We start from the raw sequence: 144,179 nt of genomic DNA, 5'->3' as shown, positions 1-144,179 counted from the left end.
CCAAACTCTGTGGCGAGCTCAGTCGCAGAAAATGTTGTTAAGACGGTGTAAACAGATTTCGGTTTCAACACCTAGGAGGCCGGCAGACGATCCACATTTTTATATCACGGCACCACATAAACAACCATCGCGAACTTTGTGCGTTCAGCGTGCTCAAAACAAGTTGGCGCATTCAGACGAAACAAGATTGCGCGAGCGTGGAAAGGAGGGGTTGCCTACAAAAACGATCTCGTGAGCCCGGACCTCATCCACTGCTCACCCGATTGCAACCATCCCAGACTGAAATCGTAAGTACCGAATAGATTACACGTCATTCAATGGGTATAGCTTTTTTTTCACGTGTTTCAGATGAACTGTCCAACCTGCTCCCGGCCGTTACCAGAAGGGTCGCACTTCCGCGTTTTGGTCATCGGACCTAAGGTACGGGATGCAACATCACCACCACCACCACCACTGCAGCCCTCGCCGGAGCCGGAATATATATGCATTGATTTGAATGCGCTCTCGCCGATGCTGCCACCAACACCGCCCAACAGCTGAGCCATCAGGTGCACGCGCTACCTTCTTCTGTGCTCAACCATAGCTGGACTATCGACCGGTCATAACATCGCTTCTACGCCTTCCTCTTTGTTCTACTGAGTGCCATCACAGCCAACAGCTGAGCTCACGCCGCATATGAGGAGCACTGCTTCTAAGCCATGTATGTTTTTTTTTCTTTCGCGCTATCATCTACTGCTTAATCAACGTTTCCAGCAAATGCCTATAAATCGTAGTTGTCTGTTGAGGAGGGGTTCACGCTAAGTGAAACGACGCGCTTTATCCGAAAAAAAAGAAGAAAAAAAGAAAATTCCCCTCGCGAAGTTGTAAATCTTTATACTCGGTGGGGGTGGTTCGCGCTACCCGCCGCAGTCTCACCATCGAAAGAGCAACCGTGAGTACCAACTTATTTTCACTCCAATAGCTATAGACTTGCGCGCATATTTCAGATGCAATGCCCAACCTGTGGTCACCGTTTGCCGGAAGGGTCGCATATCCGCGTTCTCGTGGTGGGAGGCCAGGAGGCTCCATTACCACCTCCCTATAGTGAACCGCGACCGCCTCCACCTAGCTATTTTGAAGAGCAGCGTGGAAGGGGTCGCGGGCGCGGGTTGCTGTCTGTCACGCCGCAAACGAACGACCAACAGCAACCTTTCGCCGTCGCTGGTCGAGGCCAGCGACGCGCCTTGTAAACAAAAAGTTAATAAAACACGATGATAAAAAACAGTGTTCTATGCGTTCGCGTGGGGGAGAATAAAGGACACCAGGCGTTTTTAAGCGACAAACAACTTTTCTAGCAGCTTTATTGATTTTAGGTCATTAGCGGCGAGATTATCGGAAAACAGGGATACAATGCTCTTCAGTGATTTCCCTTTCGCCAACAATGTCGCCGCGATACAACAGTACACACCACACATTGGAGAATACAGGCTTTGGATACAGACATCATTATATTCGTCGACGACGAGGCGTTTCAACTCGGGTTCGATGGGTGGCAATCCGAAGGAATCAAAGTAGATGAGGTCATCCTTCACTTTCGCGTACAGAATCCAGTGCTCCCCCGCTTGCCGTCGCCGATCGGTGTTCACCACGATTATACCTGGACTATCCAGCGCGGGCAGACGATCGTCTCGAGCGTATACACCGCGGAAGAGTGCCAAAGTGTAATCGTTGTACTTCAGGAGTCTCTCGATATCTTGCTCATCATCGCTAATCCAGTATGACGTTCCTGTTCTTATCGATGGACATAATTCGCACACTCTCGGACAGTATCAATACGGTCGTGGGTTCGGCCAAGGCACGTCGGAACTTGAGTTGCAGACGAACGTTTCCACGCCTGATCGGTGAGAGGTGGACGGAGGATTGATCAGGATCCAGGTCGTAGTACAGTAGGAACTTGTTTCCAACATAGTGGTCGTATTCGTAGGAGACGTGCTTCTCACACAGCTGCTCCAGGAGGTTGAAGTAGCTTCGGTGGTTCAGGTTATTGTTGAAGTCGAACGTGTCTATTCGCTGCGTCCCATTCACGGTGAGCGTCGCCGACTCAATGTCGCAGTTCACAAATCGATACGGGTCCCGATTGAATGTTCCCTGGTAGGCTAGGGTGGGCACGAATGCGACCACCACCTTAGACGGTATCTTCTCTGGAAATAAATCTTCCAGGCATGCATCCAGGTTGCCAACTAGTAGCGAACGAATACGCGATTCACTTCCGGCCAGTGTGTAAGAGAGCCTTGCGCTTCTGCAATTCCGTTTCGTGTCCGAGGAATAGGCTGGGAGACACGGTGATTTTCTTTATGTACAAAGTGGCACTCATGATTTCCACTTTATGCGTGTGCTGCTCCTGATCGGTCTTCATAATGCGGAACGTGTCGGAGCCTTGATAAAAAACAAGCCTAATTTCCACTCCCGATATGAGTAGCTTAGGCTGCAGGAAAATGTCCGAGTTGATCTTGGAAACCAGGTCGATGGTCTTGCCGCCACGTGTGAGGTTGTATCGTTCGGTCGGTCCGCGAGCGCGAATGTTGTTTTCCGATTGACGCGCTTCTTCTTGCGTGTACAGACCTGCTTTATGCGTGGTTCACACTACAACTTCTCTCCATTGCGGTTACGGTGCGGATCCAGTGCGGAGGCGGCTGTCGTACGACACGCTGTTCAGACATATGCGTTCTTGATACGTCAAACGCTTGTGGTTGAAAAATCACGTCTGCACTCCACCACGTCTCCATTCCACAGGCAGCCATGAACGGGCAACGTGATGTGGTCGGCAAAACTTTGAGGTGTATTGAAGCGTATCTGCGTCATGCAGAGCGCGTAAACTGGCCACTTGTTGTTCAAATGGCAGCAGCAGCGCTTCTGCTGAAAAGAAGGAAAAAACGACGACGACAGTGGGTTCGCCAAATACTACAGGAACGTGCCGTGCACGGGGAGCTTGCGCGGAGCGCGTTCGCTCATTGGTCAGCTGCATCTCCGCAGGTAGCCCGTACCGCATGGAGTTCGGTCCCCCCCAGCTGGAGATGCAGCTGACCAATGAGCGAACGCGCTCCGCGCAAGCGCATCACTGCTGTGCTGTCGCGTGCTTTTCCAACATGGCTGCCTCCGGTGAAAGCACGTTGGCAAAACAAGAAGCTCTAATTTCAGAGGTCGAGAAATACCCGTGGCTCTACGACCCACGCCGAGCCGAGTACAGAGATTCATTCAGAGATTCAAAGTTTCGCCGACCACATCACGTTGCCCGTTCATGGCTGCCTGTGGAATGGAGACGTGGTGGAGTGGAGACGCGATTGGTCAACCACAAGCGTTTGACGTATCAAGAACGCATATGTCTGAACAGCGTGTCGTACGACAGCCGCCTCCGCACTGGATCCGCACCGTAACCGCAACGGAGAGAAGTTGTAGTGTGAACCACGCATTATGCACGGTATTTTGCTCCGTGGTGCTGGCGTGAAGCAAAATATCCAGGTAGCTTCTATAGCTATACAAATCATTATTCGTAATCATGGTCTGATTCAAGAAGACGGCTACGTTCTTGAAAAGCGAGCTGGCGAACGCGTTGACGGGGTAGACCTCGTCGTAGGTCGTCCGATCGCCAGCCTGTATTTCCGGTAGCGAACCATCGTCACGTACGATGCGGACTTTCGTCACTATGTACGCGGAGTTCAAATCGAGATAGTGGTGCCCCAAATTCAAAAGCTGGAACTCTATGACGGAGGATATGTCAGCGACCGGGTAGAATACCTCATATTCCCCCTTCAGTATATGCCACTGCGTTCCCGCCACGGAAAATAACTGTGTTTCCGACTTATCCAACAGAGGAGTGTCGGGATGTACGACGTTAATCGTGTCCATCTCGCAACTAAATTGTGGCCGCGCAACCGGCGTGATTTATGCCGTCGAAGACGTCCGGTTTTCTCCTCTTTCTTCGCACGCCCGCCCCTCCGAGGTCGCGGAGAATTTCACGGCCCGTATCTTTCGCCGATCTCTTAAGCGCACTTCGGAAAGAGTCTCCCTCCGACAGATTTTTGGCTACGCGCTTAGCGGTCGCAACAGCCGTCTTTTTTAAGTAGGGCGATACGCGTTTAAAGAGTGGAATAGCGAAACGCCCGAGCTGAGAAAAGAAATTGCCTCCCCTCTGGTACAGGTGTGACCTGTATACCGTTGGAACGCCAAATCCATAGATTGGTACCGCTTTAGTGTACATGCTTAAAGTGCAGCGTCAGCGTCGATCTACCGCGATTTTGTAGAGGTAGCTTCCGACCCGTGTCGTCGCGTATAGAGACGGTGATTGAGGAAATTTCGCGCTGCACTAACTTAAAATACTGAATGGGTAGAAAGCTAAAACTCAGTTGTTCTTTCGTTCTATCGTATACGAATGAAATTAATTTCAGTATCGGATGCCGCCCGTTTCCCACTACGGAGGGCGTGACCAGATCCGTGTATATCATAATACAGTTAATGGGAAGATGTATGGTCACTTCGTCGACGCCCGTATCGTTTTCGGTAAATACGGTTTTCGCGCCGAAACCCAGTAGGTACGCAAAGTAATCGGATAATGTAAGCGACACGTTTTCCCGCAAGCTCAATGAACACTTCCTCGCCCACGCATCGTACGTGAGGGAAGCCTCCGGCTGCAGACGCTCATGGATGGCGCTCACGAGAGCTTCGGGTGTTTCGTAGTAATTCGGTGGAAGTGAAATGCGCCGACTTTCCGTCTCTTGAGTGTTTATGTGGACGCGGTACGTCTTCACTATCGGATTACACGTGATGCGCTTTCGGGATCCTTCCACATGGATGTGCTTCACCTGAATGAGGTCCAGGAACTCGGTCGACAAGTTGAAATTCACCGGGAGAGAAAGCGAGTAAGTGTTGTCTTTGTATTCCACCCGTGATTCTGTATCGTTCGTCGCTCTGAAGAATTCGTTGAATGTGTCAGTAATGAGCGATTGGGGTTCTAAAATTAGATCGTTATTGATCACTATCACCCTGCGAACTCGCATCATAACGGCTCTTTCCTCCGCGAGCGGTAACACGTTTGGGACGGCGCGTACTCTACCGCCCTCCGGGTGATCTCCATCGATGTCGACAATTCCAAAGGCGAGATGCAGCGGTCTGTCGATTAATTTCACCGAGCACACGCGCGACGGTAGCTTAAACACGTAGTGATCTTCCTCGTAAGTCCACTCTATCCCATATTCGGGGAATATTTTATTCAATAGCGTGTCCGTGTCTTCGAACGTGAGCTGTTTTGTTTGCCACTTCTCCGTTGATAGCGTTATCAGGTTATCAGGCGCTTGGTTCACGTTCAGGAAGCTGTTGGGAATGGAAAATCCCTCTAGACCGACGACGTACGAATCATCCAGGTGTAGCGGCTTATCTAACGCGATCGTGAAGTCATTCAGCGTGTTGGACGGGTACAGGTCCATGCTGGCGTTCGAGAGCAGATACACGTAAAATTCATTTTCTGACATCGCTGGCGGGCACCCAAGAATCGTGTTCTTTGGCGTATCCGAACCAACGAACCAAGTAGTGCAATACCCCGTTAATTTTCTTCTTTCTAATCACCGCGGATATGAGTCGCTTATCGTACGAGGAAAGATGGTGGACGGGCTGCAGCTCCTGCTCGTAGAATGATCCCAGTATTTCTTTTCCCGTCGAATCTTTCACGTACACTACGGGCGGATCGGTCTTTCTCGTTCGCGACACCTCGAACACTTCGGCCGTCCACCTTTGATCGTAGCCTTTGGCGAACACACCGCGATCTAACGCGAGCCTCACCTGGTCCCCTGATTTATACTTGCTCTCGCGCGGGGTCGTCTTACGATTCAATCTGTTGAACAGAGCTACTTCATTTCCGGCGTTCACGTTTTTCGGCTTTTCGCCCGTGACGGAGTGTACCAAGTTGTTATAGTCGGCCACTATCTTCGGCAGCGCGTTGATATAATTAAACTTCCCTGTACTAGTGAAATGCCTGGCTATTCTTTCTCTAATTGTTCTCTGCACGCGTTCACAGGAGGCCGCTTTCATTCCGCTTTGCGTGCTATAGTGATTTAGTAGCGACTGAAAGTACTGACGAACGGGAGAACCCCAAAATTCGCTCCCGCGATCCGTGAGCAAATTCTTCGGAATTCCGTGACGGAAAACTCGTTGGAAGGCTTTCTTTACGTCTTGCGGGCGCTTTGTGCGAATGGGGACCATGTACAGGTACCTCGATAGCGTATCTATGACCGTTAGGATGTACCTGAAGCCCTTGTTAAATTTCTGATATTTACGCATATCCAGAAGGTCTGCCTGATATAAATCTCGCACGTGAGTTGCGATGATGGAGCGCCGCTTAAATTTTTTCTTTACTGGCTTGTGAAGGGTGTAAGCATCTTCTTTTTTCAGCTGTTCCACGGCTTCTGCGTGCGTGAGCTTCTGATAACGTCGGTACCGATCAACTCCACCTAATCCTTTCTCCTTGATCTTTCTATAGGGCCCCATATTTGCTCCAGCGAGCAATTCGCTCTATTTTCAAAGCGCTTATAATTTTCGATACTTTTTTGTACCAACTGGGTTTCTTGATGAGCGCGCTACGACGTGCTAAGTAGCTCACGAGAGCCACAATGTTTGAGCGATTGATTCGCTTCCCTCTATATACTAGCACATTATCCACCTGCCAGGTGAAAACTTTCTTCAATTCTTTCAGCACAGATTTCGCGCGTGCTTTATCAACGCCGGAGGGTAGAAGATTAAAATCGAATGGATTGGGTTCCGGTTCGGGCTCCGAATGGACAGGTTCCAGAGGAGGAGGAGGAGGAGGAGGAGGAGGATGATAGTGAGCACGCTTCAGCAAGTAATAGAGGGCTTCCAGTATTTTGCCCACTTTTACATCGTCCGAATCGTTCGATTTCAGAACTTCACCTATTTCTATTCTATGAGCCATGACCGATGGCTTTGGATATCGCTCTCCCGGCGACTCCCGCCACGAGACTTGATAGCCCTGAGAGGAGCAGTGGAAGTATGGGAATGAGACCACCTCGTTGTCTCGTAATATATTTCTTCAACTGCCGGGGGCACTTATGAAGTGACTTGTAAGCGAGGAAGCGGAGGATTTTTTTGTGTTTCTTCAGGTTTTTATGAAGTTCCGTCAAAAGCGGGATATTTTCGCGTAGAATGTTCAGACAGATTTCCGAAAGGATTCGAATGTCGTCGCAGCTGAGCTCTTGAAGTAACTCTGCGCGGTGCGTCGGTTTCCTGGCGGCCAGTACTTTGAGGAGCGTGAGATGTCTTCTAAGATCGGCCGTCATTTCGCGGGCGTAAACAGGAACTGCCGGTCGTGCAGTAAAATACCCGTTCGCAGGCTACGAGAGGGAGGTGTTTGCGCGTGCAGATCCACAACTAAATAACCGTGCGCTTTCTCCGTCGCCTGGTTATATGCGTCGAGAAAATAGGAGAGCCCCTGTTTCCCGAATACCTGACGTCCGAAGGTTTCGATCTGTTGTACGGACCGCGCGTTCCGGAACAATACCATATAACTGGCGTTCAGCGATATCGTTCGAAAAGCGGCGTTGTGATAGAACAAGGCTTGTGTGATCAAGATCACGGACGCATTCATATGGTGGCTACCACGTACAAACAGCGACTCTACCTCTGATAGAACCCCCTTTTCCGTGATTTGATCGTCAATAACTATGAGAGTGGGATATCGCTCATCCCAATCTGTGGGTATCCGGTCCATAAACTCCACACCGTCAAAATCCTTTTCCCAGCCAGCTGCGTACTTTCGTACGTAGAGTATCTTCTGCGGTGGAACGCCAAATAATTCGGGGTGTCTCATTATATTCTGCGTGAGCACCGTCTTCCCACACATGGACGTGCCCGAGATGATAATTCGAGCGGGGTGCTGGAACTGCATGCGCATCGTGGAATAACTTGAGCAGGCTGTGCAGCGAGGTGTGATGCATCTTTATTTTCATCCATAGCTCCTAGCGCGATTGATGATCGTCTCCAGGACTCTTATTTCTTCCTGACATAGTTCCTGAAGCTCGCGCAGTGACTGCTCCCTGTAAGCCAACAGGTACTCGTCCAAGATTTCACGTATGATTTCCCGCAACTTGTTTGCGGTGATACGGGAGCGCAATATGTGGCAGCACATCTCGACGAAGTTCTCTCGCTCGTGTGACGCCCCGAAGCGGAACCGCGCGGAGTTGATGCACCTGAGTCACGCCATCTGGTGGCACGAGGTAAGTTTGGATGTATGAGATAGAGACATTGAGTTAGAACCATCTGAAGCCACCGGCGAGCGATCCGCGCACCATCTGGCGGGCGCCGGTGAAGGCTATGTTCAGCGGGGCCACCCGCTAGCCCGGGGCACGGGTAAGTTCGAACATCTGAGATAAAGCCGCAGCAGGGCCGCTGCCGCCGGGGGCCGTGCCTGGACAGTAGGACCAATCAGCGGAGCCGGTTAATGAGCGCGCCGGGGCGTGCACCAATCAGCGGGAAGCCGGGGGCGGAGTCAAGTAATTAACATAAACGGGGGCGGAGCTATGGTGAACCAATCAACGCGATCAGTAGGTTTAGCGTGGACCAATCAACGTGAAGTGGGGGGCGCAGAGCCAAGTAATTAGCATAAAGGGGTGGAGCTAGGGTAAACCAATCAGCGCTCAGTAGGCTTAGCATGGGCCAATCAGCATGAAGTGGGCGGAGCTGAGCCGACTAATTAGCGTGAAGGGGGGCGGAACTACGGTCGACCAATCGGTGGGGCGCTTGGCGCGGTGGCCAATCAACGTGAAGTGGGCGGAGCTAATGGCGACCAATCAGTTTGGATTTGGCTTGTGCTTGGATTACAAGTGGATTGTGTTGGCTTAGAACTGGATTGTGTTGGCTTAGAATCGGCCATCTTGGATTAGAAAAAGGATGTCGTTATAGCGCACGGTTCTTATGCCGCATGGTTCTTATACAGGCACCGTTATTAAGCCGTATTAGTCTATACTACTATCATGTACCTTTTTTCAAAGGTGATGAAAATCAAGAGCCACAAGCTGCCGCGTCGAAAGCAGTACATGCACCACACATACCGAAAAACCTCCAGGATAGCACGAATATAAATTCTTTCGTGTTTTTCGTTTTAATATTTCTTTTGCATAACAAAATGCTACAGTGGTATTTAATATCTATGCAAAGATGGTGATGATACTGTTGTTCACAATTTCAGTAGACTCCAGGTTGCTGTCTTCTCAGAGCTCCCCATGTGCTGGAACGAAAAAAAATGTTAACTTGGTTATAATAAAATATAGGTTTGCAATTCAGCATATTCATAAGACTTCTTTTCGTACAATAGGTACTGCTTAAAGGGGCTGCCGCATCCGTCCCAATTGATTGTGCCACTGCAGTGACATTTTTTTCTGCGTTGCTCACTGACAATCACGTGGGCAAGAGCGGATGACGGATATTAGAGTATTTCGAAATTCCTTCTCTGAAAATTGGAGCAAACGTCACACACACAAGGCTCATAGCTGCTGAGAGTGACAAATTTGTCTCCAGCTGTTTATGGAAGTGAATTTTGGCCAAGTTGACTGTTAAGCGACGACTAACGTACACACATGGATGCGATAATCCCTTTAATGATTTTAGTTATGCAGTTATCAAAATGGGTTTGAGAATTAATATGCAATGTCATATGAGGTGGGTTAATCTACAAGCAACGCTTGTCTTTGCGTAAAGCATTGGATGGCCCTGAAAAGGGCCGTTTGTGATGTCATATGGCAAGATGGCCAGCTGTCCGTGGTCCTCAGCCGGTGTGGACATGGCCTACTTTCCCTTCTGGAACCTACATGTAAAATCCAGAATAGAGTTAAGTCATCAGGAGCAAGCAGGTTGGGTGCAACTTGGAAGAACCAATATTTTGCGTACCGTGTTTGGTGTTGTTCCACAGCTTCCCTAAGAGTTGGCTTCTCGCCATATGTTCTGAACGGGCTGGCCGAGTTTCTGCAGCTGCAGACTGGGTTTGGTGTTCTTGAATGCGAGTCAGAACCTCTGCAATCAGTGTTGACGCATAATCTGTTGATGGATAAGCATAGGTTGACGATAAATGTGTTAGGTGAACTTGAAGGACTATGTTTAATACTGGGTGTTTTTATGAAAAAGCTATAGGAGCAGCACAGACATCACTTTTTCAATTGAGTTATACTGCAAGGCGGACATCATTTGGAAGGGGGTATATGTGACCTTTGAGCAAAAGCAAGCAGAACAGGAGAAAATCCACATTGAAAGCCATTCTATCTTTTAAAAATCCTGAAAAGCATGCCGTGAAATATCTATTGCTGAATTTTGGTATGCAGATGATGAGAGACTGAAAAAGCGCTCCTCAAGAGCCATCTACGGCAACAGAAGTGGTTTATTTAGCCAGTAGATCAGCACCTACTCTGATGATTTCCATTACTTCAAATTATGTCGAGCTCTTGCATGAAGTGAGCGTTGTGCTTCCTGCATTCCCCGCCAGCATGGTTTCAGCTCATTTTCATATCAATATTCAAGGATGGATATTTTAAGGCACATGTGTATTTTAGGATTTGTTAGATTTGAAATAGCTCTAAACAAGGATAGCCTCATTCTGCTTGCTTTTGTCTGAAATCACCTAATTAAATCAGGCAAAAATGAGATCTATATATGCTGCTCTCATAGCTTTTCAATAAAAAAATTCTGCAAAGGATAAAACACTCTATAACTAGCGCTATCTTCAAACTAGCCACAGTAACTACATCCATGTATTGGCACAGAACATGATGGACGCAGTGGTGAAAATATACCATAGGTAGCATTTTCTTTGAGGCGTACGGCCACCCCCGTCTTTTTCAGGTTGGATGACTTCACTCGGAACTGCTTGTAGCCCTCTCTTTCCACTTGCACACGGTCAGCATTCTCATTGTAATGGAGTATTGCCAACTGTGTCCTAAAAGCCAGTTTTGTAATGTAGATGGTACAAGTTCTGTACGTGTGACATGGTTTTATGAAGGTTTAATACCTGGCCACCATCCCCTCGTCAGAAAATGAATAGGATTTCGGAACGAAGTGGTTCAGGACACTGTGGTATGACTCCAGGCCATATGTCTGTTGTTTTGTAGAAAGCATAGGGACATCCCTCAGCAGTGCGGTTGCTGTCAAGATATCCCTTACCTTTGTGTACGTCTCACTATCTGTAATTGTAAATGATAAGCTTGATTCTAGATCTGTCAACAAAGTTAACAAAACTACTACTCAATCTTGAGAAAGCGTGAGCAACCGACAACAGAAAAAAAAAGAAAAAACAGACACAACAAGACACTTGTGCTGTGCTTGCTTTCCCTTGTCACTCGCTGGTCAGGCTTCCTGACAGTGGAGTTCATCCACTAGCTCGACCACTTATTATGTAAAATTACCTATAAGCTCGATGCTTGGAGATGCAACCACGACATAGCATACGACTGAACTCGTGGGTGTAAGAAGGGAATAAATCAACTTGTCCACTCTTTAGTATTTTTGTTGCTATGTCTACGTACTAGTACATGCCTGCCAAAGAAAATTTAGGACCATAGTGCTATTTATTGGGCCCTCTACAGGAGGGCAAGCAATGAAAAATCCATGTGTGTCAATGAGATGAACAGTGCAATAAGGCTCCTTTCCTACACACGCATAAAAATGGTGTAGCTTAAATTTTGATACAACGCAGAAATTAACTTCAGCTTCCACTCAAAAAACAAGTTCTTCCTACCTCACGTGATTGTGTCAGCAGTGCTAATAAGCACTGTATATAATTTTTAAAAAAATGCATTCATAAACAGGCACACTCTTGAAAATGTTGTCCTAAGACTGCACAGTGTGACTTATTAAAGTCATACTGTACGGTTAATCTTAGGACACCATTTTTAAGAGTGTGCTGGTTTAATGCCACAATCAGCCTCGTCGGGTCACTTCACCCTGCCTGTCATCACCATCGTTCAGCCACTGAGGTCTGAGTTGTGAGAACTGTTATTTTTAAGCACCAAAACCATTTACATGCAGTGCTATATTTAAGAAAGGGTTAAGCAGTTTTCCTGAATTTTGTTCAGTTCCACCTAAATCACACTTCCCAAAACAATGATAACAGGGCATGCATGTAGAGTAGACACACGCATATATGTCACACATTTTGCATTTTTGTTACTCCAAAAAACCCAGCTGCAATTACTTTACCAAATATGCATTTAAAGTTTTCTCAGAGATTTCTTGACTTATCGCCTGACTGCACCCATTGGTTCATTTATTTGTACTTACCTTCTTTGAGCCATTCTCGTGGTTCTGAAACTGGGCCATGATAACAAACTGGGTACAGTGGGTTGTCATGCTCATGGACATCGACAATGTGGTTCACTGCCGATACCCACTTCGCCAGACAAAGGTCACCACTTTCCCCACTGTACTTTCGACACCAGTATATGTGTCGGATAAGGCTCTCTATCCAGAACTTCACAACGTGGTGCTTTGTGGAGCGGCTGAGAGACACAAGCTTTTTCTTGATCCCTGTTCAAAGTTACCACATGAGTTTGAATATCGAAAGCAACTTTCCATGCTTGTTGAGAGTGCTCACCTTTCGCAACATGCCACACGTCAAAACGGTGTTTGATGTGTGGACACAATTCCCTTAACATGGACTTTATTGTAGTGTGGCGGTCAGTCACTATGGTGTCCACAACCATGTCATGTGCTTCAAGGTAGGCCAGGCCGTTCTTTAGACCATGTACCTCCATGGCATTGCTGCTTGAGACTTCTGTTGACTGTTACATAAAACACCAAGATCGACGTATTAGACATGTTATACCCATATACAGGGTAGTGCTGCCCCCTAGAGGTATGGTCATTTGACAACAGAAACAACAGAGCTATGTTTTGATGTGCTCAATTAGGCTGTGGAACTTCAACACTTGTAGGCCTGTATAGCGTCAACACTTCTCCACTCTCTGAATAGCAGCAATTAGTCCTGAGCTCGTAGTGTTAAGGATTTTAGCACAACATTGTGAGTAAGCTCTGCCAGTTCCGCAATGACAAAACCACTTAATTAGAACCAAATTTTTTTAGGGAGAAACTGGATTAAGGCCGAAAATTGGAAGCTTGGGGGTAAATATCGGGTATTACCCGAAAAAGTATGAATTGCATGATGCAATGTTTACGATACTGTTACAGAAAGATTTGGTATGAGATACCTTGACCAATTCAAAGTGGATGATCTTATTGGCAACTGTCTCAAGCAGTGTGTAAGTGCCATAGAGGGCTGTGTGGCCTGGCGAATCACATCTGCCATCTCCCGCAAGGGTCAGGGGCACTGGGCTGAGCCGGTCCAGTAGCTCAGCTTGTCTGCTCAGGAAGACCTACAACAGTTGTAGATAAGAGAAGATCACATACTAAAAGGAACATTGGGTGAACACATTCTGTGACTTTCGAGCTACCGCTAGGATATGTTACTTGTTTTCTTGAATGATAATAGGCACATACTTTATAAATGTACTCACATCAGTCACGGCAGGAAAGAGGTGCTGTTTCTGTGTTCTGAAGTACTGCGACCAAGTCAGTGTTGGCACCTGCATCGTATGGAACATGTACAAAATGCCTTGGTTACATTAACACTAAAAAAGTGCCAGTATTTGTACCTTCATCATGGCAAACATACGAAATGCCTTGGTTATGTTCACGCCAGAAAACAGAATCGCACTACAGAGCAGAATCTTTCCGAGTGATCTGTCTTCCACCCAAGGCTGGCTGGACCATGTACGCAGTTTCCCACAGCTGCAAGCTGTTGCTGCTCTCAGCCATGTGCCCCTTGTTGTGATGTCTGTTTCAGCATCGCTGCTGCCACAAGGACACTGTGACAGGAGCTCTCGCAGACTTGACTCCGCCACCAGGAAGAGACGTTCCTCTGGATTTAGCCTGAAAAGCAATCACATATTTCTATGTCTTAAAACACAGCATACGGGAGCATGCTGTACTTACGTTCGATGCACATGGGATTTAGAATGATGTCCCTCATGCTCCTTCTCATATTCGTCACTAGGAAAAAAATAATTGCAATGTAAGAATTCCCATCGGTTTTCAAGTGCAAAGCTTACTCTTCAGTCTCTGATCCCTCTGTTAATTCAGATGAGTGGACCGTCACGTCCTTCAGATCAGGCTGGCTACAATCGAGAAAGAAAAGAAGTTATTCACCTTTGCGAAACGTACATGTGTAATATAATGCTGTGTGTGAAGTAGAAAGCCTTTGCTATTCAGTCTAGGAAGGCATCTATGTCTTGGAATGCACGGCCTATTCGTCAGGGCAGCACACTTTGCGGTGCTGTTTCTAGTATGACTTTTTCATAAAATCCCTGTACATCCTTCCCTGTAAGTCTGTTTCACCAAGGTTAAAATGACCTGTTCTCCAGCGTGGTCATGGCGGCCTAGTTTGTTGGCCACAGCTTCCTTATCCCTTCTGTTCCCATGTATTTTGTTGTTATAACTTCTGTCATGTCAGTGTTACGTGTTATATTGCTGCTATGAGCTATCCGTGTGTATGTCTGTTGTTCTTCCTAAGCTTTTTTATCTTCAAGCTTTATCCACCACCTTGCCTGCTGTTGTAACATATGCTGTTAGCATCTGTGGTATTCATTTCAAGATGGCCCCTATCAATTGATTGGTAGCATGTCCACCTACTGACCAAATTATCATGGGTTCAGACCCGATCACAGATAGTAGCAACTTCATGATAGGGTACAAGCTGTTTAGGCTTACCACCTTCCACATGGATAGTAAACACATCAAGAGGCAATATTAATCTGTGGGTAGACAAATATGCTGTAACTCTGTCACAATTGCCTCACAACGGTCAGAATGTAATTCATATTAACTTAAATGGACGTCATAGCTTTCCTTTTTGTAATCACTAGATCACCAGAGCTATTAACAATTTTGTGTAAATATAATACACTTGTACTACGGCATACCATGTAGATCCCAAGGTTGTATCAAGTTCTTCTCTAGCTGGGGTGGAGCAGTGGACGGGCGAAAGAGGCATGTAAAGCATATCTGTTGGCATCAAATCCTCAAATGCTGGTGCACTTATATGCTGCATGGAAGCCTGTCCTGCAGAGACCTCCACGCTTTCAATGTTGCTGTCTTCTGGACACCAAGTTGCTAGTTCGGATGATGTCAACAGAAGGGAGCTGGAAGGGGGAAGGCTCATGCCTGTCTGGCTTTCCCTACCTTGCATGTGGAACCCAATTTGAGTGCCTGCAAACCAAATTGGTAGTAGGCTACGTGTGTAAAACGTCTGTTCCCTGTAAATGATATTACAATATTACCAAGCGTGGATGTTGGAATAGCTGTTTGTGTTTGCTTGTCCTGAACCCTTTGCGCTACGGATTCTGGCTTGTGCGGTACTAATGTGTAATGGAACCCATATTGGCTGACTATCTGGTAGGGCATAAATTGTTCAAGGGGCAGTCCATTCAGCACTAGCACTGAAGAAATAGAGCAATACCAACATGACACATACAAAAAATGCAGAAAGGCAATTATGCAATACAGCTATGAAAAAACAATATGGGATATAATGTGATTACTGCTCACCTGTGTTTACAAGGAGGAGCTATGAATCTCAAGAGTAATTGCCTATGGCATTCATTTAAACCACCATGCATTTTATCAAGAGTGAGCATAAATGAATTGGGCACGTACCATTTTCCGGACCTGCTGATGACATGGATTGTTGTAGGCTGAAACATTCACCCGCATCGCTTGCTGATTCCATCCTTTCCACGTCTACAATACAAACACATTATCACACCTATCACTGTAACAGGCTGGTATAGGACAAGTACGACAAAAACATCTGGAAAAACTGGAACAGATAGGCGGGAGCATGAGTGTGCAGCAATGCCTAATAAGAGCTTTCTACGGAACGTACCACTTCCACTGGCTTCAGTGAAGCTGGTGGACTGGACCTGTAAACGAAACTATTTACTTGTGGTTCCAATTCATAAGTCAACATCTCATAAGATATGTAATAGATTGGTTTTCACAAATCTTATGCCTAGAAAAACCATTCCTTGTACAGATACCTCTTATGAAAATGGACTCGTATTGTTCCATACCCCACATTACCAGAAGCAATGGGGTAGAGTATCGCCCATGGCGACAAACTCCCCATTCATAATCTCAAAATAAAGTTGTCACTTGTTTTTCGAACATGCAACCTGTATTTCCAGCATACATTAATGTAGTAGAGAAAATGAAACCTCACGCACAAATTTGCTCGCTGAATGGGATCCCACAAAGGACAAAGCACCGTTCGTGCTCGTATATGACGCGGGGTAAATGACAACGTGCATACGCCCCTTCATTATATATGTTCTCATAATAATCCATCCCATCGGTAAGCGACATTTCCAGCAAGCACTACGAGAATGGCAATCTCAGCTCATGGGTTTCCCTTGCAAAACCCACACTGCTTAGTTTTAGGGATCGAACTTCGCCGGCTGTGCCAATGCCGAGAAAAGCGTGTAAACTGCATTGCAGGCACGCTTTTCAGGGCTAGATCCTATCAATTATTATGTCCGTTTGCGGGATCCCATTCGACATATACGAGAACTGTGACCCACCTCAGCAGACCGCGGCCGAGTTGGTTCCGGAAATATTGTGGGCACGGCGTCAGCCTTCAGCCGCTTTCGTTTCGGAACTCCAAGTCGGATTTGTAGAACATCCGTTTCCATGTACGCATCCTCCGCAAAGTGTGAAGAACAAACGCGGGACACATGTATATTTCTCCTTGTACGTCAGGATGTCTGCTGGCGACTACTGCCTCCCATTTTCGCTTCGTGTCACTGTCCTTCGGCTTGTGGAATGTCACTTCTGGGTTAGAGCCCGAAGTGTTCGTACACCCAGGAACGTAACACCGTGTTTCACGCGACATGGTCGCGTCAGAACTCGCAATCACAAGCGGAAGTCGGCGTATTTATCGATGACTTTTCGCGAGGTAAATGGCGACGATGGCGACTCAAACCCGAAGCAGACGAGCTCGGAGACTGTCGTCTGCGCAGCCCTCCCATTCGTGCGGCTTACTATCGCTGGGCTTCCTTAGCTTCAGAGGCGGCGGGGATATTTAAAATTCGTTTACTCAATATGTAAGGCGTTCTCGAAAGAGAAATTTGGCCAAGTAGATTGTGAAATGATACCGAACATTATGGTATGGGTCTCATACACACGTTCCCGGATGCGATAGTCCCTTTAAGGTAACTCTGCCCCACTCAAATAGGACAACTTCGTAAACTGGTTCTGCTGGGGTTACTTTGCACGGTGCATGGCAATCTCCCTCGTGTTTCCCACTGTGCCGAAAGCCTCTAAAGTTCTCGTGTCTCCATCCTATCGTCGTAGCATATGTTACTATTTGCGTCGGTCCATGCGATTACGCCGTTTCGTTAATTGTCATATCCGCGGGAAAAGACTATCTCCGCCGAATTTAGAGAGTGGATTGGGAAAGTGATGAGTACTAACGTGTGAATAGCAATAAAAGGCAAGGGAGCTTACTGACTGGTACTAGAGCTGTGCGCCGCTGCCGCCTGCCCAAAACGTCAGGCGCCGAGTCTGATTTAGAGTTGCAAATGGCTAATAAAAAGCGCGTTCTTTTTTTCTCCACTCCCATGAATTGGAAAAAAATAAAAAAGAAGACAGGTGTCGCAAATTTCTGTGCTCTGAATCGTGATAATCGCGAAGAGGCTAATGCGGTTGGCGTTTTGTTCAGTGGTGTGATTTTCTGTTTTGTTCTCTTGGTCTTTTTTCCAGCAGCATTCAGGACACGTTCATGTTTCATCAGCCTGTAACCCAGTTATATAACCAATTTTTTTAAAAAGTGGGTCAATTGCAACATTGCTAGCTGCTCGTCTGGTATACAGGCTGTCTCACGTAACGTGTCAAAACATAATACAAGAACTATTTGTCGGTGGATGACGCGGTCAACGGTGTTTGACACCGGAAGACTTTTGCGATCGTTTCATGCCATTTGGATCTATTTTCAATTGCGGAACATTTAATTTCTTGAATTGACCTCTGCAAAATGCTAAGTAGACCCCACTTTTTCTTTGCACGGACAGGAAGCGCATCGCGAGTTTGCCCACATTCCAAAAGAGTGTGCCCCACAGAGTGCTCGAAGTAGCTGAAATTGCTGCACCTGTAATCTGAGCTGTGATTCTGTATCTTGTGAGGCTTAATAGATGATATTCACATTGCAATTTCTGGCCGTTTTTGCTGTTCACTCGATTGCCGTGAAAATCGCGTGCACATTGAACATTTGTTTCCTTTTCACTGACAGTTTGACAAATACGGCCTGTCATGGTTGAGAATTTCAGCGGTCGTGTTTTGCTGCCGTAGCTACGCCAGTGATTTGCCGTCAGTTGGTTGTCGGAACTACACAGCTTGGCCATCTCTCATGTCTACCCATATCTTGAGATTTATCTGAGCATGTCCAAATATCTGGTTGCAAACTTCTTTCCCCACTTAGGTACCCGTCGGCTCGGCTCTATCACAAGCTGGTGGATGCCCTCCTACTCAAGTACCCTCATCTTAAAGATCCCATAGGAACTGGCATGGTACCGTAGCCCTATACATGCTGATAAAACAAATCATAACAATTATTGGCGTACCGCACATTGAAAAAAGCCTTAGGTGTACAGGCAGCAGGGAAAAGTGACGTAACACATATGAATGTTCCATTCTTCTGTTGCCCAGGCTCAAGGCTTTTGTAGGACAGTTTCCTCCTGCCCCACACTTTGTCACTTGATGCTAGCACAAGTTACATTATTCCTGATTCTTTTGTGCACCTTACAGGAGTCGTGGAAGGAGGCTTTGAAACGGAAGTACAAGAACGAACGTAGAAAGATGCATTCACCTCCCACCAGTGTGTTGGAGATAAGAGGAAAGCACACAGCAAAGAGGGCCAGGACCAGTGATACTCCCATGGACACAAGCCAGGGAAAGGTTATAAGGCTCCATGTGCGTATAACAATGTGAAAATGCATACTCAGGCTCTATGTTTTAACTGATATCACTGTTGAACGGTCAGCATTGGTGGTAATGGTTGAGATGGCATTCATGCTATTGCCATAACTATGCTTTTTATTTATTACACCCTAGGATGCAGAACATCTTGTCCTTGAGGGTGAGACCGAGGCCAGCCTCGCAGAGCACAACATCCGGCTTCGTGATATTGGCTCACCATCTGACACACATATGTACAGGGAGAGGCTCACTGTCACAGCAAAGGCTCGACATGAGCATATCAAAGGGACTACCATTGATGAGGCACTGAGGGTGTACCCTTTCTTGAAGGACGAAACTGCGGTGAGTGTTCAGCATGCACTTGCAAGGGCTTGTGCTTACGTGGTTACCATAACAGTGGGAACAAATAAGTTGACTGAACCAAGTAGTCTGTCACTGGGAAAACAGCGAAGCTTCCTAGCTCCCAGTGGGACACCTAAAAACTTTGGGCCAGCTTGAAGGGGGGTAGACGTCAATATATGATAACACAGAGGTCGCATGATAACACGTATGTTGCCACGGTGTTGGTTGTTGATTCCTGCTCAGTTTTCCGACTTTTTTGCTTCGGGACCAACGTTATTTATTTGCTTTGCCTAGCTTTGTCAGGTCGTGACAAAAGTAAACTGTGTGCTTACTTTGATGAGGATCAGGCCCCTGACCAGTTTCTAATGGCACACCCCGTATAGTAAAAGTAGGGGCAGTATGATGGGGCAACAATTATAGGTGGCTAGCACACCATTATCTTAGGCGGTCACTTTGACCCTTGCGGGGTGGCCTGCCTAACGTCTAAACAACTGTCATAAGATACGTAGGCATCGGATAAAAGCGTCTGCAGTGGCATTTTACTTTTTCACCCTTTTGCTACCTGCTTCTCTTAGTTTCATTTCATTTTCATTGAACTGAGTTGATTGTTTGAATTGAATTTAAATTGTTGCCCAGGCAACATTGAGCATTTGTGATGGAAACAGAAAAAGGATGTTAAATTTCCACAAATTCACAATCAGCACAATGTTTGCTATTGTGCAAACAGTTTCAATAATAATTTACCCACGTCACTCAGCTTGTGACACAAGTACCGCCTTCAGAAGTGACTAATGGACAAGAGTGTCCTGCCATCTTTGTGCTTCTGCAACCAAGGCAACATACCAATCACCTTCATACCAATCATCAACAGTCCAATCACCTTCCGAATGATATCACCAGTTAATTCAGAATCAGATGTGTAGGAATGTGTAACAACCTTCCATTGGTCCATGTCCACGAAATGTCTTGTGCTGCTCTATGGTCTTGGCAGATTTGGAAGTTTCATTGAAGTGCCCGAGAGCAACATGCAGTCTGCAATATATCCATTTGTCTCCCACACAGTTGCTGTTAGAGTTTGAGGTCATATACAGAAAAGAAGTGGTGCCAGCTTTGGAGAAAGGTCTGACGCAAGCCCTTGAGGTGGCACAGAAGAGGAGGTTATTGTTGCGACAGACAGCACTGGTAAGACCTGCCTCTGAAGTGCCTCATATTCATATGTCTCTAATTCCTGCACTCAGTCATGGTGCACAAGGCTGTCTAAATTCTACTGTTGACAAATGCCACATAGTGTGCCACATTTCCTCCCTTATTTGATCTGAGCTTATGATTCATTTCATTCTTTCACTTGGGATATAAAAAATGATCCGTGTCATGCTGTATGACTTCATGCCAGTTTCATGTTGTTTTTGTAACACACTTCCCCAGAGGATGCCTGGAAGTGTGCGTTGCAGCTTATGGTGGCACGCTGTGGGGAGAAGCTTGAAACCTTTATCACTGAGGTGAGCTCATGGTAGTTCCTGTTCATTGTACAAGCTTTGCATTTCAAATTGCACGTCTACTTCAGGATGAAGAGCTTCCACTCGGGCCCATAGTTCAAGTGTCAGATGGGGAGAGCCACCTGTTCGTCGACAGGAAGAAGGTCTGCAGATGCAGTTCGCAGCTGACAAGTGTGGCATTGCTCTTTATAGCCTACTGGATATTTAGTATCAGATACGCCTAGCATTTTTTGAGTTTTATTCTGAATAAAATGTACTTCGTTTTGCAAGCACTACTGCATTCAGTCCATTCTTTAGACTTACTTTTTCACATTATGGACTAAACCCTTGTGTAGGTCGACACCCTGGGAACAGTATCATGTGGAGGGTGCTGCTATACCTCCACTGTGGCGTAACATTCATACCTGGAGGGCTAAGGATTGCACCACTGAGTGGGATGAGTTACACCTTCACTTGGGTGTAACATTCATACCTGGAGGGCTAAAAATGTTACCTCTGACTGGGATGAGTTATACCTTCACTTGGGTGTAACATTCATACCTGGAGGGCTAAAAATGATACCTCTGAGTGGGATGAGTTATAGCTTCACTTGGGTGTAACATTCATACCTGGAGGGCTAAAAATGATACCTCTGAGTGGGATGAGTTATAGCTTCACTTGGGTGTAACATTCATACCTGGAGGGCTAAAAATGATACCTCTGACTGGGATGAGTTATACCTTCACTTGGGTGTAACATTTATACCTGGAGGGCTAACTATAATACCAAGAAGTTGGAGGACCTATACCTTGAGGACGGTATAACATGAATTATAAGTTAACCCTCATAAGGGATAAAATGTAAACCACAACTATGGTATAAATTAGTTATACCTGATCTATGGTATCTTTCATATCCCTTTTAAGGTACACGTCCTGGGACAAGCGATTTATACCCTTTAAGGTATAATTTTTTCTAACAGTGTAGCATGTCGCACTGAGAAAGGAATCTGCCGGAGCGTGCTCCGTAAACTTCTGCCTAGCAGTGTACCCTGCATGGTTCAGTCCTGGCTGTTGAGATGCTTTCATGACTACACCTGTATTGCATTTAATGTATTTTCATACTACATAACATGCAGCTACTGCACACTTGATAATGACTATGATGTTGCTTATAGCGAACAGAGGTTACAGTCAAAAGGTCAAAAATTCTACAGTTTCTTTCTTTTTCTTTTTTTTTGTTCAACCTCATACTCTCTTACCCGTCTTTGTCAACCTTCGAGCACATTACAGCTCCTGTGGGAGAAATAAAGGGGATTGTGCTCTGTTTCTGCAAATAAAAACTACAGGTTAAGAAATCATGTATTCTCACACAGATAAAATACACCAACTTCTGTGATAAGAATTGGAAACGCCATAACCCACGTAGCAAATAACACTGGTCGCACAGCCGCATAGTAATAACCCCACCCTGTCGCTATGCCCCACACAAATGACATTTTACGCAATAAAACCTGGTTCCGCTCAGGCCAGATCACACAAGGTGCTTCATGTCACAGGTCACGGAATTTCATCTTAAAAGCTGGTTGTCAGAAAATTACGCGGTCAAGCTATTTATCTCCGGGGAGCTGTCGGCACGACTTTGGCAGACAATATATCTACCAAGATGGCAATAACATACCTGCCAACCTGACGAACTCAAGCTTCGGGAGGTTGCCCGTAGCTCCATGGGAGGAGGGCAGAGCATTAATTTGGGATGCCACTGGATTGAGATTCTTCTACGTCATGCGTACCCACTATTGGGTGAGGCTGCGACGCGCTATCGTTGCAACCATCAACTGCTATTGTGAAGACTCGTCGTCTCATGATCTCGCGGCCATTTTAACAATGATGGCAGTTGCCTTCTTCTGTCCACACCAGTGGCACTTTGCTTCGTCACATTTTGGGAACATCTTGCAGAACAGCAGTCTCAAGTGGCGACGTCACCTAGATACAGAAGGCCTGCTTATTGCCTCGTCTCCCGCCTTCGCTACGTGGACATATAAAGTCAGAATTCGTTTGAGACTCCGATTCGCCGTTTTGCGAATTCAAGAGCTCGCAAATGATTGCAGCTAACTTGGAACCTGCAGACCTGAATATGCAGACAAAAAGCGCAACACGGTTCCCAGAAAATCAGTTATGAGAAAGATATGGGACCGTTTTGTGCCTTATTTCGAAGTTTTCGAAGAAGTAGTACACGGGGATCTTCAATCCTCACTCACAGAGAACAGTGCTTCATCTTCATGGCCACAACCGCTGAAAGCACGTTCGTGGTTGGCTGCCACCGTTGAAAACACCTGATTGACTGACTATTAGCTGCTACGTCACATCGACAAGTAAACAGACATTCTCTATCTAAGTGCTGTTGCACGTGGTCGTTTACGCTCCACTGCTGGTCGTGCTCAACCAGAAAACCAATGAAAATGCATTTGGCGCATATGAGGAACACGTACAGTAGATCCTCGTTATAACGAAGTCATCGGGACTGGAAAAAATTTGATATATAAGCGGTATTTCGATAAAAGTGGGACCGTCATAAATACGGTGTAATTTGAAAATACGGTGAATTTTTACGTTTCCGTAGATGCTACCTTTGCTTACGTTTCCGTAAATTGTACGTTTGCTTCGTCAGCGTACACAGGCAGACGTCCAAAAAGGAGAGTGTGCCGTGTTGTTCGGCCTCATGCGTGAACTGTATAGTCGGCTCAACACCATTCAAAGCGGAGAGGAACTGATCCAGGTCGTCTGGATTAAGAAGGACGATAGTGTCATCGACGTACCGTTTGTAAAACTTGGGAACATGTTGTGATCTCAGCGACGCGGTGTCCTCTAGGTGTTCCGATATCACATTCGCCGTTGTCACTGACACAGGGCTCCCCATGGGCAGCCTGCAATCTGGTGGTAAATTTCACCACGAAAGGCGAAATGTGTCTGGTTGAGGCACAGGCGTAGGAGAATCACAATATTGTCAAGAGTCAGAGAAGTGCGCGTGGACAGTGCGTCGTCAGTACGGAGCCGTGCTTCGGTCACAGCAATAGCGAGTTCCGTCGGGACGTCTTTGTCGTCGAACGTCAGGCCTTGGAGAGGTTTCACAAATTCATCCGGGTTGAGGACTGGATATCGCATCCGGAACTCATCCGGATACCGGGGTGATGAGTTCAACTAGGAATATAGAAAGTCTGCAAGTGGGCGATTCGATAAACGAGACAATGGGCCGTAAGGGGCACTCAGGTTTATGAACCATAGGTAGCCTATAGATACTGGGGACGGAACCATCAGACGAAAACAGTCGTCGGTACGTGATGTCATCCAACCGTCCTTTCCTTTTTAAGTCACGTGGATGGTCTACCAGTAAATGCTCGGTTTTGGCTGTCGGGTCGCGTTGTAGCTCCGTAATATATGCCGGGTCGTCAACGATATCCGGACACTTTTCCTCATAATCGCTTCTGTTGAGTATGACCACCTCCTTGCCTTTGTCGGTCGGAAGAACCGTTATGGAATGATCCTATTATCGCCGCTGCTCCTGAGCTGTGACATTGGTCGGTATTTTTCTAGCTTTGTTTAATGTGGGCGCATTGTGGCTACGTGCAAGGTTAACTTCGGTGGTATCCTTTAGTTGGCGAAGCTCATTCTCCACCTGAGCGATGATATCCTATTTGTCTGCCTCCCGAGGTGTCACGGCGAAGTCCAGACCTTTAGTCTGGGCACCCACGTGTTTGTCGTCAAGGTGTTTCGAGGATACGTTGATGATGTTGACATGACTCACAGTAGGGGGTCTCACGGTATCACTCGAGACAACTACCTGTCGTGGTCGCTGGTGCACTTATTGCTCTGCATTATTTCAACATGTTTTCGTGTAGTGAAGTCTGTGCAAGTCATCGTTCTGGAAGGTACGCAGTAAGAATATTTCAGTGGATTTCAGGCGCTGCCTCGCGTCACGTAGTATGATAGTGTTCTCCTGGATCTGTTGATCCTGTTCTCCTAGTGTTGCCCGTAGTCAATCATGTCCGTGCCCTCTCCCGGACATGTACAGCGGCCTGCTCAAGTAGTGATTGTGTAATTCTCTTGTGTGTGTGTCCACACTGATGCTGTCTCCTGCATAGGGGACGAAACGTCTTTTGAAGTAATTTGTTACTTTGTTACGTTAAGCCGGTGTAATTGTATCGTTTTTGTCGCTATGCCTAGTTCTTGGCTTGTGGAATATTTGTGCATATTTGGGTATGTCGCTGTTTTTTAATAACAGCGCTTTAATGTCTGAAAACTTTCTCACCGAGGCTTCCTTTTCGCAAGCTACCTTCGCTCAACTGATTATACCATTTTCGTGTGGCAACAGAAGTCCAGGATTCCGTTCTAGAAATGTTACTCTCGCCTAGCTATCTGTTGCTATCAGGTTCCTTAAAACATGTGCAATCCCATCTATTTGTTACTGTAGTATGTCGCGAGCACATTATATTATCATTTTTAAAGACAAATACCTCCCTTTATGCCCCGTTCTGTTTATCTTCGCAACCCATAGATGCCTAAGGCGCTTGTCTTTAGGGAATTTGTGGAAACTTAGGCCTTTGTTTGATGCAGAATTGGTGTAACAACTGGACACACAGCGTGTGTAGCCAACCATTTTATTCTTCAGAAGCTTTTCGCATTTGAGATTGAAGTCCTTCCATGTTTTGTAAAGACGAGCGAACAAAGAAGACAATACGGGCGGGCTCTACCGGGGTACCAGAACTACCACAATCCTCTTGCGTGCGCCCCTATAGCGCGCCCTTCTAGCGAAAGGTGCAAATTTTTTCTGGCAAGCGGCTATTGGACTTCGTGCATTGCTTTTTGCTTGCAGTTTTGCGTGTAACACCTTGTACGAAACGAAGCTACACAGTGAAAGCTGGTGGTTTAAGACTGGAATAGGAGTTGTTGAGCGCCGCAGTTCGTATTTTACTAAACTATCACAAACGGACATTGTCAGATACCATATGCTGCAAATAACAGCACAAACAATAAAAAGGAAATGCAAATGATTATAAATTATTATAAATTATAGATTATAAATACGAAATAAAGCAATGAAGCACAACATCTAACAGAATAATTTAAATTTAAATTTCGACATCCAGCACGACTGCGTTTCCTGAAACCTGAAAGCTGCAACAGCTCCGCACTTGGAAATATACCTGTCGACGCAGATCCTTGTGTGAATGGCGCTATGGTATCTAACCTGTGAGGCGATCAGCTTTAGCGAGTACGTTTAGATCATGCAGGTAAGAGACTAATGATATGCTCTAAGCGCCTCTCCCAATGCAAGTGGGCGTGCTGTGACCCGCGCATGGCATTGTGGTTAGTTGCCCACACACGTGACCCATAAAGATCACGGCAATACGTCATAAAACATGGCGCCCTCCATGCCCGCCGTGTATCTTACCTGAATACAGAGACGAGCTGCGACCGAATAACTTGCTTTCGCTTTCATAACATCTTTGGAGTCACAGGTTATCATACCAGATGAAAAACTAAATAGACAATATCTGTGTAGAAGCAATGGATCACTAAATCTCTAGAAGACGTACGCACGTCATTGTGACATTTCCTGGCTTCTCTTCTGTTTTGGTGAACGTTTGCTGTGACTTATCACGCGGCAAAATTTGAAACACCACACAGGCTTCGAAGTATTGCAGAAATGGACTCCTTGAAGGTATGAGGTTTGCTGAAGATGGGGTTCGCTAAACTTCCAAGTCTCCGCGCAGACTGCCAAAACACCGAAACATGTGGGGATCACGTGACCGGCCAACTAGATGGGAGTGGTATTGCCAGGAGAGTCCGCTAGAGGTGTCCCACGGTTATCGGTGCTTATAGCCCCCTCCTTATTTTCTTATCTCCATGGTTTAGATTCCGCCTTCTGTCGGGACGACAGTGTCTCGCTTACTTACCCCTATAAATTCTCGACAATGTGCCTATCGCTGCTCTCGACAGAATCTGGCGTGATAATGCCGCTCGACGAGTATGCCTTCAGTCTTGGTGGTACGCCATGCGCTGTAACAGCATTGATGGTTCGCTTCGTTCCCGTGAGTGATGGAGGCTAACATTTAAACAACGTGAACGTTCTTTTTCCCCTATGTATAAGGTTCGCGGCGCTCCAAACAGGACTGCTTTGTGACCTGCCTCTCTCAACTACATGTCGTACACGTCCCCACCGAAAAAGTGAGAAAGAAATGAAAACTGCAGAACGCAAAGCTTGCATAGGGGGTCCGTACGCTTGAGGCAAACGCAATAGGCATCTACCGACCGTCGCCACCGACGTCTTGTGAAGTACATACCTAGACGATGCACACTGAATGACATACTGTGGTTCTTCCAAATTATTCGCAGCGATCTCAGGCGACAACAACGCACCCTTTGCGTGAAGGTATATATCGTCAATAATTGATAAGGCTAGTAGGTATATTAAGACATTAGTGTCATAAGGCTATTAGACATTTTCGCTCTTTTTGCGCTTTCATTTTCCTTTCCTATCTCTGTTTCGCGTTTTTAGGTCGAAACATTTCGTCATCCAAATCTGACGGCACCACTTAGGGAGAACAACAATCTTGTTTCCTTGTCTTTACGATTAATACAGATCTGCACGACATGGAAGCAGTTGATTCATGCTTCTCATTAGTCAGAAGGCGAAGACAATAGCATTGCAACGTTTCATTCTACAGGTACGAAGCGTGCGTCTGCTCTAAATGAGTGTTCGGATACTAACACAGGTGCCGTCTTTCGTTAATGTGCCCAGAAGAGTGATGAGTGTGCAGACACATTGTGTAGGGAATTGTCCTGCTGCTAAAAGATTAATAACAGACTGACGTCTCAATTGATCATATTAACGCGCGTATCTTATTAACGTGCGCAATTATGCGTTGTGAAGAACCATCGCACGCAGTCTCTTGGTTGTGGCTTCACAAGGTGTGCGAGGTTAGTGTAGGCAACGAGGAAAGAGACCAAGTCAGCACAATGAGCTTCACTTTTATTAGTGCTTTTGCTATTCTGCGTCTTCTGTCACGATGCACTTGTACCTGTACTGGTAAGCTCATTTTTCAGTGTTGATGCACAGAGTGCGTTCAGATAATGTATGCACATAAATATGCATGTACCGCGCGGCCTACTTACCAGAGGAACCTTCGCTGGTACAAAACAACAGGTTTTGCGGTAATAGTAATGTTTTGTATTATGATACTATCACTGCCATACTAACACTTTTGGGCATGTGTATTATATATTTTACTCACTATCTCATTTGTATCCGTAATGTACACATAATTCATGTGTAAGACCTATTATAAAACTCGAGAAGCTGTAATACGTATTCAGAAGTCGTAAGCCCGACCTACAGAGTGTCGCCCGTGTATTTTATCAGTAACTTTCCCTGGTGACACATACTTCTTGATAAAAACAATGCCCCTACCACTAATTTACCTCCTATATTATATGCTTCCTATGAGAGTGGACCTCATCGTAGGCGTTTCTGGAGGCTCTCATGCATTCCCTCTAGTTCAGCGTCCATCAGAATGAGTTGTAGAAGAGACAGACTTCTCCATTGCCCACACTAACAACCTTCCTGAACCGTACTCTCAGGATCTCTTAACAAGCTAGACCCCGTCTCTCACAAAATTGTTTGGTCTCTGGCCACATCCAGTCCACCAAAGCTCTGCCCTCAAAGCTCTCTTCCCCTTTCTGGATACCATAGGACTTCAATCCTTATCGCGAAGGGGCTCATTATTTCAGTGCCCGCATCACAATCTCCAATGGGGTAGAGTATCGCGCGCGCCGATAAAATTCCTCATTCATCATCTCACAATAAAGTTGTTGTTGTTGGGTCTTGACTGATCAATGCGTCGTGGTGTGCCACCTGATGTTCGTCCGGTAAGCAGGCAAAATGCTACGTGCTCAAATGTGGCAAAACCTCATCTGCGCACACCCTGCACATGTTTTCGCAACTTACGTGCAAGACCATTATCTCCGTCGTTCTCAACTCTTTACGATGAAAGAAGGAAACCTCTGAAAAGGTTAGCCAGCTGTAGGACACGAACCTATACATCTTATTTCAATTCTTTACGCGGCCAAGATACGGTCAAAAGTGCAGACTTTTCCGTTTCTATGACGATGAAGGTGGTTGCAAAGGGAGCCGACCATCGGAGAGGGGCCAATGTTATGATGTCCTTCAGGTACTTCGGGCAACCAAGCACGTATAATACATCGCTTCCTGACTAACGACGCATCTCAGCAATGTTCGGCGACGCCGTCGACGGTCGACTAAAAAAAATCGCAGTTTTAGAAACCCAACACTTAAGAAACCGTTCAAATTAGGAATGTCGAATTCATGGACTACAGTGTGCGAAACAGAGCCATGCATCTAGTTGATTGCCTGTGGTTTCTCAACCCTTTTAGCCGGAATAGACCTAGAAGCGGTAACCAAAAGATATTCTGAAGGTAACATGTCGTCATTGGAGCCTAGTGTTTGTCTGGGGCCTAGAATTAGCTCACAGCAATGTAGAAACGCGGTTCCTCGTAAAAGTCATTAATAAAATGAACCGAAGCTATTAACAAAAGGGTGAATGCGCAGACTAACTGGTGCACCATGATGAAAAGAACCAATAACGGAAAGACCTGGGCCGCAGACAACCACGAGAAAGGCTGTCAAGTAATACGTTCTGTTGCCTTTCCAAATACGCATAATTTAGGATACACAGTAGACTTTTTTGGTGTAAATGACTTGTCCCATGGCGCACACCTTTTTGGTGTTGCCTTTACACTCAAATGATGGGTGTTTTCTAATACTCCAGTTAATTAAGTGTATATCTAATAAAACACTGTTATAATGGGCGTTTAAAAACAAAAACACCCTTAAAAGGGGAGCCTTTTATTATGGAATTGTTTGCTGGCAAATATTGTCTTGCAAATACCTAGTGTAATAGAAGCTTCTGCGGCAGCATGTCAAGACCAGTTCCGAGACACGCAGTTCGACGTTCTTGCTTCTACGGCAAGCACCATCCTGAACACGGCAGACTTCCAGCCGTGGTTCCATCGTAGAACCTAAACCGGAGCGCAATGCGTCGCAGGCATGCCTTGTTAACTTGGTAACACTGTGGAACCAACGTGAGAGCCAAGGCTTGAAGAAACCTCGGGCACCCTGAGTAGCCTATATTGGCATGTCGGATGGATCATATACTGAAATACAATTTGTTGGGATACGTTCGTTGCATGTGGTGGGGCGGGAAACGTTTGTAACGGTGACGGGAATGCGTTTTTGCAATTAACACCCAGGCTTGCAACGAGTCAAAGATATCAGCTGAATACCTAACATCCTTCCCTGTCAAATGCTGTGTCTTTAACTCAGGTTATCGTCTATAATGCATAGATTGAAAAGTTACCCGTAAAAAGAACTCGTTACCAGTTAAGTTACCGTGTGCAAAATGTAACTAAGTTAATGACGAAGTTCTTCGAACGAAGCCTGGAATGTAACCCGCTGTTACTGAGTTCCTTAACAAAAAGAACGAGTTACTTCCAAGTTACTTCGGACACAAAATAGCATTACGCAGGTGCAGCGCGCGTGAGCAGTTGAGCCAGACCTTGAGTTGCCTGCGGAGGAGTACAACACGCTTAGATCGTCCTGGTTTATATCCAACAATAAGCCTCTCCCCTGTTTGTAAACAAATGATGTCATAGTGTTCGCGCCAAAATTTGGTAGAATTGAACTACGCTCGAAGCTAGAGGTGAATAAGGGCGCGCCCGAAAGCCACGATCTTGAAGGGATTACGATATGGCCCTTTAAAGGGATGCGACCCTCGGTCCTACTTTTCTTTCAATGGGAGGCAGCGACAAAGTGCCCGTTCGTGGAACCCAGCCCTCTCACTCCGATTTGTTGCCGTTTCAGTCTGCCTATCAAGGTCATGACGACGTTTCTCTGGTAGAGGTCTGTTCGAACGCTTTGCATCTTTACTCCCCGTGGGCGCACAATGATTCAGCTTCATTTCAATGGCAGCGGTCCTTACTTCCTGAATAAAATGCTGTCATTGATTGAAAATCATGTTTTATGGTGACAAACGCCACGGAGGAACCGGAGACGCAGCAAGAAAATATGTGCATGTACGATTGTAAATAAATGGCGTCAGAGGTGACGTCAGCAGTATGAATAATAAGTAGTGCATAATTGGTCATGGCACGTTTTCGTTCGCGCACTTCGTTTGCGTTGTATTCCTTTTTCCTCACCCGTGCAACAGTACCAGACGAGAACACAGAAAAAATAAACTTTATCAGGTTTAATGAAACATATCATTACGAAATTCATATAGTTATCACATATCTTGACAACTCCAAAGAGAAGGGCACCGTGATATCACACAGAAACGAGGAAGGTTCACTTAAGCTCCATTTCTCACCTAGAGCAATAGGCACACGCAGTGATTAGACGTTTGCATTTATTCAATGAGTGGCCATAATTGCAACAAAACATGACATCGTTGGTGCACAGCTGATTTCTGCTTACACTCACGCTATCATGGCCGCTCGTCCCATGAAATTTTTCTTCGCGGGGCCAGCAACAGGGGATGCGTTGTATTCATCAGTTTACACGTGTTAATATTGGCCTACAGCTCCGAGATATCAACGTCGCTACCTGTTTAACCCAAAAAGTTTACGAACTCCGCATTACAATGCACGGACACACCGCACGGAGACACAGATGCACGGATAAACACGCCCACTGTGACACATGCGCAAAGGAACAGGATACGGAAACGTACTCGGGTGGTAGATGATTTCGTATATGTGCACGAGTGGGGCAACAGAAAGTTTTTTTTCTACATTGAAATTATGAATAACTTATTAGTACACATACAACCCATGCCCACGTTTAAAGTTTTTGTGTTTACGATCGTACCTCTACTGTCAACACCCAGGATCGCTCGTGCCTCATGATGGTAGCCTTGCCGATGGGTCTGATTTAGTATTTTCGCTTGTTTTCGCTACCAGATTAGATATACCTTGGCATATGTTGAAAGAGTAGGGCGAGGAGGGCGAAGCTCGTTTTAGAGCTTTCTGATATGCGATCCTCGTATTACAATACACTATTAGAGGGACAATTGAGACCTGTTACGTTTCAGTCAAAATCGTTTTTAAGAGCGATGTTTTTAGGGAAATACATTCTACTTCACGATTACTATTGTTTCGGTTTGATTTCCTTCATCGGCGTGAGTACCCGCCAAATAAGGCGAGGTGTCACTCTGGAAGCTTCGCTTCGTCCTCGTATATCCGGCGGCTGTTATCCGAGTATTACGTGTTAACCCGATTACATGGTTTCGCTCTTTTGGGTTGATTTGCCTCTACGGTACTACAAAATCACTGATCCAGAGCTACGTCGAGTAACACAATAATTATTGATCCCGCAGGCAAAGAGCCTCCGACGGTATTCTACCCAATGTTGCTGGCAGGCAGATCCACCGATGGAGCCAAATCGGTCTATATCGACGACCAGCTAACCCTCAACCTGGAAAAGACATCTGTATTGTCCGAGCCATTTACGCTGACAGAATACGAAGGAAAAGTGCCAAGGGACTCAGTCGTAAGTGGAACCTCACTTATTTTCTTTGACATACTTTCTTGCATCGTTGGCGGACAATTTTTTTCGTAATATTATTGGTCGTTTTGTCAACCTGATTTTTCCTGTTTCTTTTTATTTTAGTTCCATGTTAGGGCCGCGAAGCACCTGTCTCTGTTTTGCCAACCTGAGACTCAGCTCTTCGACGCAAAAATAATTTCAGGGCTCTGACTCAACAGACCCATTATAAAAATGCCCACTACTGGCTAAATCTCGTGTCTTCAGAACCTCATCGACTTTGTGTCGTTACAATCCACTTATCTCGCACTCCATTCCCCGAGAATATTGTTTCTCTACGTGAGGTGGAAGCGCCATAAAATTCAAATTAATTTAACAATTTGAAAAGTATTCTATAGGGTCCGCAATATACCAATGCGACTGCCAACGTTGCTCCACGACGATCTATTCTCGTCTCTACACCACAGCTACCGGCAGACTTCCAACGTGCGTGCTGTTCGTGGGAGTGAGGCGACAATTCTCGATGACGTTACCTCCTGTAAGGTGAACCGAATCTGTACAGTTTTGCGTCTTCTCTCGAAAATTCATGCCAGCACGAATGCCAGCACATACAGCATCGTTGTGCGAGGTCGATTTATGTGAAGAAATAAAAGAAATGGAACTATTTTGGTCCGTGATGGCACATTAAGCAAGAATTAGGGGAATTTGTCGCAGTAGATCACTTTCCGTTAGTCGCTGCGTTTTGTGGTTCACTGCCGTGTCTTTCACCCGAACGACCATCTGTTGAGAACGTCCCCGGCTATGGTCGAGTCTTTTAAGGCAAATTGCGAGCAAAAAAATCGGTGCAGTTCTTGTGTTGCCGTTCTTGTTGTTCTTGTTGTTCTCTAGTTCTTGTTGTTGCAGTTCTTGCAGTTCTTGTGTTGCCGTCATCAACAGCAAACACTCTCAATACCGCGCTGTTTTACACACAGTAAAAAACACCGCTTGGAACTGATAGCTTTAATTAAATAAGCAGGTAACGGTACGTGCATGAATAGCTAAGCATACCATAATTTTCGCTGCCGACGCAGGTTGATGTTCGGGACATCGAAGACAACCTCTATCACGACCCTGATAAGCTGTCGGCTGTTATAATGAGAGACCAGGACACTGGGATTGAAATGGTAAGTGACTTAGTGGTGGTCTTGAACTTTATTTTCGAGTTCGGTACGATAACGAAACCGAAAGTCACTCCATACCGCCTAGTATTCATTGTGAAGAAAGCCGAAATTTATTATCCCGAAATCCCGGGATTTGGCCTCGCGAAATCCGGATATTTCGGGACACGAAATTGTGCCCCGGGATCCGAACCCTAGTCTGTTCGGGCGACGTATGCCGCGCATATATCGGCGATGTCGGACGTTGGTTGGTTGACGAGGGTATACGGATGTGTGGTGACGTTCGTAGCGCTGTTGCTAACGTCGATTACTGCTCCCGCAGCCCTCGCTGACGGGTGTCTCGAGACAATGTGCACGCATGTGAACCCTGGAATTTCCAGTGGCGGATCCCCCCATGTTTCGCATATGCATTGGAACGTTGCGCGCCGCACGACATAATCTTGCACAACGTGTAGTCTGTTTGCGTGGAGCGAGCAGACGTTGAACGGTGCTATACTGAGAGAGTATGCGGGTCGTCGAGATCGTCCAGACATTCCGTCGTGACAGTCTTACGACGATGGTTGAACTCGTCGCGTAAATCGCGCCGCACAGGGCTACTAACGTGGTGAAACTTGAACGTTTTCTTTGCAATCTGATGCGTTACTTCAAGAAGAGGCCTTCTAGGGACGCGCAGCGAGTCAGTGCTACGTAGACGTGTGATTGGACGTGCTCCCTGTTATATTTGTACATCACTTGGGAGTACGTAGCGCCCTGGGACTAGTGGAACGTTATCGCGCCGGTCCGAATAACGGGGATTTGCATTCTGCGGAAGTATATTCCGCGCTTCATGTTCAGTTGTACTTTGACGGTGTGCCTAGTGAGCGGCACCCACTCTGGCTCGACCGCGCCCTTCAATACCTTTCGCAGTGGCGCTGCTTTGAGTCTGGTCAGTTTGTTCGTTGTGTCGCTCATAAAGCGGATCCATATGAGGAAGGGCTAGCTACCTTCGTCAAACTTGACGTGCTTGAGTGTTCCGAACTCGCCCTTAACGAGACCATCCGAACGTCCAAGTAGCAGGTGAGCATGTACGGCTTCCCTAAGCTGAGCAATATGGCGAAAGATATTTCAAAGTGTTTCCCATAATTCCCTAAATCCTAAACTTTGCGGCGGACTGCCGACAGAAGGTGAATAAGTGTCATGGTCCTTGATGAAAACGTGTTCAAATTTTTAGCTTCTTCGATGCAGTAGAACGCTCACAAGATGATTCCATAGAGGGCATGTTTTCTGCTCGCAGCGCAAACTTCAGAGCAATATGGCGTCGGAACGCGGCGGGTTTGATCTTAATATTTCAGATTTGGTATAGGTCTACCGCCACAATGAACTCGTATTCTTTTATTTTTTTGTGTGTGTAACAAAAGGGAATGATCGAGCAGCATCGCTGGATTACTTGGTTTTAAGTGCACCATCTTCGTAATGCAGCCCTTTGGTCGTTTTTGTAGTTCTTTGACTCCCATTACGCACGTCGCGTTGTCGAGTGCCACTTCAGGTGGTGGACCAACAGACCCATGCAAAATGATATCTTTTCACTTTTCACTTTCTGCAACTTTCTCCTTTGGCAGGACATGTTCAGTCGTATGACGTTGTCAGTGTCAAGTCACATAATGTTCACGACCGCACTGCTTGCATCTGGCTCCTTTAGCCACGCCTGATTTCTTAACAGCTTCAACTTCTTGCTCGTACCCTAGGATTTGAACTTTCTCCTTTTACTTGAATTTGTTCACGTTGCTCTTTACTGTTCTCGTGCGTTCTGCAAGCGGACACGACACGGTCATAACTTAAAGGTACTGTAAAGCAGCACCGATCAAATGTCATTTAGTGTGGCTATTCGATAGTCCAAGCCACCAGGACAAAAGCTGCGCAAGTTTCATTCCAGTAGACCGTGCAATTAATTAGAAAATTACAATTAAAAATTACGGGCAACACTGTACTACGTATTTGAAATGAATCCGTACTCCTGACACATACGGCGGCAACCACATTGTATGCGTATAACACTGGGCCCGACAGAACAATTCACCACAATCCACCATAAAATCCGCCCCTGCAATCTACACAACGATCCACATCTGAGGTTAAACGGATAAGCGAACTGAAATGAAATGCTGAGCCGTTGAAAAAAATGTGTCAAACGTTCAAGAAGCCAGACAGCGTCGGGACTTGTTTGTTCACAGAGGTTCACAGAGAGAGTTTGTTCGTTCGAAAGAGGCCGCGAACAGAAGGAGCGCGCAGGCGCAGTATAGGGAGAGCCTCCATCGAACAGCGGCCAGCGCTGGGTTACTTCGCAAAAACAGGGGTTAACAGGTTAAACTGTTAACAGGGGTTTCAAAATGCATAGGTGAACAGGAAAACTAATAATATGGTTACTAAAATAATGAAGTTCCGGTGTAATAGCGTGTAATACCAATTTTCAGTGTTGCCTGCTGTACAGGGGGTTGTTTGGCACCAGCCGTCTCACCGCTCCACTACGCCGCATCTTTCATGGCAAATTAAAAATATTTATAGCGCGTTGTCGGTCGTATAGTTCCTTATATGGTATTTAGAAGCAACAAAGTCTCTAGTCACATCACCGGCATATCATGCTTGTCTACTGGTTTACAGTACCTTTAAATCCTCCTGAATCAGCTGCCTTTGCAAGTTTTCTTCTTTCGTGTCTCTAGGATGATTCTTGTTCGCAACATTCTCTTTTCGTTCTCTGCAAAGGCGCACTATCTAATCATAATGGTGCCGTGATGTTACACAAAAGTGTTGTCTGACTAGTGTGGCCACCTGCTGCACGTGACGCAGGGTAGGACTCCGGACTATTTCGACCACCTGGGGTACGTTTGACGAGCGGCGGAACTGGAAGCGACACACGGTGCTGGAAGCAATGTCGCACTGCTTTGCTAAAAGCCTTACGTTTGTTATCCAGCCATCGAGTGGCTCCTCTGGTCTCTGATGCCGAACAAATAATCCTGGTACGCAAAATGGTACGCTTTCTCGTTTCCTAAATTTTGCGTCCTTCCTCGCCTATGGCAATTAAAAAAAGTTGCCGCCTTTAAATCTTTCGACTTTCCATGCCGTGACGAGGTATGTGTCCGCTGTGTTCTGAGGCTTTTGCGGCGGCAGTAGGCTGTTTGACAGCGTTGTTGGTGCCGCCTTTGCTTGAATGTCGGTCATACCGGTTGGAAGCGTCTTGGCGTTCGTCAAACTTCTGACAGCATGCAAACGGTGTCTGCCCTGGCATTGAGGCGCACACCAGGCACCAGCGGAACCACAGTGCACCTATATTTGTCTTTCATGCCTCAAGTAAGGTAGAACAGGGTGGCGTGTTACGAGATACAGCACAGTATCTTATCACCGACTACGGAAACAAGGGGACAGCATGCCATCATGTTACACCAGACTTCATCGTGACCTTGTCTACCACAAATGAACGGATGCTTTTACCTACTCGGCCATGGTGCTGGTGGCTTGAGATCGCGAATCGTGGATGTTTAGCGCACGAAACTGTCTCGTAGAGCATGGTTCTTGGAAAAATATTGCGTTGCAGAAGAGGACACACTAAGCGTTGGACGTAATAGGCTGTTTTAGAATAGGTTACACCCCTGACACATGGCAAATGGAATGTCATTCCCAGCGTATGACACACGGTGAAATCAGATGGCAATATGTGCGAATGATATTCGCCAAGCTAATGAGTTCGTGAACAATCATTCACTCTTCCCCCTCGGACGGACTGGGCAAACCTCGTAGTAGAGAAGTAGCAAAAACAGTAACGATAACCCGTTCGAAGAAATTGAAGACGAATGAAAAGTTGTACTCCAATAATTTATCACGAACGTCATAACTTTTGACACGGAGCAAGGAAGGCTTAACACTGTTTTTCGGTGAACTCTCCTCGTTCCCATTCGCGATGTTGCTAGTTTGGTGCAGATAGGGGGGGGGGGGTATGTTTAATGCACTTACCTGGTGCAGATAGGCTTCTTACTTGACTTTGCGTGTGATACTTAGCCAACTAAATATCGTCGTAAAAACGCAAAGATTTTATGACACACTCTAATGTTTCGCTAGTTTCTAGAAAACGAAATAAAAACGAAACAAACGTACCTGTAAAATGCTTCATGTGTTCAGCCCTGGTGTCTTAATTATCGACAGTGACATCATTTTCGAATGACATTATGTCTCTTTGTGTAGCTCGATGTAAGACAAACGAATTACATTCTGTCTGACTGTCATTCGCTGGGGATGCCATTCAGTTTGCCGTGTGGCAGGCCTGTAAGTATAACCTATGCACTTTGGACCCCAAAACTAGTAAGGTCGTCATCAATGCGCAATGCGCGTAATAATGCTTTTGTTTTGAGCATGCGTAGTGGAAATCCCTTGTCTCTTTCCAGCCTCAAAGCGCCTGGGGGCGCTATTCTAGACCTACCCAGCGTTAATGTCGCAAACGATATCAATTACCCTAACCGCAGCTTGAGGGCCATTTTATTCGAAAACAGTTCAAATGCCAGGGCCGTCCAGGTTTATTAACAATAAAATATTTCACTGGCAGTTATAACAGTTTAAAAACAAGTACAAAACAGTGATTCGGAACCTACACACAGGGACCCGTTCTGGCATCCCGACGGGTTAGGGATCGCTTTGCTAGGGATCGCCCTATCGATTTGGAATATATGGAATGGCTGCTTGGCCGTTCCCTCCCGGAACATTTTGTGCAGCGTGTTGGCCAATGGGATGGATTGAAATAGTCCACCACCGCGAGATACATATAACAACATGTTTGCTTGTTTATTGTTAAAAGGCAAGCACATGTGTTCCCGCAAAAGGGAACTCAGCCCCCGGAGCGCAGATCTACAGCACACAACACCTACCACAGAAAAAGACATAAAGGGCACATCATTGCAACAATAGAATACGTGCAAATAATCAATATAGAAAACGACAACAACGAACAACGAACAGGAAAGTTAACAACGCAATCATTACACACAAGGTGCCACAGGATAACCGTACGTATAAAGGAAAATAGATAAAACGACACAACATCTCTAAGGTAGTTGAGGACGTGGATCATATACTCCAAGACTGTCCCAGATACGGTGCACACCGTTGTACCCTTGTGTCGTCCCCCTCCCGCCTGGATAATCGGCCATACTCCACGGAAAAGGTTCTTGGGTGCTGGCCAGCAAATCAACTCATACCTGCCATGCGCGCCCTTGTGCAATTTCTCGTCTGGACAGACCTCTCTGACACATTGTGACGCTCTTCTTCTTCTTCTTTTTTTTTGTGTGTGTGTGTGCATTGAGATTTCGCTTTTGGTGCGAACCTAGATGGTGGTGTTTTCATTTATTCTGCTTCCATTCCGTTTCAAAGCGTCGAGATTTGTGTTGTTTCCCTTTCTTTTCTTAATAACGCGTCCTGGAGTAGCCAGTCCCGAGTGGCTCGAAACTAGCATCTCCATTTTTTTTCTTTTAAAAGTCAATCAATCAATCAAAAGTGCAATGTATGAAACATCTACTCAGTTAGCACACAACTTAACCAACCAACCTACGCTTAAAGTCACCATGAGATTTGCATTTAGCACGGTAGCGCGATGATTGTTTTAAAAGGGACCGGTACTAGAAAACTCGAACGTTGACACTCGTAGACAGTTCGATGCCCGGCGATTTCATCGAACGCCGTTTCATCGTCGCCTGACCAATGTATAGGTTAACCGATGTTCAGTTAAGTGAAGGCTACAGTAGAAAATACCAACGCTGGACCTGAATTCTGCGAATATTTTCTGAAGAAGTTTAAGTTTGTAAGTAGCGGTAATATTAAGAATACTATGCGTATCCATCATTGCCTGAACGGATGCCTCAAAGCCAACGCAACCGCAGCACTGTGTTCTGCATTTGCTGCAGAGCAGCAATATTTGTTTCTGTAATAATCCCAAGAGTAGCATACGAGAGTAAATTGCTGAATAGTAAAGCCTAATTTTTGCCTTCACCGGGATATTTTTTTTTCTCCACCAACACCAACACCACCTGCTCATACTAACTCGGCCCCTAAGTAGAAGATATGATGTTTCCACGATGACTGTGTTCGTTCAACGACAACATCAAAGACAACTGGTTCGAAAGGCAGTTGCTTGTCCCGCGGCCTGAAAATTATGTACTCAGGTTTTTTTTGTTTTTTTTTTTGCATTCAGATTCAAACAATTAACCATAAAGCTGCGGTCCAAGTCCTCCCCTGAAAACGGACGTTTCCGTAGCAAGGTAGCAAGATTCTGCCACTCATGTTTGCCCGTTCCTAAAGAAACCGATATGATTAGCAAGCTGCGTTCCTTCGATAGGCTTGTAGGTTCTCCATTTTCTCATCGAGCTCCTGATAACTGTTTTATAAAGCCGGGAAGACGCCCAAGCAGCACAACGTACTGAAAGTCGAGTGCAATAGGGGTGGACGGTATGTGTCTTATCAATGTTCTTTAGTTTCACAAGTCTGTTCAAGGCCTTCCACCTACCCATTCACCCCTATTGCACTTGACTTTCAGTACGTTGTGCTGCTTGGGTAACGATATTAGCGATAATTGGTGTTTTCCGTAGCATTCCGATGTGGCGGAAACGAGCCAAGATATCATGGTCGCTTTTTGTATCATGTAGTTTCATAATATGAGAAGGTGTTCCGGAATGAGGACCTGCAGCGCGGACCGTGCTTGTTTTGACAATGACTGAAAGTCGATGACGTTGCTTGAACCTTTATTGTTTTTCTAGTTCTTTTTTTATATTCCGTGTTAGCACCTTGCGAAGGGACTGTGGCCATGAGCGGCGTACAGACGTGGACACATGCAGAGAGGACAAGAGGAAGGAGTGGGGGACAGGGGGGGGTTAGTATGTGTCCTGGCCGACTTTAGGGGGAGCTGTGCCGACATTCGTTTGGAACGCCCTCAGAAAAGTCAGAGAAAACCTCAGACAGCACAGGCGGTGACAGGATTCGATCCCGTGTCACCTCCCGGTCTCAGCAAGCGATTGTCCTAGCCACTATGCCACGAGAGTTGCTTCTTTTATTCTTCTTTTAGTGTCGTAACTCGTGAAAGACGAGCAAGAGACACTAATTTTGGAATATTCGAATGTCTGGGTCCAGTGGTTCTCCAGCTCATCGAATGTTTTTTGTCACTTTGATCTATACCAAATTCAGTTAGTAGCTATCTATCTGACCATAATAAAGGCACATACGTTGCGATATTTTTGGTGGGCCATATTCATAATTTACACGTGCTTGTTTTTGTCGATGTAAAAAGCGCACTTCTGGCGCTCGTCATTTCAGACTCTTCTAACATCCTGTTAAGGTCAAGTTGTGTCCTGGGCACGCACAATGATACGTTTAACTGTTCTCAAAAAATTGTCGCGGCATTCTCTAGGCATTTAACGAAATGCCTTGCTTTTTTAGGCATTTCCCTAAATGGCCAAACCCCGCATTTAATAAAATGTCTGTAATCGTTCAGTCATTTATCGAAATGTCTGATTTTGCCTGTTGTCTCTAACAGATATGTATGCTTGTACACCGAGGGTAGGTAGCGGAAAAGTATATCCGTTACCTTTATTTGGTATCGTTAGCGGTGTCCCGTTATTTTTTATTTTTTTGCACTACTTTAAAGTGAAGTAGCGTGTAGCGGTATTCCCTCTAGTTTCGGTAGGGGATACAACACTTTTAACAAGAAGTCCACACAAACTGTAACAAGAGCCAGGCGTCCTCGCAGTCGTGACCACTGTGCTGGTGGTGACTTCTTTCCTGGAATCTTAAGTACGACCTGACTATGCCGATCGGCAAGACCAGTCGGCTTTCTCGATGTGCTTTGCCTATGGCTCCCTATGCAGGTCGCCTTTGCCGAGCGGCACAGTGAGAACGCAGCTTAAGGGCAGATGCATCCGCATAAGGATTAAAGCTATCGCTTCGAAGAAGCCATTGAAGTAGGAAGAACAGCACCATGTTGGAAAGATGAAGGCCTCGGAGCTCGACTTGGTGCTTTGCGAAGAGCTGACCAGGACACTGAGTGCCGCCACTGCTCTTGTGCATCCAGAGCTTTCTTCCCTGCAGACAGGGAGTAATGACCAGCACGCGTTGTGCAGCGAGAGGGAAACATTAACATAAGTTTTCTGAGGTCTCATAAGGTACAGGGAACGACGATCCACATGCGACCACTTGCATGTTTTTCGAACGTTGGTGCTCAGCTTATCGTTGCAGTCAGAATTGAACGTTGTCCGGACACGATCTTCCTTTCTTCCTTCGTAATTTTTTAGCCTACGGTCGCCCTCTTTTGCAAATTATTCCTTAGATTTGTTTTTAGTAGAAAGACGAGGTGAGCACGTTCAAAGGGTTCCTGTAAGTGTATGGAATACATAAGAACACACACACAAAAGAACGTGCAATAAAAATTGGTCGGCACAGCACGCACACTAACCCCCCTGTTCCCCACTGCTTCCTGTTGTCCCCTCTCTCCATCTGTCCACGTCTGTACGCCGCTCATAGCCACAGTTGCTTCGCGGCGGAAGTTAGCACGGAAGTTAAAAAAATGTTTCCTTTTTTCGAAATGTTGGGAAAATTTTCCAAAAACGGAGTCACGTCGTGACTGCACCGTAGGCAGTCTAGCAGCTGAAACCCACTTTGTCAGAACGTCAGCCTGTAATTCCGTTGACACGTGCGCCAGAGCGTTGTTGTGAAGCAGCAGTACGCCTGCCTTCCTCGCCCTTTCTACTTGACTAAATCTGGTAGCGCTTTCCATTTGTTTACGTCACTCTTTGCAGTTATCGTCGTCTAACGAGGGTCAGATGAGAGGGGCAAGCGTCCTCGTTCTTAGAAAGTATTCGCATTGGTGTTGCTCTACCCCAAGAACACACTGTTATCCAAGGGCTATCCCAGGGCTGTCAGACGGAGATGGGCATGACATCCCTGGGATGTCAAAATCTGATCATCAGAATATCATAACACTTTGGCATATGAGTTGGTGTCCCGGAGCCTGTCGCGTGCTCATCCTCAGGGTCCCATTTTGGACAGTTTAAGTACACATTAGGAAAAAAGCTTTCTGGCGCCCCATTGCTTTGATTCGATTTATTTTGCTATCTCTGGCATGCATATCTGTCAAGTGCTTGCAGAAGCTACATAAGTTCTATGAAATTGCAATTACACAAAAATTATGCTTGCGTTGCTTATTGTTCCGTACTGACAAACCAAAAATATTAAAGCGTGCGTTTGACATTCCAATATATCGCATGCCTAGGAAGCCTTTATGATACACTGAAGGCACAGTTTGAACGGACAGGCCTGAAAGGAGCACCTGGGACCCAAACTAGTAACTTCTACTGTTTTACGGATCTGTTGCTATCAAGTTCATCTTCAGTTGATCATACTACAGCAAAACCAACACACATATTCAAAATCAAATATTGAAGAGTAAAGGTCCAGTCTATCGTCCAAGAACAAATGCACTTATTGGCACTTAGAGCCTCATATGCTTGTTCACTTCCATCAGTTCCATCCTGTTTGTCAACTGTTTAGCTGCCATCTTTCCCGCCAATCGCGTCCACAAGAAGCTTCCGCGTTTAACACACGCTATTCTGAAATTTGAGAAAGAAAATGCACGCCTAACTTCTTTAAAGCCGAAGTAAAAATTCAGAAAGACGAACTTTATACGATGCATCCAAGCTGTAGCTGTAGCCTCTGAGCCAAAGTCGGTAAAGCTGACAGTACGAACTGAGGCACATGTGTACAACAGAATGGGCACACCGAACATCACGAAATGTCATTCCCCCTCTCCCCCCCCCAAAAAAAATGTCGTGTCTCCCACACGCACATGTTTGCTAAAAGTAATCTACAGACATTTTTGTACAAGTTTTGCACAACATCATACAATATCAACTCAGTAAAACACAAATACAAAATTACTTGCTTGCTCTGCTCACGTAAAACGCAGTCGCCTGAAGGCAGGAAGGGGTTGGGGTTGAAGGGGTTGGACTCGCTCCAGGAAGCGAGGCCATAAGGGAGCTGCCATCCGTTGGTCACGGAAGGCGATGCCTTACGTTGGCTGCTTCATTCCCGTAAACTTGAGGTGCCCGTTTTCCTAAAGTCATCACTTGCTGTCATAATTCAGCGTACTGTGTGCGTATTTCATATGTGTTTGTTAAAGAAAGAAGCGCTGAATATTTTCACACTGCATCACTTGCTTGTGTCCTGTCGTTCGTTCGTCACAATATCGTCACAAAACTCGACAGACCAGAACATGGAATGGCGGGTGGTTTCGTTTTGGCCATTTCCAGTTCCCGTTGGTTCACAGAGCAGAGTGAAGATGATGGTTTACTGTTCGTATTCATCTTTGGAATTACATGCCTGCATTCCTTACGATGGGTAACGATTAGTTGATTTCTCTCTCAAGGCATACAAACGCTACTTCAACACGTGATAGATGGTAATCATCTTCACCCGTGTCGGTGGAAAACAAAGGGCTGGTGGTGTCGCAGGCAATCTCGCAGATCAAATATGGTTCGCGTTTGATATCACAACGTTAACCTTGAGATTCTGATAGCACTGCTCAGTTCTGCATGTATCCAAACGGTTCATACGTACTCAACGCAATTACACGGCTTGCCTCGCTTCCTACACTGGACTCGCTCCCTCAATCGGTCCGTTTGATGGGTCCGCCGGGGCGGTCACGCTCGGGGATAGGAGAATCCCATTGACGGGGCGCCAAGCACGTTTTCTAGAGTCTTCCTGTATATTAACTAACATGTTCGAATGGCAGCAATTTGGAATCATCACGGCAGCACGGGTGTACATGCGGACTTACTGCTACCGCTGCTACCACAGCTACGTCTCCCACCATTCTCAGAGCCAAGGAATTGCCGTAAGAACGAATGTGCAACGAGGTCTCACGAGAAATATTACTACGAAATGGTCTATGAAGCACGAGGTAGTCTGTAATAAAATATAATTAATAATAATTCAGCTGCAGCTATTTATTGCTGGAGCAAAAGTGTGATGGGCACCCAAAAGTGTGGGTAGGACACGCGATGAACAACACAAAAAAAAAATCATCACAGAGCTTGCTCACTTAGAGCGTTTACTTTTATCTAAAATTTGGAAGCTTCATTTTTTTCTTATCCTCTGAGTTGACCCAAAAGACGTTTGCAGAATATCACCAGATGACTCTTCCCGGATTGTCGATGCATGATGCATTGAGGACGTCCTGAGGACAGTCACAGAAGGACGAGGACATGATGACGCTTTGAGGACATCCTCAGGACTATGTGTGTTCTCGGCGTAGTATATGTTCCGAATTTCCGCCTTTGTCTTCTTGGGCTTCTACCTCAGGAACACTCCAGCTGGCGCAGTATACACTCCTTTTTGGACACATTGTCTCTGTGACATCATCACTTCTCATAATTACAGTAGTGAAACTACAAGAAGATTGACTGGAGGCCTGTGCCAAACGCGATTAAATGACGTAGCTTCATAGGGCGTTGGTTCATGGTACACTTAAAAAAAAACTTCTCATGTGCTATTGTTTTCTGTTGAAAATCCTTCCATGCTTTGTCAAAACGTTTCATTATTTTGCATTTTCGGACTGGTGGTTACACAATTTCAGCGTACGGCAAACACAGTCTGGTGATCACATGATGATGACACTGTGGTGCAACGTGCCTCTATGACGCCATCTACGGAGCTACGCGATCGCTTGCCCTGATATCCCTTTAAAAACCTGCTTGAGCTCTCCCCGGGTAGGTCCAGGTTCTTCTCGGAACATTGGTGTTTCATTGTCGTTTCCATATCACGTCGGAATTTTCAAGTCTCGCACACTGATCTTAGATAAATATCGGTTTTCGGGAATTAATTTAAAGTGTCACCTGCACAGCTGATCATTCCCTCTGCTGTGTGGAAACGTTCATTCACCTGTTCGTATTAGTAAAGCTGGATTCACACGTTCGTTTCTTCAGGCGGCGCCGCGCGCTCTGAGACCGCGAGACAGCTGTCGCGCGGTGTTTCCAGACAGTTTTCGAGAACCGCTCCGTGCTGCTTCTCCGCAGCGCTGTTCCACAAACGCATTTTCGTCCAGGCAATCGGAGTGCACGGAGGAGTGGAAGTGTCTCCCGTTTTGCCCCGGCGGGCAACGGTGGGCCTCGCGATACCCCGCTGGGATCTTTTGAACTTTGTGTGTGTGTTTGTTTGTTTGTGTGTGTGTGTGTGTGTGGAGGGGGGGGTTGGTGCTACCATGTTCGTCAATTGTCACCAATAGTTGTTTGTGGTCTGAGCTGTAAAGGATGAGCTGGGAGTTTGCTCAAACCACGGTGTCGACGAAAATAAATTCGACTTGCGTGTGACCGTATTTTGGCCGTCGGTAGGTAAACATGTGTCCCGCTTCTTCTGCTGCTCTTTCTCAGCATCTGTGTTATATTCTGTCACGCGTGTCGTTCCAACGACTGATGATTCCACCAGAAACGCTTCACGATAATAGGGAAATAGATAACATGCTCCACGATGTAAATTTGGAGGAAGAGAGCTGGAAGAGGTGTCGGTGCGATCTTCACGTAGCAACAACAACGAAGCACGCTTCCAGGATGGCGGCTTGGCTATGTGCGACAGGCCCCTGTCGGCGGCACCGCGATAGCTGAGGCGCTTTTTAAAATGGATGTGTTAATGAGCCTTTAAAGAGTATTCCTCAACGATTTTCAACTCCACATAAGCTCCTTGCCCGATAACCTAACCATGTATTCTGTAGGCAACAAATTCGAAATAACCATTACATCAACGTCTTATTTCAACTTGACCCTTCGTTAGTGCATAGTTTCATGGTGCAACGGTGATCGGAATGCGAGCAATATATTGTGTTTCTATTTGTTCAAATCTCCTCCCAAATCTTCCATTTCCTGCAAATCGCCCAACTCGACGAATACTTTTGCGTCCTTTGCACGTTTTACATGGTTTTCCTAAATGTTACAGGAAGGAATAATAAACAGAACTCATCGGATTCAACCTTCGATCACGAGTGCCCGATCGGCTGATGGACAACTCGCCCACGAAATATATTGTACTGAAGAAGGAGAGCACGACCACGACATAGGTACGGGTAATGCCTGTCGTTTGCGATGTTTCAACGCCGCTACTTTATATATTCTCTTTGCACTGTCCTACCTTAATAACGCAAAACGAAAATATAATGAACACACATACCGCAAGGCACAGTGCGTATTTTTATAATACGGAATGAGCGCTCAAGGTGCCGCAGTCTGACATGCTTGAATCACGTGCCCCGAATATTCCCTTTGGGTTCCTGTACCGCGATGTCGGTGATCCAAACGAGGCGGCACCATATCACATTGCTTGAGGCGGAGAAGATGGTGAATGAGGAGGAACCACCACAAGGTGAAACGAAGGCAGCGTAATGTTCACATAGGGTGTGGATCTCCTTTGCGCTGAGGCTGCTTCTCAGTAGGTGTTTTTTGTTTTTTTTTTGGGGGGGGGGAGGAAAGGCTTAACGATGTAGAATTTTAATTTTATTTTATTTATTTTTTTCAAACGTTTTTTTAGGCCTTACATGTTGAGCCCTCGATGCCAGTCCACTGGTGAGGTAAACAGTGCCTCCGGAGGTAAACGCATCGCATCTACAAGATATCGAAAAAGAAACATATAAAAACGTATGACCTCAGTTAGAGTCACCTTTATCAGAGATGTGTTGTAAATACTTTTTAGTACTTTAACTATATAATTATTAAGTACTGCGTCAAACTGTAGATTACCTACTTGTGTAACTACAATAGCTAAAACTACTTTGCAGCTACTACACACTAAACTTTTTTACACCCTTTTCAGTGTAAGGTGGGTGTACCATGACTCACACCCTTTTGAGTGTAAAAATTTGTAGGTGTAATGAAATACACCTACCTCTGAGGGTGTATTTCACAACACACTCACACACCTCTGAAAGGTTGTAACATCTACTTAGCGGGTGTGTTGCTTATTGGTCTATACTGGTGATTGGACGATGCCCTATAACCGAGACTGATTCAATTTTTAGTGTGGCGTAAAGTCCGCAGCTTTGGTTCCGTAGTGTGTGTATCATGCATATCAGCCCAAGTAAATACATAACGAGAACATGTAATGCATTGTGTGCTCCCAATATAGCAGTTACGAACTGGTGCCATATCGGACCAATATGATATACGGATAAGGATATACGCGCATACATTTAGACGCGCTTAGAGATAAATTCGAAACATCACATAAATGCGATGACGAACCAAGCTCACTTAGAAAGGCATTTCCCTTCTAAGAGCAAAACAGACACTATATACATCGCCTGTCTTGCGAGCGTCTGCAAATTCGATAGCCCTGCTCCCATTCCAGTCAAAACCAAGGGTGAGATGTCCAAGTTTAATTTGATTATACACACACACACAAAAAAAAAAACACTGAATCGAAGAATTGCTTGGTGTATCAACTCACCATCAAGATAACGTTTGCGTTTCTTACTTGTTTTGGTATGGCGGAAAATTAAGACTCAGAGTGCATGCCATTTTTATTCCATGAAATGTTAAACATTTCACAATAAGGCAAGACGCCCCTAAACCATTGCGCCCTCATTACGCCCTTAGTACACCTTTAACACACCAATGATGCGCACCCAATTCACACCCACGTATGAGAGGATCAGCCTCGAAGGGGTGTAATAAGAGTATGATCTGGGTGTATATTTCAAAATACACCTCTCTTACACTAACATAGGTGTAAAAAAATTTAGTGTGTAGGATGTAGTTGTTTAACTACATTTATAACTGCTCTGATATTTTGTGTGCGCCGTTATATCTATGATCGCTTAGACGTAGAAATAGCGCCTGGGTGCATTGGAAGCTACAGCACGCACCCCTCCATAGAATACTGGAGTAATGATATGTCAAGCAACGATACAGACATGGCCTCCAGTCTGACGACGGAGGGGGCGCAAGCCTGTTAAATGTGCTATGTGTGTCGATCGTTATGTACCCTGGTTGACACAAAAGACGTACTTTCTGATTGTGTGCATTTGAAACAGAAAATGATGCCTGTGCTCTCTGTGGAATGCGTGCACTCTTTATTGCAATACTTCTGCACGCTTTGCTTCAGAGTGTCTACATGCGTGCGATGCCCAATATGAAAAAAATTGGCGCAAGCACAAAGAAAGAAGCCCGTGAAGTACACGGAAGACTAAGTGAAAAAATGCGAGAGTTGCAGCCCGCTGTAACCTAACTACTGTAGTTAACTACAAAAAGTAAATTGAACTAGTAGTTGTAGCTGCCATTTTTGCAAATACTTTCTAACTATTTTAAACTACCATGCAATAGTTTAACTACAACTAGTTAACTACCGAACATATCTGCCTAATATTGTGCAACAATGAAGTATTTTGATTGATTTATTCCAGGAACCAAACTTCCAGAATCGAGAGGACCGCCAATGATGAGTTTCTTTTCTCGTAAGTTTCCTTTATATCGTCGTACTTGCTTCATTTGGTGTGCTTTGCCTTATTTGATCGCTTGTGCAGGTGTGGAGAGCGAGTTTCAGTTTCCATCTGCAATCTACCCGAGCATTCACGTTGTGTCTGAGTACCACCACTCGGGGAATTTGACGGGAGTGCAGCTCATTCGCTACATTGCTATCTTCTTTGCAAGTGTAAGGAACAGTGATTTATCTTCCGCTTCGACAAATAACTGTATGTGAACATCGTACTTGACCCACTCCAATAATATGCTTCCGGTTTTGATACAAAAGTAAGCCATTGCACCTACCCATCCCACGAACCAGTGACGGAAGCGAGCTAATTCGGGAGCAGATTAACTATGCATATTTTTAACTGCGAGCTTCGAAAGCAGAAGCTACCAACTAACTGACATTTTTTTTTTTTCAAATGGACTACTGATCTGTATGGTTCAGTTGCTCGTGCGTCCGGTTACAGACGTCGAGATTGGGGGCTCGATCTCAGACGGAAACTGCCGCTTTACTCCCCGTTCATCACCTACAATAACGTGGAAAGTCCGACGAGAAAAAGTCGAGTAGTTTCTGTCCAATTTGAGTTAATGCATAGTTAGAGCAGAAGATTGAGAGTACCCCGGAATTTCCTCTTTTGGAATCACAAAAACGTCACTCACACAAGGCTAATCAAGAGCAAGAGAGAAACTGATGTTCTGAGGCTGGAACAACATAGAAGGGACAGATACAAACAAAGCCTAAAATTGCCTAAGAAATCAACGATGAAAGAAGATGTGGGTTCGATCCCTACAGCTGGTTAACCTTTTCAGTGACTTTCGTCTTTCATCGTTAATCAAGAGCGCACTCCTTGCGCGGACACGTCCAATCAGTGAGCAGGCGGGGGCTTTTGGCGACCGGCCGGTGTGCCGTGCGGCGATCGCAGGTCGCGGAGAGGCTGTGCAGAGATCTGCTTGTGGATGTCACTTCTGGGTTAATTCCTGTCACCCTCGAACTTTACCGGATTAGTCTCACACACTCATACTCACGTTCATGGATACGATAGTCACTTTAACATTTCCGTAGTAGTTCGCAGGATCTCGCACCTTTATACGTAGAAAGTAAGTTAGCTAGTACTCATTATTGCCGCGAATGTAACTTCAGGCAAAGCTCCATTCATGACTCAAACGCAGGCGCCAAAGTCAAGTTTTTCAAAGTCATGCGGTTACCGTAATATGACCAATGGGTGACCGAAATAATAACTACGTTCCAATGGTGCGAACGCATCGGTGCTCCTGCACGATTAACTGATTCATTTTGTGACACAACGCTTTCACTACAACACGGAATAGTGGTAACGCTAGAGGTATGCGTTGAAAGAGAAACCATTTTTTAAGTGTTCGACACGCATACAATCTGATTTTTACACGCTACTTTCCATTGCGTCTTTTCCCCTTTGCGTTTAAAGAAAACCCCCAGCTGAATTCCACACAATTCATGGGCCTTTCTTTCACATGCGCTAAATGGCTGCCTTTGGGTAGCCTTCCAATGAGGCACCCTACCTTTCACTGTTGCCTTTCGTCAACATGCTCTTGGCCTTCTTCTGAATTACGTCTCGCAGTTTCTTATAGGATCGAGATACGACTGGACTGCTTTCATCTCTTGTCACGTATGTCATTCGTCTTGCAATTGACTAGGAGCATACCACGCAAATACAATGTAAATAGGTCACTATCAGTACATTAGGATTGCCACCTCTTGGATTCGGCTAATACTATGCACTTTGCTAGTGGTGATGCGCGGATGGTGGATGATGATGATGGTGGTGATAGTGGAGGTGAAAATTACGGGTCGAATTACCTGAAAATGCAACTACGAACCAAAAAAGTTTGTTTTGCATTCCGTATCGCTCACAGACACAGAACACATAATATGAATGGAGTCGACGAACATTACGCTCCTCCACATATTTCCGAATGAACCCGCAAAACGTCATACTTTCGCATTATCCAAGAGCAGGTGATGTCACCGAAAGGTGTGGTGGCTGCATCCTAGCAACAGCCAACACGACGCACCGCTTGACAAATTGATCTTCGACGAGGAGTGTTGCCAGACGCGTGACAGGCTGCGCTTCCTATGATATAATACTTCTCAAAACACTAAATACATTTTCTGGTATTTCTGCGTCACATGCCTAAACAATAGTTCGTGAAATACTGTTTTTTACCAGTTTCCGAAATATGGTATCGCAATACCAATACTGCAGCCCGATCTTCAATTTGTTGTTATCCTATAACGCGCCGGTGCCGGTGATTTACCAAAGATCTCTCATGCGCTAACTTGAAATCGCGGCCTACCAAAACGGCTTTCACGTGTCGCCACGTGAAACTTCAAAGTTTAAATACTGTACAACGATAGCGCTTGCTATGTGAGAGTTCAAGGTCTGGCTCCTGGTTACTTGAGTAAAAAGCAGGGAGATACCGATATGGATACTAATATCGATAACGCAATACCGCTATCGTGATTGAAGAAAGGAACGCGCGATACTTTACACAACCATTTTAATATGAAGGAGTTATATGCAATCTGCAACAGCGATATCTCGCTTACGTAAACACTCCCTTTACATAACAGCGAATCGAGAAATAACATTTTTGCAACAGAAAGCAAGATATTTATAATAGAATCGTAACGCCTTCGTTGACTGTTAGCAATAGCTGGCGCTCAAAGACTGTCATCCTACAGCGCTTTCGTGGCAGCGTGTCTGCACGGACACTGAACGGACGTTCCGCTGAAGCACTGGTGGGAACCGCTGTGCTTATTTCTTTCAGGACACGGTGAACGTTCGAAAATATGTTCTTGTCAATGCGCGGACTAGTGACAATGAATACAAGTAAGAAATATGACCGGGGGATAAACTGTGGAGGCATTATAAAAGTATTCGTATCGATATAGCGATACGGAGACCGCGTTACCGTAAATATTCGGTCCGCACCTCGGTGCCGAAAAAAAGTATTGATTACCGTAACAGCATTGCGAGATTAATCGTTGATTGTAGAGCGCGGATTTTCATACACATGCATGTTTTTCTGGTTCTTTTTTCTCGATATGGTTTCGTACCGTGGCGATAAAGCACTTTTGGTCTTAGTTTTGGCCCAATCGGAATGGTTCTACGATGCATATAAACTCATGGTTTGCCCTATGTGGCATTTTTTTTTTACATGTAGTGCATGAATAGTGAATTCTTTGACATATCTTCATGGGCGAGTGCTTACTTCTTCTCATCTTACGGATGGTTTTGCTGGTTTCGTGACAGCATTTGGTCGCCTTGCGCAGAAACTCTTTCCAGAACTGAATATTTTTCAGTTTCGGTTTGGTGAGGTGCGGTGGTCAACCCGAACAGTGACTGCTCCATCCTCCACCACGTGTATGGCCGATGGGCTGTACTTCATCTTCGCCACTTTACTCTTACGAACAAGGGCGGCGTTCACATTTGAGTCAGTATGGCAGTACCGAACGGAAAGGCATGACGAACCAAACCTGAGCATGGGTACGAAAAGCACGATTATAAAAAACGACGCTCAAAGTCGAGCTTCGTTGTGTAAGTTCGTGTTTTTCCTATTGCCCATGATTCTGCTTATTTCGTCATGGACTTCGACCACCAGCTAGCCGCTTTTACGCTATTTTATTATTTATCAGCGCAAAGCTCGATAATTTATATCTGTGGCCCAAGTATTCACTGATGAGACCTGCAGAACGGAAACAGCGTTATTTTACCGTGTAATTCCTATGAAATACACACTTAAAAAAAGGGCATCCAGTGCATTGATTTCGTACCAAGAACAATGAAAAATACTGCATATATTGATAATTTTTACTTGTATAGCTCCTGTGTCTAGTTGTATGCATATTACGGGAGCTTTTTAGAGCATAAACATAGGTAAATACGGAAGGGCTCTGAAGCCACGAGATTTTGTTTCTAGTGGGTCTTTCAGCATTTGCGGCTTTTGGAAGTTACACTGCAGGATACATTACAGATTTAATTAGCTCTTCGACTGTTAAACTTCGACGTTAAACGTCGATGTTGTTTTCACGCTTTTTTCGTTTCGTTTTTCGCGTTTCAACTTTTACGCCGCTCGTGAACGTAGTGTTGTGTCGAAAGACGGGAAAGCTTCTTGCTCTTCAAAAGTTTTTTCGTAATTCAACCGTTCTTTCTCGAGCGCGTGTATTACACATCTGAAGCATGTTCGAGTCAAGACTAAGGACAGTAGCTTATCTTTTAGGATGCAGCATTTTGTCTTTTGTCTGTGCTCTCAGACGCATCGGCGATAGTATTCATATTTTCTTTGCACAGGAATTCTAATGCCCGTGCAACATACTGCAAAGCGTTCAGTTTTCCTATGGAAATACCGTGTAAGTTCCGAAGCAAAGGATCAAAGCAGCGAAAGAGGAGCCATATTAAAAAATTTGGGAATACATAAGCCATTTACACTGAATTGCCCAGCACTCGTCCACGTAGGCCGACGTTCCACGCGCAACAGTCTCGACGCCGTGCCTAGTCTCGGGTACTCTTCGAACTTTATTGTGAATTTGAACAGTACATTTCTCTGTCTTGTTTCAGGTAAACCTGCGGTACAAGGACCTGTATGACCCGGCGGTTCGTGTCCACGTCAGATGGGTAACGAAACTTACGGTAACAATCGAAATCACTTCATTTTTTACTTGTTTTCTGGGTTACCGACATTGTGTCAGACGTGCTTCGTCTTGAGGGTTTTAGCCGTTTTAAGGTACGTAGACGAAGTGTAAGGCATTCCCGTTCTTTGTACGCTTTTACCTCTGTAGGCAGAATGAGCGCTGATGGAAATATAGAAAGATGAATTAAGTGCAGTGGTAGAGTGCTACTCTTACCAACCGCACTGTGTGGAACGGTAAGTAATATATTTTTGGTGCTTACTGACATGCTGCGTCTTATAGCCATAGGTGGGCATTTTCCTGCGATCTCACTCATCCTCACCTCACGAAGCACACTTTATTGGCCTCACTCACCGTCACCAGTAACTAAACCTGAGTTGCCCTCACCCTTACGTTCTATTTTATATTTTGCCCTCAAAAACCTCACCTCAGGGCATGGGGATCCCGAGAGGCCTCTCCATCCTCATCCTCACATGCCTTCACATTATGAGGCTAGTCACAACACTTATGGCCTCACGTATCTTCGCCTCGTGACGGTCCTCATTCTTACGTGTCCTCAACTCATGAGGGCCCTCATGTTCTCACGGCGCCTCACGTACTTTCGCCTAATGAGGACCCACACGGCCTCACATGCCTTCACCTCATGAGGACCCTCATGGCCTCACGTACCTTCTTCTCATGAGGACCCTCATGGTCTCACGACCCCTCATTCTCACGAGCTCTCGCCTCATGTATATCTCAGCTACGCAAGCGAATGCGGTCGCGTTTGTCGAGTGCATCCTCATTCGTTTTACCACAATGCCGAAAATGCCCCACTCAGTGAACGTACCCACCTTCGCGTGTATCATTAAGATGACAGCATCGCATCCGTGTGATATCGGCGAGAATAGTATACGTAATCGCCGCAAACCCAAACAAACGTTGCGATTACAACCACAGCTGAGTGAGTGAGTCCACAGTAGGGTGAGTCAAGAGCGAGAGGCAAGGCGGACACCCCCGCAGCACAAGTGGGACAGTCGAAACACTATTTTCGTTTGTTTCTCCTAAGCGCCGCTAGGGTGGCTCTCTTGCCGCTCCGCATGTCGGGGGCGCGTCCAAGTTAATTCTGCTTGAAGCCTTACGAGTTCAACCTGCACGAAATACCATTTCAAAAGACGCTACTACAACAGCATGCCAATAGGCATCCAAATATATTACGTACTGTTGCACACAGTACTGCATATATTGCATGAAGGGAGTTGCCTCAGGACAGATGCCGCCATTATTTCGAACAGAGACTGTTCTTGTTCTGGGACTGGGAGACTGTTCTTCTTCTTCCCCAGAAGAAGAACAGACTCTGTTCGAAATACCGGCGGCTTCTGTCCTGAGGCAACTCCCTTCCTACATCTCTACCGGTTCGCTGAATTTCTACCCATCTATGCATATATTGCAGTACTGCATATTTGCCCTATGTGGCATTTTTTTTTACATGTAGTGCATGAATAGTGAATTCTTTGACATATCTTCATGGGCGAGTGCTTACTTCTTCTCATCTCACGGAAGGTATTGCTGGTTTCGTGACAGCATTGGGTCGCCTTGCGCAGAAACTCTGGCCAGAACTGAATATTTTTCAGTTTCGGTTTGGTGAGGTGCAGTGAGACAGCACAGTTGGTAACAGTACCACTCTACCACTGCACTTCATCTTTCTATATTTCTACCACCGGCCATTCTGCCTGCAGGGGTAAAAGAGTACAAAGAACATCAATGCCTTACACTTCGACTACATACCTCAAAACGTCTAGAAACCCTCAAAGGGAGTACTGTGGTGGGCACCCAGGCTGGAGACAATGTGCCCCTGCTGCCACGCAGTACTGCGCTGCCTGGTCAGTTCTACATGCACCGTCAAAACGATTGGCTACGCACATCTGACCGCTGGGACATTCCATCATCACTGGTCAGGGCTCATGTAGAGGAAGACAATCCCTTCTACAGGGGCGTCGGCTTGTGAACGGGTGAAACTGCCCGACTGGTTCGCTGTAGTGCGGGAAAGCAGGACGTAGAGTGCAAGCGGACATAAGATCCCCCCCCCCCCGACGGCATCCTATTTCGATCTACAGAACTCCTCAGGCATTGATAAACGTTACACGTAGATGCTTATCAACATGCACGACAGCGCTCTAGAAGGCTTCTCTAAAAACAAAACAGTGCAGCATGACAGGGTTACGATTTAAGTGCTGCATTATGCGTTTTGCGTTGCTTTTCGGATAACGGGTTGTGTTTTGAAGAAAATTTGGTTCAGTATAGTGTGGAAGCGCATGAATAATCCATTGGATTGATTCACTGACTATAAAGAGACGGAGAAAAATAGACTCCATGATATGCAAGCCTTTGCGATCTTGGAGCAACGACGAAGTTCAGTTGTGCACGCACGCACAATTCTTCTGCTCCGCCGGCCTTGGTTGTTCTCAGCTTTACCCTCTATTTTTCTTATCTCTCGTCTTCCTTGGGAAACCCCTTGTCTGGGATCCACAGAGGCCTCGCATCACCTTGCTGGGAGGCCCACCAGTGCCTTCCTGGCTATGGAGGGGGCAGACGACCCCCTCAGCGGGTCCTCAACAGAAATGGCTAGTGGCTGCGACACGGACTCGTCTGCGAGCCGTGGCACCGTCATCTCTCGTAAAAGGTCAACGAGCCGCTCAACGCTAACGTCCTCCGACGACGAACGACCTTTCCAGGACGTGGTCAAATGGGCAGAAAGGTCAACCTGCGCAGCGGTCCGCGAGTGAACCCCCTGGAGAGCTGAACTGTGCTCCTCACGCACTTGGGCCGATCTTCGAAACTCGCTAAGATTAACCACTTGAAGCTCTCTCAGTTCCTGACGTCTGAACTCCCAGGCAGGATAAAAGAAGAAATCAGGCCCAACTACGCAAAGAATATTATTGCAGTCGACGTGGCTACCGCATCTGCGAAAGCGTCTCTCCTGCGACCCGACAGGGTCTGCAACGTTCCAGTCCGTGCCTACCAGGCTCGCCCGTCTAACTCTAGCTATGGTGTCATCCTTGGAATTGACACGTCCCTGTCGGATCAGCAAATTACAGAAGTTTTAGTGTTCGACCCCCCGCTCCTCGCGGCGAGGAGGATACGGAAAGATGCTGGAGCTGTTAGGTTGACCTTCCTCGGTCCGAAACCCCCGTTGTACGTAAGCTTCCACCTCCGGACGGTGTGGGTCCGAGGCTACCTTCCGCGCATACCTCAGTGTGTGAAATGCCTCAGGCATGGGCACGTCGCCGCATGCTGCACCCGGGAGATGGCCTGCCCGAACTGTGGAAAGTCCCATGTAGGCTCAGCGCGCCCGGCGGGCGACCACACCTGCATTAACTGTAGGGGTAACCACCCGGAAGGACTGTCCCAGATTCAGAGAGCAAATGCGCATCGCACGAGTGCGCTCGCGCTCGAACAGCAACTATACAAAGAGGCAAAGGAAAGGGTCCGCAAGACCGAGCGCAAGAGGAGAAGTAGCCGCAAGCGGCTTGCGAAGATCGCTGAAGCTCGTCTCCGCCCTACACCTGCCCCAAAGATGGGCCAGTCAGTGTCGTGGGGTGATTCTGACTTCCCTCCTTCCCCCTTTACCGACCCAGGCCGACCGCGTGTCGGACGCGACACCCGACGCAAACGCTGCTGCCCCAATGGGTCCCTCTGGATCACCCCGTACCCGTCGACCACGTGTGGACCGGACACGAGGCGTCGACGCAGCTGCAGTGGTAACCCAGTTGCTCTTTGCGGCGCTGAAAGCCATTGTCGCAGCCTGCTCCGAATCTGCGGCAATTGCCGAGGCACAATCGATCCTGCAACTAGAACGGGCCATCTCAAACAAGTTTGCCTTCGGCTCAACGTTCTAAGTAGCCTAAGCCGTTGGCCTCTCCATTGATCGCACGCACGCACCCAGCATGGACAGGAGAGCAACGCTCTCCCCTCCCCTGCAGCACCGAACGACCACAGTCTTCCAGTGGAACGCAAGAAGCCCTCGTTCTAAAACGTCTGATTTTCGCTAGTTCGCATGACGGCACAAGTTTCCTTTAATGTGTATCTCGGAGTGTGGCATCAATGGACATTTCCGCCTGTCGAACTATATTACGTTCACCTCGCGCCCCCCAGACAGGACAAGCCGTGCCGCACTCTTCGTCTGGTCCGACATACCGGCAGTAAAGAGAGCTGTTCCTTGCACAGGAGTGGGCGAGTACGCCTGCTGCACCCTTAGCTTGGGTGAGGTTGTGTTCGCCGCCGTCTTACTGTACGTACCGCCAGCTGTTGCTTACAATGTGCGCGAGATAGCGGCGCTACTAGATAGTGCCCCCCCACCCCCTTACCTGATCTCTGGTGATCTCAACCCACACAATGTCGTCTGGGGAAGTTTGCGCACAGACACACGTGGCTGTCGCTTGGCTGCCCTGTTTGAAGAACGCGACCTCCATATCCTAAACGTTTGTGCAATCGACTCTCCTTTCGTCCTGCTTGGACCTGACTGTGGCCTCGGCCTCCATTGCGCAGATCTCCAGGTGGCAAGTCGACGGTGACACGATGGGCAGCGATCACCGGCGTGTCCTGGCCAACATTCGGCACTCCAGAATGGAGCGGCGCTCGCCCCGGTGCGTCAACTGGGCGTCCTACTGATCTGCTCTGGAGACCGACTTCGCAGACTCCATGCCGATGAATGAAAGGGACTTCTGTCAAGCAGTCGTTCGTGCCGCGCAGTCCTCCATCAGCGTTGCGCGGGTACCGGAAAAGTTGACTGTCGTCGATGCGGAGCACGAGAGGCTGCGCGCGCTCCGCCGCCGCGCAGAACGACGCGCCCGTCGCACTCGTCAGCCGGAACACACGTCTGAGGCGCGACGTGTACAGAAGGCTGTCCACAGGCACCTGGTCAAACTGGCACGTACCCACTGGCGGAACTTTGCGACTTCACTGTCGCCGCGCACGCCGCTGTCCCGGCTGTGGTCCGTGCTCAAATGGCTCCATATGCCCGTCACTCAGCGCCAGCCATTTCGATCGCTTTCGCTTGCCAGGAACTCGAAGTAGCGGAGGCGTACTGCGACCGCCTCGCCTCAGGCCCCACCAACTCGCTAGCCTCATCCAAGGACATTCCCGTAGTTCTGGAGTCGTCGAGCGAACCTCTCCTAGACATTCCATTCTCCCTTGCTGAACTTGAATCTCCGCTGGAGAATGCACCCGTGCATACCTCGCCAGGCGCGGACCATGTGTCTTACATGGCGCTCAGAAATATACCGCTTTGCGCGCGCCAGTCTCTTCTGAGCATTTTCAACGCGTCCTGGGTAGCCGGTTCCGTCCGGACAGAATGGAAATGTGCGATGGTAATTCCCATCTTAAAGTCGGGCAAATTACCACACAACATCGATTCATTTAGGCTAATTGCCCTTACCACCTGCATCGGGAAGACTTTCGAGAGAATGGTTCCTTCCCGCCTCGCCTGGTACCTTGAAAGTGCGGCTGATGGCCGGAATCAGACAAGGTAGATCTGCCGTTGACAATGTCATCGCCGTCACCACCTCCGCGCAGCAAGCCCGATCTGAAGGCCTGCATACCGCCGCTGTCTTCCTCGACGTTCTGAAGGCTTACGACAGCGTAGTCCACAGTACTGTTGTGGCGACACTCCAAGAGGCTGTCGTGGGGGGGCGGATGCTGTCGTGGATTCAGGACTTCCTATCGGACAGGTCTTTGTTTGTGCGCACTAAGAGAATACCCAATCCTTCCGTGTTCGCCGCGGCGTCCCGCAAGGTATTGTGCTCAGCCCTCTTCTGTTCAACCTTGTCATGGCCTCCCTACCAGCTCACTTCCTACGCAACGTCAGTATCACCATCTACGCCGACGACATATGCCTGTGGACCTCCGGCACGCGCCGTGACGCGATTCAGCGCCGCCTGCAAGGAGCCCTTGATGATGTTGTCCTGTATCTTTCCGACCGGGGACTGCCTGTTTCGTCATCCAAGACGGTCGCCATGACGTTTACGCCCCGATCATGCCGCCAGTTCGCGCTACGGATTGCAGGTTTGCCGGTGGAGTTCGTGCCACACAACAAGTATCTAGGCATTATAATCGACTGGGGCCTCACCTGGTCCAAACATCAAAGCTCTCTCCTCCCAGCTCTCTGTCCTCGTTAATGTGCTGCGACGGATCTCTGGAACGTCATGGGGCCCTACCTACACCGACCTTAAGGTCGTCCACACCTCCCTGATGACCGGAACCCTGAGGCACAGCCTCCCAGTCCTCCACGCCGTAAGCAAAGCCGATGAGCGCGAGCTCCTCAACATTCAGGCCCGCAGCCTGCGCGTCTGCCTGGGTGTTCCCAAAACGTCAGAGACATACCTCGTCCTAGCAGAGGGCAGGAAGTCTCCAGCACACATTCTGCGCGACCTGGAAACCCTTCGCGCCTACTCACGATACCTTACTCGTCATCCCGCCCACCACTTACGGGAAATCGACAATGACTGCCCTGCGTTGGCATTCGGTGCCGCTGTCCGGCGACTGAAGGTGTTGGTCCCATCAACTGCCTCTACTTCGCCTTACACCCCACCAATGTGGTCGATGGTCACACCCACTGTGCACACACATATCCCTTGCATCACGAGCAAAAATGACCATCCCCCGCCTGTCCTGCGGTAGCTCGTGCTGGAGCACCTGGACGCCCTACACAGTCAGCGACTGCAAATGTATACCGGCGGCTCAGTTTCCGCGGGCGTCTCCACAGCAGCACTGTTCCTTCCTTCCAAAAGCATCGAACAAGCCTTCAAGCTTCCCCACGAAATGTCGTCCACCGAAGCATAGCTTGTAGCCATTCACGAAGCGCTGAAGCTTGTATCCTCTCGTCCAACTGGAAGTTGGACAGTCCTCACAGACAGCAAGTCGGCGCTGGAGGCACTGTCTTCGCCTCGCTCACAAGTTGTTTCTGACATCCGCTCACTGATCCTGATTGTGCACAACCTCCTCGTCACCTCCGGCCACTCCGTCTGGTTTCAGTGGGTGCCAAGCCACATTGGCTTGCCGACACAGCAGCTGACACAGCCGACACATGGCGCAGCTGAGTGCAACACTGTCATCCCGCTATCACCATCCGTCTGGGCATACACATCGGCCGGCGCTTTACCTTCGACACCCGGCTTTTCATGGAAAACACTGTCGCAGCCAACACCCTCCTCCACCGCATTGACCCGAAGATGGCCTTCACTGTGTCGCTGCAGCTGTCTCGAAAAGAAGAGTCAGCTCTCCATCGTCTTCGCCTGAATGTTGCCCGTACTCCATCGTTCCTGTTCAAACAGCGTCCCTCTTCGGCGTGCCCCTCCTGCTCCACCGACGCCGACACCTATCATTTGCTCTTGACCTGTCCAAGATATGCCGCTCATCGGACTGCACTCAAGCACCGCCTGTCTTCCCTGGGGCACAGAGACCTCTCTTTGGCCACCCTACTGGGCCCTGTAGGGCAGAAGCAATGGGCTGTTACCAGATCACTAATATGCTTCCTGAGTGACTCTGGGCTGCTGGACTGCCTCTGAGCGATCGTGTACTCCAGCCCGCCCTGCTGCCCATATGCCGCTTGCGTCTTTCTCCTTTACTGCTTCTGTTTTTTCTTCGTCTTTTTTACAAGGAATAGCAAGTCGTCTTCTGCCTGGCTGACGTTGCCTTTTTTTTTGTAATAAACATGTCCCCCCCCCCCCTTTGCGATGGGCAAGACACATTTATTTGACTCCAGACGAAATGTGACAATTTCTTCAGGCTGACTCCCTGCTGCAGCTGCGCTTCCAACACCTGGGTGCCTACAAAACTAGTAGCAACAAGTTTCCGTGGTTATGCGAAGTATAGTAAAGTTACAAAGAACAACAATTTCGTTAGTGAATACATTATTCTGCATTAATCTATCCGCGCTATATGACGCATAATGTCAGTGGCTATCGTGACGTGACCTTCAATTCAGATTGTAACACTGGCGTATAAAGCGGTATCCGGTCCGAGAGACGGTAAAAACGCCCGTGCTTTCCCACTCGACTACCGTGCACCAGTTCCCTGCATAGCTCCGAATTTTGCCGAATTCATAGAGCCGACAAATTGATAAACCAAGAAGTGATGAGTCGATGCACCTCCTACAGCCTCACCTCCAAAAACGTTTACGACATCCCTGTATATTTTGGTGACTCCAGATGTAAAAAAAAAAATCGTGCTATACGACAGCTACACTTTGCGTTGTTGCCTCGACTGCTTCCATTCATTCAGCGTCGCGGTGTGAAGGCGACGCAGATTTTCATAGTTCACAGCGACATCCACATGCAACGCAGACCTCTAGCGACCACGGGAAAGAGGTTGGCGTGTGGTCCAGAGTATGGGGGAAGGGAACACAGGAGCGGCCACTCGCCCTCTTTTCGACGGGGATCAGCGTGCTGGCCTGCGCATGCGATTCTGAGATGCTCCTATCTACCACGTGACCGCTTTCTTCCTTTTCTTTTTTCCTTTAGAAATTGGCGATAGCCCTTCGTAATGGAGTTCAATGGCATGCTGTACGCCATTTCCTAACACTTTTCAGTACAGTAAAGGATGATCTGCTGTGAACTGCATGGTACTTTGTGCCTACGAAGTGTAGAGGCGACGTAGTAAGAGATAGGGACGAGGAGCAAGCCGTCGCCGGAACCTGATATTACCTCTCACATTGGTACATTGATTTATACAGCACGCGTAAACCGGTTCAAACTGTTATTTTCATTGCGCTGAACCCGAACCGAACCGAGCCGATAAACTTGAGCCGGAACTTGAACCGAATCCCCCAAAATAACGGTTCCGAGCCTTGGTTTTGAGTGCGACAGCATCCGCCTTACGAACGCTTCTAGCAGCTTTAACGAGTCAAAACTTGCTTCCAATAGACGATATGCAAAACGCAGCGCCCTCTTGTAGCGCGCACGGAAACGTCCGGGATTCCGCTATGTTTGAGGCTCCCTCCCCGACGCGAGTCATACACACTACTCACCTCCAGCTGTTCTATCGCGTGTCTTGCCTCACACATGTGCTGTTTCACTATGTTATTGACATAGTGAGACGAGGGGTTCAAAAGGGAATGCAAGCAAGGTAGGAGTAATTCCGTATTACTTGTTTCATTGGAGCGCGGTCATTTCGATTGTGGTGAAGAGAATTACGTTAACCTTGTGCAAAGCTGCTCTTTAATGCCATCCTATGACATATTTAGACAGTTCAGTACAGTCCATTTAAGAACTATATAGTGCACCGTATACGCATAAACATTTACATTTGTTACAAAATAAAAGCTTAGTACGACTGCAGCAACTGTCGATGGTCAATTATCCTAATACCATCGATGTTTCTGGACACTATCGATGACTTATCGATAGTTTTCTATCACGCGTTCCCTTGGTAGTTTCCGCTCTGGTTTCTCCTTCAATGAGAAGACTGATGGCACAGAAAATTCATAGACTCCGTCTTCCATTTGGCACGTTTGGGACAAAATCAGTCTCTTTGAAGTGCCGTGAAGACACCTTTGCTGTGTCAGCATTGAACTTATCTTTTTACTTGATGGCTAGCAGTCATTTCTGTCTCAGGGAAGCTGTTGAAGGTGACTGTAAGGCGAGCATGAAATGTCCTCGCACAAAATGATTGAAACAGTCAGAGTGCACCGTCTGAGGAGCACATTTAACGAGGTCTGGAAAACAGTCACATGAAATGTAGTGCAACCAAACGTGACAATTATGTGGGAGATGCTCAGATAACGAAAACTCAGAGAAAGACCACATTTTATACGAGTACGTAACGGTGTGTATCACAGCGGGTTTCATAGCAACAACTGCAATCGCACTAAAGTTTTATTTTGTACAAAATGTTTTTGCTATCAAGTGCACGAACAAGTTCTCAAATGAGCTGTACTAAACTGTATAAATTTCTCCTGGGATGGGATGACAAAGCATCGTTGCACTAGGTTAACGTAATTTTCTTGACCAACCAATATCACCGCACTCAACGCTTTCAATGCAATAAGGAATACAGATTATTTGAGGCTGTCTTACCTGGTTTACATTCCCTTTTTAAACCCGCGTCTCATCAATCACACAAACAAGATAGTGAAACAGCATATGTGAGAAGCATGACACGCGAGAGAACTGTGGTATGGCAGTCGTTTGCATTGCACGGGCCGGGCAGGATGCCTCATACATGGCGGAACGCCGGTAGGTTCCCAGGAATGCTACGAGATGGCGCATATGTTTTATAGTTTTATATAGTTTATTTTATTTAGTATATTAGAGTAGTATAGTATATATATATATATATATATATTAGTATTTTATAATTTATAGTTATATAGTTTTGCATATGATCTATTCGCCGAAAAATTTTCGGCGTGCCGTAGATTAGGCCTACCGGTCGCCATAGCTCCGAGTCATGTGCGTTCAAATACGCATGCGCTGTAAACACAAGCCCCATTGAGGCCGCCATGTGCCTCACGGCAGCGGGGTTAGTAGAAAAGGGTGGTGGTTTGTGATTGGCGGACGAAGGTCTGACGTGATGAACTTGAACCAGGCGTTACTGAACCAGTGGCTAACGGCGGCTGTTGAATACTGCCAATACTGAGCAATATTGTTTCCCTTGGCCAGGCGACAAAAGAAGGAACGAGACAGCGACGACGCATATTGTTTCTCGTATTCATTAATCATGTAGTTGCTTATGCCTGCCGGGTGATTCACGAAGGTTGAACAGTTCGGCTGAACAGTTTGTAAACAGGTGGCGCTATCGAAATGCTTTCTTTTCAGTGAGCATTCCTGACACATTGGCCACGAACTAAGGAGTGAGTGGCTCCTATGCATACGCTCCCAATTTTGAAAGTTTACTTTGCGCTTCCAAAACCTGTGTTTTACTGAGTGGAATTTTCTGCAAAAAGAGGTTACAGAAAACATAGACGTATCTACAGGGTGTCCCAGAAAACGTGTCATTGAATTATAATAAAAAAACTACGCCACCTAGAATCACGCGGTCAACGGTATTTGTTCTTACTACGTTTCTTCCAACTCCTGATGTGAATGTCATGTATCGTAAGTTTAATTATGTAAATATTGCCACGTATCATGTTTGAAGTGACCACACGGAACCGCAACAACAGCTAACAAGGCGTCGAGCGACGGGCTGAGGCCCGCGACACGTCGCGCTACGCGGCAAGCGATCCTTCTGGGAGCATCTACTCCTTCGCTCACATCAATCTCAAGGACGGGCCGACGACCTTGGAGAGGCTTCTGTATTTCCTCCTCTCCACCACCGCGCGCTTTCTACAATGTTCGCCGCTGTGTATAAAAGCTTGTGAGCTGCCAGTCGGAACATTACTCGCCTTAGTTCTGTTTAAGCGCTAACGCTCGTCGCCGTATTCGCAGATTATTCGCCGTCTCGCTCGTCTGTTTTCATCCGTGACAATATTTGCGAACTGAACTCGGAAATGTTCCAAGTAAAGGTCACTTTTTTACCCCACCAATATGAACAGCCCTTAATTATCCCTGTCAATTATCATTAAGTTGAATAAATTAGACACGCTCTTCACATTGGTTGGGCAAAAAAAGTAACCTTTGCTTGGCAAATTTCCGACTTCACTTCACAAAAATTCACATAATTAAAGTTATGTTGCACGACCTTCACATCAGGAGGTGGCAAAAACCTAGTAAGAACAAATGCCGTTGACCGCATGATTCTATTTCGTGTAATTTTTTTTAAAAGTTATAATTCAATGACACGTTTTCTGAGACACCCTGTATACTTAGCGATTCGTAGAGTACAATTAATTTGTTCCGATTTACATATTTGTTGCGCGGAGCACCGTACCGATACCCTCTTGCGCTCAGCTATCCGCCTTCCAATTATGTGTTCGTCTGCCTGGTTCACACACGGTAGTACTAAAAGCGGAGATGAACGCAGAACGGAAATGCAGAATGGGAACCTGGATCGGCTAGTGCCGAGTTGTGTCGTCGATCTGGCAAAAAAACGCGAATACTCTTAATGGCGTTGACTTTGTTTCTGTATGCGAACTTGAGTTTTCGTACATACTCTCCCCACTTCCCCCCCTGACGTTCCGTCTCCCAGGATTTTCCGGTATAGTAAATAGATCGAAATGAAATAAGGGCCACTTCCCAACACAACCGGTATACCTTATCAGCGATACACTTCTTCCGAAATCATATCGTGTGGTTTCACGCATTACTGCACATTAATTGGTTGTTAATTAATGGCGATATGACACTGAGCATGACAATTTTTGAATGACACTTTTTGCATTATGTTTTTTTCTGATTATAATCATTTTCCATTTTGTAATAGAAAGGGAATTCGGATATTGTGTCAGAAACCGTTAGAGGCGGTCAAACCTACCTGGACGATTCAAGGACGATGAACAGATTCCGGCAACACTACAGAGTAACTAGAAGAACAGAAAACATTGCATTCTTATTGACAGGGTACGTATCTTGTCTGTCATTTCGTGCACGTAAAATGTCCCCACCACACCGATAAAAAACCGCGAACTTTGAATCACCAGTTCGCACATCGTTGGGGTAAAAGTGGCTTTACCGTTAGCAAACTGACACTGACGATAGTTCGGGAGATTCCGGATTAGTTTCAAAGTTACGTACTGCCTAATAATAAAGTACAAACCTTCTGCATACAGCTGCATCGTAGAGATCATAATCTCTCACGGCACGCAGCCTCTGCCATTGATGCCCGAAGTTTCGTTTTTCGTGCACACACATTAGTCTATCATTAAAACCAGCCCTACAATTTGGGGATTGATGGCTCGAGGGGAACACTGCTCGACGCCATCTTCCATAGAACGATAATCGCTTCGCTCTACATCCCATCCTACAGTTGGCAATAAAACCTTCCCGTTGTTGTCACGCTACTCGCCGTCGGCTCCCCAGTCATTATTCGCCACCACCACCACTTCCACCTAGTGTGTTGCGACGTTGCGCGAGCTTATGAGGCCTGTCGCCATCAATGATTCCGTTCTCCATGTCTCTCCGTCAGATCCAAATGATCCTGGAAGCAGCCGCACACTCTGCCGCCAAGGACTTGTTGAAGATGCCGGATCGGGGTCTCGATATGCCTGGTCTTTCCGCATCGTGCGACATAGGTGCAGTCACACCGCGCACTCCGTCGCCGGCCTCTGCGCGTCCCAAGCACATCTTCGCGGTCTTCTTGTTGCACTTGCACAGAAGGTGGCTATTGCTCCCGTTCAACAGCTTTCGTCGGCCTTTCGGCTACGTTCTGTCGGAGTTCTACATCGTCTCTCAACGAAGCCCGTTCGCCACTGTCATTCTCAACCAACCACTATAAGTACCATGTACTATCGGTGATGCAGCCAGCAACTGCCAACCACCTTGCTACTGGACGTGAAGCTCTGCCCCAACCATCAGCGGCTGGGGAGAATCACTGGGGCTCCTTTTGCATAAGAGACCGTACGCCCAGCTACCGTTTTGTAGTGGACACCAGTGCAGATGTGGGCATCTTGCCGCCTGCCCTGCTTTCACTGCAGGGGGGAGAGGCTGGACCGATGAGCCGAATACACATTGCAAGGTTCGAACGATTCGCATATCGCTAGGTCTCGTCATCGCTCAGTCTGAACATAGGTTGAAGTCTCGTCTTCGCTGCATTTGCACTGTCGTCGACCAGCCGTACGCAAATCTTGGGGCTGATTACGTCAACAATTTTGGCCTGCTGGTAGATGTTCGCCGGCATCGTTTGATCGCCAACACCACATTCCTTCGACTACGCATACTGCAAGACACATAGACGCATACCCTAAACGACTCATCGCAGCGCAATAACATGACATCACCTCTCTTTTGGACGAAATAATTGGTCGCTCCTACTTGTCACACTTCTCTTTAGTAGCCAAAATGGAATGCAAACTGGAAAACACACACACACACACACAATTCCCTCAACCGACTTCCTCGAAGAATATAGGAAATTGCCTCAGCACGAGAGCCGCCGATATTTCGAACAGTAATTGTTTTTCTTCAGAAGAACAGTCTCTGTTCGAAATGTCGTCAGCTTTCGCCCTCAGGCAGTTTGTTTCATACTTCCTTACCGCTTCGCTGGATTTCTCCCCGGATTTCTCCCCGTCTTTCCTCGAACAAAGCCTATGAGTGACTGCTTAGCGGTCGCATTAAGCCTTACCGTATCCAGAAGCATCTCTTGCGTTCGTGTGGGTGGGCCCACTACCAAATGCGTTCAGTCCGAAGAGCCTTCCTAAAAGTATAAATTATTTGCATACCGAATTTCACATATTCGATCCGCAACGTCTCTGCCACAGTTATAACTTACAACCACAACTGCCTGCAACGGCGACCGCCAAAGTGAAAGAGGAAAACGTGTAAGGGTTAAACGATTCAAAATAACAGGGCAACAAAAATAGCAGGGCTTGGCGGCTGGGCGTGTGCGTGCCTTCGAAGCGGGCTTACGTCATCGCCATCCAATTCTCTCAGCCAACTGTGAACGACGAGGACGACACACCCGGCAGGACCATGTGCACGCATGGTTTCAGTTGAGACAAAAACGACGTCGTATATCTAAATCGTAAATCACTTGAAATATGGCGAAAGGAAAATTGTCAGCAATGGGAGGAAGAGATTATGCGGCACAAGCAGCGTCTAAGGATCGTTCGGTGCTCAGCAGCTCGACGGAGGTATGTTCTGACGAAGAAGTACAAAGAGGAAAACGTTCTCCGGTAACCATGCTGACAGTCAACAGCTATATTACATTTCTCGTAGGATTCTGTGTCAAAGTTTACATACAATCTTGTCATCAGGTCATATTAAAACATATTTCATGGCGAAGTATGCAAGCTTGTTTGCAAATTCTGCAGTGTGCACGCAAAAGCCCGTCCACGAATCGGCAGCATGTTCTGTGTAAGATGTCACGACCAGTTCACATCGGAGGCGGGTCATAGCAGATGCCGTTCACGCCCGTGGTTAATATAGAATATCTTCGCTATTTGAACCACTTACAACTTCATAGTTCACAGAGTGAATGCTTTACTACAGGGGAACAAAAATTAAAAAATAATCGTCGGCCTGTCAAATATCCTTTCATGGTTCCTTTCAACAAGTTTCTCGGGATCTCTAAAAGGTGTGAGAGGCCCTAGAGCCGCGGAAATTTAAGACTTCTACTGCAACAGAAAACATAAAGTGGAAGCACATAGTGGAAAGGGCAGCATGGTGGGCAGGATTTTGGGAGCGCATGGTACGCTCTGCAAAAGAATGTCTTCGGAAAGTCCTTAGAAGAGAATTTCTCTGCTTCGACGAGATAACGACAGTTCTACGCGAAGTCGAAGCGATCGTAAATTCACGCCCACTGACCTTCATCTCTTCCGACACCAACGAACCGGAACGTTTAACCCCTGGCCACTTCTTAATTGGAAGACGACTCGCAGCAGCACCAGAAGCGAGTGTACCTCACGTGCCAACATTTGGCAGACAGGAACTCACACGGAGATGGAAACACCACGCACATACACTAGATCATTTCTGGAAACGGTGGCAGGGAGAATATATATTACAACCCCGCTCTGCGCATTTGGCACCGAATAGGCCCACTTCGAAGATACAAGAGGGCGGCCTAGTCGTTCTGTATGACGAGAAGATTCCACGGCAGATGTGGAAGATCGCGAGAATGCTAAAAGCGCACACCTCACCAGAAGGACAGTGCGGTCACGTACTGCGAAGCTGGCCCAGGTGTGGTTATCCGCCGACCTATGCAACTGATGTGCCCACTAGAACTTCTAAATGATCGCCACTAATCAAGCGATGATTTCGCGCCGGGAGGATGTTTTGTGAGGTCCCTTCGGGGACTGCGTACGAGATACTATACATAACGCACTGAGTTTGTGTAGAAGATCCCAAGACCCATCACGCCGGGGTGAACTCGGAACGATGTCGAAAATGATCTCTGCTTCGTGTTTTGTTTAGTCGGGCGTTCCGTTCCCTCCTCTATCCCTCTCTCTCTCCTTGTGAGTGTTTCTGGTTCTGTCTCGTATAATGTCAGAGTGTGCATCTCACGTTCATACCGGACAGACGTATAGTTGTGTTTCTTTATGTGGGCCGTACTATGTATATAAACGCCACGAATGGAACCAGCATTCCGTAACACCACGTTGCCAACCGGCCACTGTGTTTCCGACGAGGACATTCGTCCAGATGAAGACACAACGAAGGCTATTATGGAAGCTCTACGTCCGAAACATTTCACTACATTGGCTCAGCTCATTTCACTACAATAGGTCCTTCTTCGGTCTACGCTTCGTAGTACTTGAAGTTTATGCCACAATTTGTGACACTTATCGGACCTCTTTCGGCCCTATTTCGAAAGAGCGTACCATTCTGTCTATCTGAAGAGCACCAGGAAGCTGTCGACAAACTGGGACATTTGATGCTAAATTGACACGACATTGACAATTTTCAATCCCACACTGCCAACCACCGTGACTACCGACGCATCCAACTACGGCGTAGGAGCAGTCCAGGAACAGCAACACCGCGAGGGACTACGTATCGTGGCCTTCACGTCGCGGACGCTTTGTGGCACCAAACGTACTCGGACGATGAAAAGGAGGACTTGGAATGTTTTTAGGTCTGTGAGAAGTGTTTACACTTTAAGAAGAAGTTTACAATTTGGCAGACTGTTCACTCTTCGTACTGATCGTCAAGACCTAACTATTCTTGTCTCCACCCAAGGCTATGGCTATCACCCTATGCGCATTGCACGCTGGCTCAATTACGAAATCGTCTTAACAAATGGTTTCCGTGAGACTGTTGTGTGTTTGTGCTTGCGTTTATGTGTGCCGAGGTTCAATGAAATCACAATAAATGACAGCAGGGGTACGGTTGTGTAACGCGAATTTCAAGGGGAGCGGTTGTTTGTGGATGCCGACAGTTTTATCGCTTATACGTGCACAACTGCTTTAGAATGACATGTACTGCCTTGTGATCAGTGAAGTGAGTGGCGATGTGTAGAGCTGGGACAAAATATTACTAAAATCGACACAAAAGCGGGACGGGACACGCAGAAGATTGAGGACACTTTCCGGCACAACGTATCCATCCCTAAGTACGTCAGAACTGATTTCATTAGCTTTACATTATTTAAAATTGTTTTGCATCACCGAAACTGAAACCGAAGCAGAGGATTTGTGATACAGTCACGGCGATTTCTCGAGACCTTCCAGTTAAAAGGTATCGCCGTAAAAAGGGTTTCACAACTAAGAAACCGCTACACTTCCCGTGTACGATTGCCGGCAACAAAGGCCAGTCAAGGCAGCGATGGCAGTGACACGACCGCGATCTGTATGACCGAGCGGCGTCTTCAACCCATTACGTGGCGGGAGATGCGGAAGGAAACAACGGATGACCCTGTCCTTCCTACTGTTTATAAGTACATCATGTCAGTTTCAATACTGCATAAACCGATTTTTATCGACGGTTTCACATTTTCATTGTCACTAAAAATCTCATGATCTGCTGAAGCAAGTCGCTAAAAAAAGTTCCTAAACCAGGTATATGAAACAAGTCGCTAAATCGAGCAAAAAGCAAACGGAGCTAGATTTAGCAGCAAAATTGCTAAAATGGCAGCACTGGCTGTGGCTCATCTCTAGAATAACGAGTATTTCTTTCCTCCTTGGCTGCTCTCTATTATGACTACATAGTAGATCCCCCATATTGTGGGACGTTCATTGTCTTTAAGCCAGCACCCCTAACGACACAATTTTATGCAAAGCGAGTTCGAATAACGATACTTTGCACGCCATTGCGATGGCCTCGAGCCCGTAACCCCGACAACCAGCGATATCAACGGGGTAAGAATTCGACACCGTAGCATAGTGTTAGAAAAACTGAATTGGAGTCTATATGAAATGAATCATCAAAACTACGCTTTGCAATACGTAACCCTTGTCTGCTTTGTCCTTGAGCAGATTGGATATGGCCTCTTTTCCAAGTTACGGCGAATGGAGTACGAACATAGCCGGTAAGTGCAAGCTTTAAGGCAATAGAAAGGAACAAAGAGGGCAGGCAACTTAGAGGAGTGATAAACGCTATAGTTGGTACCACCGTGTGTACGACAGAGGCGTTCAGTTGTCGACATAGCTCGGCGTTTCGGGCCTTCGAAACTTACGATCACAATCGTCTGATAAGGCGTGAGGATACGAACTCACGTGAAGATCGACATGGCGTATCGGTGAGCTCGGTCCTGCCGGATTTTAGCGCGCTCCCCAGAAAATGGCACACCTCCTCTGTTTACAAGTGTGATGTTTACAAGTGCGATGTGTCTGTTTACACGCAAGAGTAGATGATGGTAATCGTGAATGTCGAAGGCTCGAACCACAGAACTATGGTTGTCGCATCGAATCCGGATTCAATCCACTAAACAGAGGTGGATGGAGACGGCCGATGCGCATTGCATGTAAAGAGAACGTGCCCATAGAGGGAAAATAGGGGGTTTGGTATATCGTACGCCGTCAGCTTCGCGTACTTAAGGGATAGCGTGGCTGTTCCACGCGCTGCGCGAAGCTCTCTATATGTTTCCCGCGTGCGCGTAACAAACAACGCTATCCCTTACGTACGCGAAGGCTATAACATGAAATATACGAGAACTCTTTAATAAAAGAGGAATTAATGCTGCTTGCTGTCGATCAGTTACGCCGTATGCTACTGCCAGTAGGGTTGACCAAGTGGCAACGTGAAATAATTCTAAGCCACGCTCTGCTTTGGATAGAGGAAGTAGTCACTACTGACAGCAGCAACAGGACTTGCAGCCGTAGCGCAAGATACATTGTGAGGTACATGCCTTTGCACTATTAAACTTCGAATCATCATCAATCATCATCATCAGGTACACGTGTGCACGGTGCGTAGATGTTACCTTCTCGGTGTTTTCGTATTCGGTGCTAATGTGGCAAACACCAGAAAGGACAGGATTTGCGGAAGTTGTCCTCTGATTTTCTATAATGACGCAGCGTGACACAATATCCGCCCTGTACTCGATGCGCATCCATGTGGACGGCGGCGCGTCGTTTTCCTTCGGGCTTTGACTCAATTCGATACTCTTGGAGAGCCCTTAAAGTAGCACAGAAGTCATTTTTAACACCCAGTTTTCTTCCTATAAAACTGTTAAGTAGGCCAGTAAGATGCGCCATGCGAAGTAATTTACACCACAGAGTCATTATTATCGCAGAAATTGAATTTAAAATACGCCGCAAAAAGCGACCGTGCGCAACAGTGGTAAAGAGCAGTACCAGCCTGTGATCTGCCTGGAACCTCGCGCTGACGCTAAAGGAGAACGCTCGCTGATTGGCCTAGAGAAATGTTGTCTGCTACTCCGCTGTCGTCTGCTACTCGGCTGTTCGGGGTTCTGATAAAGCCTTTCTCCTTGCTCGGTAATGCGTCGGCCGCTCCTTCTATCCCCAATTCTCCGGAAAAACTGGCGAAACAGGTTTACGGCGGCCAAGGGACAAGGCGCTGACCCCCACTGACCGGCAAACCAGAACGAGTCTCCTTATGCCGTCATCGGTGACGTTCTATCATACCTCCTCATCCTCGTTATAGCTGGAGTGGCGAGTTAAGGGTGAAGGCGCGGAGCTATGTTTATGTGAGTTTTTTTCTGAGAAACAAATTGCACACATCAACACATTTCGCGCTATTCTGTATAATGACACACACTTTCATCAGATGTCTTAATATGAATTTTTTTTGGATGGCCCTCTGTACTCCTTTAATGGTTACCGAGTGTTCTATCAGCTGAAGAGCATACCAGAACGAAAAACGAAGACGTTGCACTGTGATGCCTTAATTGATGACAAAATGCTACTAAATTATAGTTGAACAGCGGAACAATGTTTCGAATAAACCACGAAGCAATGGCAAGCACAGAACCATTTGCGCTCACAGTTTGATAGAAGTGCAGTTTTTACTTGCCGTTTTCAAATTGTACTACCCTTGTAGTGGCCTTGTGGTGCATCTACCCTCTCTCTTTCATTTCGTTACAAAGGACGTGCTTACTTGGGAGGAGTTTGCATTCCAGGATACAACACCGGCATCGCAGAAGACACGGCACTCAGTTACAAAGGAGTTACCACTGTTGCACACGAACTGGGCCACTTGTAAGTCTTACAGCATTGATCAGGGGAAATACGGCTCAGCGTCACGCCAAGTCTTGCGCGGGGAAATTACAGAGGAATGGTGCTGTCGGATCATGTAGTCCAAATACTATATGCCAGTGACGTAGACAGAAAAATATAAGGGGTTCTACGGGGTCTTTGCATTGGAGGTGGAGTATTTCAGTTAACGCGGAAAGTTTTCCAAGTTGTTACATACTGAACTCAACGCAGCGCGAGAACCAGGACAACATGGAACCAGACAACACAGGCGCCGGCTACCAACTGCGGTTTATCATGCGAACCGCAGGAAAACAAAAGGGAAAGGGACGTAAATGGGAGGGGAATAACGGAATGCAAGGCACAGAGGCAGTACACGTCATGCGTTTAGATAAGCGATCTTCCACTCCTGAAGTTCAGTGGATGGTGCACTAACACAGCTTTCTTGTCTGTAATGGGTCGTGAGAGCCTCGTATATGTCTCTGGTGATCCCTGTATCGGACTATAACCAGAGCGCTCCCTAACACTGACCCACAAGCTGGGCAGTGTAGCGCAAAATTGCTTCCTGCGTCTGATTCCCTAATGAGCGGAGCGCTCACCAGCTCCGTGCAGGCCTGATGTCCCAGTTGAATGATTACAAATGGCCGGTTATCGCCCGGTCATGCTGAGTGACATTCCTGAGGTTCTCCTGCGGAAGGTGAGGCAGGGGACTGAGAGGCAGCGCGACAGCGATGGTTCCATATGTGTATGGAGTGTCTCACGAAATAAAATTTAAAAAAAAGCCTGTAGAACGTGTTGGTGCCCGAATGTGCCGGCCAACTCGGCTTGCTGTGCCCTTGGGTGAACAGTCTAGAGCCGGCAGCACCCTCGTGCCACGATCAGCCACAGGAAACAGTTTGTGGAATGCCGCAGTGGCATCGTTCATGGCATTCCATTGACTTGTGACAAGTCGTACGTAGAGCAGACGGGGAGATATGTGAATGAATGGCTCCGTGAACATAAAAATTCTCTAATATCAGGAGCAGGAAGCAATCCACAGGGCAGCCTGTGCATGCGGCCCTCTGTTAGGAAGAAGTCGGGTTATCGCGAGCTTCACGGATTACCGTACCAAAAGGATGTACGGGGATCTCACGACCCATAACTAACAAAAACGCTGTGTGAGTGCATAATCCATTGAATTTCAAGTACGGAATATTACTTATCTGAACCGTGCGTGTCCTGTGTAGCCACTGTGCATTGCAATCCCTTGTTCCCGTTCCATTTTCCTTCATTTTGTTTTCCTGCACTTCGCATAATAAACTTCTGTTGCAAGTCACCGTCTGTGCTGTCTGGTTCCTTCTTGTCCTTGTTGTTGCGCTGTATTTCGTTCAATGGAGGATTTCACCTTCGTTTCTCTATCCCAAATGCGCTATCAAAGGCACAATATCGGGGGTACGAAAGGTGGGATTTTCCCTCTACGGCAGTGCTACCGGTGTCGAAACGCTCTATGACCGTCGGTATGTTTCAAAGAGCCTGAGGAAACTCGACGAAGAACACCCAGATAGAACAGCCTCGCAGTCTATCCGTTAAATACCAAAACCGTATCCGCTAAACGTGAGACGATTAATTTGGCAGGATAATGGCGAGGATAATGCGAGTATCTGCTCGTACCGCAGCGGTACGCGTTTCTATACCCGCTTTCGGAACCTTATATTTCGATCTCAAATCAGGGATATACGGCGGTTCCGCGGACATTACAGCACCCGCGCACACCTCCGGGCGCAATCTGGAATTCGGGACAACTCATAGTAGGACAACCCTGTTAGGTCATGCGTTTTGCGTTTTCGTGTACCGATGTCTTTATTTATTTTTTTCTCCTATCATAATCGTTTTCTGTTAAAGAGAAGATGGACTTCCGTTGTGTCATATTCATAACAGCATTCATTTCTATTTCCTGAATTTTAAAACCAAATCCAGACTGGGCGCACCACATGACGGAGATCTGACTACCAGCACCTGTAAGTACTCCGATGGCTATCTGATGGGCTACGGCAACAAAAGCGTCAACCATTACACCTTTTCTGTGTGCAGTCAAGACACCATAAGGGCATACCTCAAGTGAGTTGCTGCTTACTGCATTTGACATTGACTTAAAGATTGTTACGCAAATGTTAGTTCTATTTATTTATTTATTTTTCACTATGCGCAAACTCATAATTACACTTGATTCCACAAAAAGCCGGAACTGCTGCACAATAATGCCAGTACCGTCTATAGGCCCACATGGTATATAAAAATCTAAATAAATATAAATAAATAAATAAGCGGAACGCCTCTAAAGCACGTAATTGGGCTTGTATCGAATGAATCGTTCCTTTAACACCGAAGCGAATTCGGGTAGAATAAATACGTAACCAAAGCAATGGAATGTAACTCTGCTGTACAAACCTTGGGATTTCTTCGTCGTACATTTTCTTAGCATCTTCAGAAGTGAAATTACTTGCCTTTAACACATTTATCCGCTCAAAATTAGAATATGCTTCATTGATATGGAACCCCTGCGAAGGGCTCTCGTTCAGAAATCACAATCCGTGCAAACCAAGGCTGTGCGCACTATTTTCAATAAATATGATAGGGATTCTAGCATAACAAAATTCTAAGTAGAGTATGGTATTCCCTTGTTAGAAGCAAGACGTAAGATACACCACTTGCAATTAATGATAAACTTTATTCACAACAGAGTCGATACCTGCGTACACCGTATTCCGTCTCTGAACGATCTCATCACCCTTACAGGTTATATAGATTGGGAGAAATCCAGCGAACCGGTAGAGGAGTACGGAGAGATTTGCGAAGGGAGTTCGAGAGGTCATAATGAATATATGTAATTTTTAAATTATCCTTTGTCGTCATGTATTAATGACTGTAACTCGTTGCCAGCTAATTTTGTTTTTTCCCGACAACCTAAATTATTTTAGGGGAATGTGTGATGAACTCTACTTGTTCTAGTTGTGTTGCACGTGTTGAATTGTTCGTAGTTCACGCAGTCATTTGCGTTTTTTTGTGTGTGTGTGTGTTCCCTGCCTTTGCCTGTACTTCGCATAGTCATTTGTACTATTCTATGCTCGCGTTATGTTCACGCAGAATTGCTTGTACCTCACGTAGTTATTTCTGCTATTTTATGTTATCCACATGTGCATTTCTTCCCCTTATGTACAGCCTTTTCTCCCTGACGGTATTAAAATGCAATGGAATGAAATACGCACCGAATAGTTATACAACCTAACTGAATATGGAGCGAATAGTTGGCAGTGGAGTGAACGATTGACGGTGGTGACACCGTGCTGTTTGCGAGAGAGATTCGTCTGCCTGTCTGGCTGGCGGCATCTATTACTTCGGTGGATGATGCGTCCTGGGCCAACTTCACAGGGAACTGAGCGGACATTTGCCTTCAAGCGTATGAGGAAAACCTTACGAATGATGACATGATCACAAGTGCACATCGACATTTTGGAAACAGCAGTCGTCAACGTTGTCATCTAGCCTCGCGCGACACGACAGTGTCAAAAAAAAAAAAAAAAAGAAACACAGTACAATTATTTTTAATGATTTATTTCAGTGCGAGGAGTAGAACAAAAGCAGCAACATTTCTTTCCTTTTTCATGAGCTGAGACAATGTTCACGCATAAGAGCGGAGCGAAACGTCGAACTGGCCAAAAAATTTGTAATGTAATGACACATCCGTAAAGCATAATCGTCAAAACTACGCAGTATACTTGCGTAACTACTTACAAAAAGAAAAAAAGAAACACACAGTACAATTATTTTAAATGATTTATTTTGAGTGCGAGGAGTAGAACAAAAGCAGCAACATTTCGTTCCTTTTTCATGAGCTGAGACAATGTTCACGCATATGTGCGGAGCAAAACGTCGAACTGGCCAAAAATTTGGTAATGTAGCATGAAGCATATTCGTCAAAACTACTCACTATGGTTTGCTATCGCCGTGTAATCGGAATTTAGGTTACTGGCCAGGCTCAAGGTCGATGCTCAAAGTTATGGCGACCACACGTGCCCTTAACGAGCGCCAATGTTGCGCCATCTCTTACGCGAGAGCAGAGGCTTCAAGGTCGTAGCTCTACCGGAAGAAATAGACGACAGCGGCTCACATATCCCGAGCCGAGCGCTACCGATGCGCCATCTGTTAAGCAAGAGCAGAGGCCGCGGCGCTCCGCCTCCCGAGTCCTCCTATAGGTGCGCCATTTGAAGGCGGTACCTCCCTTGCTCTTGGTCAGCAAAGTCAAGGACAGTCATGTATTTCACCACTAGCTTCTCTGAGTTACTCTGGGTGCCAGGCTATATTGATAGACACATATTAGGGCTCGGGATCTGACACGTTTTTCCGATTTTCGTTTAAAACGTTTCCGAGTTAACGTGAAACGTTTAAGCGTTGTGTTAAAATGAAGCGGTTGAACGTTATGTCGAGGTCGTTTAAACGTCTTGTTAATACGACACGCAACGCCTTTCGAAACGGATTGCTATTTAAGCAACTTCTTATCTTTATTAATGGGAAATATGGACGCGCGAGGCATTACGGGAGACGGAAGTTGTCACCGTTATGCCTGGCGCGTATATGGTTCCCATCATTAATTACCAACTACGTCGGTAACTCACTGCTTTATAAGTACCATATGACCTCTGTTCATATATACGTGTATTTGGCTTTTATTCAACCATATTTGTGTTCATTATCGTCCTACATTTCATTATGAACCGACGTGTTTCACAATAGTTTTAAACATGTCGAGCTCGTAATGGCGGTGATGACGTTTGAATCTTTTGGGTAGTTTATATTAAAAATTCTGTACTTATGTTCTTTACGCGAGTAGTATTTTGGTGAAAAGACCAACGCGGAAGATGGTCACCCTGAGCGACTACTTTAGCCAGAAGCATGTAACCTGCTGTTTTTTACTGGTTCTCACTATTGCACTCTAAAACCAGAACATTTGCCAATTACGCGTTAAGAACCAATCATTGCCCGAATGATATCATTCTTGCGCCACAGTGGGAAAAAAGGGCTAAGCACGACTTTTGTGGCATGATGCGCTGACGCGAATTCCCACAAGGAGCCGTACTCCTCCCGTTATGAACAAATTGGGATGGAGAAAAAGATAACACCCAGAATTGTAATTCAGCCGGACGATGTCGATAAGATAAAACTCCGTTTTTGGAGTGTCAGCGATCCCAATGTCATGAGTGCACGCAGAGCGGAGTTCGTGTGCGCTGCGAACGGGGTCATGGCAACGCTCTATTAACCACCAAGAAACAGAACGAAAATGTGCCCTGCGACTGTTTTGTATTAAACATGAGACGGTCACAAATGAGTGGGACCAAGTAACATGCCACTTTAACGATACCCAGCAGTGTCTTTCAAGGAAAGTAAGCTGTAGTGTTTAGAGGAGGAAAGAAAACGATTATGTAAAAGAGAACGATTAAACTTCTCCTGGGAAAAGGTTTAAATACGTGTACGTGCTGTTGAACGTATATCTAACAGAACACGCTTAATCTGTGAAACGTGTTACGAAACGCGTTTCCTAAGAAAGCGTTTAACGTTTTGACGTTTAAACGTTTAACACAGAGCTCTAATACATATTGCCAGCTTGGAAATCAGGGTCCAACCGTTGCATCGCACTGACTCGTTGCTTCGCAGGCATGAGCTGAGGCACCGATTAGATTTCATTATTGGCCAAACATCGCGAGTTGGTGCATGGGTAAATTGTTTACGCTCTGCCGGTGCTGAACGGCCTCCCTCCATCATCAGACCATGAGCTCGAATGCATGATGGCGCGAGACCTCCGCGCGTGTCTTCGAGCATCTCAGACCTGCATGATTATTGTCGAAAGAAGAGAAGCCCAGCACATGTTCATCGCTACGTTGAACCCTGCCGCATTTTCCTGCGCCTTATGTGCATTACGAAAATCAGAACTACCTATGTAGGTACTGCCTTTGCGCGGACACTAACTCTACATTACAGCACTACATGCAAGATAACAACAGTCCCTAGCGGAGTTTGTTTTTTGTACTAGCCGTACCAAGCGAACAATCCAACCGCGTGAGAATCGCTGCGGAAGGCAGGACACTCCTAGCGACTTGTCCAGAACAAGATTTATCACTCATTCTGAACATGGCGGAAAAGACGAGAAGGCGTCAGCAAGCAGTGATAGCACTCCACGAGGCCGTATAGTGCTTCTCCCCACTGGGACACATAATCGACGCGGTGGTGGTGGTGATGGGGATAGAGCTACCCATTTTTGGCCTCACAGAGGTGGGCAGCGTCGCGACTGATGGCTTGGGGGAATGTGCGTCCTGAGCAAACTTCTACGTGAACTATGCCGACGTAGGTCTGAATGCCCCCCCCCCTTTGTCTTAGGCAGGAACACCGCGAAGCAAGCAACGGGGCACGAAAAGTAATCGGCAAGTCAACAGCCTTAAGTTGATCGATGTACTATAGAGCAGCGTCGGCACACGCGAATCAGATGTCTTTGGCCACCCCTCGCGTTAAAGATGACACCGAGAATTTTGTTCTCCGACGTCACTTGAACCCCAGATTTGGCACCATTTGGGCATTCAAATACAGGGCAGCAAATTTCGATGTGTTGAGCTTGGTGACACCTTACCGTGATCCTCAAAGGCCGCCAAAACAGCATCTAGGCAACTCTCCCGGCGTAAAACTACTGAAATCTTGTCGGCCTAGCCGAAGACACATGCCCGGCAACCTAAGAGAAACATAAAGCAATGACAATGTCACGAAGAGAGGATCAATCGTAATTGTTCAAGTGCAGGAGAGAGAGGACACGCCTGTCTAACCACGAGATGTCAAATGGGTTCGATGAGCTGCCAGCAACGGAAACACGGCTGCTTGCACCCCTATACAATACCGGGATGCTCCAGTTCAGATAACAATAGATAAGTACCGGGTCAATACTGCACCTCTTGGTTCAGATTTAGGATTTGAGGATCAACCGTACTACACACGCCGCGTACCCTTTGTCGTAATAGAGCTCGTGTACGGTTTCTGGAACAAAATGCATAACAGCACACAAGACTACACAAATGCAAAGACGTTCACACTTTTATACGGTCGACGAAGGCGAAATGCAGGTAGAAACACATAAATTACCAGGCTACGCCTTAGACGCCAGCACGACAACAGACGCTTCCCAGTTCAAAGCAGATTCTGAGTTGATGCCAATGGCGGTTGGTCGCATTTTACGATGAGAGCACTATGGCTATAGTTTCGGTTTGACAGACCGGGAAAACTCACGTCTCGCAGCGTAAAGTTAATCAACAGTATTTTTTTTTTTTGCAATCTACTCACGTACGTAGCGTTCTGTGCATCACCTTGTACACTTTGGAGGATTTACTTATTTATTTTAATATATGTGGACATACATTATTTGCACATGTTTGTGAAATTAATTTCGGCTTTTTTTTGGCAGTATATAAGCAAAGATTATCTTCACAGCGTTCACAGCGAAGAACCTCGTACAATCCAGCGTACTCGCTGGAACACCCCATTTCCAGCTTGGCTCCAGCAGGAAACCATCCTGGTTTCCGAATGAAAGTTGGATGGTTTCAGAATGGAAATTCAAACAGCACTAGACCCAGCATGGAAACAGCCTTGACCAGCTCAGCTCCAGCCTGGGATGGCTTTTCCATGCTGGTTCCACAGGGGATCCAGGCTGTTATTTTTCTTCTTTTTTTTACTAGCGCTTGCTTCTAGATCTCGTAGTTGTCTGGCAAAAAATTGCGTGGGAACATTGTTCCCGCAGTCATTTGTCTAAATCGCTTTTGATTTCTGGGTCATCTAGTAAGGGAACGTTGAGACACAAAAAACAGCATCCGGCGCAAAAATTTGCAATATCAGATAGGCACAACAGGCCTCCTTGATGGTTCGTAATGTCACCAGCAGGACAAACCAGGCACCTCGACATGAAGCTGGCTAGACCCGGATACACATACAAACTGTCTATTCCGCGGTACTGCCTACGGCGATTGCTCCAAGTAAACTGGTACACGTTGCCATTGTCATGTGCCCGGGCGTGAAGAAAGCCGATTGAAGAAACAAGTCTTTCCATTTCTCGATTCGCTTGTCTTCCGTACCTGCTGTCAATCGTTCATTTAAAGTTACCTCCTAATATTAAATTTTGGTTGCTCATGTAGGAAAGTATCCATCTGACGAAAGAAATCTGAGCGATTACTTCGACGGACGGGGACATATACGTTGACAATTTGCAAAGGCTGATGAGCGTATCCAAGCACCAACGCGACAACCCTTCCCTCGGTGTCATCGTTGAACAACTTAACCGAACACCTAAGAGTGGGGAACATAAGTATGCCTGTTCCAGCATGATGCGGTGACCCGTGGCTAAATAATGCACAGAACCCATGTGAAATTTCAAGTGGTTGGAAAGACCGAGCCGATAGCGCCCCAGTAAATTACAGTAGAACATCGACGTGAGCTTGTTTCGCCCGCTCGACGACTTTTAATTAGTTGATTTGCCTGGGGAAACCGCGAACATTTAAAGTTGCAATAGTGAACGCTGTCATTAATAGTCGAATAAAAGAATGAGAACTTAAGCTCCTGCGAAAGGCTTATTCGCAGTGTCTAAACACAGGGATTTCTTTCATGGTATTTAAACGTGGGGTGGTCCTTATCAAGAGCAACCTGGGGACCTGGTATAATATCAGTGAACATAAATTCTTCTTCAGGCTGCTCACCTCAGCCGATGACTAGTGTGTCTGAACATGCCTGACTAACATTATCGACATCTTGAACCGCACAAGCCAGTTCCCTACCGACCGCTTCTGTAGCTATATCACACAAATTCTGCACGTGAAAGCAACATCGTATCGACAATGTCCTCCTGGGGTGGACAGCACATGAGTGGTTGGTTTGACGATGCCCACTTGTGTGCGGCCAACAACTGCAAGCTACTTCGACCCCCCATCTGTGGTTCGTGGCACGCTACTCCTAGATATACGGTTAATCCAAGTCGTTAGAGGCAGACACCGCGTGGTCCCCTCCGCAACGCTTGCACAAAGCATCACCGTTTTCGTGATCCACTTCAGAATAGCGGGCGCAGACTGGTGCTACGCAGTCCCTTCTTAGATGTCCCTCAGCGTTACAGCGCAAGCACACAAGCTTAAGGCCATTGAAGCTGCACGCTCATCACAAAGGAAAGGGAAGTTGGAACGCGAAACATCCGTTAGTGTCAAATTTACTGAGTCGCAATCACTGCACGGGACGTCGAGCGTCTATCGATTACCCAACCAAAGCCTAAATTACTCATATGACTGTAAAACCATGTGGCTTATCTACGTCTCTTCGACCTCTGCCCGTGCGTCATCAAGCAGATTACTCCGCACATGATTAATTACAATTATCGCATGTGCACCCACGTATTCACTAAAGGTTCATGTATCCGTGCAAGTTCCTTCTCTCTTTTCGTTACTCCCGCTGCTTCCATCGCGTGCGTTTCCGTCTTTCGCAGGATTTCGTCGACGTGCGTTGAACTCTACGTTATTCTTTTTGCCATGCACAAAATTTCGGATAGCCCCGCCCATCTATGGGGTGCCTTGACAGAATATATATATTTTTTTTTCCGTGTTAGCGCCGTGAAGCAATGAGCGGCGTACAGACGTGAGCAGGTGGAGAGAGGACAGCAGGAAAGAGTGGGGTTAGTATGTTTCCTGGGCCGACTTCAAGGTGAACTGTGCCGACATTCGTCTGGAAAGTCTTCGGAAAACCCAGGGAAAAGCTCAGGTACCACAGCCGGTGACAGGATCCGAACCCATGTCTCCTCCCAGTCTCGGCGTGGAAAGCGATCACTCTAACCACTACGCCACGGGAGCTGGTCCTTGACAGATTAGAGATGGCCTCTTCAGTGCATGGCTACAATGGGATTACGCGGTCCCCTTAGCCCTATGGTCTTAGACATACTTCAAGCAGACGAGAGGATGGCGGAGGCGGGACACACTGTGTCACTGTAATCGATTGCTCATCATGTGGGCATCGCCCGGAATGAGAAGCCTTGAGCTGCTACCAACTCCTAGCTTTTGCCCCAATAATATCCTCTTCAGGTAGCCGCACCTGTTTTATTTCCGCCCTCCTTGTCCCAAGAATGCAAGCCCAATGAACACACAGTGTCTCCGATTCCCTGCGGTGGTGATGGTGGTGATGGTGGAAAGGCTCGCTGTTGTCGGCCTCACGGAGGTGGGCAACGTAACGACTGTCGCCTTGGGGAACGTGCGTCCTGGGCAGATTTCTAAGGGACCTGTGGCGACATATATGTTTGAAAGTGTCTGAAGAAAATCCTCAGACCGCACAGGCGGCACAGGGATTTGGATCAGGTTACCTCCCAGTCTCAACTTAGCACACTAACCGCTCAGCCGCGCGAGCGGGTCCCATTCCGTGCTCTCAACTATCGACTATACATTGTCTCTCGTCCTTCCTCGTCGAATGCCGTGTCCGTTTACAACCTTCCACCGAATAAGGCTGAACGTGACTTTTCTGCCTGACTTCAAATTTCACATGGGTTCTGCTTGATCTGACATGCGGCCCAACCTATTTTCTGCGCGGTGACATCAACCACATGATACTTGAGAGCAGGTTACATCATCAACGACGCCCTTTATGAAGCGTCGTTTACGCGGCACGTACCACCGCCTGATCTTGCCAAGATTCTTGGACCGTGGTCGAATCCCTCCCACCAGCCCCTGGACCATTGCAAGCCTTGCAGAATTTCTGTACATTTGCAGGCATAGTGATAGACTTTTAGGGGACGCTTTCCATCATCATCCCGTCATCCTTTCCCAATAGCAGCCGGGCAGTTTAACGTCAGAGCAGCGGTGAATCGTCCATTTCATCACCATCAATTTATATGTGTCATTCATTATGCAGTTGAAACTCTATCCTCGACCCTTCGTGTCTTCCCTTTTGCCTATCTCTTCAGACTAAGACAAATAACCAAGAATTGACCTAATACAGCTCGCCTACATTGTGTGTCCTTGTTCTAAAATATGCATTCGTGTAGTTTCAGAAGTAAACATTTTTAACGAAGTAGACAAGAATCAAAGACTGTGTTGTTCATTTCGTTCAATCCTTATTCCTCTGTTCAAACATCAAATCAAATTCAAGCAACCGTATACGGTTCCTTGAATTTCATTTGATTTGATTTAACTATAGTTGTATTCCGCTCACAAAAGCCCTCTTTTGATTTCTAGCACCTGTACACTATGTCTTGCATATTGCAGGTCTGCAAATAGAAGGTGTGTGGCAGCGATGGCCACCCCTGTATACAAGACCCCGATAGGACTTCCCGGTAAAAATATCAGTCTGGACGAGTACTGCAACCTGGTCGATGCGAAATGGACATTCGCCAGCTTGGTAAGCCTTACGTGCGTACTCTATACCTTGTAGGATCTGTAACCAAATACTTGAACAGGCTTCCGCAACGTGTTACACAATGAGGTGCAATCGTTCTACATAATCCATATCAAATGAATAGATCAGACTACAAGGTATAGCACACCAAGAGTAGAACACCTCAATCACTGAGAACGTGGGCGAAAGAGCGGCGCCGCAATAAAAATTACTGGATTTCGAGTCCTCGTTATTAGTCACCCGTTTGAACGGATGCGCTGTGATCACTTTCTCACTTTTCGTTTTAGGAGCATGCTCACTGCAAATTGCGGCTGTGGAGCGTTCATTGCGGCTAAACTGCAATTTCACTTGCTCTGCAGTGCCTCATTATTTGCCGACATAGTGTTATGTGTTTCGGAACACATAAAATAACTTATCTCTAACCATTCCTCATATGATACACAGCAGAGATGTAACACATTACAACATTATGCATTATATCTAGGTATCGGTAGCGCGTTACATTTTTGAAACATGTAATGAGTAATGCATTGTCATTACATTTTGACAGAAGGATGCGACATAGATTTTCTGATTATTTAGATTTAATGTTCTAACACTGTCTAAAGCCAACAGTTAAAGAAAACTGATTCTTTCAAGCAAGCCAGAACAGGCTAACGTGTGCCCTGAAGATGTCATGATGATGTCATCACCATTTTTCTCCTTTTACGCTTTTCGATCAAAGCATAGGCGCCGACTGCGGGGGGGCGCGGGGGCCCTTGCCCCCCCCCCCCCTCGGAACATGAATTAGGGAGGGCGCGTCTCCCCCGGGAACTCCCGCTAAGAGACTGATACCAACCTTTGGGGTCGGCGCGCCCGGGTCAAAAGAGCGAAGAGGCACCAACCCCAAAAATGCATCTTGCAATTTGTAAAATATGTATCCGCCCACCATACTCATTATCACAGTAGGAGGCGAAGCGAAGAAACACAGAGGATGACACAACACATAGTCTGAATTTCGCCCAAAGCAATCAGATCAATGAAACGAGGCAGTCGAGAAGGTAGCACCAGCAGCTGGCCAGTGAGGTGTAACGGTAGGATCTTCGGAACACATATACGTTGGGAGCGGGTTCAACTCCCGCTTCCCCATTTCATAGACCATATTCATCATATTGCGCGCATTTGGGGTCAAACACCGAGGATACAATGCATTTTGCTCCTTTTGCACTCCGTTTTCAAAGGCGTAATGCCTTCAGTATTGCACATGTTCACTGTTCACGTTCTTTCTGTTTTTTTTTCTGTTCTTCCTTATTTCTATTTCTATCTTATTTCTATACCAGTTCCGCATACATCATAGTATCCCGCAGGAGAGTGTGATTCTTCAGCTTTAGTTTTGTGTTCTTCATTTTTTTCTTTTCCTTTTCCTTCCTTCTTTTTGTTTTCTTTTGCTTTCTTCTTTCCTTTGCCTTTTTTGTCTTCCCCCTTTCACTTTTTTTTTGTAATAACAAGCTGACATCCAACTGGCTTACCTTCCCTTTCTTTTTTTTTCTTAATAAACGTATCCCCCCCCACAGAGTACTTACTTCGCGGTGCGCCCTTGCCCCCCCCCCCCCCGGGAAAATGAAAGCTCTCCGCCTTTGGATCAAAGGAGAATGAACAACAATAAAAAAAGAGCCTGTACGCTGTTGCAAGTGATTGGCGGTTTTTGACTTGTACTGAACAACTGCTTCTGCGCTGCAATACGTCCGTAGACACTGTAGCCCGATGTGTTAAAATTCGCTTGCACGGATTTGACGCATATTCGGTTGACTGATACCTATAATGCACGGCTTCAACAATACTTGTGGGAGAATGTACTGTCACAGTAACGACTTTACTTGATGAAAGGAATGGCATTAGCAACGGCGGTCACAGAATTTGCGGTCATCGCCCGCTCCCGGGCTCCACTGCTATGCTAAGGTGGTATGCGAGAAAGCGGCCTTGAAGGAAGTGAAAACAATGGCAAATTGCGTTTATAGCGGTTAACGGCGAAACAGACTAAAAAGTTTAACATAGCATCGTATAAGAGGATAGAACACAATCTATAAGAACCATTGGAAGCATGAAAGGCGTTAACAGGATATAAATCTATTGCATAATAATTGTAATGCATTGCGCCTAAGGATATTTCTTCGATTTCTGCACAGGGCCCCTGTTTAGACAATGATTTTTCGACAATGGAATTCAAAGTTTTCAAATGTCATCACATCTTATGAGTCAACCTTCCTCCACACCACATACCAACAGCATCGCGCTTTGTGAGTGTTAACATTGATGTACTCAGGGTCTCCAATGTTGAGACCTAAGTACCACACCTCTCTTAGGCGCTCCACGCTCAAAGTCTCAGTCATACCGTAATACACACCCGCAGAGACGCTACATCAGTTATGGAGGAGTCCGCAAGAGCGATGTACCATTCTTTTTTCGGACCTCCGAAAGGTTCGCACAGTAGACAATTTTCTCACATTTAATGCTTGATATCAGAATGGTAACGTTTCAAATTTATACCTTTCAATTGGATTAAATTGTCCATCTTGCTAAGCAGAGTGTGCGTCTCGCAGGCGATTTTGTCAAACGCGACCTCTCAGGGTGCTACAGGAGAACAAGCTACGGGACTCAAACTGAGTGATTTTAATTTCGGGCATACGTATTACAAATCGGCTTAGGAGATTTTTAATATCGATTTGACATCAACTGATATTAAGCGCCGAAGTTTACGAAACTGTCCATTTGGTCCTTCAGAGTGGTCTCGGAGGCGATTTCGTCAAATGCGACTTCTCAGGAGGCAACAATGGAAATAGGCAGGGGGCTCAAACTGAGTGATCTTTATTTCAGATAGAGATATTACAAAATCGGCTTAGGACATTTTACATACCGTTTTTGTATCAAATGATATCAAGCGCCGAAGTTTATGAAATTGTCCATTTGATTTTTCAGAGTGAGATTTTTCAGAGTGTCAGGTAGACCGCTCGAACCCCACGTCACCCCGAACACACACCAACACCATCGAACCGGTAGCCCAAACCGGTAACCGAAGTTTTTATCGCGGTTCCATTCGGGCTCAGCTCCAAGATGGCTCTAGTAATTACGGTTCAGTTCCAACTAAAAAACTGTGGCTAATTCCTGTTTTCGTTCCGGTTCGGTTCGGCGCTCTGCTTATGAGGCCGGTTCTATGCCAAGAAGGAAGTGAGGGGATTTTATTTTTTTTCGCGGCACTGCGTTTCTTATTCAAGATATTTACCTTAAATATCTTATTCAAGATAGTTTTATTCAAGACACACGCGTATCTTCTGCTTGCACCGATTCTTTTTTGTATTTAATTTTGGAAATACATAAATAGAATTGTTTATAAAGTTTACATCATTTGATAGGGCGTTCATTCAGCTACATTTTGCTATTAAGCAACATATTTTGAGCGGATTCCGTAAGCTACAAAATATATTTGTCAAACCACAGAAAAATGGCGATATCTGGAAGAAAAATAACGTTTAAACGTCGAAACGTTTTCTTAAAAAACGTGTTTTGTAACACGTTTCACAGATTAAACGTTTTCTTCAAACACGTTTAAACGTGTTCCGTTAGATATACAGCACGTATACGTATGTAAACGTTTTCCCAGGATACGTTTAAGCGTTTTCTTTTGCATGAACGTACAGCGGCATGTATACATATATAAACGTTTTCATAGGAAACGTTTAATCGTTTTTCTTTTACATAAAAGGTCTTACGGTACGAATACGTACGTAAACGTTTCTTCAGGAAACGTTCCCTTTTCTTTTCTTTTTTGGTTACTATAAGCGATAGATCACATGTGCGTTAAACACGGTCCGTTATTGTTCGTTATTTGTATATGTTACCATGACCACGAGGGTGATATTATTATGAGGAAGAAGTGAACTGCAAATTTTCGTTTCTTTTTTTTTTTTTTGATTTCCTCCTCTAAACACTACAGCTTACCTTCCTTGAATGACAGTGCAGGGTATCGTTAAAGCGGCATGTCACTTTGTCCCGCTCAGTTGTGATCGTCTTATGTTTAATAAAGGACATTCACAGCGCAGGGCATATTTTATTCCGTTTCTTGGTGGTTAATAGAGCGTTGCCACGACCCCGTTCGCAGCGTACACCGAACTCCGCTCCGCTTGCGCTCATGGCATTGGGGTCGCTGACACTTAAAAAACGAAGCTTTATGTCATCGACACCGTCCGGCGTAATTACAATTTTCAGGGTGTTATCCTTTTCTCCATCCCAATTTGTTCATGACGGGAGGTGTACGGCTCTTTATGGGAATTTGCGTCAGTGACACAAAAGTTATGCTCATCCCTATTTTTCCCACTCTGGCGCAAGAATCATATCATTGGGGACAGTGATGGGTTCTTAACGCATAATTGGCAAATGTTCTGGTTTTAGAGTGCAATAGTGGGAAGCAGTAGGAAAGAGCAGGTTACATGCTTCAGGGTAAAGTAATCGCTCAAGGTCACAATCTTCCGCGTTGGTCTTTTCACAAAAATACTAATCGCTTAAAGAAGATAGATACGGAATTCTTAGTATAAAGTACCCAAAATATTCAAACGTCATCACCGCCATTTCGAGCTCGACATGTTTCAAGCTGTAGTGAAACACGTCGGCTTATAATGAAATGTACGACGAAACTATACACATACAGGGGGGGGGGGGGGGGGTTGCTTAAAAGCTGAATATGAACTGAAGTAATAGGCTACTTATAAGACAGTGAGAAACTGGCGTAGTTGGTAATTGCTGATAGGAACCATGGACGCGCCAGGCATAACGGGGACCACTTCTGTCTCTGTCCTCGTAGTGCCTGACGCGTCCATGTTTCCTATTAATTAACATAAGAAGTTGCTTAAATAGCTATCCGTTTCGAAAGGCGTTGCGTTTCATATTAACAAGATGTTGAAACGCTTCTCCGTGACAAAACGATTAAACATTTCGCAGCAACAAAAGTTTTAAACGTTTCGCATTAGCAAAACGTTTAAACGTTTCATAAGGAAACGTTTTCCAGACTATAAGTGAATCTAAACGGCGTATAAAGCGCTTAAACGGAAACGTTTTCAACGAAAATCGGAAAAACGTGTCAGATCCCGAGCCCTAATTTATATCACTTTTTTCCTAGATGAAATCAATTGTAATGTAGCATATGCTGAAGGGCACACCTTAGGAGGCCTCCTAAGGTGTGCTCCTAAGACAATGTCTTAGTTAACTTCTCATAAATAACTTTTTAATTATAAAAGCTACGAAGTTGCCCCAATGAGAACATCTGTTCCTTTTCGTCACCTCGTATTGTAACCGTTTTGAGAACAAAAATCCGTTCGGTGGATCGTCCGCAAAAAATTTGTGAAGGAACACCGTTTTTTTCTTTATTCTGTTCATCGCGCACCTTCGCGGACTCGTTTCCACCAGGCAATGCGGGACAGCCTGTCTACAGGCTGTCGCAGAAAACGTACCATTGAATTTTAATTTAAAAAATTCCTCCTCATAGAATCATGTGGTCAACGGCATTTCTTCTTACTGAATTTTTGCCACCTCCTGTGCATGTCATGTAACCGAAGTTTAATTATGTAAATTTTTGCAAACTGAAGCCGGAAATTTGCCAAGTAAAGGTTACCTTTTACCCCACCAATGTGAAGAGCGCGCCGAATTTACTGAAATTAATGATAATTGACAGGAATATGAGGAGCTACTGTATCGGAAAAAAAATAGCCAAAAATGATGCTGTACGGAGCTCGAAGCGAGCCTTCTAAGATGCGCAATGCACAAAATAAAGAAAAATGGTGTTCCTTCTTCCTTTTTCTGCGGATGGGCTATCGAACGGATTTTTGTTCTAAAAATGGCTCCGGTATCAGGTGACCAAAGGGACCAGATGTTCTCATTGGGACAACTTTGTAGCTTGTATAGTTAAAAAGGTAATTATTGAAAGTTAACTAAGACATTGCCTTAGGAGTTTGCTAATGCCCTCCTAAAGAGTGCCCTTCAGCATATCTTATATTGCAATTGGTTTCATCTGGGAAAAAGTGAGATATATACATCTTCTAAAAATATGTTCGCATTTAGCAGGAACACCCTGTATATATCGATATTTTGCTACTACTCATACGATAACTACGATAACTACTCGCGGGGAGTTCGGACGGCTGTATTCTCCCCTGAGTGCTGCCCTCTCGTTCTTCCGCTTACAGGGTGATATCACGCCGCCGGAGCATCTGTAGCTGCGGTGGCACAGCTCATTTTTAAAAGTCGATCATGTAATATCTAAGCATTTTTGGGACACACAAAAAATAGCCAGTAGGTCGTATGCGTTGCCGAACATAGTGATATCGGTTTTATAGGTAGGTTTCTCGATAGAGAGTGCGTTTAAGGGGACCACATGCACGCATGCTTTTGTAGGGTAAATATTAATCATTGAAACGTTCATTGCAGAATGTCGACAGGCAATCACGCTGCAACTTGAAGTGCTGCAGAACTTTGTGGAACGGCCTTGCATTCGAATGTATCGCTGCAAGTGCTCTGGATGGATTCACATGCGATGATGCCAAAGGACATGTAACGTTCCATTCCTCGTATTATCTCTCATGTTATGTGTCATGTCGTACGTAAACAACCCTATTTTCTTGTAAATTATACACATTGGCATAGGGTACCTGATGCTGTGCGCGGTCAAAACATTTTTTTTAAGTTCCGTGTCAGCGCCGCAAAGCAGCTATGGCTATGAGCGGCGTACATACGTGGACTGATTGAGAGAGGACAGCAGGATTAGTATGCGACCTGGGTCGACTTCATGGGGAACTGTGCCGACATTCTCCTGGAAAAACAACAACTTTATTTTGAGATGGAGAGTGGGGAGGTTCATCGCCAGAGGCGATACTGTACCCCATTGTTGGTGGAGATGTGGGGAATGAAATAATGAGCCCCTTCACAATAACGATCGAAGTCCGATGTTGTCCAGAAATATCAAAAGAGCTTTGAGCGCAGATCGTTGCTGGGTTGGATGGGGCCAGGGACCAAGCAATTTCGATAAGGAGAAGGGGCGATAGTACAGCTGACTAAGAGACTCGGAGAGTGCGGTTCGGGAAGGTTGGTAGTGGGGGCAATGAAGAAGAATGTGCTACAGATCCTCTAGAGCACCACAGTGGCAGCAGGTGGGAGAGTCAACTTGTCTCAAGAGGTAACGCCACTGAGCTGTAAAGGCCACATAGAGACGTGATTTGGTGGATTAATGCAGCATCTTGATGAGAGGTGTTTCATGGCATGCGGAAAGCGAGCCTTGGATCAACTCTGCTCAACATAGATGGGGGAGAATATCGGTTGTCCATTGGCGGGAAGCCAGGGGTGTCCCGAGGCGTCCCAGAATGGAACGGCGGTCTCCCCTCGGCAGAATAATACTGGTCCGTTTCCGATACGAGAGTGGTGCTTCTGCGGCGCTGTCGGCCTGCTCATTCCCCACGACAGTATAATGGGCTGGAACCTACTGGAGAACTAGCCAGTGGCCTGCTGCGTAGACAGTGTGGTAAGCCACTAACACATTGTGACTAGGGGTGCGGATGGGCCTCGTATGCCGGAATTTGCAATAGCTTGAAGTGCAAATTTTGAGTCTGTGAAGACTGCCCATTCCCGCCCCGAAGAACACTGGCGATCCTCAGGACGTCCAAAGTGTCATTGTGTCCTCGTCCGTGATAGAATGTTCGGAGGTGATCCAGAGAGTGTTATCATGGGATCTTCCAGTGATAGTCATTTGCGCACGTCCTGCGGCCGTCAGTCGGAGGACATATAAAGGAGAAGTAAATTAGTTTAATACTGCGTTGTGCATTTCAAATGCCTCCGCCCATTAATTAGTGTTCCGGTTTGTTTGTCATAACCAAATTCAACCGTACCCGTAGTGGGGGGTTCCCGGAATCCACCATTATGAATAAATGTTTAAGAATAAAACATTCAAGAATAATCCGCTTAAAAATGCACGATTAAAAATTAATCTCCTAAAATAAACCGCTTACTATCCCCGCTTAGAGATCACCGTTTAATAATCCACCATTAAAAATAAACTGTTTCAAAATCCCCTCACCATCTAGCACGGAGGCGGACTGATTAGATCATGTTATGTTAGGTTACTTTAGTTTGGTTTCTATTAGTTTGGCTAGTTTAGGCTAGTTTGGTCCTGTGAGGGTCAGTTTAAGCCCCTTGCTTGCAGTTCAAGTTGATTTGGGCCATACCACATGACTCTAGCGACTGTAGGATGGATTTGGGGGGATTCTGAAACGATTTATTTTTAACGATGTATTCTTAACCGTTGATTCCTTAGCGTTTTTATTTAAACGGGGATATTTCGACGATTATTTTTGTGCGTTGATTTTTAAGCGTATATTCTGGGAGATATATTTTTAACAGTGGGTACTTACGCGTTTATTTTTGAAAGATTATTTTTAATGGTTTCAAACGGGATACACCCCCAGTAGTGATCACATGTAAAGTACGAAAAATACTACAAAGAGAAAATCCAAAAATACAGGGGTACAAATACAAGTTAAATGCAATGATAAAAATGAATACTCCATGCACTGGGTTTAATGTGCGATAAAATATAGCTTGCTAGGTCTTTCATTGTGATCTTGTTGCCATTAACATCCGAGAAAGGTCCCTGACAGGATACTATACGGAGCATTCCCGTGGAAGATACAGAAAAGTGGTGCATATTACAGGGCGTGCTTGACTTTCGATGGATGTTTGAAATCAACTAAGTAGGAAACGCAGACGTTACCTTGGTTGTAACCTAATACTCCAAGGAATTCGTCACTGCAGTGTTGGTTATACATGAAATTTAATTAAACTTTGGTACCTCACCCTTCGTTTTGACTGAGATGCTAGGAGGACTCTCGCACATGCAAGCGTGTCTGGGGGCGGGATGTCTCGATGGACAAGCAATATATAGTATATATTTTATCTGCGAAAGGAAATGCCACTGCCGCATATTTCTTTCAAAGTGGATTGCCTTAGACGGAGTTGCACATGACCTTCTCTATTTTTGCTTTTTATACCGCGGCACCCATTCTTCGCCATCGAAAACAATCGAAGAGGAGAAACTAAAAATGACAAGCTGGTGACCGAGGTTGAAAAACTGAAAAAAAAAGAGAGAGTTGGTTTCTACTGTAAACGTCTGCTGACTTCTAAATGAGGGAAATGAAAGAAGATTCACTATAGCTACATGCAGAACAACATAATCCTATTGTGCTCCTGAGACTATCCCATTTTTGTGCCCAGATGTTGTCCCTAAGATCATCTCTAGAGTCTCATACTAACACTTTTCTAACAAATTGAGGATCCTTTGGGGACATTCCCAGGATGTCATTTCTGTCCTACAGTGACATCCTCAGGATGACTGAGGGATGTCAGCGTGTTCTTGGGGGCGGGGTAAAATCAGCGATGTGTTGTAGAAAGAAAAGGAATGCATAGAGTTCCGCAGCTGTTGTGGAGGTTGGATGTGAAAGGTGTCGTCCTTGCACTACGCCTTCGGATGGTATGACGAATGCTGAGGCGGACTTGTTGGTTCGGCATGCGCCGTCTGTATATGCTACTGTGAACGTAGAAAACTTCTCGTCTACCAGAGCATGAAAATGGGCTCGAACGACTTGAGGGGGGACCTGATCTCTCCTTTCCAGAATGTTCGGAAGGCTTACGAAAGTCGGCGGTACCGGCAGAGACCAGGGGGCTGCCGGCGGTATAATGTCCTCAGCTATGAAGCCAGTGAGAGTCCTGCGTGTCCTCTGCGCTACTCGATAGAAGGCGCTTTCAGGACGGTATCGAATTTTCCTGAGGAGCGGGTGACGGGGAATGTGAGCACGCAAACGTAGGAAGTGCCGAACCGTTTCACGTTCATGTACAACCTCAACCGGGAGTGCGCCAGCTTCAGCCAAGACTTGCCGTGTTTCAGCCATTCTTGGAACTCCGAGGCAGCGACGAAGGCTTCGAGCAAACAGGGACCGAAGGGTATTTATGCACGTTGTTGACGTTCTGTGCCCTCACCAATGCCGCGTGAACTGCAAGCAGGGAACGCTAATCACAGCCCCATCCTGAGCCAGAAAGATGTTGAATTGCGGGGAGCCATCGCTGCACTTTAGTTTCAAGGTGTTTAAGTTGGCGAGACCAGCGCAAGTCCGAGTCGATTACCACGCCAAGGAAGCGGTGGAAGGGTACCGGCTCAAGCTTCTTGGCACCATCCCAAAGACGGAAATTGGTCATAGCTTTGCGCGTGAAAGGGAGCTCGACGCTCTTTTCGTGTGAAAGGTCCTTCCAACGGTGCGTGAGGTACGTATGTACATTATTTAAAGCGAGCTGCGTGAGTTGTTGTGTGAGTTGTTGTGAAGACTTTCTCCTGGAAAGTCTTCAGAAAACCCAGCGAAAACCTCAGTCAGCACAGCCGGTGACAAGATGATTTGAACCAGTGCCGCCCCCCAGGCTCGGCGTGGAAAGCGATCATCCTAACCACTTTGCCACGGGAGGTAGTGTGCTAAAATACTATATTTCTAACAGACGGCAAGGCGATATAGATATTATCTCGTCGTTGTTGTCCACACTTTAGTGGACATCGTGACGGCTAGAGCCACAAGAAATAAAGTGCTGTGGAAACGATGACACACGACGGAGTCCAAAGGCAACCGCTGTCGTCGAGAACCGAGGCGTTGTCTTTCGTCGTCCTCGTGTTATGCCCTCGTTTCCGATACGCTTCCACTGGATCGGAAACAACTCACCCGGTACGAAGTGCTCAAGAAATACGTCCCTATACAAGGCGCGTGTATGAGCTTCTGAATGAGAATAGTTCGAGCGTCCTCCTGATGCAGCGCATTGCTGCATAGCGAACGAACCAATATAATAATAATACCTTTATTAATGTGCACAAGAACAGCCGAAGCCTTGGTGTTGGCGCATGCAGACAATGCATTATCTACAAATATGTATACACACACACACACACACACACATATATATATATATATATATATAGGGTGAGGTAAAAGGATTATCAAACGGCCACGAAGTTTTACAGAAGTTCAAAAAAAGACGCGGAAACAGATTTTAGGGAAGTTAAAAACACTAGTTTATTACATGGGAAGACGTTAAAAAGTAAAATGGGCAAGGGGTCGACGTTTCGACAGTGGCACTGTCTTCGTCAGGACAAAAAAAAGTTGTTTTTTTTTGTCCTGACGAAGACAGTGCCACTGTCGAAACGTCGACCCCTTGCCCATTTTACTTTTTAACGTCTTCCCATGTAATAAACTAGTGTTTTTAACTTCCCTAAAATCTGTTTCCGCGTCTTTTTTTGAACTTATATATATATATATATACTGGAAGAAAGGGGTTCGGGCGACCGCGAAATTAAATAGGTACTAACAAAATATAAGGCAGACAACGAAGATGTAGGAAGTAGAAAAAGGGGGAGTTATTTATTTACTAGTGGAAAGTTAAGGGGGAAGTCAACGTTGCGGCGGAAGCTCCGCCTTCGTCAGGACTGAAGAATGACAAATGACACTTGGAGTTTTGTACAGTGCTACAATGACGTCACAATCGGGGGGTCCCGCCACCTGGCGGCCGTCAGCAGGTCAAGTACAAGGAAGTGGTTGAGTCATGTCCGGTGAAGAGGTCATAGTCCGGGAGGTGGGATGGAATCCAAGGGCTGTGGACTGTTGTTCTGCAAAGAAAAGGGAAACAAGCAGCAGTACACTATCTAAGCAGATAAGTTTCTTATTGTTGACAGTACACAGTCCTGGCTGGCTAAAATGGCGTGAAACTGGAAGATTCGGTTTTTTCGTCACGTCCGATCGGTGATTGTTAAATCTGATTCTGAATGCGGTTTTTGTCTGGCCCACGTACTGTGCTTGGCATGCGTTACATTGAATGAGATAGATAACGTTGGACGAATTACAGTCTAGGTTTGCTCTAATTGTACAATTTGTACAATTAGAGCAAACCTAGACTGTAATTCGTCCAACGTTATCTATCTCATTCAATGTAACGCATGCCAAGCACAGTACGTGGGCCAGACAAAAACCGCATTCAGAATCAGATTTAACAATCACCGATCGGACGTGACGAAAAAACCGAATCTTCCAGTTTCACGCCATTTTAGCCAGCCAGGGCATTCAATTAACGATGTTTCAATTTTCCTTCTTCAAACAAACTTCAGTTCCGACCGGTGCCGAGAACAGCGCGAATCTTACCTTATCTACAAATTCCAATCTATCATAAACGAGGACCCCGGTGTACTGTCAACAATAAGAAACTTATCTGCTTAGATAGTGTACTGCTGCTTGTTCCCCTTTTCTTTGCAGAACAACAGTCCACAGCCCTTGGATTCCATCCCACCTCCCGGACTATGACCTCTTCACCGGACATGACTCAACCACTTCCTTGTACTTGACCTGCTGACGGCCGCCAGGTGGCGGGACCCCCCGATTGTGACGTCACTGTAGCACTGTATAAAACTCCAAGTGTCATTTGCCATTCTTCAGTCCTGACGAAGGCGGAGCTTCCGCCGCAACGTTGACTTCCCCCTTAACTTTCCACTAGTAAATAAATAACTCCCCCTTTTTCTACTTCCTACATCTTCGTTGTCTGCCTCATATTTTGTTAGTACCTATATATATATATATATATATATATATATATATATTCCGAACGATGCACAGCTACACAGGGCTGACGAGCCGCAAACACGGCGAAACACGTGTCCTCTGGTGCTGTCGCATCGTTCCATGAGCATCTGTTTCTCTTCGTGCAGCCATAGAAGCCATCTTAATCTGTAAGTTTGAATTTCAAACACGTCTAGCGTCATTTACTTGTTTCTTTAATGGCGTTTCCCCCTCTTTATATATATATATCTATCTATAATATCTATCTATAAAATCTGCTTCCGCACCTTTTTTGCAACTTATTTATATATATATATATATATATATATATAAGAGGGAAAAAATTTAATAGGAGCTCTTTGGTTGCACGTATAGCATATGTCTGTAAGTCAAACGTCGCCATGCCAGTACTGGACAGCTGTTTCGGCCTTCTTGGGCCTCATCAGCAGTACGCAGGCAGACATATATATATATATATATATATATAAGTTGCAAAAAAGACGCGGAAGCTGATTTTAAGGAAGTTACAAACACTAGTTTATTACATAGGGAGACGTTAAAAAGTAAAATGGGCAAGGGGTCGACGTTTGGACAGTGTCAGTGTTCGTCAGGACAAAAGATGCATAGGTGGTTACAGGTTGCCTAAATAGGTTTGGTACATGACGTCATAATCGGTACGGGCATGCCACAAGCGTTTGTCAGTGAGTGAGTTTCGGGAATATTCCAGAAGGTCAAGTCCGGGTACTGGTGTCATTCACCGTAGGTCACTGTCCACTTTGGGAGAAATTCCTGGGCAGGGGTGAAGGCTGCTTCGAACTTTGCTAAAAAAAAAAGAGAAAAGAAAACAGAAAAGAAACGAAAAGGAAGAAAGTGTAGCTCATCTAGGCGGCCAGATTTCTTACCGTTGAAAGTGCTCCCAGATCTTCGTTACAGAGGGCCATTCAAAAAAATATTCAGATTAAGGCGTCTGATGAAAGTGTGTGTGTCATTATACCGAATAGCGCGAAAGGTTTTGATGTGTGCAATTTATTTCCCAGAAAAAAACTCACATAAACATAGCTCCGCGCGTTCACCCTTAACTCGACACTCCAGCTATAACGAGGATGAGGAGGTATGCGTCACCGATGACGGTATAAGGAGACTCGTTCTGGTTCGCCGGTCAGTGGGGGTCAGCACCTTGTCCCTTTGCCGCCGTAAACCTGTTTTGCCAATTCTCCCGGAGAATTGGGAATAGAAGGAGCGGCCGATGCATTACCGAGCAAGGAGAAAGGCTTTATCAGAACCCCGAACAGCCGAGTAGCAGACGACAGCGGAGTAGCAGACAACATTTCTCTAGGCCAATCAGCGAGCGTTCTCCTTATAGCGTCAGCTCAAGGTTCCAGGCAGATCACAGGCTGGTACTCCTCTCCACAACCGTTGCGCACGGTCGCTTTTTGTGGCGTATTTTAAATTCAATATCTGCTATAATTCTGACTCTGTGGTGTAAATTACTTCACATGGTGCATCTTGCTGGCCTACTTAACAGTTTTATAGGAAGAAAACTGGGTGTTAAAAATGACTTCTGTGCTACTTTAATGGTTGATTGGACTTTGTAAATGACATAAGATTCGCGTTGTTCCCTGCACTGATCTGAGCTAAAATTTGACTGGAGAATGAAAAGTGACACAATATTTAGTGAATAACCTGGTTGTTTGAAATGGCGAGAGACCGGGAGGTTCGGCTTTTTTGTAACGTCACATCGGTGGTTGTTGAACCTGATCCGAAATTATGTTTTAGTCTGACCTACGTATTGTGCTTGGCACATGCCGCACTGAATGACATAAATGACGCCATAAATAAGTCGCCATTAATTTTGACGGAAAAATTGGAATTAGTGCTTTGAAGTACTTGGGTGCTTTGCATTAATTTGCATATTTAGCACCTACGACCATCGCAAGGGTGGCAGCCGTTTCCAGGATGGGCTGCTTGGCTAACCTTAGAGCTAACTACAGCTTTTTCCGGTGTTATTAATCCTCTTGTCGTACATTTTAATCCTTATACCATGACATTTAATCCATTTGCCATCGGAATTAATCCCCCTTAAATTATTTTTAATCCTCATTTCACATAATTCAATCCGTTTCTCATGCAATTTAATCCAAGTGACTATGTGTGGGCTACATGACATTTTTGTATTTTGGGACAATTCCCATGTGTCCGCATATTGCACATGCTTTTCACTAATATTGTGGGTTTCTGCACAATAACGGGATACTGTGGGACTGTACAATCTGGATTACGGTGCTGTGGGACTATTCCCATGTCTACGAGTATTACCCATGGTTTTCACTAAAAACGTGGGTTTCTGAACTGTAATGGGATACCACTGGGACTGCCAATCTGGATTGTGATGTCGTGGGACTATTTCCATATCTACAGATATTACATATGATTTTATTAAAAACATGGGTTTCTGCATTGTGATGGGATACTGTGGGACTGTGTATATTGATTAAGATATTGTGGGACTATTCCCATGTGTACGGATATTCCCATGCTTTTCATTAGATAGGCGGGTTTCTGCACTGTAATGAGATACTGTGGAACTATGGATCTTCATTACGATATTGTGGGACTATTTCCATGTCTATGGGTATTTCCCATGCTTTTCATTCAAAATGCAGGTTTCTGGAGTATAACAGGATACTGTGGGATTGTCTATCTGGTTTAGGATATTGTGGGACTATTCCCATGTGCGCAGGTATTACCCATGCTTTTAATTAAATATGTGCATATCTGCACTATAATGGGATACTGTGGGACTGGCAATCTTGATTACGATATCCTGGGACAATAAGCATGTCTATTGCATGACAATGGGCATTCCCAGTGCTTTTCATTAAAAACACGGGTTTTTGCATTAATGGGATACTGCGGGACTGTCAATCTGGATTGCGTTATTGTGGGACTACTCCCATGTCTACAAATTTTACACATGGTTTTCATTAAAAATACAGGTTTCTGTACCGTAATGGGATACAGTGGGACCGTCAACCTTCCTTGTGATATTGTGGGACTATTCACACGTGTCCGGGCATTACCCACGCTTTTCATTAAAGATGCGGGTTTCTGCACCTTAATGGGATACTGTGGGACTGACGATCTTGATTACAACATCCTGGGACTATATGCATGTCTATTGGTATTCCCCTTGCTTTCAATTAAAAACGTGCTTATTTGCACTGTAATGGGATACTGCGGGTCTGTCAATCTGAATTACGATATTGTTGGACTATTTCAGTGTCTATGGATATTACCCATGCTTTTCATTCAAAATGCGGGTTTCTGCAATATAACGGGATACTGTGGGACTGTCTATCTGGTTTAGGATATTGTGGGACTACTCCCATGTGTGCGGGTATTTCCCATGCTTTTCATTATTTATGCGAATTTCTGCGCTGTAATGGGATACTGTGACCCAGATAGACAGTCCCATAGTATCCCATTACAGTGCGGAAGCCCTCATTTTGAATTAAAAGCATGGTAATAGCCGTAGGCATGGAAATAGTCCGACACTATCGTGATCCAAATTGACAGACTCTCATAATTTTATTACAGCGCAAAAACCCGCGTTTTTAATTAAAAGCACCGGGAATACCCGTAGACGCGGGAATAGCCCCACAATCTCGCAATCAGGACTGACAATCCCAGCGTATCCCATTACAGTGTGGAAACCCGCGTTTTTAATGCAAACCATGGGTAAAATCCGTAGACATGGGAATAGTCCCACAATACCGCTATCCAGATTGACAGTCCCACAGTATCGCATTAGTGCAAATACCCGCGTTTTTAATGAAAAGCTAGGGGAATACCCATAGACATGCTTATAGTCCCAGGGTATCGTAATCAAGATTGCCAGTCCCACAGTATCCCATTACAGTGCTGAAACACACATATTTAATGGAAAGCATTGGTAATGCCCACAGACACGGAAATAGTAGCACAATATCGTACTCCAGATTAACAGACCCGCAGTATGTCATTACAGTGCAAATAACCACGTTTTTAATGGAAAGGAAGTAGAATACCCGTAGACATGCATATAGTCCCAGGATATCGCAATCAAGATAGACAATCCCACAATATCCCATTAAGGTGCAGAAAGCCGCATATTTAATGAAAAGCATAGGTAATACCCGCACACATCGGAATAGTCCCACATTATTGTAAGCAAGGTTGACAGTCTCACAGTCTCACTGTATCCCATTACGGTACAGAAACCCGTATTTTTAATGAAAACCATGGGTAAAATCCGTAGACATGGGAATAGTCCCACAATACCACAATCCAGATTGACCGTCCCACAGTATCCCATTATGGTGCAGAAACCCGCAATATTAATGAATAGCATGTGCAATACCCGTAGACATGAGAATTGTCTCAAAATACCCTAATCAAGGTTGACAGGCCCGCAGTATCCCATTAGTGCAAAAACTCGTGTTTTTAATGAAAAAGCACGGGGAATACCCATAGACATGCTTATTGTCCCAGGATATCGTAATCAAGATTGCCAGTCCCACAGTATCCCATTACAGTGCAGAAACCCACATATTTAATGAACAGCATGGGTAATACCCGCACACATGGGAATAGTTCCACAATATCCTAAACCAGATAGACAATCCCACAGTATCCCGCTATACTCCAGAAACCTGCATTTTGAATGAAAAGCATGGGAATACCCATAGACATGGAAATAGTCCCACAATATCGTAATGAAGATCTGCAGTCCCACAGTATCCTATTACAGTGCAGAAACCGGCATATCTAATGAAAAGCATGGACATGGGCATGCAGAAACCCGCATATCTAATGGAAAGCATGGGAAAAGCATATCTGTACACATGGGAATAGTCCCACAATATCGTAATCCATATACACAGTCCCACAGTATTCCATTACAATGCAGAAACACATGTTTTTAATAAAAGCAGATGTAATATCTGTAGATATGGAAGTAGTCCTACAATATCACAATCCAGATTGGCAGTCCCACAGTATCCCGTTACAGTTCAGAAACCCACGTTTTTAATGAAGACCATGGGTAATAGTACTGGTAGACATGGAAATTATCCCACTATACCGTAATCCAGATTGACAGTCCCACAGTATCCCATTATGGTGCAGAAACCCACAATATTAGTGAAAAGCATGTGCAATACGCATACACATGGAAATTGTCCAAAAATACACAAAAAAAGTCACGTAGCCCACACATAGTCACTTGGATTAAATTACATGAGAAACTGATTAAATTATGTGAAATGAGGATTAAAAATAATGAAAGGAGGATTACGATGGCAAATGGATTAAATGTCATGGTATAAGGATTAAAATGTACTACAAGAGGATTAATAACGCCGGAAAAAGCTGTAGGTTATCGTGCAGCTTGCGCGCGCGCCTGTAGGTTACTCGCGGTGGCTGAGGCTAAATTTGTCCCATATGCTCCGATTGAAGAAGGATACTATGGTGACGGTTGAGTATACTGTTAACGCTTGGAATATTGCTGCTAAATGTTAAGATGAGGATTACGGAACCATTATCTAACATGCGTTTGTGGCTTTGCGATCAGATTTGCGGGATTTGTTTAGTGCGTCGTCAACTAAGCTGGGTGGAAATAGACGACTGATGAATGTTTACTTAAGTTCAGCTAGATTTCTGTCCAAGTCACCGTCACTGGAACAGATGTGCCTGTGTCGAAGTGCTTGGCTGTAAAGGATGACAAGTTTAGTATGACGCGGGTGACAGCCATTAAATTCTAGATACTTTTGAGAGCCCGTAGGTTTACGGAACAGGGGTCGGATTCACAAAGAGCTCGTGCGACGGAGTGTATCGTATCTCCGTCGTACCGGAAAGTTACGACGAAGTGCAGATTCATGAAGGGCGCGCGTCGCAAAATCTTCGCAGCTTACGGCGGAATCCTGCGAGAGCTCCCGAGCAGTCTTACGAACAAAGATGGCGGCGTATTTGGCAGCGGTGGACTTGGAGACGGCAAACAAGGACTCTGTAATACACGCCAACGCATTGCACTTTGCAACAGAACCTTCGAGACCATCCTCGAAGTGACATTGAGGCACTTTTTTGCTTGGTGACCTTCAACAAATGCTTCAACTTTGTGCTCCGTAAAATCGGGTCGCAGGGATTTTTCAAGCATCCCCAACACCCCCGCTAAGACACCCCCAACACCCCTCCAAATTGTCTGCAAGAAAGGTAAAAGAAGCCATAAAATCTGCAAAACTGGGCGCCACACACCGCTTACAAAACACCCTCCCCCACCTCCTCCCCGAGACGAACATAGTGGGAATATATTTGCTGTGTTTGAACTTGCAAGTAGTGCTTAGCGTCAAATTCGAAGTTGTTATTTTTCAGAATAAGATTGAGAAATGTGCATAGGTTACACGGATCGTAGGAGGTATCAGAGTATTTTGAAAACGCCCTTTCAGCTGCAGCAATGCCATCTTTGTGGGGGATGTTAGTATATAGAGAGGAAACTTCTAGCGTGACTAGCAAACCGGAAGAAGGAGGCTGACATTCACTTAAAACCTGAAGAAAGTGATTGGTATCCTTAACGTACGATGGTAGTTTAGGAGTTATGTCTTTAGGAAGGCGGTCAACAAAGCTTGAAATGTTCTCGGTAGCTGTACCGTTACATGAAACTATTGGGCGCCCTGGATTTCGAGGTTTATGGGTTTTAGAGAGAATATAAAACCTGCCCGCTGGGGGGTCTTTGGGGAGTAGATAGTCGTACAGGGTGGAATCTTTTTACTTCGTTTTAGATCTTTTAGACTGCAGGTAATATGAGCCATAATTTCCTGTGTAGATTCAGCCCAGAGATGTTTGTGGAACGATGTGCAAGATAATTGCCGGATGGCTTCGTTAATGTAATTTTGTTTGTCCATTACTACAATTGCACCACCTTTATCAGCTTTTTAAATGACTATGTCACTGCGGTCCCGAAGGTCAGAAGGCTGCGCTGCTCAACCGGCGTTAAATTTGGCTTTGATTTGCTCTTGCATGACTTATTGTAAGCGTTAACGACATCTTTTTGAACTGCATGGATGTACATGTCCAGAGCCCTACCACGGTTAGCCTCTGGCGTAAAGTTGGATAGCGGTTTAAATGGGTTGGAATCTGATTTAGGTTTCTCATGTAAGTATTCCTTCAGACGTAGACGGCGGGCGAAATTATCAAAGTCCAGATAAAGTTGGTATTCATCTACCTTGTTGCTATTGGGGCAGAATGAGAGGCCACGGCTGAGTAGTGAGATTTCCGAATCGGTAAGTTCGTGGACACGATCAATTAACGATATTATGGGACTCTTGGGGTAGCATCTCCGCAGATGAGGCTGCTGGATTGGGATCTGTTTTTCTAGCAAGCAGATGATGATTTTGCGATGGCGTATTGGTTGTACATGCATTACTTATATGACCACAGTCCTGAGCTGACACACTGGGTTCAAGCTTAACTCGGGTATTAACGTTCTCCCTGACTAACCTCTTCCGCTTAGCATTGAGAATTGCCTCTTTCCTTTCTTTTGCGTATTGTACTAATTCTAACTGGTGGTTGTCTGTTAAGACTTAAGACAGACACAATCGAGTTTTCGCCTGCTGGGATGATTGGTCTATGGCGTACTCACAATGGGATATAATCACGTCGAGTAACACGGCAAAAGCATTGTTGAACATCTCATTCCACTTATTCTGATGTGCAGATTTTAGGGGAAACGTGGGTTTAAGGTTAATGGCGAGACCCTTGGGAATTTCGCCCTGATCTTTGTAGAGTTGTACAGGGGCGCAAAGGGAATTAGAGCGTGCTGATTTATCGGCTAGCTTACGAAATTTAAGGAAAGCTTGCGCACTTGGGGGAGGTTCACTTTCAGAAGGAGAAGAGGTACGCTTACTGGCGGTTAGTCAGTCCATCGTCGATGGTCTTGTATTCTGCCATCGTCGTTCCAGGGCAGCTGCTTCTTGAGGGGTAGGCCACACTGGATCCGGGACAGCAGTCACGTTGGGTCGGCGTGATGGTAGGAGCCGTCGAAGTCGTGGAAGCAGGTCCAGCAGGTGTCGGCTGATCATCCTAACTCCCTCGAAGTTTGGATGGAGGCCGTCAGCTGCAAGGACATGGGTTGGTCGTCGTGGGTGGAATCCGTGGTACAGGTAGCAGAGACCGGTCGAGTTCCGGAAAAGGTGGACCAATCGGCGGTTGAAGTCGAAGGCCCGCGGGTTGCACTAGAACTCCCTTCGCTTGTCAATGAAATGGCGGCATCTGTTATGAGAGTGAGGGAGCACTAACGTACAAACCGTCATTTCAATTCCACCACTGGCCCGGATCTTGCTGAGGAGTCGCTGGTAGTGGGAGAATGCCTCCTGTGGGTCCAAAAGTGGCATATCGTTGGTTCCACAGTGTAGAACCACGACACGCACACTTAGTGGCAGCAAGTCTACTTCTTCCAGGAAATCCATGATCTTTCCTCCGCTGCCGGATGCAAACATCGTTGGCATCAGTCGAGACCTGGGTTTAAAATGATGATGTAAGTATTTGGACTGAGAGTCTCCAAGAACAGCAATGGTAACAGATTAGGCGAAACATAACATAAGATATCCAGGAAGAGGAACGTAACAGGAAGATATTCACACTGATGCATACAGTACAGACTTCGAGATATACAGTACATAGCACTAAAATAAAAAAAAATAAAAAAATCTGTACAACTTCACGTGCTTCTGAGTGAGCACAAGAGAAGAGTTTTGAAAACGTTTAAATGGGAGTTAAAGATATCAACAGAGGAGTGAATTGCGTTTGTCATTTGAATACGTACGATCGGATTTGCAGGCATATGATGGGATAAGTACAAAATATTCGTATGTAGGGTTACATTGACAGGTACGGCGATATGAAGCTGATGTAATAAAGAGGGTGTAACGAGAAAACTGTGTAAGATCTTATAACAGAGCATAATATCATGAAAACGGCGTCGCGTTGAGAGTGGTTGGAGGTTAAGAAATAACATTATCTCTCTATAGACATACATTCTACAGTGAGGGCTTTTTCTTAGAAATACGCTATGTACAATATGTAGAAATTTCTACTGGACAGATTCAATCAGTGACGAATCAGTCCAGGAAAGAGAGTTCCACACTGGAGACGCGTATTCCAGTCGCGGTAAAATTAAAGAACGATACAGGTGTAGGAATACACAGTGTGTGGAACAAATTTTGCATATGTATGTGAGCAAGCCAAGAACTTTGAGAGGTGAAGAACGTACATAAGAGACATGATGATGAAAACGCAGCTGGGAGTCGAAAACGACCCCCAAATCCTTCAGTACATCGACACGCTTGATGGCATCGGAACACATGTATGTATTGCATATTAGGTTAGTTTTTCTTGAGTAGGTCACATGTTTCATCTTCAATGGATTAATAGTCATCCCATCTTTAGAGCACCATTCAACCACAGAAGAAACGTCAGTTTGTAGCTTATGAACGTCATTTGGGTCGTGGATAACTTTAAATATCTTCACGTCATCGGCGTACTGAAGAACATGAGAATGACGAATATGCCCAGCTAAGTCATTATTAAAGACATTGAAAAGTAGCAGCCCCGAAATTGAGCCTTGAGGAACACCGGAAGGGGGAAAGTAAGGAGAAGAAAAGGCACCGTGCACCTTTACGCCACAGCGTCTGTTACTCAGAAACGAAAGGAAGAAAGCAATGAGGGCGTTCCCGAGACCAGTCATATGAAGTTTGTGAAGTAAAATAGTATGGTCCATCATTTCAAATGCTTTTGAAATGTTGAAATAAATTGAATCTACTTGTCCTCGTGCTGAGACACAAGGAGCCACAATGGACATAAACGATACAAAATTGGTGACAGTGGATCTGCCTGGCATGATGTTGTTGCTCACATATTTGCGACTTGAGAAAAGAAAACGTGCGATCATAGATGATCTGCTCAAACACCTTTGAAAACGCGCACAGTAGACTGACAGGACGATAGTTTGACACATTTAAAGGATCGCCGGACTTGTGGACTGGGGCGACAACCGAAGTTTTCCAACAGGCGGGAAACACAGACTCACGTAGAGACAGGTTGAATACATGAAGGAGGACGGGTGTATGGAGGTCAGAGTAGGCTTAAACGAGTACTGCAGGAATTATATCGACCCCTGGGGTCAGAATAGGTTTTAGATTCCGAATAGCTGCGATGACCTCCTCGTGGGACACTGCTATACAAGGAAGGTGATAAGATGTGTTGCACATGGAGCTGTGTGCTACCGCGTTTATATATTGAAGAAAAATGTGTAGCGAAGAGCTGAGACATCGAGCTTGAGTTAGAAGATACCCCACCGTTAGTGTTCAAAGTGCATAGACTGTTTTCGTTTTTAGAAAGACGCACGTGTCTCCAAAATTGTTTAGGGTTACTCTAATAGCCATAATAATGCTTTACATCACCAGGCAAATGCGGTCAGAGCGACGCCACGGTGGTCAGTCTGTGGATTAATTTTGACTACCTGGGGGTTCTTTAGCGTGCGCTAAATGCTCAACACGCAGCACACGGGAAGACGGCCTGTCAGAGGAACTTGTACCCGCCACCAATTTGCCTGCGTCCTCGGCTAGGTTTGAACCCGTCAACGTGAAGTTCGTATGCGAACAGGGTACAAACTGAGCCACCGAGGCCAGTCGAACCGATACGTGCTGAAGTCTAAATAACGAAAGTGAGCATCTATGGGGAATTCATTTGGGCTTCTGTGCCAGTGGCACCTCTTGTAGTAAGTGGATGTAACTGAGGAGGCCGCTATACAAAATGCACAGTGAACAAAGTTTTCGTGGGAGTAGTATAGTGCCGTTACACACAACGACATCCTTTTTCTAATCTAGTTCTAATTCAATTGTAATCCAGGTCAAGCCACTTCGAAGTCCTCTCGTTGGTTGCTCACAGCTTCAGCCCCTTCACGCTGATTGATCGATCCAGGCTCCATCCCTTCATCGTGATCCATTCAATTTCTATGTGATTCGCTACCGTTCATTGCCACCACGTCAGGTCACTCGCCCAAGAACACAGACGGTCCCCAGGACGTCCTCACAGTGTCATCGTGTCCCCGTCCTTCGGTCGATTTGTATTCGCAGAATGTCCTGAGGTTGACACTCGCGGATTGTCCGTGAAGAGTCATTCAAGTAATGCTGTGGCAGTCCTGGCAGGTAGCTCAAGGGACGAGAAATGCCACCTTGTTCCATTTTCCTGCTAAGACTGCAAATATTGAGTGACACATTTGTTTTGCTTTCTGGGCCGATCCCAGGGGCTGAATGACATTCGTCAGAAGAGACGCTCCCCTCCAAAAAGGCGCAAAGGCACCTTGATACTTAAAGCATTTACCGAGGAAAAGACAGAAAAGCGCGACTCTGTAGCAGTGCTTTTGACTTTTGAAGGTCCTACCCGGATGTCTCAAACCAAAGGAGTAAGAAACATAGACTTCGCATTGCTTGCGAGTTGACACTTAAAGCAATTCATCGCTTGAGTAGTGTGTGTTTGCTAAATGTAATTAAACTTCAATGGCTCACCCTTTGTTTGGTGTCGGAGGAGAGTAGTACTCTCGAACCTATGGAGGATCGCGTAACAAGCAATGAACAGTGTCTGATTTTTGTTTGGAAGGGGATTCTAGTACCTTTCGAAGTGGGTTTGTCGGCCGGTTTGTCGGCAGACTTATTATTTTTCTTTCGTTTCCCCCCCTTCTAGATTTCTGTGTTTTTAAGTCACCGCGCTTATTTCCGTTATGGAAAGACTTCACTTTGTGCGGCAGTTTGTCAATATGAATCAGTGAAATCAGTGAAACAGTTGTCAAGACTCTGTGTGATTTGTGACAAAAACAAATAAGGTACAATAAAACGATGCTAGGTTATGTCCCTGCTGCGCCATCACACTCTCCTACATCGGTCCTTGGTGACCTCCTAGGGACAACCAAAAGAATATCGTAAGGGCATGTGAGAGCCCATTTTAACACTTGAGGGATACCCTGAGGACCGATTTCGCCCTCCTGCGGACGTCCTGCCTGTCCTGGTATGATAACCGTAGGATATCCCAGGGATGACTGTGTTCTTAGGGTCACCCATAGCCACCAAAATGGTCTTTTCTATTCATTTCTAAGTTTGCTCATGGGCTCCCAAATTGCTCACCTGTCTATTGGTCTGGGGATGGTCACTTCTATTCATTTCTAAGCTTAGTGATTGGCTCAGGATGCTATTGGCTACCTCTCATACATGCTGATACACTCATTGGTGATTCCTACTCATTGATTACTCAGTCACTCAAGTTCAACTGCTTATTGGTTCCTAATTCCTGCTAGTTCATATACAATGATTTGTTGGTCAATTGAGTTAATTTCTGGGCAAGTTCACAGCCCACCAAGTTGCTTAGTCATCCAGAATGCCTTTGCGTTAGTCCTGGATGACTCTCGGCAATGGTTGGGGCACAAAAACACAGGAAATAGTTTTCAACGTTTATTGAGTACGTCATGACTGTCTTTGAGATATTGTAGTTCTCCTTAGCACACTTCCAGGCACACTGAACATTTCCGCTCGCATCCATGGCATTTTTTGCATTAGAACTATGCGGATCACCCAGGCATTCGTCCTTCTCCGTCCACGGACCAGAGTCAAACTGCACGAGAAAACAGTATGTGACAGAAGCATTAAGTCTCTTCCTGCACAACTTCTGAAGAGATGAAAGAACATTATGAGCTTCACTATCTAGATCACCCATTTAAACTTTCCAGACTTATTCGACTTCTTTTGACATCCAGATGGTGTACATACACTGCTTCTTTCCAACGATTGACACTTGTTCATTCGATAAGCTTGTGTGATTGAACAAGGTATCACGCTTGCCTCGGGTGCCTCGAACTTGGCCCCAACATGAAAAAGTGTTGTCCATTACGCGTGCCCCCCTGACACACAGACAGCATGTCTGTGCTTTCTTTGTCTGCTGTTAGAGGAGAAGGGTCCATCTAGCTTCCCAAAGAGCATATGGAACGAGAAGAAACCCGGTGACGTCATAAGAGCTCAAGAACGGAGCACGTTTTGGGCCAGCTTTACGATAATTTTTTGACAAGTTAGCCTTCTCCCAGGAGGCCGAGATTATTTATACTCATAAACTACTGTATGGAGGTTCACTTTACGTAAAAATTCGAAGCTGACCTGTGTTCATTGCTTAACTAAGCGATCGAGAATATCGCTCATTTGTCAAAAATTACACTTTTCAGATAGCATTTTCACATACCTGAGGTCGTCTGGTAAGTGAAGCAAGTCGTGCCACTTGGAGGAGAGACCCTCTCCTATAACATATTGAAAATATACAGGTGTATTCTTCCTTACACGAGAAAAATTTTTTTTGCCTTATCATACAGTGCTTGCAGCTCATTTGTTAGGTGAGGTCGTCTAGGAAATAAAAAGTGATACCTTAGTTTCCCTCCTTTGAAAAAAGACCCTCTCTTTTACCATTTCGAAAATCTGTAGATGGATTTGAATGTGACGTAACAGTCTCTGGAATTTCCTGGGTTTTCCTCAGACGCTGTTAGACATATGTCGGCACAGTTCCCTTAGGGACGTACATTTCCCCAGCGTGTTAGACATGACATTGCACACCTCTGTGAGGTCGACAACTGTGAGCTCATTCAGCAGTACCACCGCCACCAAAATTCATTGGAAACCATTTGTTATGATCTCGTGCGCATTTCTCCCGCAACAGAAAGCAAAAAATGAAAATGCAGAGCTGTACACACAAAGTCCTTGTTTCACTGGAAATAGACGTTTTTACAGCATGTACCTGAATACGAGATTCAGGGTCTAAGCAATACTACCTATTGATGCCCTGAATGGAGCATGCCTAATTGTGCTCCATGTTCAGTGCCATGAGTCAGGCAATCAGTAATGAAGACAAAGCTGCTTCCAAGAGGCGGGTGTGAGTACTCGCAGTACTCTGAGTACTAGCAAAACTAACAGTAGAAGGCGAATTTCCTTCAAAAGCTGATATGGTACCTTACAGATGGGATGTAAATGCGCTGACGATTTTTTTCCCTTTAAGGAAAAAATATACATGTAGACTTTGTAAATGTTATAAGAGAGGACTTCTTCCGTAAAGGCACACTTATTTTGCTTTTTAAACGACCTCAACTAACGAATAAGTTTATTTATTTATTTATTTGAAAGATACTGCCGGCCATCTCTTGATGGCCATGGCAGATGAGGTGAGTACACTACATACAACACATACAACATACAGCTATACACAGTGCAAAATGTCAAGTGTTAAACATCTGAAGTCAAGAAAGAAAGTTAGTCTACAAGACCTTGTAAAAACTGGGTTGGTGATGAAATTTGTGTAAGACAAGAGGGCAATTTGTTCCATTCTCGTACAGTACGAGGAAAAAAAGAAAATTTAAACACATCTTTATTGCAACAAAACTCACGGATTAATTTACTATGTTTCAGTCTTGTGGATCGGCTCGAATTGTAAGTTAAGTAATCGTAGAACTTGAGTTCATTAGTACCACTAACTATATCGTGCAAAAGCTTGAGACGCCGAATTTTCCTTCGTTGAGCCAAGGTTGGCAAACCAGATTTAGCATAGAGTGAAGTCGAGGATGTGTGCTGACCATATGCATTATATATAAATCGAAGGGCTTTTTTCTGCACAGATTCTAGCATGTTAGTATGCGTCTGTACGTAGGGATCCCAAAGAATATCCGCGTACTCTAAAATTGGCCGCACTAACGTAGTGTAAGCCGTCAGCTTCGTTGCAGACGTACAGTGGCGCATCGTCCTCCTTAGTGACCAAAGTTTACGGGATGCTTTGGTGGCAACTTGTTCAACATGCTCGGCCCAGCTTAGGTTTGATGCTATTGACACACCAAGGTATTTTTGGTTCTCCACTTTACTCAACACAGTAGTGTTAATGCTATACGGAAAGGACAATGACGTTTTCTTCGTTGTAACACACATGAACACGCACTTTTTCACATTGAGCTCCATCTGCCACATTTCACACCACGTAACAATAGATTGCAGACAGTTGTTTAATTTGACTTGGTCGTTAGTACTGTTTATACTAGAATACAAAATGCAATCATCAGCAAAGAAACGACACTGGATTCCCGGAATGGCGATGCAGAGGTCATTTATAAAAATTAGAAACAACAACGGTCCAAGCACGGACCCCTGTGGTACTCCGGAGAGAACTGCCAAGGAATGCCAATGGGCTCCACCAACACTCACGAACTGCTTACGATTAGTAAGATAGGAGTGAAACCATTGCAGTATACGATCATTACTTATTATGTATTTCAATTTATACAACAGCTTAGTGTGCGAAACTCTGTCGAATGCCTTTGATAGATCTAAAAACACAACGTCCGTTTGACCACCTTTGTCTACAACAGAGGCAAAGTCATGAACTATGTGTACAAGTTGCGTAACTGTTGAGTAACCTCGCCTAAAGCCGTGCTGCTCTTTCACCAAGAAATCACTTTCTTCCAAAACGCTAATTATGTGTTTAAAGACAATATGTTCCAGAACTTTGCTACTAGTACTTAGTAGTGATACCGGCCTGTAGTTAGTAATGTTTGATTTATCACCACTTTTAAATATTGGTGCCACTTTGGCTAACTTCCAGTCAGACGGGATTTGACCCGATCTTAAACTGGATTGGTAAATGATACAAAGAAACTTTGAACACCACTCTGCATACCGCTGTAAAAAAACATTGGGTATCCCGTCTGGACCACACGCCTTCTTCGTGTCCAGCCGGAGGAGCCTATCTAAGACACCCTCTGTGAACACTTCGACATCGCTCAGACCAAAGCAGGTAGAAGAGAAAGGTGGTTCTGTACAGTCGTCGTTGGTGTACACAGAGGCAAACCACCCGTTGAATTCATCCGCGATTCTCGCGCCGTCGACAACTGCCCAGGTGGGTCAAGCTGCCGTAAAATCAGCGTCAAACAGCGGAGGCTGCCATCTTGTGGAACGCAGTTGCCAGACCCGGAAACCCGAAGTTCGCCAGTTACGGCGGCAAAAAACGCCGCTGTTGTCTCTTTGTCATATTTGCTTAAACAAACGAATTTCTTGAAAAAGGATGCAGTAAACAGGTAAAAGCTAGTAATAACTAACCCATGTTGCCTTGGACATTCTTAGCGATTGTTGTAACGCTCGCATTGTAACGCATGCACAAGCTAGAATGATAGTTTCGGTTTCGTGGTTGCAGGTTTTGGCGTGCTACATATCTATCATATGCAGGCACATCTGGAACTACATATTGAGCCAAAGTCTGTCTGAAATTTTTTTGATACACTTGCAAAGGAGGGGGAGGATGGAACGTTCAACACTCCGCATTACAATACTGCTAAGGGTAAAACCTAATTGATAAATGCAGACGTCCAAAGACCACGAAATGTGACCACACCTCGATGGCATAATCCTGATGTGAAGCCTCCATGGACCAGAGAGAAGGCATAGCAAAAAAAGAAAAACAAGACATCTACCAAAACGTTACATATCATTGACATGATGCTTCCTCTTTTCCTCTATCGTGATTACTCAAGCGGCTCAGTTCTGAGGTACAGCAGTGACGAACTCTCACCCTCTTCCTGCACCAAAACGAGTAGCCTATAGTAAGCGTATATTGGTATGATGGTTGATCACAGTGGGAACAGCATACTTCTGATTATGGAAAGCAGTCTCAATATAGCTTATCCCTCCTTATTGGAGAAAATCTTCACTGTGATGAGCATACATACAGGCAAAGCGCATATGTTGCTTTGCAACCACTTGTCATCAGTGCATTTTAGATTTTCGTATAGAGACAACGCTTCGGTAGTGCACAAGTGAGATATTTTACTGAAGGCACAGTGAGCGTGATTTGAAAGTTCCTCGGAACGACGTGCCAGTCAGGCACAGGTAACGAGCATGGTACATGACAGAGCTCATGCCAGATATGTTGTACATGTCCATACATAAACAAATTTTACTTCAAGGCAATAAGTAGTTACGTCCAGCACAGTAATGCCACTATGTGTGCACACATTTTGTGTACGCAATGACGGTGTTCCACATTTCACTTCTATCAAGTAGGAAGAGTTTGTGTGGAAAAAGCAACAAGCATATGGGTGGGTGAATATGAATTTTGCAGATATTAGTAACGTGTGATACGAACCATTTACTTATCTTTTACAGCTGCACAGATTTCTTAATTGTATGAATGCCTCAACTCATGTGAAAGCGAAGCAAACAAATTTTGTTAAGAAATCTATAATCAGTGATCTACAACAAAGTAAACTTCATTTGTGCATATGATTTGTGAACGTAATCACTGTTTCACATCTTACGTCTAATATAGTTAAAAACGATAAAACCCCCTGCGCAGGAAAAGACGAGAACAGAACACAAAAACGATGAGGACACCGCACTGAACTGCCAACCAAAGAATTTTTATTTTGTGAAACGAAGCCTTAAATACATGAGACGTCCTCTCCCCCTCATGTTGGACTTCCTGTTTACACCACAAAGATAAATACAGGGGTTACTGACGCAGTTACTACCTGCTTTTTTTTATCTCATGCACCTCTCAAAAGAGAAGGCTACTTTGTTTTTTAGACCTGAACAAAATTTTTGTTTTTTGGAATTCTGCTTGACATCCCACACATAATGTAAAAACACAGAGACTAGGGAACACGAACGGACAGACACAAACAGGATGTCTTTTCACACAAGTCAAACATGAAGTCAAGTCAAACGACCACAAGTCAAACACGAAGTCACGTTTGTGTCTGTCCCTTCGTGTTCTCTAGTCTCGGGGTTTTTTACATTATGCATCACCTTCACCAGCTCGCTTGCTTCCTAGCCATTTTTTCATTGTCACATCCACATGTCAATAAGTGGTCCCCCAATGCACCGTATCTATTAGAGGTATTAGTTGAATGTTCTTTTAAACGAGTGTTCATGCACCTTTCAATTAAAAAGAACTGAAAAAAAAAAAACCCCAGTGCTTTATCAACCAGCCAAAACACTCGCTCTGTTTATGCACCTTGATGATTCCCCCGATATATACCTTATCACACTTTCGTGGTATAGAGTAAACTATATGAATATGGCATTCTGCAACTTTCTTCCCGTGATCACCAACCAGGCCAAGTTTTAACCGTTTTTCACGTTATATCTAGTCAATCAGGCTTTCTGTTAATTCATGTGAATCACCAATCAATCTCTTTTCATGTTACGTCAATATGCTTGCATATGTGGAGAACTGAAAGGTATATGCTACGTGTGAATAGGAATGTCATCAGACTGGATGGTGGGAAAGGTCTTTTACGATACAGCTAAACACACACCGTCACACACACCCTTTCTTTGAGTGTGGAAGTGGATGACGTGAACGATACGGTTGCAAAAAGAGGTGCATGAAAGCGGTTCCACTTCCAAACCAGACTTTTAAGAGAAAAGTTACATGGTGGTTAAAATTGATTCATGGAGTACTTGCGAGGGATACGAAGTGGTTATGCAACTTGCTTTATCAAATATAACCGATTACCTAATATATATTTGCGAATAATTCCAGTCTATCATTATCATACACTGTGTGTTATTATTCCACAACTCAGTCGCAAAAATATTTGTAGTTACGAATAGCGTTTGAAACAATTTTCATTGGCAAATCTTCGCAACATAGCTTTCAGGGTCGTTGCAGAAGAAAATTGTTTCACAAAGCACTTGTGACAGAAAACATTCTTCACTTCCGAAAGCGAAAACGAAGCTGCCTACTTCAAGTACTGCCGTACATTGGCAATCACAAAACATAATCTGCGCACTAACGAAGAAGTGTTTTGCCAACATACGCAGGACGACGGGCATGAATGTACAAATGTAGTCACTTCTTCGCACAATGTCGTCGTAGAGTTACGCTGGGCACCTTCTTCACCTACATCATCCAAAGCAGCCTCAGCTGGCTGGCGAGCATCACAATATTTAACGAACATCACAGTCCGCAGACACAACTGCACAGAACGCACAAGATCGTACGTCAGCAGTGATTGGAAATACCGTGAACACATCCACACACCCATTGAGGAGCGACGGCAGCCATAACTCACGCTGGATTGGATACGGATTGAAGTGACTATTTTGAGAAATAGCATGCTCGGTGCACATTGTTTGCAGATAATTTCTACTTCGGTACAAGTCTAGGTGGCAGATTTTGCGATGTTGGCAACAACCGTCCCACAAGATGGCGATCCCCGTTGTTTTACGCGGGGAATGGGCCGAAATACATGGCAAGATGGCGACTTTGACCCACCTGCAACTGCCACCCCATTGAGTTTAATCTCTTTATTCTTATTGTCCTTTTCAACCAGATGACTCCAGAACCGTCTTGGATTATGTTTAAGAAAGTTGTGCATAGTAACATTGAAGAAGTGGAAACGAGAACGGCGTACTAGTGAACGCAATTTTTGACGCAGTACCGGGAGTGGGCCTTTGTGCCCTGGATGGAACCTTTCTATCCTATTTATTTTACGTTTCAACTGTAAAATCTCACGCGTTACCCAAAGATTACGCTTCTTCCGCTGCACTGTGCGCAAAGGCACAAACTTTTCGACGCACTCCAGCGCCAAATTCTTAAAGAAAAGCCACCTTTTGTCAACAGAGACTGCGGTATCCTCACAAAACACAACAAATCGGTCAAAAGATTCTTCCAGCATGTTGCAGCAGCATGTCCAGCAGCATGTCCAGCAGCAAGTTGCAGCGGAGTATGTGAAAACAGTGGGCCGTGACGAGAACATATATAGTTACAAAATGACGATCCAGTAATTCATGAAAATCTTTTGTCGCGAAATATTCGCTAGCCATTCCCAGGTAAAGCTCCATGGACCCACCATGGATCATCCCAATGACCAATCTCCCGTTTGGTATACTGATGTCCAACTCGTAGTGGTGCGATCCCCTATTGACGGTGTCTTGAAGAAAGCAACTATTCCAACACCGTTTCCGAGGGGAGACCGCATAGCTTGGAAGAACGTGCCACAACCCCTTAAGCGATCAAGCTCACACTGGATGAAGTCGACCGAATCTCTCTGCTATGAAACACTATCCTGCGAAGAAACATAGTGTCACGACAGTCCAAGTGCACAGGGGATGGCATGTTCCTTATCAAACAAATCTTTCGAATTGCAGCCATGGAATATAAGTGGGCACGCGGCCACTCGTACGGTCTTTCACGTTTACTACGTTGCACAGATCAGAACTGGGACTCGTATTCCGACGTTATTGGTGTCCTGGTTAGGTAAGACTATCTCTAGGCAGTGTCCAGCGGTGATTGTTGGCTTACCTGATTATTAGAACGCAGATCTTCATACCGTTTCTTCTTTCTTTTTCTGCATATTGTTTCGTATACATAAGATGAATAAACGCTTTTGGTCTTGATTTGGGACAGGTTAGAAAGGTTATATATGGTGCATAGAAAGGCATGTTTTGCACAGTGTGACATATTTAGATTCAAAATGCAGGCATGGTGCATCTTTTGCTGTATTCTCGAAGGTCGCGTGCCAGAGCGTCGTCCTTTTTTTTTTTCTTGTAAGGTTTTGCTGCTTTGAATGGAGCTCTTGGTCCTCTTTCATGAACATCTCGGTCAGAATTTAATGTTTTTATATATCGGAGGGGTGGGGCTTCAGCTATAAACCGGAATGCTTCACGAGATACGAAGATTCAGAATCAAGGCAGTGCCAAGCACGCCATACCCAGAAAAATTCGAGATCTTTTGCTACAGCAGCCGATTTTGTTCGCTGCGCGTGCACTTCGCTTTCCTCACTTTCTTCCGCGACGTCTAATTTTATTTTGCGCTCTGGGACACTGCCGAAATCGAAGCGCTCACTTAGATACTTCTTACCTTATGTTGTCTTTTTTCTTGTCTGTCTCTTGTCTTTGTGGTCTTTTTTCTTCTTTTGTTGTACTGGAACAAGGCAGCTTTATTCTACCGTGTCATCCTTTATAGAGTGCTTTTTTCTCAAGTATGTATTATCTGCATTGTTTTCATACTAAGAACAAAGAACAATGTCGCATATATTCAATTCACATTGTTTATAGTACACATTTTGAAGATTTTCGTGCTTACTTACATGCATAATTCACGAGTTTTAGTGCATATTTATTCTCGCTCTACTGTTTACAAAGTGCATGTGTTACCGGGCGTCGAAGGCGTCTTGATTGAGCAACGGTTGTATACAAAAAAGTACTCTGGATGTCGTCGTTCATGGCGTTTCGTCCGACCGTCTGCCTGCCTGTATGGGAGTGTGGGAGAGTGCATTTGTATCGAAGGTCCACGCCTGGGACTTGATATCAACTAACCACCTTTCTCTCATGGATGTGCGAGCGTACTACGGTAGTATGAGCGAAAACCGGAAATACAGTGTTCTGTTTACAGATGTATTTTGGCAGCTCCGCGCATTCTGCGCGCATCAAAATATTGCTAGGCTGTCATGTCCTTGTAAGCACACGACTGAACCGGTCGAATCCCAAGCAGCACAATGTACTGAAAGTCGAGTGCCATAGGGGTGGACGGTATGTGTCTTATGAATGCGCTTTAGTTTCACGAGTCTGTTCAAGGCCTTCTACCTACCCGCCCACCCCTATTCAACTCGACTTTCAGTACATTTTGCTGCTTCCCAGATAACACAAGCCTGTTCCAGGGACGTCTATGGGACGTCCATCTTCGGACTGCATGGACATCCCTGGGACTGCATCATTTTCGTTCGATACCAGTCCGTATGAACTCCTGGTGAAACTCCGAACTATATTTTATGGGGGTTCTAGGGACGTCATGTGGGATCATATCGGCAGCAAGGCAGGACTTGCAATGGATATCTCGCACCTTCTTTTATACCCCACTAATATATTTTTCCTTTTTTACGGCTCCTAACTTTCGGTTGAAAAAGTCTGCATATGCTGTACACGTGTCATATGGCCCATAAAACATATGTCTTTTTGCGCTTCTCACTCTCAAATTCTGTCCCGCGGATGTCCATCGGATATACTTTCATGTAGATATGAATATCTGCAGAATAATGTCGAAACTCCTGTAGCGGGTATACTATGGAGGTCAACCTGGCTGGGCTCCCAACTTCCCACGGACTTCCACCTTGTAGACATAACTGGGCATACGGACGTAAGCAGGCGCTATCTGGGACGCAGCGCGTATCGGTCAAGCGATTGTTACCTTTTTCTTGTTCGGAAGAAAGTATACGCTTTGTAGTAGGGTGTAAAGCGTCTTTGCGCCGCTCTTTTTTAACATCTATTACCGCCGCCTGTGGTTTTGTTTTTTGTTTGTTTTCTGTTGCTCCGCTTTCTTTCCCATGAAGGAAAATAAGAGCGGCGTTCCAAAAAAGAAAAAAAAGCAACAAGAAGCAATTCGACCACTCAGCGGAAAACCTTTGGAAGTGAAGTGGCATTCACTTCCGAACAGAAAGCAGACGCTGCAGATCGGTGTTCTCGCGAGTTTCTACACATTCGAAAGCGCTGTTCGCCTTGAGTCGGAACGAAGGGTGCTATGTCCAAGTTTAAGATTCGATTGCGTACACAAACAACTGTTAGATGAGAAATTGTTTGAAATACCGTCCCGCGTTTCTCTCTCATGCAATACATAATCCATACAGCAAGCATTCCATCACGGAGCTGACTCGGACAGCCCGTCGAACAGCCGTAAGAGGACCGCCTGCGGATATATGACTAAGGATTTCCCTCCATGAATATCTCAGGGGAGTCCCACGGAGGTCCATTTTTGGATATGAACACTGGGATCTATTTTGGATGCTTGGTATCATTATGGGATGTCCCCAGGATTTCATGTGTTGTCTGGGTTGGGATGCTATGCCGACCCAGATTTTAGTTCATCTTTATTGATCCCAGAAAACATAACCCGGAACTTGAATTTTGTGTTGTCTCCAGGTTTGCATTAATGGCATATGCGGCAAAGAAGAGGATTTAGTCAAGCCTAATCATCCTGGTGGAGCTTAGGACAAACTTGTAGGTGAAAACTGCAAGATGTCTCAACCTCGTAGGAGAGATGTGTCCCATGGAACTTCGAAGTACAGTGCTTGAATATTTCACCATTAGCTATGTGAAACTATTATGTATCAGTTAACAGTTTACCGAGACTTAATAAAATAAAACAATAACAGTTGATCAAAACTGACCCTTAACTCAGTGAGCCCGTGTTCCGCGGAACCCAGGGATTCGGCGAACCTTGTCATGAGGTTCCGGGAACAGGATTCTGTACAGCACCTGCGAGTGTAACCTGACCAAGGCTCGCTCTCAGACAGTCTTTTATCGGACAGCGCTCGACATTTCATCGTTGGCATTGGAATTGACATCGAGTTCCATCGAGCCAGCTGTAGGACTCGAACCCACATCTTCTGGATTTTTGGAAACGTTGTCTAGAAAACGCGTTTGAGAGGTGAGTGGGAGCTTTGTTAGGACGAAATACAACGCTCTTTGCGTGGCGTGTCAGATGTATGTCAAAGTTTTTCTTTCTTTTTTTATGCTTTCTCCTTTAAATGTGACAGCGCGCGGTGCTCGAAATCCGTCAGAACCACGAAATTGCAGCGTCATTTGTTGGAAGTTCACAAAAGTACTGGGAAGCCAGGTAGTGTGGGCATTCCAAGGTATACCTAACCTGGTAGCGAAAACAAGCGAAAATACTAAATCAGACCCATCGGCAAGGCTACCATCATGAGGCGCGAGCGATCCTGGGTGTTGACAGTAGAGGTACGATCGTAAACACAAAAACTTTAGAACGTGGGCATGGGTTGTGTGCGTACTAATCGGTTATTCATAATTTCAATGTAGAAAAAACTTTCTGTGTCCCCACACGTGCACATATACGAAATCATCTACCACTCGAGTACGTTTCCGTATCCTGCTCCTTTGTGCATGTGTCACACTGGACGTGTTTATCCGTGCACCTCTGTATTCGTGTCGTGTGTCCGTGCATTGTAATACGGAACTCGTACACTCTTTGCGTTAAACAGGAAGCGACGTTCGCATTTCGGAGTTGTAGACAAAGATTTTCACGTGTGAGCAGATGAATACAATGCATCCCATGTTGCTGGCACCACTAAAAATTTCGTCATGGGACGGGCGGCCATGATAGCGGAGCGTTAGCAGGAATCAGTTGTGCACCAACGATGTCAGGTTTTGTTGCAATGTACCCAGAATTGCCACTCATTCAATAAATCCAAACATGTAATCACTACGTGTACGTATAGCTCTAGGTGAGAAATTGACCTTCAGTGAACCTTCCTAATTTCCGTGTGGTCATCACGATGCCCTTCAGTTTGGAGTTGTCAAATGTGTGAAACTATGTACTTCGAATTGATATGTTTAATCAAACCTGATATGATTGATTTTTCTGTGTCACGTGTTGTGTGTGTCACGAGGAAAGGGAATACAACGCAAACAAAGCGCGCGAATGTAAACGTACCATGGCTAATTATGAACTGCTTATTATTCATACTGCTGACGTCATGTCTGACATCATTTATTTACAATCGTAGTAGCCCACGCAACGGATGCATGGCGCTTACACTTGGCCTTCGGGAGAGGAAAATGAATTGCGCTGCGCATGGGCCAGCAGTGACGTCACGTGTTGTTATTTGCTGCCGCTGCCGCCTTGCCGTCTGCTCGCCGCTCGCTTGCGCATGCGTTAGCAGACAGCGGTTTGCTCGAGGATGTGATTTGTGGTAGTGGTGAAGCAAATTTGCTGAATATTCTGTTCAGTTTCCTCACTAGAACCCGTCGATGTTCACCAGATGAGGGAACGTTTCAGTAACGCCTGCGAGTTGCATGATCGGTTGAAAAGATGAGGGCATCTGTACAAAATTATTCCGTGGGCCGCTTTGTTATTACAGATTTGCAACAAGTCCACTTTTTTCAAGCTGCACTCTCTCAGCCCAGGGGCGTAAATATGCCACCAAACATTTCTGAAATAATGATACCCCATGAAAGAACGCAGATCATAATACCCAAATATACATTTCGTTCGGCTCGTGCCAGCTCATTCATCCATATATAACTGCTTTCAAATATGACTAAACAGCGAGCCTCTCTCCACCAGGCATACGTCACATGGCTACGTAGCGTTTTGCCGTCCAATCCGGGGGCCGAGCTGCGGACATGACGTTTCAAATTACCAGCCAATAAACATACTTCGTTATCAGGTGTGGGTCGGAGCGCTGAGTTTGTTTGTGTGAAACGACATTTTGCGCTCCGTGTTTCCGAAATTGAACGTCATGACATCTTCAACATCTCCGGCTGGCGCAAACGTCAACTGTTGGGCTGCTATCACATGACGCGATTCGAACCTGGGTTCCTCCCAGTCACGACGTGACATGGCCAGCACGATATCCACTGTACCACGCGAGCTGGTGACGCGATGCCACGTGGCTCAAACCATACGGCAGCCCAGTTGTTGGAACCATTCGAAGATGACGAAGATGTTACATCGCGCACCTACCTAAGATTCCTGAACTGTAGTCCCGGATATTCATTCGCGCTCGTGGTGTGCTGCGTGCTACTGCCCAGAAAACGTAGTGCGCGTATGATACCCAAATTAAACGCATTTCTGTTTCGGTTTGAGGCTCTAACTGTTTAGATTTTGAATAGAAAAGGACTCATGTTCATCTAGTCCAATTCCGCATTTGAAATAAAATCATACGTGGAACACTCGACCGTAATTGAGGAAAGCGCTACGTCAAAATGACGTAAAGTTAGAGCGCAGGGCGGAACTAAAATGCGAAAGAGTGCAGTGAATATTCCATCCGTATGCAAGCGCCTTTTGTTTTTGAGCGTTAGTAATTGCAAGGAGGTTTCACTGCCCAATTTCAATAATATAACACAAAGAAATGTGCACCTTCTGTACCTGTTTACGGCCCCTTTAAGAAGCAAGAGCGCAATTTTGACGCTGGCAGGTACGTGTCATGCTCTGTGGCACTATAAAGTACACATGCCATTCGCGCTCAATGCACTTATTTTGGATGTGTTGCAGCAAATGATGCTGTTGCACAAAACGGCAGTCTGGTACGTAATGTACTCTCATACTGTCGAGTTCGACTAAATTTGAAAGGATGTCACAGTGTTCCAGACTGAGAACGTCAGTTCCCATCGTTTTCGACTAATTGGCGTGTTCGGACTATCTAATTGTATCACCTGTTCTATATATGTCTTTACATAAGTCGGTAAATATGTAATAAATATCGTAGTTACGACAGTTATCTGTAATCTTTAGTTGTGCTTAATCATTCCTATTATTTTGTACTTGTGTTTTTACTCAGAATTCCCATCCTATATTCTTAACTGGGAACAACAAAATAAAACACACAATTGTGTTAATACTGATATTTTTTTTATTATTGATTAACGATCTTCTTACATGGAGAGAAGAAATGCAGAAGGAAGCCAAGAGTCATTCTCCAACGGCACAGGGGCACAAAGATTGAAAGGTGGAGGTTTCAAGTGTTATTATATTTGTGACTGATCAGGTGCTGTTACACAGAGGACACATCAAAGCAAATGATTCATACAATCCATGGTTCCGTCATGCGTGGGGACACTTGCCTTGCTGATGTGTCTGCAACATTCCAAACTGGCAAGGTATCATTTGTCTTCCAAGCTTGCTGTTATGCACGTGACTTTGGGCTGTGCACTGACAAAGACAGAGGAAGATGCAATAGAGGCAGTCCGTGCAGGCTCCTGTAAAACACTGTTGTACTGGAATGTCTTTTTTTTTTATACCTTCAAGAAAGTATTTGTTGATATGAGGGAAATTATGTGACTGTGTAGCACTGCGCTTTCTATGCAGCTCAGTATTTGAGGTGTGATGAATGGCACATTGCAAAGGATTAAATTCACGTTACTACAAGGCAGTATTTGTGCACCACCATGAGGGACTATAATATATATTACAGTGAGAAGAAAGATGACGACAATCAAAGCAGTGTTGCCCTGTTGATCAGAGCCCAAACAAGCAGTTCAGTGTTTTCTCTCACACACCAAACAAGAAGGATGCTGCTACTCTCTTTCAATCAGGAAATACTAACTTGTTGCAAGGAGGATGACTTGTTGATGATTTCTTGCTTTCAGCTGTTAAGGCACTTGGGCACCAAGAAGTGTGTACAAAGATTCTATACATGCCACCACGGCTGGGTCATTCTATGAGATAGTTTATACTGGCACTAAGTATACTTTGTTAAAAAGCATTTGTTGGAGTTTAAGAGAACAATACCCTCAGTCAGGGGCGCAATCACAGGTGCAGTTGTCTCGTTATATTGCAGAAGAGTACTCAGTACTGGAGACACATAAACACACAGGAAAGCTTAAACTGATTAAAATCACAGAGTGAGCCTGTTGGTACATAGCTAGTATGAAGAAACTGGAGCTGTAAGGACAAGACATTGACATAAAGAACAAACATACACAGGACTGGTTCCTTGTCCTTACAGCTCCAATTTCTTCATATAGCTATATACAAACAGGCCCACTCAGCCATTCTAATCGGTGAATGCTTTATTCTGTGTGCTTATTTCTCTCCAGTACTGAGCACTCTCCTTCAGTACAACGAGACAACTTCCCACGTGACTGTGCCCCTGACGGATGGTATTGTTTACTTCAGCTGCAACAGATGCTTTTTGATGAAAGTATAACATCAATTGGCATTGTACGCATAAAGCCTTGGTGAGCTCAAAGCCGTTGTGTGCATTCTTGTGAATGATTTGTCTTAGGAAATGTATACCCTTACAACAAACATTAGCAAACTCTTTATGGCTATACATAACGCATAATTATTTAATTAGATGAAAGAAAAAATATATTGCCATCACACCAGCTAAATTGTCTTCTTTTGTGATTTTAAAATTTGTCATGCACATCAGTACACCTTGTCTATTCGAGTTGGCTTCTATCTTGTCTTGTGCTAGTGTTGGCTGTGTGAGGGGTTCTATGTGTGCGTTCCAAAACAAACCCTCGAGTCGAGTAGGTCACATGATCGAGTTGTACCATGTGACCACAGAGTACGCGCCCGGTCGAGTAGCTTTGGGAACGCATCGGGGACTCCGACCGAGTTAAGATGGAGGCCGGTGTCATCACCGCTCTCATCTCGCGCGCGTCAGATTTATTTTAGAGAGACGAAGATAACGACGACTGGGAATGTATTGTAAGCTGTTTACAGCAGTCACCATTCCCCGTCGGACATAGTCGAACTCTGTCTTGTCGGCCCAGTGGGCATTTGGTTTTTCAGAACTTTGTGTATATAGTTACTTACTGGACAGTTACATTCAGAGATTGCTTGTCTGGTAGTATTTCTTCAAAGCCACTGCAGAATTATTCTTAAGCCCCTCTATAGGAGAATGAAAGGGAAAAGCAACTGACGTTGTCGTCATTTATTTGTTAATTGTTTGTGGGATGGAAGACCTCACGTACCGTTACTACCCCAAATGCATGAAGTTGATACAATCGTCTTGCATTTGGTAGTCAAAAGAAATAAAAAAGAAAATTGTTAACATCATGAAGACAGAAGATGAAAAATACAAAGGTGGAAGCTGCTAGTTGGGATCCTGGAACTGAGGTAGTGGTGCGGGCGTGGTTAGGGTCACGGAAATGTCCGCGGGATTCGGAGTCGAATGTGAGCTGAACGGCTGAAACAAAACCGGTAATCAGAGCGCGATGAAGCGGTTCTGATAGTACACGTATCGTGAAGCGTGCAAAAGCCTCCTGTTTCATTCTCCTTGAAAGAAGTCTGAGCTCTGGGGAAAATACGGGAAATTCGTGACAGAGTTCTGTCGTGTTGTCCCTTCCTTTCACAGCTCAGAATTTATCCAAGTTCCACACAGGCATTTATCCACCAGCTAGCCTGCGCCTATGGTACATATTTTAGCTGAATCCTGTTCACACGAACGTACCGACAAACCATCTTACAACTGTGAAGGTAAAGGAAGAAAATATTCCCTTTAAGATCCCATTTCGGACACACGCACACAAAAGTAATAATAATAATAATACTGGTCTGTAATGTATCAGGCTCACATGTCTTTGGGCGTTCGCCTGGCCCTCAAAAACCATGTCACACAATCCGCATCGCAAGAGTGTTGCCATTTCCGTGTCCAGTTGTGTATTGATAACCCGTCGTGCAGGTCGAGGCTTTTCGACAATCAAACATTCGGCTGTTTTCGATACCGCGCTTTCACGGAAAAGAGCAGACGACAAAAGCACGACGTCATTACTCGAGCGAACCTTCCCTGACCGGCCTTCCGAGGAGAGCTGAATCGGGTTAACTCTCTGGCTACTCCACCTTGTTTTAGAAGGCGGGTAGTGACTTCATCGAGTTACTCGACCCGGTTTTGGAACGGCGCTTCGGGTAGAGAGCTACTTCCGGGTTCATTCGAGTAGGTTTTGGAACGGACCCTATGGGGACTTCACATGCGGAAGCAGGAACACCTCTCAGTGCGTGTGTCCCTGCTTCTGTTTGCTGCTAGGGTGTCACTCCAATGAAGAAATGCGACACCCTGGCGTTTTGTAGACTTTTGTCCAAAGATGCACAAATATTGATGCAACTTTGCAACCAGATTCTAAGAGCCTACCTTGCAGCAGGAAGTACGCCCTGCCATTCATTCATTGTGTTGAATTGATGTTTAAAGACCTTCACACCTGCATCATTTACTCATGAATGCAGCATTGTCATGTGACAACACGTGACAGTTCATTAATGCTTGAACATGCATTGAGTTTTATGCCTCTGGTTCGACATGAAACAATGAACCTTTGAGTGAGCATACCATTTTCCAATTTGCAAAACGTCAAAAACAGTTTATTACTATGGGTAATGTATAGTGCCATCTCCAACTGATAGGATAGTATTACCAGGCTTGTATCCATGACTCGGTCGTAACAATAACCCTGTTTTCACGATATCCCAAAAAACCCTTAACCTCGCTAACAATGTTCTTAGGCTGAGCCTACATGAACTCACTCGGGTACGATCCGTAGGGTTTCTGGCCACTGTGCTCCATGAAAATATCGGTTGGCAACACCATATCCATTTTGTTAAAAGGAGGACTACGTCTTCTGTCTTCACACTTGCAAAGCTCAGATGCTGTTAACGTTCTGTGTGCTGTCGTTTATCCATAATCGCAATGGCGCCCCCTGTATGGCGTGTCACTGCAGATTTGGAGGGTGTAGGGGGGTCTGGATAAATCGCTGTGCGCTACACCCTTATCCACTCACATATCACCTCACATATACCCTCAACCCCTCTCCTGACCCAGAAGTGGGCACTGCAGGTTATTTTTTTTTAGACCCTGATGAGCTTGCCACATTTGGTTTTCCCCTTTACCGCATCCTCAACGCCTTTGTTCCAACAATAATCTTGCATCCTTCAAAAATGCAAACAAACAGGACTTATACGTACGGTGACATGCAATTACTTTATTTCCATGTCTCTGCTGTCCAATATCTTTGCTATTTGTTTCTTATACTTGACATGTGTTCCTGGTATTTCTGTTCCGCTCAAACTGTGTAAACATTTGCAATGACTGTGTCTTGGACTGTTCAACAGTTTTTTCCCTCTCAGTCCTCTTATCAATAATCAGTGTGCATTGTCATGTAATAACAGTAAAAATCTCAAAGCTAAAAAAAATAAGAAACAATAATTTGGAGCACACCTGTCTGACTGATTCACGTTCACGTAACGACTCCTCTGTTTGCGTGGCACAGGATATGCACCTTGAAGATGAAGATGCGCACAGAAATATACTGTAACAGGGCGAGGAAATTTAGGTCATGTGGTGAACCTATGAGAATGTTATTGCCTTGAATGGGCAATCATAGCACTGAGGTAAAACCTATTTATGTTAACTACTGCCTTCAAAGTTGAACTAGAATTTTTAATGCCCTGCAGTGCCTTTGTATCCCGGAGGTCACCCAAATGACTTTCTTAAGCCCTTTTGCAAGAAGAGCCTTTTGGGAACAAAATAGGCCACAAAATCTCAAATGGGAACTCTGACCTTAGGGAGCAGTGTGTTTGCTGTTGGGGTTGTACAATGTACAGCTTGGGAAACGTTTACAGAACACCATAGTGTCACACTTCTCCATTGGAGTGACATCCAAGCATCAAATAAAAGCAGACGCATATACTGAGAGATAGGTAGCCTGATAGATACATGATCAATCTTTTGCTGGTAGTTGGCAGGGGACTGCTCAGATGAAGGAAAGCACCAGTGCCATGAGCTTTTGTCTCAGGCTGTACACATGGTGGAGTTGTTGTCATATAAATTCTAAACCGCATGCCACTTCTTGTAGAATCTTTGGAAATTTTAAAATGTTATGCCTTAATTGTTGGCTCTGTTCACTGTTGTGTACATTCATCTGGTGCTGCTGTTGCCTGGGCTGAGAGAGTGCAGCTTGAAAAAAGTGGACTTGTTGCAAATCTGTAGTAACAAAGCGGCCTACGGAACAATTTTGTACAGATGCCCTCATCTTTTCAACCGATCATGCAACTCGCAGGCGTTACTGAAACGTTCCCTCACCTGGTGAACATCGACGGGCGTCTAGTGAGGAACTTGAACGGAATATTCAGCAAATTTGCTTCACCACTACCACAAATCGCATCCTCGAGCACACCGCTGTCTGCTAACCACGGAGGAAAAGTAAGGAGACCGAACTCTGCCGCGCCGCCGTTGAAAAAGTGTGGTCCCGATTCCTCGAGTCTAATTGCGGCCGCGGCGCGGCGCGGCGCTCACGCTCCGTCAGGTACTTGCTCCTCTGAAATGACGTGCTTGTAATGCGCTGTGTCAGACTTACTAGTATGTCCAGTGCAAGCAGGAAAAAATATTTTGATAAAGAAACACGATTGTCGTGTATCAAGGAACGATCTCTATTTGCAATTTTCGCCTGGAGTTGTTGTTGGTGCAAAGCGGGAGGCTTTCATTTTACAATGTGGGGAAGCCGCCGTCAAGGGGGATCCGCGTTTGCTCGAGGCTTGAATGTCTAAATAAGCGTAGTGCTCTCGCAGTTAAGAAGCTGTTAAAAATCGCGGAACTATGTTTTGTTTTATTTGAGATCAAAAGACACCGGAAGGAGCACAGATGTTGTTGTTTGACATCGTACAGGATGATAAGTTGCATGACTGGCAAGGCACGACTGCGAGATCTACATTGTTAATGGTGTGCACTGATTATTATTACTTCCCACGAATATCTCGCAGCGTGAGGAAATGATGCAATTGAACACATTTGGATTCCAGCTGTCGCACGACAGCGTCGTAGCGCGCGTTTCTACCACCCGCTTTGCGTGCACAACGCTTTGGGAAACGGGAGCTTTTTGTCGTAATTGTGAAGCATCCGCTAGGGTACAGAAGAGTTACATTTCACATGACACCATACACGAATTTAATACCTAGGTGCCAGAACGCACTTTCTGTCACAGGTTTGCAAACGCGGTAGAGGACTCAGTTCACGTACTGTGAGGTTAAGGAAGAGATTCCCTAAGACGATTCTCGTCTTGGTGTCCGGTTGGGGTGTGAAGCCCATATCTACTGGATTTGGGGCTTTTTTGGCTTGGGTAGAATACCTGGTGTAAACGTTTTGAGAAACGTTTTGTAAACGTAAATTGAAACTCCTAGGTATGGAACTGAACATCAAAGTCAGTGTTATTCAAGATGTCAGTGTTGGACAACACACATTACAGACTTTCTTTTCTGTTCCCATAATAAAACCATAGCATAGCGTGTCACTAAACGTCGCCATACACGAAGTTTTCTTAATTGCTTTACACGTACGCAGATAAAACTTTCCCAGTCCTAGCTTATGCGGCGACACCACATAGAAATTCCCACATATTCCGAAAAGATCGCGTCCGGAAACTTTACAGATCTTCAAATATATCATTCCCTCCACGCCATTTAAATGTGGCTTTTCAGCACAACTTTTGCTTCCTTTGGAGTAGGTCCCACCTATGACACAAAAACGAGGTAACAGATATTGAAAAACAAGATTGGAGCTGACCAGAAAACATTAACTCATTATTGGAGAAATCGTTGTTAATTTTGATTACACAAACACTCGTTTTTAACGCTTCTTAGTAGAGTATTCGAGGACAAACAGCGCATTGCCTTGCAGGAGATTTCGCGAAGCTAGTACCGGAGGGAACGCGAGCGCCGCGCCGCGGCCAACCATAGACTCGAGGAATTGGGACGTCATTCTCCAGCCGAGTTCGGTCTCCTTACTTCTGCTCCGTGCTGCTAGCCCATGCGCACGCGAAGCGAGCAGGCGGCGGCAGCAAAGAACAACACGTGACGTCACTGCTGGAGCATGCGCAGCGCAATTCATTTTCTTCTTCCGAAGGCCAAGTGGCGCTTACCATCTCTATCATGGCGTCATTCTGAAGACACAGGGGCCTATGGGAGTTGCGCTACCTGCTTAGATACACCTTGTGCATTCTGTCTGTTTTTCCGAATCTGTTTCTACTCTTTGACCCCGTAGCACGTTATTTTTTATGGTTAAGCTTATTTCGTTAATGTTCTATCCAAAATCTAACTCTGCTTTTTCCGGCAGCCATTGACTTAGTGTTTTCTGACGAGATTTTATATTTAATATCTGTAAAACTTGAGTGTATAAAAGTCTATACAGAACGAGGGCTCCGTGCACACGGTGTACTTCTGCATAACTTTTACAGAAGCGGAGAGGCGGAGGGTCGGGAATCACGGCATGGGGTAAAGCGGGGTGCACGGGTAACAGATCGGCGTGGCGCCGCCGACACAACTGGCCTCGCCGCACACCTCTACTCAGGTGGAGCCGACAGCTACCGCTGTTGGTGAAATATCGTGAAGGATTCACGTTAATTCTGCCATATTTTTTCGGGGCTATGTCGGTAGAAGCAAAGGGACAAATCTATTTTTGCCAACATTATACAGGGTGCCTTTTTTTATACAGATTTTTTGTTAAAAAACTATGAGGGCTGTAGACATCCTGTTTTCACTTCTATCATCTCTGGGCCGGCGGACGTTCTTGGCCATCTGTTGCTCAACCGTCGAATGACTAATTACCTAAAATCGTTATTTAACTGCTTAATTATAAAACCTACGAAGTTGGTTTCGACCCAAAGAGAACATCTGTCCCAGCTGTCCCAGGACGGGGACACGATGACACTGTGGGGACGTCCTGAGGACCGCGTGTGTTCTTTGGGCAATGACTTTTAACCAAACTGATGTGTGCGGTAAAAATTGTTAAACATGCAAGGGTGAAATAAACAATTAGTTGGCATCTGACGACCACAATGCAAAATGTATCGTAGTTAGTTCATACGGTTTTACAATGGGTCTTTGCAATGTTTCTGACCCATGATGTGGTATTAACAGAAATTGTGCCACCTTTGTCACTACCTGAAGGTGCAGTGTAATGCACACCACACTCCTGAGAGTTAGGTGGAGAGGGTTGCTATACACCTTGGAAAAAAAAGAACCAGAATACATCAGCTCATGCAGGCTTTGTCTCTTCTGTATTTTTCTTCCATGTTCCTGCTAACTGTAGTACTAAAACACAGCACATATTTCCCGATACGGCCCAGTTCACCTACGATCTTGACTACGCCAAACCATCGAGCAAACTCCATCATGAGTATGATGGAGTATGACTCCGGCAGTAAGCGCGATACACTCTAAACTTTGTACCTTCTAAAATCCGGGTTTATTAGGTACATTTTTGCAAAAATGTACCCTATATTTTATACGGTACGCGCTGCATTGTCCCATAAGCCGTTTAGCTTAGACAATAGGAGGGGGATTTTATAAGGTACATCAGGTATAAGGTTCGCAATTCAGAAGGTACTATATATATATAAGGTATCCCTTTTATCAGGTACGTAGTTCAAAAGGTACAGCGAATATCAGGTACACGCCCCATGAGGTACGCGACATATCAGGTAGATGTCTTAGAAGGTATGTGAAATATCAGGTTCGCGTTGTATCAGGTACGCAGAATATCAGGTACGCCTCGTATGAGGTACTCTGCTTATAAGGTTTGCTAGATATCAGGTACGAGGGGTATCCTTAATATATAGGGTACGATTCTGCCATAATTATAGGTTACGTAATTTTACCGGTTTTTCTCTATACCCGTGCAGGGAACATGCATTGCCGATTGTCTACATGCAAACGTGGAAGTCACAGAAACGTACACATTTGTTGCGCAGAATATTTTATTGGATTACAACGCCTTTAGCTTCTTCAGCACCTTACATAAGCAAGGTTTCATATATGATTTTGGAAAGTGCTTGTCTCGAACCACGTAGATCTGCAACACTCCCAGGAGTTGACCAAATGGCTTGTATTACAGACAGTGGGTCTGGAAGACAAATGGGGAAGGTCATACACTATGTCAACTATCATTGCACAGGTTACAGGTTGCATTTGTTTCGTACTATCCGAAAACTATTAATCGACGATTACATAACATGTACATGTATCTCGCTGTATAGCGTCTGATAACTTAAAGCATGTAAACGTTTTGCAAGACAACAAGGAGCATAAATTATAATCTCTGATTGACGCATACCTGTAACTGATACTTGAGCTTCAATAGTAGTTGAAACTGTGTGACCTGCGTAGCCATCGAGATTCGGTAGTGGACCAGCTAGCGGGAGAGATGAGAGTTAGCATAACAGTGACGTGAAGTTGCCGTCGTTGTACTATATGGCCAGCAGGAGTCGACTATCACGCGCGAATAGCAAATGTGGTAGTACATTTTCTACCAGTCATTGCCCCTACCTTGTGCAGGCATTACTGCTGCTTACGGTGAACATCCAAGTTTTTAGGCGGTGAGCAAGGCTGGCTGGCGCATAGGATTAGACAGGAACCACTTTAGTGCAATTTCGAATTGATTAAGAAAGTGACGTTATTATAAAATGTTTTTATGAATGAATGTTTCTTGTTATGTTGGGATAGCTTAAGTCTTGCTAGCCAAAACAAAGTGAAAGAGTAGAAAAATTGGATGGATGGAGCGAACCAGTGAGACCACGACACAATCACAGGAAATGACCAGGAGTTCTTACGTACCAGAGCAATGGCCTCCGCAGTCACTCGAAAATGACTGCCACATCCTTGAGGTGGGGTTGGTTGTTGTTCATTGTAGTGCCCATGAACTGGAGGTGTAACAAGCGTTGCATAATAGTTTGAAACGTGGATAATTCGTTCCCTAATGTCAAACCATGAAACTGTATCGGCATTATATTTGCATTTGCCGTGGTATTTTGCAGGTGGCCATGCACCGTGACTCGAGCTGGTACAATGCATTGGCCCCCAAACATTACAAAACGTGAAATCTTCCATAGACGGCTTTAACTAACCTAGTGGGAAGGTGAATCCATCTGTGAGGTATTGGTTACCGCCATCACGATGAATATGAATAAACGGGCCTGTAGAGAGCAACAATCACGTTTTACAGCCATATAGTTCACAACGAAATGTAATCAGTGCTGGTCACAGTCAAAGAGCAAATACTTACGGTAATCAGGTGGACCCTGGTCCATACTGCAAGGCCCAAGGTTAGTCAAGCGGGTTCCGTGATAGCCTCGTTCGTCTCGGCACTACCACGACGTGTGCACAAACCTCTGGAGAAGACTGGCGCGTCCTCCTATTTCACTTTGACCCACATGAGCCACCGGAGTTCTGGGAAAAACACTGAATATAAGTCGCCATCCTCCCGTGGACGGGGGCGAACCGGTTTCCTGGATCAGAGACATTGTCAGAAAATCTGGACAGTATGCTACGAATAATCGCCTGAAGATCGTCTTTTTAGAAGCAAAAATGGAAAAAGGAGATATCATGCCGTGTTCTCGATGTCCGGCTGGTACTTTAACACGTGCAAGAAAGTATTTTTTCGGACGAATTTGAAACACTGTCATCATCGGTGTGTCCCAGCCGAGAACAATTATTGCTGACTACATCCAAATGGCACAGAAAAACTTTTGTCTCTGGGCAAAGTTAATGCTCAAATGATTCACGCGGCTCACGCGTGGTATAAATCACGACTCGGTCTTGAAGTCCACAACACACTCGAGTTCGTTAGTTTGTCAAATTGTCGGAATTAGCCAAGTTTATTAAATTCTGATTCTAGATCTGTAGTCGGAACATTCATTATTCCGTCACGCGAGATAACTGCCGAGCGGTTACGGCTGATTATCTGGGCGCCGAATGTTCGCGTTCCAGAGAAACAGTCCCGGAGAAATTGATCCTGAAAAAAAAAATTATGCGCGAGGTTATGGTCCCGAAAAAAAAAAGCTCTCCCAACAAGTGAAGGTGAAAAAATAGGCCCTCCGACTATCTTCGCAGCGTGGATTTTCTCATTATTTATATTTAACGGTTTATTTTGCAAGATTGATCTTTAAGAGATTTATTTTTGAACGTCTTATTTTCACATGATTTATTTCGGCCTCATCCCATTCGCCGATTCTGGCTCGCATGGAGAATAGCAGTCAAAGAGGTTCTCATGCCGGATAGCCGCATGTGTAAAATATATTTCTTGTCACATGAATAGCATGTCACATTTTGAATACTCTGTGTTTTATTTTGGGGCTATTATGCGGCTTTCTCTTCAGCTGTTCATTCACAAACCGGCAAAAGTGGTGTCATCCACGTGATGGACCCCTCATGGAATTTATTTGCGCAGTAGAAATAGGCAACAGAAATGGTTATATCCCTAGATAACATCAAGCCCAATTCGCAGTAGCACAGAGTGTTGTACTTTTCACCACATTCTGAGACATGTGCCCTCTACAGGACTCTTTCTCAAGTAGCAAAAATTGCACTGTTTTTTTCTTTTATAGCCCGGTTTGTGAAGAGCTCTTTGACGCCTAAAAAAGACACCCTGTATAACTCCATTTGCAGAAACGACCTCTGACGTAATCCTGAAGAATTCACGAAATACGTTGCGAGACTTTTGCACAATGAGAGCTGTGTCATTGCAGAAGCAGCGCTGCGAGTTTATCCTTGTGATAGACTATGGAAAGGTTGTTTATAAGGTACATTTTATAAGGTACGCGCGTCGTAATCCCTGCTGTACCTTATAAAGCAGCAACGTACCGTATAAAACACTGCGTACCTTCTAAAAAAGAAGGCGTGCCCATTGTGAAAACGCGTACCTTATAAATGGAGAAGTGGTGTACCCTATATTTACAGGGTACAACGACATAGAAGGTATGTTATAAGGTACAGACTTTAGAGTGTACTAGTTTCAGGAAATGTGCTGATGACAAATATTGCGGCTCAATACGTATTTTTCTAATTTTACAAAACAGAAAATTATTCTTCACCATACTCACTAGTCTCTTCAAGGAACTGACACTGCACCGCGGCCTTACTCCTCAATCAAAGATGTGGAGCAAACAATATGTGAACCTGAGATGACCAGGAAAGTTTGGGACTTACGCAATCGTAGCTCGATGAAGTTGATGACGCATTGAGACCAATCGACAGATCAATGAAAACCGAAGGTACCACGTCAGATTTCAAGGTGTGGCTTCGTCTTTCCTGGACGAGATATGCTGAGCTCCCGCTGAGGTCTGTCAGACTCTTCGAAGCAATCCGCGGTAAAGTGCTCTGAACAGAGGGCACTTTATTCGTAGAACTGCTATCCGGGGCGACGAACCTTTGCTATCCATACCTGTGGACGCTCGCACTTTGGAAAACCGAAAAACGATACTCCTGTTGTGTTCTCTTTCTTGTTCTTGCACTGAACCTTTGTCCTCCCATTGCCACAAACATCTTCAGCAATGTCGAAGTAGCAAAAAGGCGGCACGAATTCAAATATCGAAAGTACGAAAGGCCACTGGCGACTGCTACACCGGCGACAGCCGTCCGAGGCACGTTCACACGTTCACGTTGTTACACTCATTGAGTTTTAGTTTTATTTATTTGCCAAACAATTACCACGCTGCCCAGTTGCCCCAACGCTGGGTAACTTTGAACCGAGATCAAGGGTTGCTAAAGCGTAAAGTTAACACACAATTCTTTCTTTGCAAATGCTAGATGGTCATGTGATGAACGTTTCAGTGACAATGACTCTTTTTAGTGAAGAACAGTTATTTGTTAAATTCAAGTTAAGGGACCAGATATCTCGGTTGAAATGTAAATTGACGTTGGTGAAACCGGGCCTTCGCAACTTTCAGACAAGTGAGATATCAGTAATATGGAAAATGAACCTTGCTGAAATCCACTGTACATGTTACAAATATTGAGTCCCACAGTGAGATCAAATATTCAAATCTAGTATTAATGTCAGATCATTGGGCAATGAATATCCCTCTGTCCGTGAACACTTTCCTTCACCATTACCTATTTTTGAATTATTCAGCTGTGAGTGTCTCATCAAACATCCTGTTCAATGGGGAGCACTTTAGTGAAGGGCAGTTTTCAGTGCATTGATCAGATAGTTTACGTGCCAATCCCATCTTCTTATTGGATAGGTTATGCATCAGCCTTGATTGCTGAGGTGCTGACACGCATTCAGGAGCGCAGACGGGTGTCTGGAGTTGTGGCAACTCTGCCAACGCGGTCATCAACGTATGGTGAGAGGCCAAGCCTTATAGAAGCAGTAATGAAGCATCAGGCAAGGTTTGTGCACACTTTTCCTACCATATATTGCTCACATACTGTCATGGCCTGATGTTGTTATATATTGTGAATTTTTATTTTTAGGTTCCAGAAATGAGGCTCCCGCCTGCATCACACACTGAACGTTGCATTGAAACTAAGCTAAAAAAAAACCCTTTTCAGGGCCACCACAAGGTTTATGCAGAGACAAGCGTTGCGTTGTGAACCCACCAAAGTTCACATTATTGTTTTTGGTCGAGCTGCATACACTTTTCTGAATTGTGTTGCTGATTCAAATGAACTGCTTTTTTTTAATTCCTTGTTAGTAACTGTGGCTATTAATGGCATCTAATGAGCTATACGCGCACCTGTGTGACTTTTATTGAAATTCCAGTTACAGTTTCAGCGCACAGAGGACACACTAAGGATTCAAGAATATGGCGGTATCGGGCTCCGATATGCATACGATGGCAAGTTTTTTATCTTTGTCCTAAATTTTTGTTGTTACTTTTTTCAGCACATCGAGCTCGCACTGCTCGTATGGAAGAAAAGAACCACCACTGTGTCAACACCACCGTGTCAACATGAACCATAATGCCAGCTCCGGACATAGCAACTGAAAATATAGCAAGAATGAGGAAATAAAATGTACTAAATATAACCAGTTCTTGTTTGAAATGTTTAATATATGTATCAGGTTCAGAAAGCTCCCATATACAGGAGGAGATAAAACTGTGGCAATACACACACTGGCGATAACCTCTACCTTATCTATTTAGAAATAAAGCATCAATCCAGGCTAAAGGAATAAAGCACAAGTTTTTCTTTTCTTTGTAAACATAGGTGAAAAACATCGTACAAAAGAAATTTCGCTATGGTGAAGCTGGATAGACTATTCAAAATGTGTATTGCACCAGTACTTGTCCTCATTGTGGTTTGTACTTCCAAATAATTATCAATGAATATTGTTTACACATTCCAGTATGCGACCTAAGTCTCTACACTGCTCTTGAAGTGAAACAAAGGGTCCAAACCTTCGGAACTGTGCATGCACATATATGACGTACAGTATGACCTGCTCAATACTTTGTGACTTCGCTCTGGAACATTTCTTCACCATATGTGGTTATGGAAAGCAAACATCATGGAGGTTTTGATTGTGTACACAGTTACATTTTCTAATAGCAAAGCACCTTACATGAACATGCGCAAACAACAATGACATTGATGAGTCCTAAAATGCAAGCGTATATAATTAAAGTATTGTTTGCTCTAACGTGTCCAGAAATTATATTTAAAGGGAGCGATAAAAGAGAAACGAGCGCTACTTTTCAGATACTTCACTATAAGAAACAGGTGCTGCTAGTGAAGCAGTACCTGTTTCTTGAGTAAGAAACGGGTAATGCTTCACTAGTAGCACTAGCAGCTCCAGTTTCTTAGTGAGGTAGCTGAAAAGTAGCACTCGTTTGAGATAAATCTCTGGACACGTTAGAGCAAACACCGTGTATACCGCACGAGTTGAATTTGAAAGGTGTTATGAAAGCTGAAATATGTTACAATATATGCCACATGGGAGATATGCCTGGTGTTACTCGTAGTATCCTGTATATGAAATTGACGGGAACAACGTCCTGATTCTTCGAACAGCACATCCTGGAATCTGCCTTTGGTTTCTTATCCCAAGGTATCCATGAATCCAGCTTGTGAAGGAGCAATACGAGGTGTATCGGAGACGTCTGTGTGAAACAATAATAAACGAGACAAAATATTGATTTGCTTGACTAAGAGCAGCAAACTTTTAGTAACACGCATCCATGTGCTCGAAAGGAAAGTGGCACGAAATCACGACATTTACGACGTATGAGGAGTTTTAGACACAGTACCTATTGTCAGATGGCTCGAGAATACGCATGCGACGGTCATCACGGCAAAACAGTGGTGCATAAACAACCAGGAGCTCCCTCCGCAGACAAATGTCATGGAAGAGTGGGTGATCGGTGATACAATTGACCCGGGCACTCTCTCAGACAGCCGACACCCGATCAACAGAACTGCAGCACCAGCGCAGCACCGGCGCAGAACCGGCGTTCATCGGGCTCCACTGGACTACAGCGAGTGCAGAGGCATCTGTCATTTCGAAGTGGACAAATGTCAAAATGCTTAACAGTGCACAATCATTATGAGATATGATATGATCGGGATATGGCGTACCTGAAAGTGTCGTCGCTATCGGACGGCTCGTTTTTACTGGCTGCACCTTCACCTGCAGCAGGGTCAAGTAGTAGAGGGTCTGTGGAATAACGGTCGTCATCGAGCGCAATTTCTTCGGAGCTGTAGTCCTCAGAATCGCTTGGAAACGATGCGACGTCACTTTCGTATTCCGACGATTCCGACATTACGCTTGCTGTCTCCTGGCCGCCTCGCATCCAGATGCCCGGAGAGACCGTGGAGAGGGACCTCATTATGCGTCGTCTGCTCTCTCGATGTATTTCATTAGATTACTCAGCATATACGCGACCTATTAACTTGGGGTTTTCGCTGCCCTTGTCAGAGGTCACTGAGAAATATTGTGGTACTGAAGTTTCGGAATCGACCAAGATGGATGCGATAATCCCTTTAAATATCAGGACACGAAATTTCAGAGGACGCTTAGATGTTCAATCACAGCGTGCGTTAAAAAAATCATCGCTTACCTGTCTGTCGAAGACAGGCGACTTATGCTGTTTGCTTCATCTGTGACCGATGTTCGTAGAGCTATAACTTCGTCTCGCATTCGCGTCATCGGAGACGTTTCGAAAGCAAGGCTACTGACGGCACGAAGAATTTCTTTCTTGATCACAGAAAGGTCAGAAAAAAGTTCCGGACTCGAAGTCTCCGCATTTCTTGCTCCGACGTCCATATTGAAGATCGCTTTCCGGACGGAGCCGCCGCTCTCACAAACACACTAACAACAGAACTTCCGGTCCGGGCGCCCAATGAAACATAGAACTCGTGATTCCGTCACGCACACGGAAATTGGCGGATGTCCACTACGAAAAGGCTAGATTTGGGAGCCGGTTGCGCGAGTTGAGGAGGCAAAGCGAAGCCGGTTTTCAGCTCCCCGTTTGGCAAACTTTGCCGCTGCGCACAGCCAAAATATTTCGCGTGTGGCTTGGAAACATATTATACCTTCGTAATAGATCGAAGATCGTGTCACTTCTCTACGCAGGCTGACGAGCTCCAAGTAGAGCGAAACAGCTGTCCTCGGCTGGGAGTGCTCAATCAAGTTGTAAACATATGCTCAACGTGCAGCTACAGAGCTTCGGATATTTTCACTTTGTATATGTACTTGCTAGCTTGTACTGCAGCCTCCACAGGTGGCGCCGTCACCGTGGAACATTGACATCTCGCCGAGACGCACTGTTAGCGCCGATCCAGGATCGTGTCACTTCCCTACACCAGGCTGACGAGCTCCAAGTAGAGCGAAAAAGCTCTCCTTGGCTGGGAGTGCACGACCAAATTGTAAACATATGCTCAACGTGCAGCTACAGAGCGTTTCGGCTATTTTCACTTTGTATATATATATCTATATTTGCAGGAGTTCTTTGGCTGCACGTAGCGTTGCCTGCCTGCGTACTCCTGACGGGACGCATCACGTATCACGTGACCTTCTCACGCCATCCGCTCAAACGTTGTCTGCCTGCGTACTGCTGATGAGGCCCAAGAAGGCTGAAACAGCTGTCCAGTACTGGCATGGCGACGTTTGAGTTACAAACATATGCTAGACGTGCAGCCAAAGAGCTCCTGCTAATGTTTTCCCCCTTATACACCTGACTGGCTTTGGACTGGGCTTTCAGAGGTGTCTTAAAGCACCCTGACGGGAGGCATCACGTGCCACATGACCTTCTGACGCCATCCGCTCAAACGTTGCCTGCCTGCGTACTGCTGGTGAGGCCCAAGAAGGCCGAAACGGCTGTACAGTACTGGCAATGCGACGTTTGACATACAAACATATGCTATACGTGCAGCCAAAGAGCTCCTGCTAATGTTTTTTTTTTTTCCTTATACACTTGACTGGCTTTGCATTTGGCTTTCAGAGGTGTCTTAGGACACCCTGACGGGACGCATCACGTGCCACGTGACCTTCTGACGCCATCCGCTCAAACGTTGCCTGCCTTCGTACTGCTGATGAAGGCCGAAACAGCTGTCCAGCACTGGCAAGGCGACGTTTGACTTACAAACATATATATATATATATATATAGGGTAGCTGCGCATCGTTCGGAATTGCGTCTCGGCGAGACGTCAATGTTCCACGGTGACAGCGCCACCTGTGGAGGCCGCAGTGCAAGCCAGCAAGTACATATACAAAGGGAAAATAGCTAATGCTCTATGGCTGCACGTCGAGCATATCTTTTCGATATATATATATATAAGTTCAAAAAAAGACGCGAAAACAGATTTTAGGGAAGTTACAAACATTAGTTTATTACATAGGGAGACGTAAAAAAGTAAAATGGGCAAGGGGTCGACGTTTCGACAGTAGCACGACAGTGGAAACGTCGACCCCTTGCCCATTTTACTTTTTAACGTCTCCCTACGTAGTAAACTAGTGTTTGTAACTTCCCTAAAATCTGTTTCCGCGTCTTTTTTTGAACTTCTGTAAAACTTCGTAGCCGTTTCATAATCCTTTTACCTCACCCTATATATATATATATATATATATAGATACTCATTGAACGATGCGACAGCACCAAAGGACACGTGTTTCGCCGTGTTTGCGGCTCGCCGGCCCTGGGTAGCTGCGCCTCGTTCGGGATTGGCAAACCAGGGGTCACTCAGCGAGCGATATACACCTGGGAGGGTGACTGAGCACTCCTCAATGCCACAGTGCAAGCCAGTGAATTATATAGAGGGGGGAAAAGCCATTCAAAAAATAAGTCAATAATGCTAGACGTGTTTGAAATTCAAACTTAGATTAAAATGGCTTCTATGGCTGCACGTAGAGAAACAGATACTCATTGAACGATGCGACAGCACCAGAGGACACGTGTTTCGCCGTGTTTGCGGCTCGTCGGCCCTGGGTAGCTGCGCATCGTTCGGGATTGGCAAACCAGGGGTCACTCAGCGAGCGATATACACCTGGGAGGGTGACTGAGCACTCCTCAATGCCACAGTGCAAGCCAGTGAATTATATAGAGGGGGGAAAAGCCATTAAAAAAATAAGTCAATGATGCTAGACGTGTTTGAAATTCAAACTTACAGATTAAAATGGCTTCTATGGCTGCACTCTCTCTCTCTATATATATATATATACAGTCGACCCGCGTTTATGCGGACGGTTTCGTTTCCTGTGAAAATGTCCGGATAGCGGGGGAACCGGATAAGTGAAACACGAAAATCCAGAGTGATCCTAAAAGGACATCTTTACTGACCATTACACAGAAAACGATACATTGTCATCTGTTTCATTCGAATATACGCATCCAGTTCTTGCAAACCTTTGCTAATGGCATTGACTTGCGAAATATTGTTCTGCTGCTCAAAAAATGATAGAGCTGTTCTCAGTGCCGCCCGAGCATTTTCTATCGTCAGAGCTGGTGCCCATCCACGCTTTCATCATCACATTCTTCTTGAACACTATCGGAAGCGGCGACACTGACGATGTCATCATCTGTGATTGCAGCGCAGGGGTCCTCGTTGCGGACCTTCTCAGTCTGAAATGACCAGACAGCTCAGTGGATTACTTATGTGTAACATGCAAAGTCGAAAAGGGAGAAAATTCTTCCTAGCAACACCGTCTTTGTGTCAGTAAAAAGAAGGCCACGACCAGGGTTCTCGACCTCAGTTGACTAGGTGTGGGCCAATTGTCATTCCTGGACAATGACCGGATAATTGAAGCCGATTGTTGGGTATTAGTCACTTCTGTTCCCTGGAATTCTCGTCCGAACCCGGAAGCTGAAGTCCGGATAAACGAGGTCAAAATGCATGGGGAGAAATCCGTCCCCATGCTTTTTTGTCCGGATAGCGCAGGATCCGGATAAATGAAGTCCGGATAAACGCGTATCGACTGTATATATATATATATTAGTTGCAAAAAAGACGCGGAAACAGATTTTAGGCAAGTTACAAACACTAGTTTATTACATAGGGGAGGGAAAAAGTAAAATGGGCACCAGAATGACGTTTCGACAGTGGCACTGTCTTCGTCAGGACAAAAGATGGGTAGGTGGTTACAGGGTACTTAAATAGGTTTGGTACATGACGTCATAATCGGTACGGGCACGCCACAGGCGTTTGTCAGTGAGTCAGATTCGGGAATATTCCAGAAGGTCAAGTCCGGGTGGTGATGTCATTTGCCGTAGGTCACTGTCCGCTTTGTGGAAAATTCCTGGGCAGGGTGAGCGCCGCTTCGAACTTTGCTGAAAGAAAAAAGAGAG

General features: G+C 45.5%; 1 protein-coding gene and 2 long non-coding RNA genes across 3 annotated transcripts; 1 reads left to right on the top strand and 2 right to left on the bottom strand.

Moving 5' to 3' along the window:
* Positions 1 to 13,774: 13,774 nt before the first annotated feature.
* LOC135368862 (uncharacterized) lies at positions 13,775 to 14,200 on the bottom strand. Its single transcript, XR_010414884.1, has 3 exons — positions 14,133 to 14,200; positions 14,017 to 14,073; positions 13,775 to 13,953 (listed from the first exon to the last, which is right to left on the bottom strand). It is a non-coding gene; the product is annotated as an uncharacterized LOC135368862 (long non-coding RNA).
* A 13,613-nt stretch (positions 14,201 to 27,813) lies between these two features.
* LOC135368854 (venom metalloproteinase antarease TserMP_A-like) lies at positions 27,814 to 121,314 on the top strand. Its single transcript, XM_064602395.1, has 14 exons — positions 27,814 to 27,956; positions 32,320 to 32,492; positions 33,557 to 33,649; positions 46,631 to 46,751; positions 49,089 to 49,139; positions 49,209 to 49,336; positions 53,751 to 53,822; positions 66,161 to 66,297; positions 71,808 to 71,860; positions 73,880 to 73,991; positions 75,942 to 76,082; positions 85,280 to 85,412; positions 91,863 to 91,985; positions 121,078 to 121,314. The coding sequence occupies exons 1-14, from the start codon at positions 27,887 to 27,889 to the stop codon at positions 121,144 to 121,146; spliced, it is 1,476 nt and encodes a 491-aa protein (XP_064458465.1). The 5' UTR covers positions 27,814 to 27,886; the 3' UTR covers positions 121,147 to 121,314.
* Positions 110,583 to 111,430, bottom strand: LOC135368847 (uncharacterized). Its single transcript, XR_010414882.1, has 2 exons — positions 111,374 to 111,430; positions 110,583 to 110,755 (listed from the first exon to the last, which is right to left on the bottom strand). It is a non-coding gene; the product is annotated as an uncharacterized LOC135368847 (long non-coding RNA).
* Positions 121,315 to 144,179: the final 22,865 nt, after the last annotated feature.

The sequence above is a fragment of the Ornithodoros turicata genome, chromosome 1, assembly GCF_037126465.1.
Source record: "Ornithodoros turicata isolate Travis chromosome 1, ASM3712646v1, whole genome shotgun sequence".
NCBI classification, from domain to species: Eukaryota; Metazoa; Arthropoda; class Arachnida; order Ixodida; family Argasidae; genus Ornithodoros; species Ornithodoros turicata.
Note: the sequence above shows the minus strand (reverse complement) of the source record. Positions and strands in the feature narration are given on the sequence as shown.

Bases quoted from the DNA above. Each gene is read 5' to 3' on its own strand.
- LOC135368854 (XM_064602395.1), top strand. From the start codon at position 27,887: ATGAGCTTCACTTTTATTAGTGCTTTTGCTATTCTGCGTCTTCTGTCA. The intron at 71,861-73,879 runs GTAAGTGCAAGC...TTCGTTACAAAG, and splicing joins ATGGAGTACGAACATAGCCG to GACGTGCTTACTTGGGAGGA. The intron at 85,413-91,862 runs GTAAGCCTTACG...CGTTCATTGCAG, and splicing joins AATGGACATTCGCCAGCTTG to AATGTCGACAGGCAATCACG.